The 144,179-nt window shown below is 35.5% G+C and overlaps 2 protein-coding genes across 4 annotated transcripts in view; both read right to left on the bottom strand.

The window, feature by feature from the left end:
* Positions 1-3,562: 3,562 nt before the first annotated feature.
* Positions 3,563-100,376, bottom strand: Sap30 (SIN3-associated polypeptide 30). Of its 2 annotated transcripts, none has more exons than XM_090407013.1 (5): positions 100,253-100,376; positions 98,142-98,363; positions 52,489-52,611; positions 14,907-15,005; positions 3,563-5,898 (listed from the first exon to the last, which is right to left on the bottom strand). In XM_090407013.1, the coding sequence occupies exons 2-5, from the start codon at positions 98,307-98,309 to the stop codon at positions 5,770-5,772; spliced, it is 519 nt and encodes a 172-aa protein (XP_090263139.1). In that variant the 5' UTR covers positions 98,310-98,363; positions 100,253-100,376; the 3' UTR covers positions 3,563-5,769. The 2 variants fall into 2 exon arrangements, with proteins under 2 accessions (XP_090263139.1, XP_090263148.1); XM_090407022.1 differs by lacking the exon at positions 100,253-100,376 and adding an exon at positions 99,480-99,585.
* A 21,579-nt stretch (positions 100,377-121,955) lies between these two features.
* The window catches only part of LOC150109293 (serine/threonine-protein kinase SIK2-like), a 279,608-nt gene continuing 257,384 nt past the window's right edge, over positions 121,956-144,179 (bottom strand). For both annotated transcript variants that reach the window (XM_090407035.1, XM_090407043.1), the window contains one exon: positions 121,956-124,228. In XM_090407035.1, the coding sequence (XP_090263161.1) occupies positions 122,432-124,228 (1,797 nt within the window). In that variant the 3' untranslated portion in view covers positions 121,956-122,431. The remainder of the gene's footprint in view (positions 124,229-144,179) is intronic.

Genomic DNA, 144,179 nt, shown 5'->3' on the forward strand with positions numbered 1-144,179 from the left:
AGGAGAAATCATGCCAGAGATCTAAAAGAAGGATGACGAGGAGCCGATCTGTTAACCAGAGGGAAGAAATTGCTCCATTAGTCCAACACGCCTGCAAGCATTCCACAAGCCGATAATCTTTGTCCGAAGTGTGGCGAGTACAGCACCTCAGAAGCATCAAAAAAATATATTGCTGCCGTAAAGAGGGAAAGAAAAACCTGACATGGAAGTAAAGGGAACAGAAGTCCAATTCGAAGCCAAGTGCACAGTGGGTAGCAGCTATGTTGATCCGTTTGTTAAATTTTCTTGAGCTTTTAAGAGAACTTTTATTAGTGGACTGTAAAGCAGAGGCTGATCTAAGTAGGCATATTTAACAGTTGATTATAAGGTAATTAATGGTCAGGAATTTCTAGTTGAAATAAGTAATAGTGTAACTGTTTGCTGAATTGGTGAAACTTGCCTATAGAATATTTCCAGCATAGAAAGGAAGGAGCAATTGTGTGTAAAAGATATTGTTTATGTGTTCAATGAATAAGAGTTAGCAATTAAGTAATAAGTACCATTGCTCAATATAAATGATTTATGTTATATTAAGAAAATTAGTTAAATATGTGGTATGATTTGTGAGTAAAATGCAGGAACTTAACTAATTTATTTATGCAGATTTGAATTGAGATGTTTTTTTTCTATTATTGCAAATGCAGTGTAAATTTGTCTTATGTGAATTAAAAGTTTGTTGTTTAATATTAAATAAGTGTCGCCTGATTATTAATTATTTGATGCACTGTTCCGAAAAAATATTAGAACCTATTAGCAGGAACCCAGGAGAAAGAATAGATAATAGACCACGACTGCAGAGATATTAATTAATCAGGGGGTTGAGGGTAAATAGAAAACTACTGGACGCATGTTACAATTCTTGTTAATAGAAAACTAACATCAGTAGCGTAGCTTTTAAACAAATAAATTTTCTGGTGTTCGAAGAATAAGAAGGCAAGTGCAGAAGGCAGTTTAGCGTAAGGAGATATATACGAGATTTAAGAGTGATAAGAAAAGTGAATTAATGTATAAGAGAAAAGAGAGATATATAAAAGATAAAGTAAAATATAAAAAAGAGAGAATAATAAAGTAAAAATAAAAAAATAAATAGACCCCCGTTTAGAATGGCGCAGTTCCGACAGGATTAAAACCGCCATCATTTACAATACCCCAACAGTGATCAATGAGAAGACATTTCTGGATAGCAAAACAGGTTTGCAGAACTCAACAACTCTCCTTAATGATTTGGCTTTAGCATTTTTTTCTCTTTACCATGTTGAAATTGAATTGAAAGTATGGCAATTTGATAGTGTTTACAGATATTCAAAAGAATGTGAAAGTAGTACTAAATGCAGAAAACATATTTCCAAAGTCTTTCCAAAGCTTGTATGAATCATGAAACAAGCATATTTTGGCTTATTTGAATTCATTGTACTTTTTTCCTGCAATTAGTAAATACAGTAGAATAAAGAATTTCAAAAGCAAACTACACATATAATTAGCACTGTGATTAATCATACAGATAGTGAACAGTATTGCATTTATCAATAATTTAAGTAAGAGATGAGTCTTATTTTTGAGTATGATCATCAATTAAACTGATTCATCATCCATTATTTATTTATTTTTTTTTTTTTATTATTATGCACATTCTTAGCTCTTCCAAGAATGTCAAAATTATTTATACAGCAATAATTTTTAGGTTTTAGTTGCCCATTCTTCAAATTAGCCAAAAAATTATAGCTAAAATTTATGGTACAGTAGACTCTCACTAGAGCAAACTCATTTGGTATAAAAACTGCTTTAAAAGTCCCAAGTAAAGCCCCGACAGGTACAATGCTAGACTAAAAGAAATTCGCTATAGCAAATTATCCACTCCAGTTTGCTATCCATTCATGAATAAGAAACTATTCATGCAGTTCCTATGAGTCTGCTATAGTGAGTCACTGTAAATTATCAATATAATCTCATAATTAAACCCAGGGACATTTTCTGAAAATATATTTGTCCTGGAATTTTTCTCTATATTAAAAGAAAAAAAAAAAAACAGCAGCTAAACAAACAATGAAATGAAGGAGAAAATATACTGCTTAGAAAGAAAGACGATTCTATGTTAAATTATTATAAAATACCAAAATTATTCTGTGTCTACTCACTTTTGATAATGAACAAGACATATTTAAAAAAAAAAAAAATGCACGATTTCTTTTTGTACAACAATCCTTATTAAACAACCCTGAACATGTGAAAAAGAGAGAGGGGATACTCATTTTTAGCTTCTCAAAAAAGATGAAATATTTGTATTCATTTCTGCTATATACGATACTTTGAACTAACATAGTTATCTTTTTTTTTTATCCCGAATATTTTTGCCTTTGTTTCATACACTTTAATTCTTTAAATAAAGTACATGTAATTTTTTTTAAGATATCCAGTCCAGTTAATGCAATGATTGAGGCAATCTTCTAAAATCAAACTTTCATATATTTCCTCCTTGCTTAAATTTTAATCAAAACTTCTTCAAATCAAATGGTTATTTTTGCATTTTCCTCTGGTTATTCATTCTTTATGACAATAAAACATTCTTCCCTCTAAAATAATGTATTAGACATATTTTTGCAATGTTACTTACATTTACCTCACTTAATGAGAATAACAAACAAAGAATAAGGATTGCACCATTTTTCTTTTAATCGTTTATATACCACCACATTGCTTGAAATGAATTTTGTTATATGATACAATGATAATACAACACAGTTAAAGAGTTCATTGCTAACTTCCTGTTAGTAATATTAGGAGTAACTAAGTGCTCCAGCTGGATAACTAGAAAAGACTTCTATATAAGCTTTAAGGATTATGAAGATTATCCTGTTTAGTAGGTATCCCCTTGGAAATAACTCTATAAGACTCAAGCTGGTAATTTGGAATGGGTCTTAGCCAACCAAATTTATTTTGTTCGGGCTTCAACTAAAATATGAAATGTGACATGTAATGCACTATTATAGACACAGACAGTAAATGCAAAAACTGCTAACACTATAAATTATCTGTGTATAGTGCAATAATTTTCAATCTGATTAGGACAGAAGAATGAAATTATTTCTGCAAATCTATTCGTTATAAAGTAATATTACAACTGCGAAAACAATCATACAATCTAAACTCCCAGCCAATGTTGTGTACTACATAAGCATACTGTTAATCACTGGGCTGCACAGCAGGTAACTCTACAATGTCAACACTTCACAAACTGTCTGAAAGTGGCATGATATCTAGAGTTCTAATTAAAATCTAAGCTGATGTTTCTCCATACTGAAATCTCTTCATCTCAATTAAAAATAACAATTTCAAGTTTCTTCTGAATTAGAATTAAATGAATACAATTACCTATTAACACAGTAAGTTATTATAGCAAACAATGCATTATAGTGAGATCATTCACTATAACATATTAGCATCAATTTATGATGCTAGACGAAAATTAAAAAAAAAAAAAAAATACTGTTATCTAGCGAACATGAACATATTTGAATGCTTGAAGTCTGTCAGTAGGAAATTTATTTTCTTTGAATGTATTTTATTAATAAATGATATTTTGGCTCGTACACTAACATTCTCCTTGAATCAAAATGGAGACAACAAAGGTCACCTACAGGCAAACTGTCCTTCAAATAAAATTTATAAACATTCTCTTCTCAAATACTTTAAATACCATCCCAAGGTTTAAAAAACACACATTAAAATCTACCAGCCAGAATGATTAATAAAAAACAATTTGACCATAATATGGTTAGTGAGATTAAAAATCTACTTGCCACTACCCTACATTAACTCAACAGTTGCAATTGGGCAAGTGTTTCTCAAATCCTGATATCATCTCTGTACAAGGAAATTACTAATTTTCTTATTCTCAATAAATGCTTACTTAAAAGATGCAAGATGACAGATACTATACACAAATTCTCTCTCTCTCTCTCTCAATATTAAGAAATACACCTTTTGAAATGACATCTGGAATATCTAGGGATGATATTCTTTCAGAGAGATGCTACCAAACTAAAACTTTTAACTACGTTATTAGTAAGCACACACACAAGATAGAAATGATATTAGAAGAAGAAAGAAGTCTTCTTACTCATCCAAATATGATGAATTACAGAATTCAGAAACCAAAAAAAAGGTTATTCTTATTTCAAACATATATCACGAAAGCAGCATGCATCAATATAACCAATACCAGTGACATAAAGCTATACATATAAATTAGCAAAATTTAGAGTTATGGCTGCTATTTATTTAAATAAGAAAGTTCATTAAACAAAAATTAAAGCACTAAAATGAAGAAAGCATGTAGCAAATATAATGAAGGATTAGAAAAACGGTACACATGAATGGAACATCAGAGCAAAAGTTATTACTAGTAACCAAGTTTTATAAGAATTTGTCTATGCTATGCCACTGTTTTAAGCCTATACTCCAAGACGATGAATTGTTATATGTAGAACTTCTCCCCTCAAGAGTATTGTTAATGAGTTGGTGAACATTAAAAATGTAGTTACATCCCATTGCTGAATGTAAAAGATGGTGTGTTGAGAGTAAAATAAGGATGGATATAATTATCCAGAATATCCAACCTATTGCAATGGGATTACAAGTTTGTTTTCTAACAAAATAGTGTTAAGAAGGAAAAGCATTTCCAGTGTTCTCCTAATCCTTATAGTTATCAGAAGGTTAATCTGAGAGAGAAGAATATAAAAAAGTTAATAAGTACTGCATGTGTGTGTGTGTGTGTGTACACACACACACACACACACACACAAACTGTACTTATTAACAGAGGCAGTACAATAGAGTTCTCATGGAAATCACTGCAAGACAATGAACACACATTAATGTGCACAGGTAAACAACTAAGAATTTTCATGATTGACTTGGTAAGATCTTGTGAATATATTAATGACTCCTGCTCTAGAAAATCATTCCTTCCCACTTGTATATCATTATTCCTTACATCTAAAGTAGTAATTTAAGTAACTTGCTCTTTTAGGTTCAATTATTATCTAACATATTCTGAAGAAATTAAAGATTGCACACATTTAGAAAAAAAATCATTTAAGAGCATTTTTTTTAAACTAAAGATTTTACCCAATTACTAAACAGATAAATGCCAAAAGACGAATAGCAAAATTCTCATGTAGGTGCTAGATCATTTGAAAATACTCACCACAATCTGCATAACCTTAACTAGAAAAGAAGTAATGAAAGAAGAAGCTGAGAGCAACTGAAAGGAATTAGTAATTATAACACAATTTACGTATACCAGACATAAATATATTGCATTTTAAAGAAAATCAAAATTGTTAACCTTAGTCATTTTGTTATCAGGAAGTTCTTTTGTATGTTTACAAACAATCAGGAAAAATTCTACAGATAATCTTCAATATTTATATAAACAAAATATATGTATATTCCTGTACAAATCTGTAAGACAGTGTTATTAGTCATTATATTATGTAACTTATTTATTAAATCTTCCAAACAGTTTCTTAAAAGAATAGAATCTCCAGCCTTTACACATATTACACTTATTAAGCAGTTTACACTTTTAGTGATGAATGCTTACAAAAAAGATAGATTCTTAATAGCTGCTAAATCTTTATATATGAAGCACTGGTTTAATACTATAATGAAATGCTATGGCCTATACATGACTAAAATATGATATATGTATTCCCACATCAACAAAATTTAACTTCCTGGTGTGTCCACTCCAGCCTTCTGATCTAATTTACTTTTGTTGTTCTTCACCATGTAAATGAAGAATGTAATAGCTTCTTTTTCCATTACCGGAATAGTCTTAAAATGCCTTGATAAAGTCTGCAGTGAAAGAAAAGTATGATAGCTCAAAAATAAAACATTTGGTAAAAAATTAAATGAATATACAAAATAAATAGCTGTTACAAAAAATAAGGTAAAAGGACTTTTATATATTTTTTTTTTAAACATCAATCCCATCCATAAAAGGACATACATCCATGCCCATAGTGGGATTTGCATTACAGCCTGTTGGATACAGAGTAGGTATACCTATCCACTTAGCCAAACAGGCTGGCAAATGCATCTGTCATATACACAAGATGCATGCTTGCCATGAGTCAGCTTTTGTAACACATCACTTTTACAAAGTCATCATTTGTACTAATGTTGTGATACTAAAGGATTTATACCAGCATACAGAAATTCTCATAAGTGTATTTAACAAGGAAATCATAGTGAGTTGCATATCACTGCTGGTTATAAACAGCCTCCTTCAATGGCTGAAAATCAAAGATCTAGTTCAAACACCAGAACATCCCAGGTGTAGCTATAAATACTTGTGTCATTGGTAGTGCATAGAGGGTTATCATGCAGCATGACATTCTCATGCAGAAACTTATCCACCATATTATGATCTCACAATACTATTGCAATGATCTCAGTGGTGGCAATACAGTGAATTCTTTTGCATGAGAAGATAAACATGGTGATTTCATACACATTTTTTTCTCTTCAGTGTTCCCTATAGTCAAGTTGCTTGTGGGTGATGCTGTGCACACTATATGGAATGCTAATCTCTTGAGCAATAATATCACTGTTTAATGCATATGCATAAAAGACAATTATTTATAGTAGATGTACTTAGGAATCTAGTTTGCTACTTGCATTTGATACTACCTGCTGCAGTATTCAATGTAACGCCTTTTCTTAGCAGATGCTTACACCAAAATCCCTTATTCAGCACAAAATTTGCTCTAAATGCATCTACCAAACAGAAATAAATCTCTATACCCTGCTACACAACACTACATATAGCATTTCTCAGGTCTTGCCATCTTGGTATAATCATATGATACCCACACAAATATCATTTGTCTCGTGTCAGCTATTCAATCCCATGACAAATGTTTCTGTGTGACGTGCTGTTACTTTATTTTCTGAAACATCCTCGCAGAAGAGACAAACTATTCTGCATTTTCTCAATAATACACAACAGCTGACTCAAAATATATCTGTTATAATTCTGAGTGAGTTATTCTCATACTGCACTCAAAACTTACATTCTGTTTAAAATGAAACACACTGAAATACTTTAATATAATATGCATCTGAACACATTACTCTGAAAAACATAAATGCTAATAGAATACTGTGGATTAAATATTACAAAAAGAGTGATGACAAAATTCTGGAGCACTATAAACAGCAGGCTGAGAGAGAGAGAGATGGTTATCATGAGAGAGGCAACAGATTATGAAAAATTAGGTAGCTGAACAAACTAAAGAAAATCAGATAATTTTATTGCAATGCAGCAAGTAAAAGGAAGAATAACCTTAGTCACAAGAAACCAGTGAATTGTTAAGTGTTCATTTTAACTAGGCATATATTCTAGGCAGATCCATTAGTTCTGTGGATGTCAGGGAGAAACTAGACAAAAGAACAGAGAGAGAGAGAGAGAGAGAGATGAGCTAGAAGTATTAAAGCTGCTGCAAGAGCGACTCAAATGCAGCAGATGGACTGGATGAAACATCAGAACAGATGCCAAAGAAATGTGAAAAGAGTTAGCCATACACCTGATTAAGTTAATCAACTTAGTTTCAGCACATACAAGATTCCTAACAACAGAAAGGAGATCAAGAAAATTTCATTATACAAGAGTGGATATAGGATATTAATACAGATGTAGGATATCTGCTATTTAGCGAAATCAGATTATCTTACATTTAATTTTTAGCAATGGCTGATTTAGAAAACTATGAATTAATAAGGAAAGGAAAGGATAAGTTTTAGTTTTCTTATATATGAAAATATTCATATTTTCACTAAATGTATAATGATAATGCATTATTCCTTGTAATTAAAAATTTCTTGATCAGTTTTTTTCTAAAAGAAATTTGTGTATAGTTCACCTATCATAACTCATTTAACTGAGATAGTTATTGGTAAAAAGATCTCACGTCAAATTTAGATTTAATTATGCAACTTAAAAACTTTCAGAATAAAATATTGAACTTTCTGATGAGCACTTTTCATGCCAGTAAAGAGTGTAGTCTTGTTTTATACAAGTTTGATAATTTTGTTCTCATTTCACCACAAAATTACTTGCCATGCTAAGCAGTAGTGCACTTGCACAAAGTTTGCATTTATGAATAGAAAATTGATATAGTGAGAGAGAGAAAAAAGTAGTTGTTGATTAGAACAGAACAGGTTCTGAAAGTTGGAAGTTTAGGGAAGAAATAAAATTTAAAAGAAAGGACATTTCTGTAGTCAAAAAAGCTGGAAAAGATCATTATGAGGGAAACAAATCAAATTAATGGATGAAATTTCTTTCAAAGAAAGCTAAGTTGAAGTATAGATAAAATTACTAAGAAGAATTACATAGTCTTATAAGAAAGATTCCAGTAATTGGACCACATGTTTATTAAGATAAATAACAATAAAAAACAAACCCGACAAGTTTTGTAAGTCGTTTGACTTACATCTTCAGGGATTACCTTTAATCCCTGAAGTTTAAACATAAATAAAAGTTTAAACACAAGAAATGAGAAATTACTAGAAATAGTTCATTCTATGCAGTTGTAGCAGTTCATTAAATTAAATATCTGAATACAGATTCAGTGCAATGCTAAGTTTGAACAATGAATATGCTGTCACGTTCTATTGTTCACGTTCACATTGTCCGAGGTCTGACTTGGGTATATTTTTTTATCAATGCTGACCAAATTTGGTGTAGAATTAGGCCCTGGTTTTTGTTGCATTGCGTTGGAATTCTAAGCATGTTTGCAGCTTCTTTAAATTTCCTTATGTAAAAGTTTTTTTTCAATGTAAGACATGTTTGCTTTTTGCCAGAGTAGATTATGGCCAGTGGACGTTGTATGATATGCTAGGCCTGATTTGTGTTCTCTTCTTTTTTGCACGTCTTTTTGGTATTCGTTCATATGAATTTCCCCTGATCTTCCCGTCTGGCTTACGTAGGAGATGCCACAGGAACAATGAATTTTATAAACACCTGGTTTTTTTAAGGGATGATGTGGAGGTTTTTGGGAGATGTAGCAATCTTGAAATTTTTTCCAGTGGTAGAAAAGCAACTTTGATGTTATGTTTGTTTAGTAATTTGGCCATTTTGTCTGTAATATTCTTGATGTATAGAAGAAGCTTGATTGCATTCTTGAAATCTTGCTTTTGTGAGATGCTTGAAGGAGGTGTATTGAGGATTTTTTTGATTGTCTTAGATTCATAACCATTTTTTTTTTTTTTTTAAGGATCTGTGTTAAATATTATAATTCTTCATTTCTCTGTTTTTCTGTGCTGGAAATATAAGCTCTGTCCCTCAAGGTTTTTATTAAACCTATATTTTGCCTCATACCACCACCACCACCACCAGGAGTGGTAGTGGTGTGAGGCAAAATATAGGTTTAATAAAAACCTTGAGGGACAGAGAGGGGTGGTGGTGGTGGTGATGTGAGGCTGCATTAAGAAATCTTCCTGTGTTGGTGGGTTTTCTATAGATGGAGAAGGATAATTTATTATCTTTTTCATTGACTTCTATTAGGATATCAAGAAAGGGAAGTTTTTTGTGTTCTTCTTGTTTCAAAGTAAATTTTATGTTGTGTATATTATTCAGGTAATCTTTGAAAGCAACGAGTTCCTTTGTTGTTCCTGGCCATATGATGAAAATATCGTCTACATAGAGTAGCCAAATTTTCGATTTTTATGATAATTATTGAAAGCATTATTTTCAAAATTTTCCATTCCAATGCAACAAAAACCAAGGCCTAATTCTACACCAAGTTTGGTCAGCATTGATAAAAAATATATCAGACCTCGGACAATGTGAACGTGAACAACAGAACATGACAGCATCCAGCATTGTTCAAACTTAGCATTGCACTGAATCTGCGTTCGGATATTTAATTTAATGAACAGTTAGATGGCCAAAACTGCATAGAATGAACTATTTTGAGTAATTTCTCATTCCTTGTGTTTAAACTTTTAGTTAGCTTTAACCCCTGAAGATGTAAGTCAAATGACTTACGAAACTTGTCGGGTTTGTTTTTTATCGTTATTTATCTTAATAAACATGTGGTCCAATTACCGGAATCTTTCTTATGAACTGTTAAACCACAGAAACCTACGCCTACAATTACATAGTCTGTCCTGAAGTAACAATCAATTTCTTTTGATACACTAAGCAGCAACATACAAAAGAAACTGGTACAACATGGGTTGTTCTAATTAAACATTTTGAATAAAAAACAGATGAACTTTTTTTGTGTGTGTGCAAAGATAAGGAATGAAGTGCCATGGCTTAGTTGGTTAAAGCGCCTATCTAGCTGTCTTAGTTTGAATCCCACCAGTGACTGAAAAATACCTGAGGTGATTGCTATGCAATCACCTCAGGTATTTTGTTCAGGTACGATGTCATATTTTGTCAGGTATGATGTTCATAAATTGCAATACAGAAAATACTGTATTGCAATTTATGAACATCGTGTTCCCATAAGAGACGAATGGTAAAAATGTTTTATATTTATACCAATCTTTAGTTTCATATATTACAATTCATGATATCACCAGTAAACTTCATTAGAATTTAAATAAATAAAAAAAATATTTTTTTCCCCTATCAAACACATTTATTAAATACAAATATTTATATGCCAAGTATGTTAATATGCTAACATATTAATATGTTAAAATGCCAAAGCATATGAGAACACTACATGTATCTAATGTAATGTAACTGCAGGAGCTAGATGATCATTTGACGATGTTTTCAGTGCCAAATTCAAAGAGTCAAATTTTATACCCAGAATATAAAATGACCCCTGGTTTTAACAATTTTCTTCAAATATCTTAAATGCCAACATACAAAGTAATCCATAATGATGTCTCTAATTGGTAGGCAATTATGCTCTGGATTTTGGATTGGACAGTGTAAAAGACAGCCTGAATTAGACACTACAAATCTAGTTAAATATTAACTCATACCAATGTTCACCCACAAAAGTTATGGTTTTGTATAACTATTTTATTATACAGTTATGTTCACCATAGCAAAATTGGTGAGAACCAAAGAAACAGTTTGTTATAATAAATTTCCGTTTCAATAGTTGATGCCACTTGGTCATGATTTTTCAGTAGTAGTTTGTTAGTGAGTGAACTAGTTATATAGAGACCCAACTGTAGAAACTGAAAGTTTCGTAAGTTGACCATAGAGCTTGCAGGAATGCATTCCTCAGCATCCCTGAGTTGCCTTAGTGTGGACTACTTAAAAGATAAGGCACTGCCCAAGAATCTATGTATTCGTCTTTTATTAGTCCATTTTGATAAGGTTTCACTGGCCTGAAAGCTGTTTGGAACTGGTTCGTTCTCTTCAGAGACCAGGCAGAAACCTTAAGAGAGCAAAAACTCACATTCGGTACTAAGGAACTTGAAATGTCAGAGAAATAAGCGAACTTTTGTTGGCACATAAAAGTAATTACTAAAATAAAGAGCCAAAAGGCTTCAGATCGGTGATGCAAAATCCAAGTAAGTAGTCCACACCAAGGCAACTCAGGGATGTCAAGGAATGTATTCCCTCAAGCTCTCTGGTCAACTTATGAAACTTTCATAGTTTCTACATCCGGCTTTGAAATAATGCTGGATCTAATATCCACTTTGCTTATGCAATTGTGAAACATTGAACTGAAGAACTCTTTTGGCTCTTTATTTTAGCAATTAGTATTACACACCGACTGAGAGTTTGCTTACGAAAAATACATTTCTCTAACATTTCAAGTTCCTTAGTGCTGAATGAAAGTTTTTGCTCTCTCTTGGTTTCTGTCTGGTCTCTGAAAAGAACCAACCAGTTCGAAACAGCTGTCAGGCTAGTGAAACCTTATGAAAATGGACTAATTAAAGGCGAATGTAAAATGCTTAGGCAGCATCCATGTCTTTTAAGCAGTCCACACTAAGGCAACTCAGGGATGCCAAGGAATCTATTCCTGCAAGCTCTCTGGTCAACTTACAAAACTTTCATTAGTTTCTACTTTCGACTTTGAAATAATGCTGAATCTAATATCAACTTTGCTTCACTGAACTGAAGCCTTCTGGCTCTTTATTTTAGTAATTCATTATACTGAGATTTCCTGTGTAGCAAAAAAATATAGGAATTATACAGAAGAGCCTCGTAATCAAAAGAAATCAAATTCATGATATATATATCCTCATAGGAATATATATCAAGATATTATGATGGTACTACATAAAAAAGGTAGACCATTACTGACTTCTGATCAACAATTTTCTCCAAATTAATTTGTTATCTATCAAGACTCCAACATTATCATATCTTAAATTTCTGTCTTCTATGACACTTAGAAGACAGAAATATAAGCATCAATCAACCCACATCTTGGTCTTCCTGTGGGACTTGCTAATGCAGTCCCAAATGCTAACAATGACAAGTTCTTTCCTAATATCCTCATTTTTAATACAATATTGCCATTGATGCCATCTGTTCAACTAATCTATCTCAAAATGCTCATATCTATGGTCTCCAGTGTTTGATCAAGTGTTTTATTTCTAATCCAGCTCTCAGATTCATAAGTTAAAATTGGTTTGAACACTGTCTTGTATATAGCTAATTTAGTGTACTGAATTTCTTTCATATTCCATATAAATTTTTTCAACTGACTTTCTACCATACTAACTTTACTAATTCTGTTGTCTATTTCCATATTTAATTTGCCATCTTTACTAGAAATTGTGCTTAAATAGCTGAAATGTTTTACTTGTTCTATAGGTTCACACCATTCAGGATCCAGTTGATGTTTTCAATCTTTCTACCTATTTTCACTGTCTTTGTATTTTATTGCTGATTTTCATACCAAATGTATTACAACAGTTATTCAATTTAGTCAGGGAATCTTGTAGACTTGTACTGGATTTATTCAGAAGTAATACCATTTTCTTTCATAATGTGAGCCATACAGATAATGAATAACAGTGGAAATGTGTACCCATGTCGCACACCTGATTTAACACTGAACCATTTCCCCGTATCTCCTTCAATTCTAACTGCAGATTTACAACTCAAATAGACTATGTATTGCTTGATATAATCTCCCATTTACACCATATAACTGTATCATTTTCAAGAGCTTTCCTCTTGGCAACTTGTCATATTCCTTTTCCAGATCTATGAAATTTAAATACAAATGTTATAATTCCAAGATTTCTCAATTATTTGTCTTAAAATGAAAATCTGATTCTGACAACCTCTATTTGGCCTCAATCCAGCTTGTTCTTCACAAAGCTTCTCCTTCCATAATTTTTCTCATATATACTTGTACTAATATTACCAGAAACATTCAGTTTTATTTCTCTTTTTAGAGTGTTGGGTACTTCAATCATCCAGGATTTGATCCTCTCACCAGGCCTTTGTGAATTATGTAGTGCAACCACTGTAAAACTTTTATACCTCATATCTGAGCATTTCTGATTGAATTTCTTCTACTCCAGCTGCCTTTCCACATTTCTAGTTTTTGATGGCTTTTTTTTTATACCAAATGCTTTCAGTATTATAAAAATGCTTCAGTATTATAATCCAATTAATGCAGAGTTATAGCCCCTCACCAGTCATGTTCACTGGAAGTTTTTCTAGGAGACTGCTAAAAAGTTTTTTTTTTTCACCTCCATTCATGTACTGATATGTATTCCTGATTTACCAGACTTTCAAAATTATTATTGCAGACATCTAGAATATCTCCAATTTTCATGTCTTCTTTAATATATGGTAAATGCCTCTCTGGCTAACTCGATGTTTTCTTTAGGTTTTGCCACTGAATCTCCAAGGTTTGGTTGTTGTTTTCAAACTCTCATTTTTCTTAAGTGATGTTTGTGTATTTGAGTCTAGAGTTCATTTCTGAAAGTTGCTCAACTTTGATTCATTTTAAAACTTTCTTACACACTCATCTTTTCAATATGAAATTAAATTTTATCCTGTTCAAAACTAGATAGTGATCACTTCCTATTTCAAATCCTCTGTATACCTTGTATCCTGAACCAGTGGGAAAACATTGTTAACTATAACATAGTCAATGAGATGTTTCTTATTTCTTGCCTCTTCTCTCCATGTGAATTTGTACACATTTTATATTGGAACATGGTGTTAGTAATAACTAATCCATGTCTTGAACAGAAATCCAACAGGCATTTACCATTATTATTAGCTTTGCTTTTTTTTCCAAATTGTCCCAAAACATTTCTATATGTCTGGTAATCATTTCCTAAAAGAAAATGATTACCAGACATAAATTAATTACCAAATAGACATAAATAAATTACCAAAAAGGAAACGTTGATCCTTGTTGGAGATCTAAACAGAGGATCAACGTTTCCTTTTTGGTAGAACTGTCTGTAAGACCATAAGCACAAATAAGTCTCATCGTCCAACTCCATTCTGATATCTGTTCACATCACTCTACTTGATCATCACTATCTGTCCACACTATGCTACTCCATTTCCAAAAGAAATCAAATATTTCATCATACTGTCCCCAATTCTACCTAGAGACATAAGGTAACTTTGAATTCATGCATTAATAATATATTAACTGTATATGTACTCTTTTAGATGCAATTTTTATGCAAAGATTATATTTTTTATTTTATTTTGGCAATTTTTCTTTAAAAATGTATTGAAGCTAGTTTTATGTTTTCTTCAGAGGGATTCACAGGTATGTTTTTATTAAATGTGCCTAAAATAGTGTAAACAAAAATATTCATGAGTTTACAAAGTATTTTGATTCCTTTTCTGTTGTGAGAGAAGGAAGTTGGAAATGTTTATAAAAGCAAGTACTTACATCTGCAAGCTGTGCTTTATTCATACCAGGACGTGCTTGTATCTTATAATATCTTTTATATCGGCGAAGGGTGTTTACTTGTAACTGATATAAATCAACCTGAAAAAAAAAAAAAAAAAAAAAAAAAAAAAAAAACCATTAAGAACCATTTAATCAGTTTCACACTGAATTATGTAAATTTTCTTTATACCATAATAACCATTTACACAATGCTAAATCATTTTATTATTGAGCAAGAAATGAATATTGTATTTCTGAGAAAACAAAACAATTTTTGTAACATAATGAAGTTTAATTAATGATATAATTTCTGTTATGAAAACCATCTCATAACCACATTTTCAATTCCCTTTACACTCAGATAATATTAAGGCAAAGAAAACAGTTTGATAATCTACAAATACGTTTGGAAAGTATGACTAGAGCAGTGTGTGAGAGAGAGAGACTTCTAATTCTAATTTACACATTTTTTGTTGAGTCAAATGTACCACAGCAGGAAAAATCACTGCTGTGGAGAATACTTTCTCTAATGACTAGAAAGAAGACATTTCTGACAAAGATCCAGATGGTCACTCCTCCATAAAGCAATTTGTGACTGCGAGCGTGTATGTGCGCGCGCACATGCACACACTCAGGATAAATGTCTGACTGTGTGTTTATCAGCAATAATATTACTATTATTATTACCGGCAATTCCAAAGGGTCCTTAGACTCATCGAGGGGAGGCCCTAAACATGTCGAGAACTATTGAGCATTCGCACAGTATCTATCATACTTTGCTTTGAATTTATTCACAGTCATGGCACCCACAACAAACTCTGGCAGCGTATTCCACTCATTCACCACTCTCCAAGTAAAAAACCTAGTTCGAACAACTTTGCTAACTACACTCTTGTTCAGTTACCATGGATGGCCCCTTGTTTTCCCACCCCCACACCTATTCTGAAAAATTTCCTCTGAATTAATCTTGTAAAAACCCCTCAGTAATTTGAATGTCTCAATCATATCACTCCTTTTTCACATATCAACCAGTTTCTGCAACCCACAAATCTTCAACCTGTTCTCACAAGATTCATTCCATACACCAGCTATCATCTTGGTCACTCACCTGTAGATCCTATCTACCTCCTTCCCTTCACCAAGAAACACTGGTACCAAGATCTGTGCACAGCAGTCAAGATGGCATCTCATCAAGGCTCGATAAAGAGTAACAACAACCTGCTTGTCTCTGTTCATCAAAGTATTCTTCAGTAACCAAGTGATCTGATGAACTGCTTTAGCTACTTTTGCTATGTGCCCCTAAACTTTAGCTCCCTATCCACTAACACTCCCAAGTCTCTGGCTTCGTCAATTTCCAGGAGTATGGTTCCACCACTGTGATATACTGCTGATAATCTTTTCACCCCAAAACACATAACCTTACACTTTGCAACATTAAACTGACATCCATTCTCCTTAGCCTAGTCTGCCAATTATCTTGCAAAATTTTGACATCGTGTGTATTCACAATTTCTCTATCCAACTTTGCATCATCGGTAAATAACTGAAAAGTTCCTCTCAGATCCTTTCCTATATCATTAATGAACAAATTAAATAGCAGTGGTCCAAGAACAAGTGGTTGATGAAGAAATATCTCTGATCTCTTCATCAACCACTCTCCTATCCATCTCCATGTGCTGCAATTTACTGATAAGAATTCCATGTGCTGTCAAAGGCCTTAGCAAAGTCCAGCAGTATCACTGTAAACCCATTACCCTTATCCAATTCAGCCATCACTATATTATAAAACATGTGCAAGTTGCTGAAGCATGATCTACCCTTCACAAAACCATGCTGTTCCCCCATTCAGTTTCCCACTTCCATCTATCCATTAATGTATTTTGCTTTTGACCAACGTCTCTAATACTTTGACAATGACTCCTGATCGGTTGATAATTTTCAAGAGTAGTCTTGAAGCCTCCTTTATGCAATGGAACTATTTTCCCCTCTTTCCAACTCCTCGGGACTAACCCAGAGCTGAGACTTAGATTAAACAATATGGTCAAGCGCACTGACAATTCCTTTGCTGCCTCATGTAAGACTTGAGCTGGAATACCATCCAATCCCACAGATGTATTCACAGTAAGGTTCTGTAATATGCTATTCACCTCCATTTCATTCATTCACCTTAATTCCCCGTATAAGCCACTAGTTCTCTCATTCCTGCAAATATCACTGCCTGGATGATATACGCTTGCAAAGTGTTCATTTAGTAATTCTACTATTTCGATTGATTCAGTTACCTTCCTACCATCAGCATTCCTTAAAATCATTCTGCTGTATAAATTTTTTCTTTTACCTGCAACATATCGAAAGAACTGTTTGGGATTCTCTTTAGCCTGCAATGCTAACTTCCTTTCATAATCTGTTTTTGCTTTTCTTACCACACTAGTTGCCCTTCTGGATTGTGCCTCGTGCTGTTCATGTGCCTACAGGTAACCTTTCTCCTTAAATTTCCTCCAAAATTGTTCCTTTTTTTGCAGCTCCAGCTTAATGGCGTTATTCATCCATTTAACTCTCACTTGATTTACTCTCCTGACTCTAGATATGCAGTCAGGCATTACCTCCCTAAAACACTCCTTTACCACTTCCCATGCACTATCAACATCCAGTACTTGCAATTTTACATGCCATGGCTAATCCAAGCAATCTCCTAAGCCAGTCATACTTACCAGCCCAGTAATTCCACATATACATTGTCTTAACTGAAAATTTCACACATTTAGCCAACTCCCTGGCCAAGACCATATGATCACTCTCACCAATTATTGGCAACGTGGTCATATTCATTATAGACAAATTCTCAGATGTAATTAGTAGATCCAACACTCTTGAATCCATAGTATATTCCATTACATGCTGTCTCAGGTAATTATCCCTTAGTAACTGCATAAAATCCATTTTCTTCCTCCCACATATCCTCTCCTCTTTCCAATCTATGTTCCCATAGTTGAAATCCCCCATAATAATTACCTGTCCTCCACTCATTGAGTCTATTTGCAATGCATACTATCTTTATAATCTATTCCATCTCACACCAGATAGTCTCAAATGTGTTATTTTCACTGGCCTGCATTTGAACTTCTACTCTCTTTGGCTGCAGTTCATTGGCTATCATCAATAACACTTGTTCCCTTTTTCTCTCTATCCTTCCTGAACACCTATACCCTTCACATTCTATCCCACTGACTATATCATCTTCTGTTAGCCATTTCTCACTAATGCCAATAACCTTTGGCCAGGATGAGCCAACCAAGGCCAAAATTTCCTCCTGCTTGTTCCTAATGCTCCTGGCATTAATGTACATAAAGTGCAAAAGCCCCCAAGTCCCACCCCAATCTTGATGTCTTATACTAACTATCCCATTCTGACTTGTTGCTATTGGTACTAACTCAGGCATATTATACACATTCTTACACCCAACTGCCTCACTGATGTCTATATATCCATTTAGTGGATATGTGGACATCAGTGAGCTCTCCCCTTCCCAAAGCTCTAGTTTTCCTGATTCTGCACATCCACTTTCACTTCATTCAACAATTTTTCCAGTCTCTGAATACCAAATCCATTCAGATGCAAACCATCCTTCTTGTATAAGTCCTTTCACCCATCAAACTCACTCCACACCACTCCGCCTGCATAACCTATGCATAGAGTCATTCGCTATCATGGCCTTCCTTCTCAACTCTACTCTGTCATACCACATCAACAGATTCACTATCTTAACTCTCTCACTCTTTTCTTTTGCTACTTCCAGTAATTCTTTCAAGTCCTCTCTAATGCCATACTTTTCTCCTTTTAAATCATTCGTTCTGACCACTACAATCATTTCTTTAAGCCTATGCTTTTGTGCTCAAATAGCCTCACTTACACCATTAATTTTTGCACCAGGAAAGTACAATTTTGTCAAACTCTCATTGATCACACCTTTTATGATTAAATCGCCATATAACACTCACTCCTTAATTTTTCTTTCACTCCCAATCATGCCTTCATTTTTCTTATATTGCACTTGCTTCTTTTTGTTATTAGCTGATCCACTCGGTAGACATTTTTGCAATCACTTCAGCTGCTGCTTCACCCTATGTATCACTGTGTGCAACTGTGCTATCTTCCTCTTTGCAGCTAACTCTCCATTTTTTATATCAGCCAAACTGTTCTCTCGTTCTACACTTTTACTCTCACTTTCAACCATGTCACACATTTAATCTCACTCTCAATGCTATCTGATGTTACATCACAATTTTCAATCGTATCTGACTTTCATCCACTACATCAATCTTGTGACCTAAGACACCTCGTTTTCATGACATTTTTGGCACACTTTCCCACCACTATTGCTCTCAGAAAAAAGCACATTTCCACAGACATTGAGATGGATGAACTCCCTTTGATTAAATTCTTTAAATAATGATGACAACTTGGATGCCATGTGCCATGCTAAGTATCTTATCAAAATACTAAATTAACACTATTTAAAACAAAATTTTTAAGCTAAACTAATTAATTCTGCAATACACTCTAATTCTAGCACAATTTTTTAACTGATAATGCTATTTTTTTAAAAACTAAATAACTTATCTTTCGGAGCTCTTCAAACTGTGTTTGAAGACTGAAATATTTAACTAAGAATATGAGGAAATACTTGGATAACAATAAACAAATATCCTATTTAGAAAAATGCATTAACAGGCTATTTAAAATAATTTGCAGAAAGTTATAAATGAATATGGAAATGATAATTTCAAAACAATCCAAGAAATCACTTTCATTTAATGCAGTCTGACTTCTCATTTTAATGTAAACATGAGAGCAGCTTTTTTATTATTATTATTATTATTCAATCTTATTAAACAATGTCTGTCTGTGGCCTATAAACATTTACTTCCACCAATGTTATGAACTCTAAACAAGAATCATTAATAATACTGTACTTATGCAGAAAAATTTGGTAATTTAAATAAAAATATTTTTGAAAATCACATTATGCACATTACTAGCTAATAAATATAGCAGCAGCATGTCAAGTTCTAGAAATTAGCTGCACTATTATTAGCAATAACATAGTTACTGTTCATACTCATGTTGATTTCTCTACTTCTTTTCATAATGAGAATACTGTTTTACATTTTCCAATACTTCCTTTGATCTCATTGCAATAATTTGCACAAGAATAACTTTTATTATTTATTATTCCCTTTTTGTGTTTTTCAACCCTTAGTTCTCCAAGAAACATGCCAGCTGATTATCAGTCTTTTAAAATAAGAATTGAACCTGTTTACATCAGCAGTGTTCATTCATGGTGACAGATATTCTGAAAATAACCACACGAAATTATCTGTGCAGCTTGATTTTTCACTGTTTATTTCTTGACCAATTTTGCATTGGCATACTTCTTCAGGATAATAAATAGTTATACCATCATGCAGCTGAGTTTTATATAATCCACTGCTAATATTCTACATTGTACATACTAGCCTGCCAATGAAGATGACCTATTACTCTCAGGTTGAGAACTAAACATGGTAAATCCTTGAAAATGCATCTTTGAATCTTCAGATGTAATAACTTTATGCCATTTCTGTTTGTTGCAAGTGTACTTAAAGATCACCTTCATTTATAATGTGGAAAGCAATGTCACATGTTTCTTTCATTCTAAACATATTAACATGTTCTGTCATACACATTTCACTAGACTGGCTTGTTTGTCCTATGTAGCAAATATCACATAACCAATAGTAGTTTGGTGGCTGTAAAAATGTGGATAAGACTGTGCTATCTTTATTTCATAATGCTTCAGTATTATAATCCAATTAATGCAGAGTTATAGCCCCTCACCAGTCATGTTCACTGGAAGTTTTTCTAGGAGACTGCTAAAAAGTTTTTTTTTTCACCTCCATCTCTCAGGTTCATATTCATTTGTGCTAGGATTACACTGGTTCATCACTAGAAATACTGTAAGTCCCATTATGTAAGATTTTAATAACTTATTTTTTGTAACAGTAGTGGAAAGAGGTAACATGTGGCCATTTTTTTTTAAAATTTATTTTATTATATATTTATATTCCTTAGCAATAATTTCAGTGGATATAAGAAAATTCTTTGATAAGAAAAGAACAGAAGATGAAATTTCAAGAACTGCAGCTAGCACAAATGCTGAAAGCAATGCAAGTATTTCAGAACCAGCATCAAAACGAAGCTGAAATTTTTTTGGGAAAAAAAAAAAAAAAAACTTTGTCAAGAGTGGGAAGAAATATATTTAATTATATTAAATGGAAATGAAAAATACAGGGTGTTTCAAAAAGAATGTCCCAATTTGAAAATTGTTTCAAATTTGAATAACTGTACCACATTTTCATTATTAAATATAATTATTTGAAATTATATTTGGGGTGCTTAAGGGTCAAAGCTGTATAACTGAGAGGAGACCTCCACATAGCCTTTAAAGGAATGCGGAGAACCGACCAGGGCTTCTGACCTAATGTCCAATCCTCACCTTCTCGTGGTGCACCCTGTTGGGTATCTACTTTGATACTGAACGAACGAGGATGGGCTGGCAATTTGGGATTTAGCCGACCAAATTGTATTCTTATTGGTTAAACCAAAATAAAAAATGATGGTACAACATGACAAAATTTCATGCCGGCTGGGGCGTCGCCCGGTTAAACAAGGCCCCCGTTGTTTTTGCCAGGGAACCAGGGCGAACAGCGAAAAGTCAGCTACTGGAACAAATCTGAAAACAAACCCCAACTCAACATCACCAGAGTTAAAGATCGGTACTATCAACGTAAGAAGCCTGAATGGCAAAGAAATGGAGCTAGCTGAGGAATTAGATAAGTACCAGATCGACATAATAGGGGTGACTGAAACAAAAAAGACCAAAACTGGTGAGATCTTTCTGAGCAATAAATACAAAATGTTATATTCAGGCAATAACAATCAAGGAAAAGAAGGAGTAGCCATAGTATTCAACACAAAATACGAGGCTAATCTTCTTGAATGGCAGTCAGTCTCAAGTAGAGTAATGTGGGCAAATATGAGAATGGGGAACTGGACAATGAGACTTATTTGTGCCTATGGTCCCACAGAAGGCTCTACTAAGGTAGAAGTGGAGGAATTTTTTGAGGCTTTAGAAAAAGCAACTGACACAATGAAAAAGGAAAAGTTGGTCCTTGTTGGGGATCTAAATAGTAGAGTAGGAAATGATTGTGAGACATACAAAAATATTTTGGGAAAATTTGGAGAAAAGAGCAAAGCTAATAATAATGGCAAATATCTGTTGGATTTCTGCTCAGGACATGGACTGGTTATTACTAACACCATGTTCCAACATAAAAATGTGCACAAATTCACATGGAGAGAAGAGGCTAGGAATAAGAAAAGTCTCATTGACTATGTTATTGTTGATAGTGATGTTTTCTCCCTGGTGCAGGACACCAGAGTGTACAGAGGATTTGAAATTGGAAGTGATCACTATTTAGTCTTGAGCAGGATAAAATTGAATTTCATATTGAAAAGAATAACATGTAAGAAAGTTTGAAAGCGAATAAAAGTTGAGCAGCTCTCAGATGTAAACTGTAGACTAAAATACAGAAATATTATTGAAAAGAAAATGAAAGAGTTTGAGAACAGGAATCAAACCTTGGAGATTCAGTGGCAAACTCTGAAGGAAACATTGATTGAGTCTGCCAGAGAGGCATGTGGTGAGGTTGTGTGCAAAGATAAAAAAATCAGAACTCCCTGGTGGACACAGGAAGTTAAAGAGGCAGTGAAGGAAAAGAAGAAAGCATATCAAAAGTTCCTGGCAAATAAGTCAGCTTTTACTCTTACAGAATACAGAGACAAATGTAAGAAAGCTAAACAGTGTGTAAAACTAGCTAAACAAAAGTCATGGGAGGACTTTGGCAAGAATATAGAAAATAAATATCAAGAAGGTGGCAAAATATTCTGGAGGTTGTTGAAGAAGCTTAGGAATGGAGGAAAGAGTGCTGTAAAAGGAATTAGAGATGATAAAGGTGAAATGAAAACAGGAGAAAAAGATATCCTTGAAGTATGGAGTAATTACTTTGAAAAACTGCTAAATGAAACAAGCAGTGATGACAGCACAGTGATAAAAAACACTGACCAGGCATGCAGTCAGGAATGCATATCCATACTTGAAGTAGAAAAAGCCATCAAAGGCTTGAAATGTGGAAAGGCAGCAGGAGTAGATGATATTCGACCAGAAATGCTGAAGTATGGTGGTATAAGAGTCTTACAGTGGCTGCACTGCATAGTTCAGAAAGCCTGGACAGAGGGACGAATTCCTGATGATTGGAGTAGAGCTCTCATAGTACCCATATATAAAAAGGGAAATAAAACTGAATGTGAGAATTACAGAGGTATTTCCCTACTGAGTGTTCCTGGCAAGATCTATGCAAGTATACTTGAGAAACGGTTGAGAAGAATTGTGGAAGAAAAGCTTGGTGAAGAACAAGCTGGATTCAGGCCAAATAGAGGCTGTCAGGATCAGATCTTCACTTTACGACAAATAGTCGAGAAAGCATGGGAATATAACAAAGATCTGTATTTAAGTTTTGTTGATTTGGAAAAGGCATATGACAAGGTGCCAAGAGAGAAGCTATTCAATACGCTGCAGTTATATGGTGTCAATGGGGCATTATATCAAGCAATACTTAGTCTGTATTTGAGTTGTGAGTCAGCAGTTAGAATTGAAGGAAGTACAGGAAGATGGTTTAATGTTAAATCTGGTGTCAGACAAGGATGTACATTATCCCCTCTGTTATTCATTATCTATATGGATCACATTATGAAGGAATGTGGTATTAAACCTGATATCAAAATTGGAGATGTTAATGTCAGCTCTTTGCTTTATGCGGATGATGTTATACTTCTAAATAAATCCGCTACAAGTCTGCAAGATTCTCTGACTAAATTGAATAGCTGTTGTAATAGATATGGTATGAAGGTCAGCAATAAAAAGACAAAGACAATGAAAATAGGCAGAATCATTGAAAATGTCAACTGTGTTGTGAATGGAGAACCTGTGGAACAAGTAAAATATTTTAGCTACTTAGGCACAATTTTTACTGAAGATGGTAAACTAAATATAGAAATAGACAACAGAATCAGCAAAGCTGGTATCGTGGGAAGTCAATTGAATAAATTCATATGGAATAAGAAAGAAATTAGTCGGAACACTAAATTAGCTGTATACAAAACTGTGTTCAAACCAATTTTAACTTATGGATCTGAGAGCTGGGTCAGAAGTAAAACACTTGACCAAAGACTAGAGACCGCAGATATGAGAGTCCTGAGAAAGATTAGAGGTGTGAACAGATGGCATCAATGGCAATATCATATTAAAAATGAGGATATTAGGAAAGAACTTGACATTGTCAGCATCCAGGAATGCGTTAGCAGAGCTAATCTCAGATGGTATGGTCACTTAAATAGAATGGGAGAGGAAAGATTAGCAAAACAAGTGTTCTCTGCCAGGTTGGCAGGAAAACGACCCAGAGGAAGACCAAGATATAGGTGGATTGATACGGTACAAAGTGCCTTAGATGATAGAAATATAAGATCTGATAATGTTGGAGTCTTGACAAGTAACAGACTGATTTGGAGGAAAATTGTAGATAGGAAGTTAGTAATGATGTAATTTTTTCATGTAGTACTGTCATATCCTGTACACCCCTTGAGGGTACATGGCAGGAATTTGATGATGATGATGATGATAATTATTTGAAATCAGAACATTCTTTTTTGAAACACCCTGTATTTTAACCAAGGGCACCCATACAGTTTGTAAAATGACTATTCATCATATTAAATCCTACACTAGTGTCATTACAACACCTATGAAGCAGAAGTTGAGAAAAATCAATTTCACTTTTATGCCAAAAACTTATAAAAAAAATTGAAAAGGATATATTTCTAAATAACTTAGGGAATTGAAACAACATAGATCCGAATATAAATTAAATTATACTTTAATAGATATTTCGGCAATGTCACATTGCTATTATCTAAAGGAACTTACAAAAAGGCAGGTGCACACAGGCAATAACAATATAGTAACTGAGAATGAAGATACGAAGCTATCGTTCTCCTAGAAGTCCTGATCGTGCCCTCTGGCGGGCTAAGTAGGCGTTCTTGGCCGTTGGGCTGAAGGTCTGCTGATGTATGCCTCCCAAATTTGGGGCAGTCGCATACAACCAAATTTGTTGAGGTTTGGAGAGTTTCTTAGGGCAGAGGCTGATTCCATAAATAATCTTTCGAATTTATATTTGCTCCGGTGTATTATTGTTGCTTTCTTCCACCATATTCTGTGGCGAGTATCCAGAGCATGGTCTGCAAGACCAGAATGGCTATACTTGTAAAACCGTATGTAGTCCTTGTGTTCAGAAATTCTGATATTCGCTGTCCTGCCTGTTTGGCCAAAGTACGACAGTTTACAACTGCAAGGGACCTGGTATACACCAGGTAGGTCTAGGGGAAGTGGTTGGTCTTTGGTAGAGCGGATAAGGGATGCCAATTTTCTGTAAGGCCTGTAACAGGAGGTGAGGTCATGTTTTTTTAGAATTTTGGTGATTTTTTCTGAGGTGCTTCGGATGTAGGGAATGGTGATGGATTTAGAGTAATCTTTTTTGTGGAGGGAGGGAGGAGGGGAGCTGTGGTTTGTAGGTTTTAATATTTTTTGGATTTTTTTTTTTTTTTGGGGGGGGGGGGGGGGGGTAGCCATTGGCTGAGAAAGTGTTGAAGATGTGATTTAGTTCAGTGTTAAGGACTATGTCGTTAGAACAGATTAGTTTAGCCCTGTTGTATAGTGTTTTTATCACTCCATATTGTTGTGAGGGGGGGGGGGGGGAATTGTTGGTGCATGTATCTGCCTGTATGGGTGGGTTTTCTGTAAACTGAGAAAACCAAAGTTCCATCAGGCTGGCGGGCGACTAGTGTGTCTAGGAAAGGGAGGCAGTTGTTTTCCTCTTTTTCCAGGGTGAACTTGATTCTGGCGTGTTGGTTGTTTAAGTGTGTAAGGAAGGAGAGGAGTGTTTCAGAGCCATGTGGCCAAATAGCGAACACATCATCAACGTAGCGAAGCCATATGGTTGGTTTTTGTGGGGCAGAGGCTAAGGCTTTTTCCTCAAAGGTCTCCATAAAGAAATTGGCCAAGGGTGGGGAGAGTGGTGAGCCCATGGCTGTCCCCTCTATTTGTTTAGAATTTTCCCTGCCAAACGAAATAGCCTGAGTTCATTGTGAACTGAAATAGGGCTGAGATATCGGGGGAAAATTTAGCTTGGATTAGTTTCCTTGAGTGGGACACTTGTGAATAAGGAGGAGACGTCGAAGCTGACCATTATGTCAGTATGTTGGAGTGTAAGGTTTTCTATGAAAAGGATATAGCTTCTCAAAGAAAACAAATGACCACTTTCCTCTCAAGAAATGATAAATTCTTTAGGATCTTTTCTTTTGAAAGTGAGTTTTTGGATAGGAAGATATCACAAAACTTTTACTCAAGGCAAATTTTTGAAATCAGTTATGGTCATAGAATCGGTAAACTAAATATTTCCAAATATAGCTCAGTAACAATGAAATTCAACAGTGAATTAAAGAATTAGGTGTGTTTATAGTTAAAGAAGTAAGCCAATTGATAAATAAGTTTCTTTTTGGACAAAAGTAACAATATAAAAAAAACCAATCAAATCCTAATACTACAAGATACTTTGACACCGATAAAATTAAATTTGTTGAAAGTAATTATGCCTCATTTTGCTAAAAGATCATTAAAAGACCATGTAAAATGCAGTTAAAGAAGATTTAAAAAAACTCACTATTTCCACAGTTAATTTATATGCTATAACCAGTGCAACAGTAGTGAAAAGTGAAAGAAACGGCATACTAAGTTGTATAATACAAATTGCCACAATGAAATGTTTTTGCTTGCATTATATTGTTTATCAAGAGGTGCTCATCAGCAAAACCAGATGCTGTGGAATTGAATTGTCAATTCCACAGCAAAAAAGTGCTGAGCATCTTCATGAACTGCGTGAAAATGTTTTAAGTGAACCGGAACCTAGTCATGAAGATTTAGCAGAAAAATTGCAAAACAATATTGTGTGTGGCTCAATATATATATATATATATTTTTTTTTTTGAAAGGCTTTTATCAAGGCTGAGTTCCATACCTTAACAATTATAGAACAAGGGAAATTGTATAAGGAGGGTATGAGCAGGGGCATAAGGAGTAGGTTTTTTTGCATAGAGTGGTTGATCAGTGGAATATTTTGTCTGACAATGTGGCGAATGCATATACATTGAATGAGTTTAAAGCATGGTTTAATGGGCTTTATGTGTAACATTGTTTGCCTCCCACAATGAGTTTTTAGACTCCATGGAGGTCTGGTGTTAATAATAAATAATAATTATTGATGCAATGCTTATAACTGATAAACTTAATAATTTATACATCAAGTTGAGAGTGACGATCTTTCAATTTTTTTTATTCTTTAAATAGTCTTATAAATATGATAACTAGCAGTAACTGGATAATGAGAGTTATTTGTGCTTATGGTCCCACACTAAGGAAGAATTGGAGGATTTTTCAAGGCATTAAGAGAAGGCAGCTGACACAATGAAAAAGGAAAAGTTAATCCTTGTTGGGATCTAAACAGCAGAGTAGGAAATGATTACTAGACATATAGAAAAGAATCGGTAAAATTTGGAGAAAAAAGCAAAGCTAATAATAATGGTAAGTGACTGCTGGATTTCTGTTCAGGACATGAACTAGTTATTACTAATACCATGTTCCAAAACAAAAATGTGTACAAATTCACATGGAGACAAGATGCAAGAAATAAAAGTTTCATTGACTATGTTATTGTTGACTGATGTTGATTCAGGACACAAGAGTATACAGAGGATTTGAAAAATAGGAAGTGATCACCATTTAGTGTTGAGAAGAATAAAACTGAACTTCTTGAAAAGGGTGTGTAAGAAGGTTTTGAAACAAATCAAAGTTGAACAGCTATCAGAGATGTGAACTGTAGGCTCAAATACACAAACATTATTAAGAAAAATTGAAAGAGTTTGAAACCAAGAACCAAACCTTGGAGATTCAGTGGCAAACCTAAAGAAAACTTTGATTCTGCCAGAGAGGCATATGGTGATGTAATCTGCAAAGAAAAAAAAAATCAGAACTCCATGGTGAACTCTGGAAGTTAAAGAGGCAATCAAGCAAAAGAAGAAAGCATATTGTAAGTTCTTGGCAAGTCATGTTGTGTTCTTAGGGAATACAGAGAAAAATGTATTCAAAAAAGTAAAAATTTTTCAGAAAGCAAAGCATTGCGAAAAATTAAGTAAACAAGTCATGGGAAGACTTTGGTAAGAACACAGAAAATAAATATCAGGAAGGTAGTAAAATATTCTATAAGATATTGAAAACCCTCAGAAAAGGAGGAAAGAGTACTGTAAAAGGAACTACAGGTGATAAAGGTGACAAGACAACTGAGGATAAAGATATCCTCGATGCGTGGAATAATTACTTTGCTGAAAGATTGCTAACTGAAACAAGCAGTGATAGCATGGTGTTAGAAAACACTCAGCAGGAATCACAACTGGAATGTATCACAAACCTGAAATGTGGAAAGGTAGCTAGAGTAGACTGATATTTGACCAAAAATGCTAAAATATGGATGTATGAAGTTTCACAGTGGCTATACTGCATAATTCAGTTCCCGGTCAGAGGATCCAGTTCGAGAGGATTGGAACAGAGCACTCATAGTACCCTTCTCTAAAAAAGGGAATAAAGCTGAATGTAAGAATTACAGAGGAATTTTCTGCTGAGTGTTCCTGGTAAGATTTATGCAAGTATTCTTGAAAAACAGCTAAAAAAAAATTGTAGAGGAGAAGAACAAGTTGGGTTCAGCAAAACAGAAGTTGTCAGGATCAGATTTTCATTGTAAGACAATCAAACCAAGAGGAAAGCTGTTCAAAATGCTCCAGTTATATGGTGTAAATGGGACATTACGAGGGTGGTCTGAAAAGTTCTCGACCTCAACCATAGATGGCAACTATGGTCGAGGCTTATTATTATTTTTTTTTTATAAGTTGGTACATCTGTCAAAAGCATCGGTGTGAAATCATTGCAGTCATTCTGTCAAGTAGTTTGTTTTATACAGCTGTCTGAAGCAAAAGTGTTGTCTGTATCCCTTGAAATGAATAAAATTGAGTATCATGCTTTTATAAAATTCTTTGTAAAAGAAGGTTTAACACCAAAAGAAATTCATTCGAAGTTCATAAAAGTTTATGGACACTGTTCTACTTCATTTCTGACAATTAAGAAATGGGCTGCCGAATTTAAACATGGCTGTATCAGCCTTGAAGATGATCCACGGGAAGGACTTTCAAAAAGTGTAACAACATCAGAAATCATTGATCAAGTGCACGATATGGTATTGGATGACCGGTGAGTCAAAGTACATGAAAATTGCTGAGACTATAGGCATTTCAAAAGAACATGTAAGATATATTTTGCATGAAGAACTGCAAATGAAAAAGCTTTACGCAAGATAGGTGCCGAGCAGCACCTATCTTGCATATTTTTGACTCACAGCAAATCAAAAATGCACTTGCATGAAAATCTCTGAACAGTGCTTGGAGCATTTTAAACAAGAATAAAACTGATTTTGTACAACAATTTATTACTATAGATGAGACTTGGATTCACCATTACCCAACAAAATTCAAACAGCAGTCAAAACAGTGGACAGAAGCCGGTTGTTCAGTGCCAAAGAAGAAGACAAAGTCGGTTTCATCAGCAGGAAAGGTCATGGCATTGGTGTTTTATTATGTGACACCTCGAGGGAGTCCAAAGACTCATCGAGGGAGAGTGTGCGCCAACAGCATCGAATGTTTGATCCCTTCCAACTACTAACCATGCTCAAACTTGTTTAGCTTTTTACGTGAGCCATTAGTACCAGAGGCTCTACCAATCGACCAACCTTTGCTGCCATGACCTTTCCGTCAGCAGGAGAGGTCATGGCATCGATGTTTTGTAATGCTCAAGACATCTTGTTTATTAATTATCTGGAAAAGGATAAAACGATAGCTGGGGAATATTATCCAATCTTTTAACCAGACTAGATGAAAAAATTTGTGAGAAAAGACCTGGTTCGAAGAAGGAAAAAAATCATCTTTCATCAGGACAATGTACCTGCCCATAAGAGTGTTTTGGCAATGGGAAAATTAAGGGATCGGCACTATGAATTGTTGGAACATCCACCTTATTCCCCACATTTGGCTCCCTCTCACTTCAATTTCTTCCTTGCTGGTCAGCGTTTTTCTTCGAATCAAGAGGTGATTACAGTATAGAGAAGTATTTTGCATATCTTACTGAGAAACACTACAGGGACAGGATAATAGCACTGGAGCATTGCTGGAAATGTATTAGTCTTAAAGAAGATTATATTGAAAAATAAAAATAATTTTGAAATTATAAATTTGTGTTTTCATTGTTAGGTTGAGAACTTTTCAGACCATCCTTGTATATCAAACAATACATACTTTCCATTTTAGTTGTAATTCAGCAGTTAGAAATGAAGGAAGTACAGGAAGGTGGTTTGATGTTAAGTCAGGCATTTGAGACGAGTGCACATTACTTCCAGAGTTATCCGTCATCTATATGGAGATCACATTATGAAGGAAAGTGGTATTAAACCTGATATCAAAACTGGAGATGTTAATCTCAGCTCTTTACTTTATGCAGATGATGTTATACTAATAAATAAATCCAGGAAAAGTCTGCAGGATTCCCTGACCAAACTGATATGAAAATCAGCATTAAAAAGACAAAGACAATGAAAATAGGCAGAATGGTAGGAAGTCAACTGAATAAATTTATATGGAATAAGAAAGATTAGTCAAAACATTAAACTAACTATATACAAGACAGTATTCAAACCAATCTTAACTTATAGATCTGAGTAATAAAAATCTTAGAAGATAGAAACATAAGATCTGGTAATATTGGAATGTTGACAGATAACAAGGTAATCTGGAGGAAAATTGTTGATAGGAACTTAGTAATGACATAACTTTTCATGTAGTACTACCATAAAATCCTGTATACCCTCTGAAGGTATACATCAGGAATTTGATAATGATAATGATTTCTGGATTTTTTAAGACCTCGGTGTAGCTTTTATTTCCCTATTCTTTTTTGGTGCTTAAGGGTCAAAGCTGTACAACTGAGAGGAGACCTCCACATCGCCTTTAAAAATTGAATTCCTACTGACTTAAACCAAAATACAAAATGATGGAACAACATGACAAAATTCCATGCCAGCTGGGGTTTACTGAGTTAAACAATGCCCCCCCCCCCCCCGTTGTTTTCAACAAGAAACCAGAGCTAACAGCGAAAAGTCAGCTACTGGAACAAGTCTGAAAACACACCCAAACTCAACATCAGCAGAGTTAAAGATCGGTACTAGCAACATAAGAAGACTGAACAGCAAAAAAATGGAGCTAGCTGATGAATTAGATAAGTAACAGATCGACATACTAGGGGTGACTGAAACAAAAAAAAAGACAAAAACTGGTGAGATCTTTCTGAACAATAAATACAAAATGTTATATTCAGACAATGAAAATAAAGGAAAAGATGGAGCAGCCGTAGTATTCCACACTAAATACGAGGCTAATCTTCTTGAATCGCAGGTAGTCTCAAGTAGAGTAATGTGGGCAAATATCAGAATGGGGAACTGGACAATGAGACTTATTTGTGCCTATGGTCCCACAGAAGGTTCTACTAAGGTAGAAGTGAAGGAATTTTTTGGGGCTTTAGAGAAAGCAACTGACACAATGAAAAAGGAAAAGTTGGTCCCTGTTGGGGATCTAAATAGCAGAGTAGGAAATGATTGTCAGACATACAAAAATATTTTGGGAAAATTTGGAGAAAAGAGCAAAGCTAATAATAATGGCAAATACCTGTTGGAATTTCTGCTCAGGACATGGACTGGTTATTACTAACACCATGTTCCAACATAAAAATGTGCACAAATTCACATGGAGAGAAGAGGCTAGGAATAAGAAAAGTCTCATTGACTATGTTATTGTTGATAGTGATGTTTTCTCCCTGGTGCAGGACACCAGCGTGTACAGAGGATTTGAAATTTGAAGTGATCACTATTTAGTCTTGAGCAGGATAAAATTGAATTTCATATTGAAAAGAATTACATGAAAGAAAGTTTTAAAGAGAATAAAAGTTGAACAGCTCTCAGATGTGACCTGTACACTAAAATACAAAAGATTATTGAAGAAAAAATGAAAGGGTTTGAGAACAGGAACCAAACCAGGGAGATTCAGTGACAAGAAAACCCTGATTGATTCAGCCAGAGAGAGACATGTGGTGAGATTGTCTGCAAGGATAAAAAAAATCAGAACTCCATGGTGGACACAGGAAGTTAAAGAGGCAGTGAAGGAAAAGAAGAAAGCATATCAAAAGTTACTGGCAAGTAAGTCAGCTTGCGTTCATAGAGAACATGTAAGAAAGTTAAACACTGTGTAAAACTTGCTAAACAAAAGTCATGGAAAAACTTCGGCAAGAAAATAGAAAATAAATATCAAAAAAGGTGACAAAATATTCTGGAGGTTGTAAGAAGCTTACAAATGGAGGAAAGAGTGCTGTAGGAGGAGTTAGAGATGATAAAGGTGATATGAAAAACGGGAGAAAAATATATCTTTGAAGTATGGGGTAATTACTTCGAAAAATTGCTAAATGAAACAAGCAGTGATATCACAGTGGTAAAAAATACTGAACAGGCATACAGTCAGGAATACATATCCATACTTGAAGTAGAAAAAGCCATCAAAGGCTTGAAATGTGAAAATGCAGCAGGAGTAGGTAATATTCGACCAGAAATGCTGAAGTATGGTGGTATAAAAGTCTTACAGTGGCTGCACTGCATATTTCAGAAAGCCTGGACAGAGGGACGAATTTCTGCCGATTGGAGTAGAGCTCTCATAATACACATATATAAAAAGGGAAATAAAACTGAATGTAAGAACTACAGAGGTATTTCCCTACTGAGTATTCGTGGTAAGATTTATGCAAGTATACTTGAGAAATGGTTGATAACAATTGTGGAAGAAAAGCTTGGTGAAGAACAAGCTGGATTCAGGCCAAATAGAGGCTGTTAGGATCAGATCTTCACTTTACGACAAATAGTCCAGAAATCATGAGAATATAATAAAGATCAGTATTTAAGTTTTGTTGATCTGGAAAATGCATATGACAAGATGCCAAGAGAGAAGCTATTCAATACGCTACAGTTATATGGTGTCGATGGGGCATTATATCAAGCAATACTCAGTCTTTATTTGAGTTGTAAGTCAGCAGTTAGAATTGAAGGAAGTGCAGGAGGGTGGTTTAATGTTAAATCTGGTGTCAAACAAAGATGTACATTATCCCCTCTATTATTCATTATCTATATGGATCACATTATGAAGGAAAGTGGTATTAAACATGATATCAAAATTGGAGATGTTAACGTCAGGTCTTTGCTTTATGCAGAAGATGTTACACTGGTAAATAAATCTGCTACAAGTCTGCAAGATTCCCTGACTAAACTGAATAACTGTTGTAATAGATATGGCATGAAGGTCAGCAATAAAAAGACAAAGACAATGAAAATAGGTAGAATCATTGAAAATGTCAATTGTGTTTTGAATGGGGAACCTGTGGAACAAGTAAAACATTTCAGCTACTTAGGCAAGATTTTTACTGAGGATGGTAAATTAAATATAGAAATAGACAACAGAATCAGCAAAGCTGGTATGGTGGGAAGTCAATTGAATAAATTCATATGGAATAAGAGAGAAATTAGTCAGAACACTAAATTAGCTGTATACAAGACAGTGTTCAAACCAGTTTTAACTTATAAATCTGAGAGCTGGGTCAGAAGTAAAACACTTGACCAAAGACTAGAGACCACAGATATGAGAGTCCTGAGATGCATTAGAGGCATGAACAGATGGCATCAATGGCAATATCATATTAAAAACGAGGATATTAGGAAAGAACCTGACATTGTCAGCATCCAGGAATGCATTAGCAGAGCTAATCTCAGGTGGTATGGTCACTTAAAACAAAATCGGTGAGGAAAGATTAGCAAAACAAGTGTTCTCTGCCAAGTTAGCAAGAAAACGACCCAGAGGAAGACCAAGATATAGGTGGACTGATACGGTACAAAGTGCCTTAGACGATAGAAATATAAGATCTGGTAATGTTGGAGTCTAGACAAGTAACAGACTGATTTGGAGGAAAATTGTAGATTAGGAAGTTAGTAATGATGTAAATTTTTCATGTAGTGCTATGATATCCTGTACAACCCCTTGAGGGTACATGGCAGGAATTTGATAATGATTGTTCTTTTTTGTTTACTATGTTTTTTTTTTTTTTTTTTTTTTAAATGTCTTGTTTATTAAACTGAGTTTCAAATTAAAACTGTGTGTTTTTTCATTCCTGTAAAAAGAAATGAATAACAGATACGGATCTATTACTCATTTCTTGTTTTCTGTTTTCGTTCAATGTTTCATAAATGAAAATACTACTGGAACATTATTCCAACAAAACTTTTCATCTACTACCTAATCGTGAAAATCCTGAATATGATCCCTGCTTAAACAGTTCAAAACTAAATTATGATTTTGATAAATTAAAGGATAGCCACAAAATTTTCTTCTGGATCCACAGCCCTGCTTATATTACTGCTAACTAATAGATCTTTTAATTACTTTTGATGTACTTTTACAAACACTGTTCTTACAAATACATCAGTTATACCACACCTTCCCTCCAGATGTACAATTATTTATTTTGATATAAATGTAGGACACTTTTCTACCAAAATAAATTTTCCAAACAGATTGAAGGCACTTCCACCTTAATCAACTACTGCATGGAACATTTAGAACACCCTATGTACTTACCACTTGAATCCCCCTTCTATATGGCTTTGATATGCCAACGGCATTTTCGTGGTCTTTAACTCTTTCTCTATCTGACCTCCACACACACACACTTTCCTTCAGAAAATTAAGTCAGTCTATTTGAGGATTAAATTTACTTTTGAATTGGAAGACAGCATTTCTGGACATTTTCTTCCAAAGATAACTAAATGGTAGTCTTCAGGTTTCAAAAATATACGAAGACAATAAATACAAGAAGACACTGATGCTGTTTCTCATCATCATTCATCTAAAAAGTCGATCTTCATCACACCTTAGTGCATCATGCACACTCCTTATGCTCCACTGTCTTTTCTGAAAGTGGAACTGTATTTCATTAGAGCCATTTCCATCTTCAATGCTACAACCCAATATTATAACCAAACTAACATAATTTTAGCCATCATCCTTCTTCAGAGAAAATATACCTTGTATTCCTGTTCTCTGATTTGCTTGTTTCTACAGACTGATGATGTACTGTTATTTTCAGGATGAAATATCTGGTACTTTCAATCAAGTTAATTACTAATTAGAAGAAACACATGTATAAACCACAGTGAAAATTATTTAATTGTAAATATTTCATCCTAAGTATCTTAGGACATCATCAGTACAGTATTTAAACAAAATTAGGAATAACATATAGTTAGGGTGCATGATTACAATAGAATCTCATGAAAACGTGCTAAAGTAGTACAAAAAAAAAAAAAGTTAGTTATTTAACACAATTTTGTATGATAATTTCCCATACTTTAGGAATAGTAAGAGCGTCGTTGCGGTTTAGGTTTGGTCTGTGTAGTAGGGCTTCAGAACTTTCTTTGTATAAACGTTCACGTTTAAATAAAGATCTATGTAAAAGTTTAGCCTTTTCCCAATGGATCCTATGGTTTGGATTTTCAATTCCGTGTTGAGAGAGGCCAGATTTCTGCAGTTTAAGAAGACGAATGTGGTCTTGATGTTCCGAGATGTGTTTCTGAACAGACCTACCTGTCTGTCCAAAGTAAGATAATGTGCATGAGCACAGAATCTCATAAACACCAGGTAACATCAAGGGTGAGAATTTGTCCTTAGGAGAAGGTAATAAGTTGTAAATTTGGTTGATAGGTTTGTAAGTAGTGGCAAAATTGTATTTCTTCATAATTTTAGAAAGACGTTCTGAGATGCCTTTAACGTAAGGTATGGGAATCCTATGCACTTCTTCCTGTCTGGTTTGATGTATGCAGAAGTGACTGATGATTTTTTGAGTTGTTTTGGGATTATATCCATTTAGGATGGCTGTATTTTTAATAACTTCTAATTCCTGGTTTAAAGATTCTTCAGAGGAGCAGAATTTGTGTGCTCTGGAAACTAGTGATTTAATAATGCCAGATTTCTGAGATGGATGATGAGCAGAAGAAATGTGAATGTAGCGACCTGAGAATGTAGGCTTGCGAAAGATGGACATGGCGATGGAACCGTCTTCTTTTCTTTTGATGTGTAAATCCAAAAAAGAGATACCCTGTGGAGATTCTTTTTCTAACGTAAAGTTGATGCGATGATGAAGAAGGTTAATTTTATCTAGAAACAGTTGTAATTCAGGTTCGGGATGATTCCAGACTGCAAATACGTCATCGACATATCTTAGCCAAATTTTTGGTTTGGGTTCAAAAGTGAATATTTTTTTCTCAAGGTGTTCTAGAAACAAATTTGCTAGGTTTGGTGATAAAGGAGATCCCACTGCTGTTCCTTCCTCTTGCTTGTACATTTGACCTTTCCAGGTGAAGCAACCTGATGCGATAACAAACTTGAACAATTCAACTATATCAGACGGAAATTTTTGAGTTAGTAATTCTATTGTTTCTTTATGGGGAATGTTTGTGAAGAGGGAGACAATGTCGAAGCTGATTAACAAGTCAGTTTTTGATAGTTGAATATCTTTAATTTTTGTGTGAAACTCAGTAGAATTTTTGATTGAAGAGACTGAGTGGCCTATGTGAGGGTGGAGAAGGTTAGATAAGAATCTTGATAACTTATACGTTGGACAGCCGATACAGTCTACGACGGGTCTAAGTGGAACATTAGTTTTGTGTAGCTTAGGTAAGCCATAAATTCTAGGAGGTCTTGCATGGTATGTCTTAAGTTTTTTGATTGTTTCTTCATCTAAGGAGGAAGTTTCATTAAGTAGCTTATTTAATTTTCTGAGTTGACGATACGTAGGATCAAAATCCAATTTGGAGTAAGTATTATGATCTCGAAGAAGTAAATTCATTTTTCGGTCATATGAATTGGTATCAAGAACCACAGTGGTATTTCCTTTATCAGCTCTAGTAATGATTAAATTTTTGTTACGTTTTAAGGAAATAATAGCTTTCAATTCCGATGGTGGGATATTTAATTCTGAAGGTTTGGCATTGTAGATCACTTTAGCTACTTCGAAACGAAGTTTGTTGGCTTCAATACTGGAGAGATGCTTGATGTTTCTTTCTATATTATGTATAAAGTCTAAATATGGGAAACACTTTGGTGAAATCACAAATTTATGGCCTCTTGCTAGAACATTTAATTCATCTTTTGTTAGTTGAGGGTTAGATAAATTGACTACCCATTTTTCCGTTGGTAATTTGTTAGTTATCTTTTTTGATCGATTTAATAGATTAAGGTATTTAATATGTAGAGTACTATTGCTTTTATCAAAAGCTTTTTTTCCCGAATTCTTTGAGACAGTTATAATTAATTGTAGCAATTCTTGATTTAATGTATTTGACAAATCTGTTTCTAGTTCTTTAATATTTAAATTGTTTTTGTTGCTAGTTCATGCTTAGACAACTCGTAACTGATTGAGTAGTAAGGAATGACTTGCTTTTTGATAGATTTTATGGGCACCTGGAGATTTGATGGTTTCTTTCAGTTTTGCAAAGGTTAGAATAAGATTATCACGTCTGCACTTTTTTAAAAAAGATATTCTAGCTCGTAGCTTACCCTGTTTTAATTGTAGTTTTCCTAGTAAGTTTGTCTTCTGCACTGTCATTTCCCCGTGAAAGAACAAAACTTTTTTAAATAACGAAACCTGTGGTGCGTTCATAATTAGAAGAAACACACGTATAAACCACAGTGAAAATTATTTAATTGTAAATATTATTATTATTTTTTTTTTTTTGTACTACTTTAGCACGTTATGCACGTTTTCATGAGATTCTATTGTAATCATGCACCCTAACTGTATGTTATTCCTAATTTTGTTTAAATACTGTACTGATGATGTCCTAAGATACGTAGGATGAAATATTTACAATTAAATAATTTTCACTGTGGTTTATACGTGTGTTTCTTCTAATTATGAATGCACCACAGGTTTCGTTATTTAAAAAAGTTAATTACTGTTGTTATCGTGTAATTTGTTGTATATTCTATTGTATTGTCTCTAAAGCTCAGCAATCGTCTATACAAGATTAACCCATAAGCCACCTTCCATTCAAATTTATTAAATTTATTATTGCATTCTTCAAATGATAAATTCCCTCCTTTCTCCTATCCAGGAGTTTACAAAATTCCTTGCTCATGCATCCTCTCTTCTGACATGCATACAGGTCAGTCTGTTCAAATATTATTATTATTATTGTTCCGGGAAACTCCAAGGAGTCGACAGACTCATCGAGGGAGGCCCTAACATCATGTCTGGAACAACTATTCGACATTCACACAGTATCTATCATATCTTGCCTTGACCTCATTCACGGTCGTAGCACCTACAACAGACTCTGGAAGCTTATTCCACTCATTCACCACTCTCCAAGTAAAAAACCTAGCTCTAACACCCTTGTCAACCACGCTCTTGCCCAGTTTCCATGCATGGCCCCTAGTCCTCCCACCACCAGGCATATTTTCAAAAATATCTTCTGGATCAATCTTATAAAAACCCTTCAGTAATTTGAATGTCTCAATCATATCACCCCTCCTTCGCCTATCGTCCAATTTCTGCAACTCATAAATCCTCAACCTATTCTCATAAGGTTCATTCCACAGACCTGCTATCATCTTGGTCACTCGTCTCTGGACCCTCTCCACTTCCTCCCCATCACGAAGAAACCCTGGTGCCCATAACTGGGCACAGAAGTCCAGATGGGGTCTTATCAAGGCTCGATACAGAGGAACAACAACTTGTTTCTCTCTGTATGTTAAAGTATTTTTCATAAGCCAAGTGATTTGGTGAGCTGTTTTAGTTACTTTTGCAATGTGCCCCCTAAACTTCAACTCCCTATCCACCAGCACTCCCAAATCCCTGGCCTCATCAATCTCCTGGAGTATGGTTCCACCAATGCGATATACTGCTGCTATTCTTTTCACCCCAAAGTGCATAACCTTACACTTTGCCACATTAAACTGAATCATTTTTCCTAGCCCAGTCCTCCAAACAATCCAAATCATCCTGTAAAATTTTGACATCCTGTGCACTCACAATTGCTCTACCCAACTTTGCATCATCAGCAAACAAGTGAACACTTCCTCTCAAATCCTTTCCAATATCATTGATGAACAAATTGAAAAGCAGTGGTCCAAGAACAGAGCCCTGCGGCACTCCACTAGTCACAAGCTGTCTTTTTGACTGCACTCCTGAATAAACCACTCTCCGGTATCTCTCCTTCAACCACCCTCCTATCCATCTTACCAACCCTATATCTATCCCCATCTGCTCCAGTTTACTGATTAGGGTTCCATGTGGTATCCTGTCAAAGGCCTTGGCAAGGTCCAGTAGTATCACTGTAAGCCCATTACCCCTATCCAGTTCAGCAGTCACTGTGTTATAAAATGTGAGCAAGTTACTGAGGCATGAGCTACCCTTCACAAAACCATGTTGTCCCCCATACAATATCCCATTTTCATCTATCCAATCCTATATTCTTTTCTTGACTAATTTCTCTAAGACCTTGACAATGATTCCTGATATGCTAATCGGTCGGTAATTTACAACAGCAGTCTTGGAACCACCTTTATGCAGTGGAACTATTTTCCCTTCCTTCCACCCGCTCGGGACTAACCCAGACCTGAGACTCAAATTAAACAAAATGGTCAAGGGTACTGACAATTCTTTAGCTGCTTCTCGTACTACACGAGCTGGTATACCATCCAATCCCACGGATGTATTGACATTGAGGTTATGCAATAGACTACTCACCTCCACTTCATTAACCACAATTCCCGTATAATCTACTGGTTTATTCGTTTCTGCAATGTCACCACCTGGATGATATACTCTTGCAAAGTGCTCGCTCAGAACTCAACTATCTCAACTGATTCAGTTACCTCCCTACCATCGGCATTCTTTAAAATCAATCTGCCATGTACATTTTTCCTTTTACTTGCTACATATCTAAAAAACTGTTTAGGATTCTCTTTAGCCTGCATGGCCAATGTTCTTTCGTAATCCTTTTTTGCTTTTCTTACCACACTCGTCACCCTTCTGGCCTGCGCTTTATACCGTTCATGTGCCTGCCAGTCACCTTTCTCCTTAAATTCCCTCCATAGTTGTTTCTTTTTTTTGCAGCTCAAGCTTAATGGTGTTATTCATCCATTTAACCCCTACTTGATTTATTATTCGGACTCTAGGTATACAGTCAGCCATTGCTTCATGCAAGCACTTCTTAACTACCTCCCATGCACTATCAACTTCTAGTCCTTGCAGTTGTACGTGCCATGGCACTGAGCCAATCAAACTCCTAAGCTTGTCATACTTTCCAGCCAGATAATTCCACATGTACCCTGTCTTAATTGAAAATTCTACACCTTTAGCCACCTCCCAAGTCAAGACCCTATGATCACTCTCACCGATTGGTGGCAATGTGGTCATATTTTTAAAGCCAAATCCTCAGATGTAATTACTAGGTCAAGCACTCTCTGACCCCTAGTATTTTCCATTACATGCTGTCGCAGATAGTTATCCCTTAATAACCGCATAAAATCCAATTCCTTCCTCCCGTGTGTCCTCTCCTCACTCCAATCAATGCGACCATAGTTGAAATCTCCCATAATAATCACCCTCCTTCCACTCATTTCTTCTATTTGCTTGTGCATATTGTCACCACCATCTTTTCCATCACCTGGTCTATAGCAGCACCCAATTGTATATTTAGTTCTGCTAGCCACAATCTCACACCAAATGGCCTCAAATGTGCTCTTTTCTCTATCCTGCAATTCAACTTCTATTCTCCTTGGCTGTACCTAATCAGCTATCATCAACAATACTCCTCCCCCATTTTATTCTCTCTGTCATTCCTGAACACACTATACCCATCACATTCAATTCCACTAGCTATATCATCTACAGTCAGCCGTGATTCACTAATACCAATAACCTGTGGTCTGGAAGTGCCAACCATGGCCAAAAACTCTTCCTTCTTGTTCCTAATACTCCTAGTATTAGTGTACATGAATTTAAGACCCCCATTAGCCCCAACCCTACCTTGATGCCTTATATTATCTATCCCACTCTGGTTTGTTGTCCTTATTTGCTCTAGCATATTATATTCATTCTTACATTCAACTGCCTCCCTAAGGACTGTATATCTACTTCTCCCCCTTAACAAATCTAGAATCCCTTAATTTGCACATCCATTACATTCAGCAACACTTTCTGAAGTCTTCTTACACCATAACCATTCAAATGCAAGCCATCCATCTTATATAGATCCTTTTGCCCATCAAACTCACTCCACACATCCACAAATTCCACACTACTCGTCACACATAACTCACGCATAAAGTCATTCGCAATTATGGCCCTCCTTTTAAACATTTCACTGTCATACCGTGGCAAAAGACTAATCATTCTAACTCTCTCACTCTTTTCTTTTGCTACCTCAAACAATTCATTCAGGTCTTCTATCATTTCCATTTTATCTCCTTTCAAATCATTCGTACCTGCTACAACAATCATTTCTTTCACCCTTTCCTTTTGCTCTCTAATAGACTCAGTGACATCCTTTATGGTCGCACCAGGTTGGTATGATTTTGTCAAATCCTCTACTAATACACCTCGTACGAACGAGTCTCCATACAGCACTCTATCCTTCATTTTGTTCATGTTCACATTCATACGCCTATTTTTCCTGTCATACCTTTTATTATTGGTTGGTTCATTCAGTCGACTTTTGTTCATGCACTCTAGCTGCTGTTTTGCCCTTTCTATCGCACCATTCAACAACGCGATCTCACTCAATGCATCTATCTCATCTTTTTTATTCTCTGAGAAACCATTAATACTATCATTCACACTTTCTACATTCACACTCTCATAATTCTCATGTACAACCTTGCCGTTTCTTGTCATATCGCTATTTTCTTCATTCTGAAGTTTCACAAAAATATCACACTCACGATCCGAAATACACTTCAATTCCTCATTCTCCCTACATTTTCTACACACATTCAATCCTTTATTATCATCTATCCACACTCTGACCGCACTCCGCAAAGCGTACATTTCACAGCTAGTACACTGACTCATTTCTTTTATACTACTGTTCTTTGATAACGATGGCGAACCATCATTACTGGCCGCCATTTTCCTTCGTACAGGTGCCATAATTATTGCAACGTGTTTTATCAAATAATAAGTTATACACACCAAAAACACACAAACAGACGCACTAAAATACGCAAGGCAAACAAAACTACGCAATATTAACTAATTTTATCAACGATAACTGAAAATAATACTTATCTTATCAGGAGCTTGCACGAACACTACACACTACGATATAACCTCCAAATATGTATGAAAGAACTTCAGAATTCCATGCAACTCCATAATTCTAATAAGTGAGGTCTTGTCAGTCATGCCATATCTACTTAACACAGGATTTATTCACAAAAGACTAAAGTTTTACAGAGGAAACAATTTTTTAATTTAAATAATTTCTGTGTCATTTTCCTTGAATTGTATTAGTCAACAACAAGCTCTTCTCTTGCAACAAGTATCATATTATGAGCTATAATTTTCAAATCTTATTCTACTGTATAATCTTTAAAAAGGTACCTATGGTATAACTATAAACAACAAATTACACAATAACCACAGTAATTAACTTTAATGAAAGTAGATATTTTGTACTGAAAATAATAGTACATCATCAGTGTGTAGAAACAAGCAGATCAAAGAACAGGAATACAAGATACATACAACATTGGTTTGCCAATTAAAAACTGTTGCTGTAAGCTAAATATGAATATATTAATAAAGAATATTAAAACTATTCTTGATGTTTACATAAAATGAGAATCTCTCAAACTTTTGGGAGATAGAGAGAACTATTTCGATTCAGGTTAGGCCAATTTAAAAGGATTTCAAAAACTTTCTTTGAAAAGGTGTTCGTATTTAAAACTGCTTCTATAGAGAAGACTGCTTTATCCCATTGGAAACTGCATTTGGTGTCAATACTATGCTGTGCCAGACCAGACTTCTGAGGCTTCACATATTCAATGTAATACTGAAACATCAATATTACATCAAATAACCAATAATGAGTAACTAATTCAATACTGCACTGAATATGAGAAAAATGAAAAGTCTGGTCTGGCACTGCACAGCAGAGTATTCACACTAAACACAGTATCTGGTGGGATGCTCATCTTCTCCATATTACATTGGCCTAACCTGAAATCGAAACAACTGTCTCTCTCTCCCCCCCCAAAAAAAAATTTTGGGAGATTCTCATTTTATGTAAAAATCAAAAATAGTTTTAATATTATTTATTAACATATTAATATCTAGCTCACAGCAACCATTTTTAATTGGCAAACCAATTGTTGTATGTACATTGTATCCCAGTTCTTTTGATTTGCTTGTTTCTACACACTGATGATGTACTGTTATTTTCAGTATGAGATATCTGTACTTTCATTGCTGTTGTAATTGGATAATTTGTTGCTTATTCTGTCTCTCTGTAACTGTCTCTCTCTCTCCCCCCAAAAATTTTGGGAGATTCTCATTTTATGTAAAAATCAAAAATAGTTTTATTTATTAACATATTAATATCTAGCTCACAGCAACCATTTTTAATTGGCAAACCAATTGTTGTATGTACATTGTATCCCAGTTCTTTTGATTTGCTTGTTTCTACACACTGATGATGTACTGTTATTTTCAGTATGAGATATCTGTACTTTCATTGCTGTTGTAATTGGATAATTTGTTGTTTATTCTATTGTATTATGTCTTATTGTTCACATTGAGAATGGTTTTGAGACTAGATTAAAAATTCCGCTTTTAGTAAATATATTCTAATACGAGGGACATCCAGAAAGTAAGTTCTGTTTTTAAATATTTTCACTGCAGCGCTACGATTGCAATGGTGCACATGCGTGCTGAGTTTGTCGATTCCTTAGCAAGGCATTGGTGCCATTTTTGGACATTCTCGCAGTGCGTATGCTTCTTGGTGATGTTTATAATGTCTAAAAAAATCGAATCGCCCACTGCATGTGAAATTAGGTCAGTTATCCATTTCTTGAATGCAAGGAACGTTAAAGCAGCTGAAATTTATCAGCAAATTATTGAGGTTTATAGAGAACATGCAATGAGTGATTCAATGGTACAAAAATGGGTAAGACTTTTTAATGAAGGAAGGACAGGTCTGCACAATGATGACCAAAGCAAGCGACCATCTTTAGTGACGATTTGGTGCGTTCAGTTGAAGAGACGATTCAACAGAATAGGGGATTCACTATAACATCACTCTAACTGCAATATCCAGAAGTTTCACGTTCATGTCTTCGAGGAATTTTGCTGGTAAACTTCTTGAGTCAAGGCTCCACAATCAATGCATGTACTGAAAAATCCTTAAGAAACTGAATGCTGCGATCCAGAATAAATGACGTGGCATGCTTACCAGGGAGCATTGTTTTGATTCATGATAATGCCCACCCACACACACACAGCCAGCATAACACTAATTCTCGCCACCTTCAGCTGGGCACTATTCCAACATCCCCCATGTAGTCCTGACCTCGCACCAAGCGACTTGGTGGCATTGGTTTCAAGATGACGACAAAGTCAAAGAAGCAGTGAATAAGTGGTTTGCATCACTTGCGGCAACCTTCTACGACGAAGGTATACAACTCTTGGTGCCCAGTTATGATAAGTACCCGAACAATGGCGGAAATTATGTAGAAAAGTAACAAAATATCATCATCAAATTCCTGACATGTACCCTCAAGGGACCAGAGCAGGCGACAGGATATGATGTGTACAGGATATGATAGTACTTCATGAAAAATTTACCTCATTACTAACTTCCTATCTACAATTTTACTCCAAGTCAGTGTGTTACTTGTGAAGACTCCAACATTATCAGATCTTATATTTCTATCGTCTAAGGCACTTTGTACCGTATCAACCCACCTATATCTTGGTCTTCCTCTGGGTCATTTTGCTGCCAACCTGACAGAGAACACTTGTTTTTGCTAATCTTAACTCGCCCGTTCTGCTCAAGTGACCATACCACCTGAGATTAGCTCTGCTAACGCATTCCTGGATGCTGACAACATCAAGTTCTTTCCTAATATCCTCGTTTTTAATATGATATTGCCATTGATGCCATCTGTTCATGCCTCTAATCTTCCTCAGGACTCATATCTGTGGTCTCTAGTCTTTGGTCAAGTGTTTTACTTCTGACCCAGCTCTCAGATCCATAAGTTAAAACTGGTTTGAACACTGTCTTGTATACAGCTAATTTAGTGTTCTGACTAATTTCTCTCTTATTCCATATGAATTTATTCAATTGACTTCCCACCATACCAGCTTTGCTGATTCTGTTGTCTATTTCTATATTTAATTTACCATCCTCAGTAAAAATCTTGCCTAAGTAGCTGAAATGTTTTACTTGTTCCACAGGTTCCCCCATTCAAAACACAGTTGACATTTTCAATGATTCTACCTATTTTCACTGTCTTTGTCTTTTTATTGCTAACCTTCTTACCATATCTATTACAACAGTTATTCAATTTAGTCAGGGAATCTTGCAAACTTGTAGCGGATTTATTTAGAAGTATAACATTGTTCGCATAAAGCAAAGAGCTGATATTAACATCTCCAATTCTGATATCATGTTTAATACCACTTTCCTTCATAATGTGATCCATATAGATAATGAATAATAGAGAGGATAATGTACATCTTTGTTTGACACCAGATTTAACATTAAACCATCTTCCTGTACTTCCTTCAATTCTAACTGCTGACTTGCAACTCAAATAAAAACGAAGTATTGCTTGATATAATGCCCCATTGACACCATATAACTGTAGTGTATTGAATAGCTTCTCTCTTGGCACCTTGTTATATGCCTTTTCCAAATCAACAAAACTTAAATACAGATCTTTGTTATATTCCCATGCTTTCTCAACTAATTGTGGCAAACTGAAGATCTGATCTTGTAAGCCTCTATTTGGCCTGAATCCAGCTTGTTCTTCACCAAGTTTTTCTTCTACAATTCTTCTCAACCGTTTCTCAAGTATACTGGTATAAATCTTGCCCAGAACGCTCAGTAGTGAAATACCTCTGTAATTCTCACGTTGTTTTATTTCCCTTTTTATAAATGGGTATTAGAGCTCTACTCCTATCATCAGGAATTCATCCCTCTGTCCAGGCCTTCTGAACTATGCAGGACAGCGACTGTAAGACTTTTATACCACCATACTTCAGCATTTCTGGTCGAATATTACCTACTCCTACTGCCTTTCCACATTTCAAGCCTTTGATGGCGTTTTCTACTTCAAGTATGGATATGTATTCCTTACTGTATGCCTGTTGAATGTTTTTTACCACTGTGCTGTCACTGCTTGTTTCATTTAGTAATTTTTTGAAGTAATTACTCTATACTTCAAGGATAACTTTTTCTCCTATTTTCATGTCACCTTTATCATCTCTAACTCCTTTTACAGCACTCTTTCCTCCATTTCTAAGCTTCTTCAACAACCTCCAGAATATCTTATCACCTTCTTGATATTTATTTTCTATGTTCTTGCCAATGTCTTCCCATGACTTTTGTTTAGCAAGTTTTACACAGAGTTTAGTTTTCTTACATTTGTCTCTGTATTCTCGAAGAGCACAAGCTGACTTGTTTGCCAGGAACTTTTGATATGCTTTCTTCTTTTCCTTCACTGCCTCTTTAACTTCCTGTGTCCACCATGGAGTTCTGATTTTTCTATCCTTACAGACAACCTCACCACATGCCGCTTTGGCTGAATCAATAAGGGTTTTCTTCAAGGTTTGCCACTGAATCTCCAAGGTTTGGTTCCTGTTCTCAAACTTTTTCATTTTTTCTTCAATAAGCTTTGTGTATTTCAGTCTACAGTTCACATCTGAGAGCTGCTCAACTTTTATTCTCTTTAAAACTTTCTTTCATGTCATTCTTTTCAATATGAAATTCAATTTTATCCTGCTCAAGACTAAATAGTAATCGCTTCCGATTTCAAATTCACTGTACACTCTGGTGTCCTGCAACAGGGAGAAAACTTCACTATCAACAATAACATAGTCAATGAGACTTTTCTTATTCCTTGCCTCTTCTCTCCATGTGAATTTATGCACATTTTTATGTTGGAACATGGTGTTAGTAATAACCAGTCCATGTCCTGAGCAGAAATCCAACAGGTATTTGCCATTATTATTAGTTTTTCTCTTTTCTTCAAATTTTCCCAAAACATTTTTGTATGTCTGACAATCACTTCCTACTCTGCTATTTAGATCCCCAACAAGGACCAACTTTTTCTTTTTCATTGTGTCAGTAGCTTTCTCTAGAGCCTCAAAAAAATTCCTCCACTTCTACCTTTAGTAGAGCCTTCTGTGGGATCATAGGCACAAATAAGTCTCATTGTCCAGTTCTCCATTCTGATATTTGCCCACATCACTCTACTTGACATTGCCTGTCATTCAAGAAGATGAGCCTCGTATTTTGTGTTGAATACTATGGCTACTACCTTCTTTTCCTTGATTGTCATTGCCTGAATATAACATTTTGTATTTATTGCTCAGAAAGATCTCACCAGTTTTTGTCTTTTTTGTTTCAGTCACCCCTATTATGTTGATCTGGTACTTATCCAATTCGTCAGCTAGCTCCATTTCTTTGCCATTCAGGCTTCTTATGTTAATAGTACGGATCTTTAACTCTGGTGATGTTAACTTGGGGTGTGCTTTCAGATTTGTTCCAGTAGCTGACTTTTCGCTGCTCGCTCTGGTTCCCTGGCGAAAAGAATGGGGGACTTGTTTAACTGGGCGACGCCCCAGCCAGCATGAAATTTTGTCATGTTGTACCATCTCTACTTTAATTTCCAATAAAGTTTTTTGTAAGCATATTTTTGTGTCTGTGACAGCCTATTGGAACTTACTTTCTGGACATCTCTCATATAAGTGGTTTCCATATTTGCTCAGAATGTGCCATCCACTTATTTTTCTATATTTTGTAATATTCACAGTACTAATGCACAATAACTCGACAAGCTGTTATGGGTAGGGAAAAAAATAAGCATGTCTTTACAGTAGCATTCCCTACCCATATTTTATTTTTGTTACTATTTTTTTAATGAATTTACATGCTTATTTGAACACTAAGCAATTTGCTTCAAGCTCATATGCTAAAAATGCTACATATAACAACTTCTACATTTTGTGGCACAGCAAAAGATGGATGGAAGGGGAAAGTTTTACCTTCCATTCTCTCTTTTGTTATATGAAACTATTGGAGGATGCTGTTAGAGATACAAATGTCATGTTAACTTCTTTGATGATTATTTAATGTTTTATATCAATTCCAACAGCTGGAGAGGACTCATAAATTACTGTATGACCTGGAGGTAAAAAAAGCAACTTGCAACAACTTTCATGGTATACTGAGGTGAGGGTGGGGGGAGAGGAGCAAAAGAACAACCTCACATATACATGTTGGTTATCAAAAATGACAGTAGTTAGCAGAAAGCTCCTTATGACCCATTTACCTAATTCAAATTAATCTTAATTGAAATTAGGATTGTATTGACCATCAATATTTTTAATGTGAGGAAAATGGCAAGAGTTGTATTTATTACAGGTGACAGTTATATTTTAATGCTGTACTTACCAGACTTCCATTCGATTGCCTGTTTATGGCATGCAGCACATCAGAAATCTTCCAATGAGGTATGTTTAATATACTTACTATTAAAATGAACCTCAGGTTTCATTATTTAAAAACCTAAAACCAAACACTTTTGAATTTTTATCAAAATACTATGACCACCCAATCCAACATACAACTTCCCCTTAAAGTGTTTAGTTAGCTGCTCTTGCAAAGCCAGGAATCTTATCTAAATGCCAAAAGCTACAACTACCCAATCTGCCATACATCTTATTATTATTATATATGAAAGTGATGTAAACTACTAAACTTCTTTGGCAGCTTGCAGTCTGATGATGTCTGTGGTCAATGCTTACTAAACACAGTAGCATTTTCAGCTTGCAAGTGCAAACAATGGAAAGTTCAAAAATTCACAATGGTAAAGGGTATTTATTATATACAGTCATACCCCGACTTACGCGAATCCGGAGTTAAACGGTTTCTTATATGTACGTATTCCCGTCCCGCTTCACCACTAGTCGTATCTTTCAGGTGCCGGCCGCATTCGCCAGTGTCGCACATGCTGTGAATAAGCACTGACTTGTTTCACGCGGTCTCCATTCATACACGATTTTTATAGTCTACAAACCTTGCGATTGTTTAATGTTATGTTCTTGATAAAAATTTTATCACATAAAAAATAATAATGTCATCCAAAAGAAGCAAGTCCGATTCTTCTACTGCTAGCAAGAAAAGAAAAACATTGACTTTGGAAACAAAACTCAACATTATTAAGGATTTTGAAGGCAGAATGAAAATTTGTGAGCTAGCAAAAAAGTTCGATCTACAGGAATCCACAGTAAGAACAATCATAAAAGAAAGGTTTACAGATTTTGGAGGACATAGATTCTAACAAGGAATGAATTGTAGCCACAAGGCAAGGAATAAAAAAATCATTGGCTTGCTATGAAGAAATTTTGCGTGACAAGAAAAAGACATGCTGTCAGACGACTCTATTAGATTTTATGAAACCATCGACATTGAAATAACTTTCTTTTTTTTTATGTACAAAAAACTACAATTATGATTATATTTCTTAAAAAATATAGGTGTTTTTATAAATTTTTGGTCCCAATTGTATGTTTGTATATATATAAATTACATGCAAAATTATACCCCGAGTTACGCGAATTCGACTTACGTGCTTTTTGTTGGTCCCACCTACCGCGTAACTTCGGGGTTTTACTGTGCATCAAATTCCATGTCACAAAAAGAAAATTTTAATAACTATGTTACTTTCAGTTATAATAAGAGGAAGCCATTATGCTGAATTAGGTAGTTGCAACTGTTATAAGCTTCTGTTAGGACCATCTGGTACTTGTTTATTCTAATACAGCACTTTATCATAAAGCTATTTATTATAGTGAGAATCTACTGAATATGTAATATGCTTTAAACTGCCTTTAATTTAAAAATATAATAATTTTACTTATTTAGACTAATATACAATAAAATTTATTTTTTAATACTAATTCCACTTACAAAACGTTAGCTATGCAAATGATCTACCACCTTTCTTTAGCATATATGTCAGTGGTTCAAAACCCACATCCTGCTGGTTACAAAGTGGAGATGCATCCATTTGGCCATCCAGGCAGCAATAAATGCTATACATTTTTAAATAAATTATTTTAATCATCTTGCTTTTTTTTTTTTATTATTGTATTTTCTTTCCATCTGTAAGAATTTTCCTGGTGCCATTAATTTTATTTAAAAACTTTAGATATATAAGTGCAGGTAAAAACAATATTAACAATTTATAAATTACTACACGAACTTAGAGAACCTAAATATAATAGACTGCAGGTGCAGTATGTGTGAAAAGCTGATACACTTAAACCTTTTTGTTGTTGTTGCATGTTATATTTAAAAAGTAGGGACTTCCAGGTGCCAAAATATCAAATGTTAAGGCAGGGGTTCCCAACCTCCTTGTTTCCTAGAGCATATTCTAAAATAACGGTAGGGCAATGGGTACCATTTAGTTTTTCAAGCAAATTTTTTGAATTCGTTTGTTAAATGAATACATACAAAGTTTACATTATAATCAAATGTTTTATTACTTAAAATTTTCCATTATATAAAAATTTAAATATATATATATGTAAGTTAGTATGATCTTTGGCATTGCATTTCATTGGCCAGTGCTTCATAATTAGGAGAATATGATGATATTCCAGTTCTTAAACTGGAATGAACAACTTCGAATGCACATCTACTTTACATTGTATGCGTTTAATACTCGTCATGTGTCATTAACGCATGCATCATATAGCATGCTATGAATTGTTGCGTGATTATTTCAAACTATATGGCACATGGTTGAACAGCGGCGGGCACACACAAATTGGTCGACGGGCACCATGGTGCCCGCGGGCATAGGGTTGGGAACCCCTGTGTTAAGGTAATAACTGATAAGCCAAGTACCGTAGACAGTCTGACTAAATCTTATTACAAGAATCAAGAATTAAAATAATGAGTAAGAGAGAAGTGGTCTTTGTTAGAGATTGAGTAGCAAGGTATGAAGGAAATTTTTTCATGCAAATCTTTTTTAGAAATGGAGAATTCTTATGGGACAATCTGAAGAATAAGTTTGAGCTAATAATAATAAAGACATTCTGAATTATATCTCTAATATGGACTTATCATTAATAACATGGTCTCTAACATTTGCAAATAATCTAAATCTCCCACAGTCATTTATAATAGTCAACTAATTTCAAACTATGGTTAATTTCAATTTCATTAAAATGGGCTCAGTCTCTCTCTCTCTTTACCCCCCCCCCACACGTGATGTATAATACATGTACACATAATGTTAACTCAATTTCATCTCACTTCAGCCATAAATTTAACTTGATAATAGAACTTATTATATGACACCTCCAAGTAATCCAATCCACTCCAAAGAATCCACCATTTTCACTACACTTGAATTCTATACCTATACATAGCAGCACTAACCACTATCTTAGTCCCACCAGTAGTATTTTTTGTCTATAAACTGTGAGAATTCTCATCATCATCATCATCAAATTCCTGCCATGTACCCTCAAGGGGTGTACAGGTTGGTCAGAGAATTCTCTGACCAACTATTTATATATGGGATGAACAACCTGAATTTTGAGGAGGAAAACACCCTGCTACTTCAGTATGAGGTCAGCCAACTCATTCAATCGACAAATCTAGGAAGATTCCTCTCACCAAAACAAGAATCAAACTCAGGTCTTTTCCAATTAAATAGCATGTCCGGTTGATTGTTCTTCCAATTGTGCTACAGAGGTGCTTATGTTATAAATGACAGAAGCAATCATTATTAAAACACAATGTAAAATTATCTTTCCTTTATAATGAATAAACAAGAAAATTAGATAAAAATAAATACAAACAACAAAATGACAAATTGTAATAATTACCTCAGGCAGGTCAATATCTTGATCATTGGACCCATTATCATCATCACTGTCTTTTCTTTTTCGTTTTGCACGTATACTTTGGATTACACTTTTATGATAATCACATATGTAAATATGGCGTGCCTAAAATAAAGTAATTAAATATGACCAATGGATCATAAGAATGTATGCATAATTCATTTAAGTATGCATATGGTATGTCCATATGACCAACACATTCCAGCTATTTATTAATCATGCACATAGTAACCTTAAAAACAGTTGTTTTATTTTAAAAGAACTCCCACAATTCTGATGAACTGACTATTAAATTGGGTGAAAGAGTTTCTAGAAATAAAGTTAAAATAATAATAATAAGCATGCAATAATTTGCTCAAATGATATTTATGTCATAAATATATATGACAAAGAAAAAATAATCTAAAGCATACTGCAGAAAATATGAAACTATTGAAAGTATGCAACACTGTAGGAAAACCCAAAATATTTTACTGTGCCAACAGAAATAAGTTACCCGACAATCAATGCTTTCAAGCCAGAGGCAGATATAAAGCAGTCACAGTTGTTGAGTCAAAGGTAGTTTTAAAATATCCTTTCCAGACACAGTTATGTATTTGTGTGTGTGTCAGTTTAGAGAAAATCCACACACACACACATGAAGATACATTAACAGTCACAGCATCCCTCCAGTCCAATGGATACCATATTGCTGGGTCAAGGAGGCCAGTACTTTTTTTTGTTTGTTTTTGTAAGATCCATACATGAAAGATTGGTTGGTCAAGCTATGGTACATTAGTACTGCATATTGGAAGAGATCTGAGGAAGAAGGTACTTGTTCACAGTCCTGTGCATTGTATTCCTCGGGAAACAGACATAAGAGAGGTTCTTTCAGAGTGTCGAAAGAGGAGAAACATGGTCAAGGGAGTTGGACTGCGAAGGGATGCTAGGTGGCAACTGACACCTTTCTATGAATTTGTTAGTGAGATGGGAAATTACTGATGCTAGTTCAGATGAACATTTGCCACAGAAATATTTATAAAAGATTCATTCAACCAATACTAAACGCCTGTGCAAAAGTGGTTGAAGTTAGTCTTCTCTATTGCACCGAGTATTTTTAGGGAACTCTTGGTGACAGCGAGCAAAAGAGGAATCCTATTTGTCCAATGGCATAGCTCATTCCACAAAATTCAGTTATCTAGACAACATATTTATTAATTACTGGCTACAGCCTGTAAACAGTAAAACTGTTTCCCCATTCAATATGAAAAGTTTTACTGTAATCTTATATGTCAAGACAGACAAGGATAGGGGAGGGGCAGTACTTTATGTATTTATAGGGATTGTAGTTATCAGTAAAGTGTGTGACCTAGATAAAGGTCTGCAGCAAGAGAGTTGTGGCATAGGATGAAGCACATCAAGAGCATATTAACCAGTGCCTGCAAATGAGCCTACCATAAAGAAAGAAAGAACTATTAACAACTACCTTGAGAAATACAGGAACAATTTGTGATAATTAGTCATAATTAAGCCATCACAATATTTAACCATTCTGTTTTGGTGACAAGTAGTTTTTGTGCTCTACAGCTCGTTTTTTTTCTTTTCCCCCTTTTTGGCTCATAAATCACTATTGTGCCAACAATAGATTTATGAGCAGCTTAAACTTTCATATTAATATATTTTTGTTCATATGGCTGCATGAGAATCGCAAACTCTTTTTAATCCGTTACATTGTTTTGTTTATCTGCATAACACTTATTTACATATAATGCTTTTTTAGCATGTTACGTTTTCTTTTTCCATTTTTTAATGTATCGTAATTAATTAGTTATTTTTCTAAAAATATATTCTTCTGTGTTTATTAGCAGTTGAGACTGAAACATACAACTACAACAAAAAAAAAATTTGCCTGTTAGCTAGAGTGGCATCTTCAGGGCTGTAAATGAAACAAAGATAATACCAAAATTTAAAAAACTCAGATAAACCATTCAAGTATTAACAATAAAAAAAAAAACAAGGGAGACTAGTAATATGTGGCATAGATCAACAGTCCTCTAGGATTGTTTAGAGGTAAAAGCTGCTCACTGTTGAAAGATCCAATCATTGATTTTTTGAAATCACTTAGTCCCTAATTTTAGTTGAGGGAGCCAATGTCAATGAATGATGGTGGTAGATGATGTGAAAGGAACTTTACTTCCAGATAAGGCATGGTAGCTTTATCCCAATCAATGACATGATCACAAGAAAGAAAAATTCTGCTATTGTTATTATCATTAATAATAAACACATAGATGTTTAGGAAAAAGAAGAGGAAGAAAAGAACAGATTGGATAGGAAATATAAGGACTGGACCTTTTTGTCTTATTAAGAATGTAAGAGAGAAGCACAAAACTGTACATGGTGGAAGCTCATGGTAGCCAACCTCCTGGAAAGAGATGACACCTGACAAGACAAGAGAGGCTTAGGAAAGGGGAGATTGTTTTTTTGGAGATCAAAGAAGGCTGCACGTGGTTAGAATGGACTTATAGGCAATCTGACATTTTCACTTTAGTAGAATAGTGATTTTATCAACTATAAATAATCAAGCACGTTAAACTGAATGTCATTTCTATATATTTTGCTGTCTTTTTCTTTTTAGCTGACAGCATTTTCAGGAATCATACTGGTAAAAATTAAAAGAAAAAGAAGCTTCTATTGTAAGAGGAATGGAAGTTATAATATTTCAGTGAAATCTCTCATGATATGTAACCATGTAAGTTATCATGTTTGCTCTTACATGTTTTATAAGGAGATTGCACTTAAAAAAAGGTCAAATTTGGTCTGTAATAATTTTATATTTGCAATAACTTAACCATGAGCCTTTGTTAAAATAACACAGCACATGGCATCATTATGTAAAGCTATTAACCTATATCCATTTCAAAAGACATACGAAGTATTATGTCATCATGGTCAAATGTCAATATATGACTATATATGGAAGTTTTGTGAGACATGCACATTAGTACAACGGAAGTCCGGGCCTTTATAAGGCGAAACGACAAGAAGGAATTTTGTTTAGGGTTTTTCACCTTCTCTTACCTGGGTATGCTGCCATGTGAGGTCCATTGTAGATGTAATTAAAAGAGAAGCATCGTCAGTCTTGGATTTCGGAATCTTCTACCTGGGTCCACCAGCATGTGAGGTCTGTTTCGGTAATAAAAAGAGGAGAATCGCAAGTCACAAGGGTCCAAAAAGGTATAGAATAATCAACGACTCAGACAAAGAAGAAATTTGGCAGGAAATCAAGAATGAGTCAGCAGAAGGAAGGAAAGACAAAAAGGAGCACTTTCGTGTGAAAAGAATCATGTAAAAGGCAGTGCTGAACGAGAATTTTAAGTATTTATGTATGTGATAATTCCAAACAAGAATACATCAAGTGTGTCTGTTTATGAGTACAATAACATAATGTAAATTGATATAGAATTAAATTTACTCAATGTATGTTTTATTGTCAGTTTGTGTGTGTGTGTATATATATATATATATATATATATATGACTAGCAGGATATTATAGATTGTGATTTAGCTTTAAAGGAAGAAAATTAGAACTAAGTTTGAATTATGAAGAATTGAAAATAACAAAGAATTGTAATTCAATTGTATATATATGTTAAGGTGAATCAAACTGTGTAGATAATGCCTTGTGATTTAATTAAATGGTTTGTGAGCAACACATTGGACTGAGTCTGTCAATGCACTATCATGGAAAATTTTGAACCTGAATAAAGTTTAGGGGATCAATATTGAAGCCACGAATAATTAAAGATAAAGATTAATACAAGTGGGAAATGCTAACAATATCTGCTTTGTCTTTAGTTTAAAATCTTATAATCTCGCACTCAATACATAGTTTACTGGCGAAGTAGTAAAACAAATAAATTTGTTAGACTATAGAGCATGAGAACATAAGATCTAGTAGAAATAAATAAATGGAGGCAATCGACCATTCATGACATCTCACAAAGTATTAAGTAAAGAAAAACATAGGCAAAGCAGAGTTGCAAAATAACAGAAATTATAACACTCCTTATCACAAATGTCCAGTGAAGTTTATATTGGATGATGGTTAAACTACATGCACAATTCTTTTAAGGGATAACAAAAGAAGAGAGGTATGTAGAAAAGATTCATTAAACATTTCATGAGGTGTGATCTGCTGAAGTTTACATAAGTTTAAGAAATATATAGAAGTAGGAGGATAGTTCATACTAAAATTTAATGGAATGAATACAGCATAACAAGAAATAATTAAATAGCAGTCTAATCACTGGGAAGTTTATCGCAGACACATTTATTAAGATTAGGCTAGTTTTATTTTTCTTTTAATTTGCTGCTGATTCTAAGTCATTCAGGTTTGTATTTGCTGTTTTGAAGTATAATAATTGTTGCACAGGATCAGATGGAATAAAACTTATGCAAACTAAAAACTCTTAAGAATCAGCAGAAAATTTAAAAAACCACCCTAACCTTAATAAATATGGTTGTGTTACACTTTACAAGATTTGAGAAACTAATTCTTAGGCCTTCCATCGAATAGCTAAGGCTAGTCAACAGTGCTAATAGAGGGTGCCCCCTCATAGAAATTAGAAAGCATTATAAAAATTATGGAAACAACTACCATGTTAGAGAAAAACTTCAGTTTAATATAAACCAAAATAATCACTTGACGTTTCGGCCTTCAAAATAAAGTCATCATCTGGAGTATACATATATATGTATATATACACACAACAAAAAAAAAAAAACAAGCTGCACTACAATCCACATGGTATGCTAAAGTTATTACACTGATTTGGTCAACCATTAAAACTACTGACCTTGCCTCTTGTGAAAAAAAACAACAACCTAACTACATCAACGCTAGAGTCCTGTTGTTATTATTATTATCTATTGGGATACAAAAATAAATTAAACTAGAGAACAACATGTTCACACAAAGCTACTCATATAAGTATACATATAAATTAAAACAAAATAGTATGGATGGTAGCCAATAAGCAATTATTTCTGATGAATGAATTCTGATCACAGTGTAACCATGAAGGAAAAGAAATTAGAGCTATTTAAAGACTGAAGTCCTTCAACTTATTTTGTATTTTTGTGTGTTATTACAATTTTAATATAGTATTCCTGAAGATGTCTCTGTGATAGATGAAATATCAGAACAATTAAACCAAAATTTCTCTTGGTGCTGTTTTCATTCCATTATTGAGTTTCAGTGAAATCAGCCACATTCAGAAGGATATTTGATCCAAAAGTCACGCACATCAAAGCTGAAGCTCAGCTGCATCAGTGTTTCAATTCTAATTATTCATTTCATCTATAGATGGTACCTAGAACTATTGGCCCCTATCATGTAATCTAACTGCCACATGTCAGGTATTGGGCATCCATTGCATAGTTTTGTTTATGAGGAAAGCAAAATGGCACTTTTCCCAGGAGCAATTAATTGTTATTGGAATACTATTTTGATTGTCATTCTTGTGCAAATGTTGCGGAGGAATCTTGTCAGAAGTATCTGGACTCTGTTGGTCCTCAAAAATCAACAATTACTAGATTAATCAAGTGCTTTCAGGGAAACTGGATCAGTTGCAAGCAAACAGCAGCATGGAGGTCCTTCCATTTTGACTGAGGCTCAAGTGACTGCGATACATGATATGTTGCAATGTTCACCTTCAAAGAGTCTTAGAAAACTACTGATCTAGATGATCTATTCATCCATATCTGTGTTCACTACATTCAGGAATTGAAGACACTGGATAAGGAAAAATGTGTGCTGTAAGCAGTTTCGATCATTTGTGAAGAAAATGAAGTTCATGAGCTAGACAACATTTTATTTAATGAGCATGGTTCCACCTAAGTGAAACCACATCAATAGCCAAAGTAACAAAGTTAGGTCATTGGAAAATTCTCATGTTTTCCATGAAATATCCTTGCATTCTCTGAAAATTAGATGTGGTGTGCAGTATTACACCGTCACATTCTCACACCCATTTTCTTTAGGATGACATTGAACAGTGCACTATACCAAGAAGTCATCATCACCACCCAGTTCATGGCTCTCCTTGAGATTGAAAAACATGATTGCTGTTTTCAGCAGGATAGTGCCACTTGTCATACATCAAATGAAACAGTGCAATTTTTACAAGTTTTTTGGTGACACTGATTTCTAAAGGACTTTGGCCCCCAAGGTCACTAGATTTGCCAAATCCAAATTTCTTCTTATGGGGTTTACCTGAAAGGCAAGGTGTATAAAAATAATCCTCAGATAACTAATGAAATGAAGATGAACATCACTGAAGCAATCAGAGCAGTCGATAATCCTATACTTCAAAGAATTGCCTCCAATTTGGTAAAAAGATCACGTGCCTGTGTTCAAGAATGAGGCAGCCATTTTGAAGATTTGCTTTAGTAATATTATTTATTTTTGCCTTTGTCAAGATAAGCTTCTGAACTATGTTTGTAGCAATTTAGTTCTATAAAGTTTATCTCTAATAGTGAAAAATTCAAGTTTATTTTATGATGTGCATGACTTTTGGATCACCCTATACAAGTAAGAACTTATGGAAGAAATGTTTTTGAATAAATATAAGAAGTTAATATACGTGGATGGGGGGAGAAATACCAAATATTTATGTAGTTGATGACTTTCCTTAATCAATAAAAGCCATCAACCACCTAAATATTTTAACTGTAAATGTTGAAAATATGAAATAGCCTTCAGATATGTTATAGAAACAGTGAATTAAAGTTATGGTTGAATTACAGGTTAATTAAAAAGTGATGTGTAATAATGACTCAACTATAGTATATATATAGTATATTACGGGGAGTGCTTAAGGGTCAAAGCTGTATAACTGAGAGGAGACCTCCACATAGCCTTTAAAGGAATGCGGAGAACCTACCAGGGCTTCTGACCTAATGTCCAATCCTCACCTTCTCGTGGTGCACCCTGTTGGGTATCTACTTTGATACTGAACGAAAGAGGATGGGCTGGCAATTTGGGATTTAGCCAACCAAATTGTACTCTTATTGGTTAAACCAAAATAAAAAATGATGGTACAACATGACAAAATTTCATGCCGGCTGGGGCGTCGCCCGGTTAAACAAGGCCCCCCGTTGTTTTCGCCAGGGAACCAGGGCGAACACCGAAAAGTCAGCTACTGGAACAAATCTGAAAACAAACCCCAACTCAACATCACCAGAGTAAAAGATCGGTACTATAAACGTAAGAAGCCTGAATGGCAAAGAAATGGAGCTAGCTGAGGAATTAGATAAGTACCAGATCGACATAATAGGGGTGACTGAAACAAAAAAGACCAAAACTGGCGAGATCTTTCTGAGCAATAAAGACAAAATGTTATATTCAGGCAATGACAATCAAGGAAAAGAAGGAGTAGCCATAGTATTCAACACAAAATACGAGGCTAATCTTCTTGAATGGCAGTCAGTCTCAAGTAGAGTAATGTGGGCAAATATGAGAATGGGGAACTGGACAATGAGACTTATTTGTGCCTATGGTCCCACAGAAGGTTCTACTAAGGTAGAAGTGGAGGAATTTTTTGAGGCTTTAGAAAAAGCAACTGACACAATGAAAAAGGAAAAGTTGGTCCTTTTTGGGGATCTAAATAGTAGAGTAGGAAATGATTGTGAGACATACAAAAATATTTTGGGAAAATTTGGAGAAAAGAGCAAAGCTAATAATAATGGCATATATCTGTTGGATTTCTGCTCAGGACATGGACTGGTTATTACTAACACCATGTTCCAACATAAAAATGTGCACAAATTCACATGGAGAGAAGAGGCTAGGAATAAGAAAAGTCTCATTGACTATGTTATTGTTGATAGTGATGTTTTCTCCCTGGTGCAGGACACCAGAGTGTACAGAGGATTTGAAATTGGAAGTGATCACTATTTAGTCTTGAGCAGGATAAAATTGAATTTCATATTGAAAAGAATAACATGTAAGAAAGTTTTAAAGCGAATAAAAGTTGAGCAGCTCTCAGATGTGAACTGTAGACTAAAATACAGAAATATTATTGAAAAGAAAATGAAAGAGTTTGAGAACAGGAATCAAACCTTGGAGATTCAGTGGCAAACTCTGAAGAAAACATTGATTGATTCTGCCAGAGAGGCATGTGGTGAGGTTGTGTGCAAGGATAAAAAAATCAGAACTCCCTGGTGGACACAGGAAGTTAAAGAGGCAGTGAAGGAAAAGAAGAAAGTATATCAAAAGTTCCTGGCAAATAAGTCAGCTTTTACTCTTACAGAATACAGAGACAAATGTAAGAAAGCTAAACAGTGTGTAAAACTAGCTAAACAAAAGTCATGGGAAGACTTTGGCAAGAATATAGAAAATAAATATCAAGAAGGTGGCAAAATATTCTGGAGGTTGTTGAAGAAGCTTAGGAATGGAGGAAAGAGTGCTGTAAAAGGAATTAGAGATGATAAAGGTGAAATGAAAACAGGAGAAAAAGATATCCTTGAAGTATGGAGTAATTACTTTGAAAAACTGCTAAATGAAACAAGCAGTGATGACAGCACAGTGATAAAAAACACTGACCAGGCATGCAGTCAGGAATACATATCCATACTTGAAGTAGAAAAAGCCATCAAAGGCTTGAAATGTGGAAAGGCAGCAGGAGTAGATGATATTCGACCAGAAATGCTGAAGTATGGTGGTATAAGAGTCTTATAGTGGCTGCACTGCATAGTTCAGAAAGCCTGGACAGAGGGACAAATTCCCGATGATTGGAGTAGAGCTCTCATAGTACCCATATATAAAAAGGGAAATAAAACTGAATGTGAGAATTACAGAGGTATTTCCATACTGAGTGTTCCTGGCAAGATCTATGCAAGTAAACTTGAGAAACGGTTGAGAAGAATTGTGGAAGAAAAGCTTGGTGAAGAACAAGCTGGATTCAGGCCAAATAGAGGCTGTCAGGATCAGATCTTCACTTTACGACAAATAGTCGAGAGAGCATGGGAATATAACAAAGATCTGTATTTAAGTTTTGTCGATTTGGAAAAGGCATATGACAAGGTGCCAAGAGAGAAGCTATTCAATACGCTGCAGTTATATGGTGTCGATGGGGCATTATATCAAGCAATACTTAGTCTTTATTTGAGTTGTGAGTCAGCAGTTAGAATTGAAGGAAGTACAGGAAGATGGTTTAATGTTAAATCTGGTGTGAGACAAGGATGTACATTATCCCCTCTGTTATTCATTATCTATATGGATCACATTATGAAGGAATGTGGTATTAAACCTGATATCAAAATTGGAGATGTTAATGTCAGCTCTTTGCTTTATGCGGATGATGTTATACTTCTAAATAAATCCGCTACAAGTCTGCAAGATTCTCTGACTAAATTGAATAGCTGTTGTAATAGATATGGTATGAAGGTCAGCAATAAAAAGACAAAGACAATGAAAATAGGCAGAATCATTGAAAATGTCAACTGTGTTGTGAATGGAGGACCTGTGGAACAAGTAAAACATTTCAGCCACTTAGGCACAATTTTTACTGAAGATGGTAGACTAAATATAGAAATAGACAACAGAATCAGCAAAGCTGGTATCGTGGGAAGTCAATTGAATAAATTCATATGGAATAAGAAAGAAATTAGTCGGAACACTAAATTAGCTGTATACAAGACTGTGTTCAAACCAATTTTAACTTATGGATCTGAGAGCTGGGTCAGAAGTAAAACACTTGACCAAAGACTAGAGACCGCAGATATGAGAGTCCTGAGAAAGATTAGAGGCGTGAACAGATGGCATCAATGGCAATATCATATTAAAAATGAGGATATTAGGAAAGAACTTGACATTGTCAGCATCCAGGAATGCATTAGCAGAGCTAATCTCAGATGGTATGGTCACTTAAATAGAATGGGAGAGGAAAGATTAGCAAAACAAATGTTCTCTGCCAGGTTGGCAGGAAAACGACCCAGAGGAAGACCAAGATATAGGTGGATTGATACGGTACAAAGTGCCTTAGACGATAGAAATATAAGATCTGATGATGTTGGAGTCTTGACCAGTAACAGACTGATTTGGAGGAAAATTGTAGATAGGAAGTTAGTAATGATGTAATTTTTTCATGTAGTACTGTCATATCCTGTACACCCCTTGAGGGTACATGGCAGGAATTTGATGATGATGATGAGTATATTACGGAGAAGATAGTATATCTTCTCCATTTTCACACATTTGCTTTCAGTGCTATATATTTCTATGTAAAAATAATCAAAACTGAAAGCAAATTGTGAAAATAGAAAAGATATAATATGGACATGAATATAGACAATTCATTCTATACAAGAGATGTAATTTCATGTCACTCACACACACACACACACACACACACACACACACACACACACACACACACACACACACACACACACACACACACACACTGGTGTGGTCATAGTGGTTATTCTTTCCCCCACCCCAGAAATGAGTTGGTTGACTCAAGGTTGTGTTGGATTTTCTCCAAAGACCCAGTTTTTCCTCTCACAAACATAAAACCAACTTGATAATTGTATTGCATATACTATATATCACGTATAAAGTAGAAATCTGAATAATTTGTACTGTTACCACCCTACTTGCACCAATGGCTAGACTATATTGAATAATGAGTCTTGTTCAATCCAAGTTAAGCAGTGTTGAGCTCCACAACACTTGGGAGGGTGATGACATAGGAACATCAGGTGGTGTTGGATAAACTTTCTGGTGGTAGATGAATTGCATCACCCAGTGACTATCCCAATATTTAATGGAGATCTGAAATGCTTTGAAATAATTCCATGTTTTTGTTCTAGGAAATGGTTTAAGAATTACCTAACCCTTACTCCATTCAAGGTACTACAGGTTTATAACTTTGTGGGTGGAATTCACGTTTTTATTAATAAAAAATATAGAAAATGTGAAATCTCTTAAAGCTTACTGATAATTAAGCAAAAAAATAATTTCGTATCCTTTTGTAACATACTCTGATGCAATAAACTTACAACATTATGGATAATAACAAACTCATAATGTTATGTTAATATAAATTTCTACTTTAAGGTACTGCTCAAAAAAAAAAATTAAAAAAATTTTTAAAAAAATCTTCCTAATTTTCTTTTCATTCTATACATGAAATCGTCTGTTAATATAAATTTCTACTTTAAGGTACTGCTCAAAAAAAAAAAAAAAAAATTAAAAAAAAATTTTTTTTTTTAAATCTTCCTAGTTTTCTTTTCATTCTATACATGAAAATATACAAGTAATTGTCCCTTTAATGAAAGTTTCTATTTCACTCAAAATAATGTGAAGCTAATGAATCTACAATACTCGCTAATTATGCTATGATGGCTATCATCAAAAAACCTACAAAATGTTTTCGATCTAAACAACTACAGTTATATACAAGAACTGTCCATATTTGCTAATTAAGTATTATAGCAGATCTATAATGTAACTAATAAATTACTAGTAGTGAACCAATACAGGTAATAGTTGAATGCCTATAACCCTCAAAGAGGAGAAGCTAAGTATCTAGTATATCAGCTAGGTATTAATTATATCCCTAGATGGTATACATGTTTTGTCACATGATCTTACATCACTGCTTAATGTGATGTTACATCATGGCTAGAAGTAATAATATCACATTAAGGCTTGAAGCAGTCCCAATTTACTCCTTCATTTCTTCCAATATGCAGTATGAATAATGTTTTCAGTCCTATCACATCATACCAAGTGAGAAAAAAGTGCTTCCAAACTCACATGTTGAGGAGATGAATGAAATTTTCTGTGCACCTGGCTTAGCAAAGAATCTATTAACACATTCTATGTCTCTCCAAATTTAAGCTTATCTTAACCATCAACCAGCATAAGTCAAGCAAAGAGAAATATATTATGCAGAAAATGTACACCTCCAAAAAGCTGGGAGATCCACTTCACAATTATACTTAGCCTTAATTCCAAACTGGATTTCTCTCCAATCTCTCCACACACACAAAAAAAAATATATATAAATCCAACAAGTGAGCATGAAGTATCTCATTGGTCAGGTGAATCGTACTCATTTGGTACCTACTTCATACATACTTTTCATAAGAGAAACTCAATTTTTTGCTTCCACAATCACTTCGACTATTTTCATCTCAAAGGGGACACGTGCACAAATGATTTGCTCTAGTATTCCATATTAGAAATTATCCAACTTAGCAGAATCTCCTTTTTCATCTTGTTTGGCTAAATCTGTCATTCTATCAAATTTATTTGTTACTTCTCTTCTATGTTACAAACTTATTCTGAATTAATGTTCATGTGTAGACGCTTAAGTGCTGTGAGGCCATCATGTTGGAGGCTTAATGGATTTTTTACAACACTCAAAAAGGATTAAAATAGCATTTAATACCTCCTATATTTCGTCCTAGTCACTAGGACATCTATGGGGATTACAAAAACAACTAATGTAACATGCACACAAATATCTTACAATACTAAGCCCAACCACGTGGGTGACACTAAAGTCCTATCTAGGTGGAGCGCCCTCTAAGGGCGGTAGGTGACCTGGAATGTAAGGTGGGACCTCTGGTGATGAGTGTTTCCCAAATCTTCGGAAACTTAATGCAACCGTATTTATTAAGATTTGGTTGGTTTCTGAAAGCTGCTGCTGCTTCTAAGAAAAGTCTCTCTTTCTTGAATTTGCTGTGGTGGAGCATGGTGGTTTTTTTCCATGATACCCTGTGGGTGGTGTCCAAAACATGGTCAGCCAAGCCTGAATGACCATAGTTGTGTTTACAGATGTAAGACTTGTGTTCCTCCAGGTGGAACTTTGTTTCCCAAATCTTCGGAAGCTTAATGCAACCGTATTTATTAAGATGCATGGTGGATATTATTATTATTATCGTAATAGATACAAATATTATCCTCTGCAATTGCATTACCTACATCCCGCTAGTATCTTCCTGGCCACCTGACATCACGAAAAAACTTAAACCTTTCCGCTCCCCCCCCCTCCCCCTCCCCCCGAATATACGGTTTACCAAAAATCCACAAACCCAATTCCCCACTCAGGCCTATAGTAGATGCCACCAATGCACCTTGCTACAGACTGACTAAACAGCTGGCCAACTCTCTGACCCCCCCCCCCTCACCGGAAGGTCCACTTCCTATATAAAAAACTTGACCCACTTTAAGGCCCTGACAGAAAATTTAACTTTGAATAATGCAGACATATTGGTAAGCTTTGATATCTCCTCTTTGTTTACCAATATTCCCTTAACTGATACCTTATCTCTCTTAGAAAAAGTTTTTCCTTCTGACATCTTAGATCTCTTTTCCTTTGCCATTAACTCTGGGTATTTCTCTTGGAAGAACAAAATCTACAAGCAGATAGAGGGAACCACCATGGGTTCCCCCCTCTCAACCCCCCTTGAAATTTATATATGGAAGATTTCGAAAAACGAGCCATAGACTCAGCCCCACTCAAACCTTCAATCTGGCTAAGATATGTAGATGATGGATGTTCTCTATTTGGCCTCATGGCCCAGACACATTAGACTCCTTCCTCAGTCATCTCAATAGCCTACATCAAGAATCCAGTTTACTATGGAAAAGGAAAAGAACAATTGTTTACCCTTCCTAGACACCTTAGTCACACGCCTGCCTAATGATACAATTGCCTTCACTGTATACAGAAAACCCACACACACACACACACAGGCAGATACATTCACAAACTCTCCCACCACCACCCCTCTCAACAATATGGCATTATTAAAACTCTTACCAAAAGAGCCCACAATCTTTGTTCCAGTGGAACCGCCCTCACTACTGAGCTTAACCACATACACAGCACTTTCCTCTCCAATGGCTACAGCAAACACAGTATCAAAAAAATAACCAGTTCCTCCCCCATTCCCCGTCCTTCTCGTCAACAAGAATTTAAAAATGCCATCACCATACCCTACATCTGTGGCACATCCGAAAAAATAGCCAAGATTCTAAAAAAGTACAACCTGCACACAGCATATAAGCCCCACCGCAAACTTGCTACCCTTATCCGTTCAACGAAAGATCAGCTCCTTCCTCTCTCTCTGCCTGGAGTTTACAAAGTACCCTGTTCCTGTAAGCTGGCGTACTTTGGACAGACAGGCAGATCAGCATTCATCCGCCTGGAGGAACACGTCTTACATCTGTAAACACAACTATGGTCATCCAGGCTTGGCTGATCATGTTTTGGACACCACCCACAGAGTATCATGGAAGAAAACCACCATGCTCCACCACAGCAAATTCAAGAAAGAGAGACTTTTCTTAGAAGCAGCAGCTCTCAGAAACCAACCAAATCTTAATAAATACGGTTGCATTAAGCTTCCGAAGATTTGGGAAACACTCATCACCAGAGAGAAGGACGGGGAATGGGGGAGGAACTGATTATTTTTTTGATACTGTGTTTGCTGTAGCCATTGGAGAGGAAAGTGCTGTGTATGTGGTTAAGCTCAGTAGTGAGGGCGGTTCCACTGGAACAAAGATTGTGGGCTCTTTTGGTAAGAGTTTTAATAATGCCATATTGTTGAGAGGGGTGGTGGTGGTGGGAGAGTTTGTGAATGTATCTGCCTGTGTGTGTGTGTGTGGGTTTTCTGTATACAGTGAAGGCAATTGTATCATTAGGCAGGCGTGTGACTAAGGTGTCTAGGAAGGGTAAACAATTGTTCTTTTCCTTTTCCATAGTAAACTGGATTCTTGATGTAGGCTATTGAGATGACTGAGGAAGGAGTCTAATGGTCTGGAATGTAAGGTGGGACCACCTACTACCACCCTTAGAGGGCGCTCCACCTAGATAGGACTTTAGTGTCACCCACGTGGTTGGGCTTAGTATTGTAAGATATTTGTGTGCATGTTACATTAGTTTTTGTAATCCCCGTAGATGTCCTAGTGATTAGGACGAAATATAGGAAGTATTCAATTCTATTTTAATCTTTTTTGAGTTGTAAAAAATCCATTAAGCCTCCAAAATGTTATTCTGAATTAGCTTGCTGAAAAAAATATTAAACAGGAATGAGGAAATCACTATATTAAAGGATTGGGCAAAACCAGAGCTTTTCTCAATCCTACTGGATGACATATGAAACATGGTGATAAAGAAGCAGTACATCTTTAAGCAATGAATATACTGTCTCTAAAAAAGGCATTTATTATTTATTCACTATTTTAAAAATGAAGTGTATATTTCCTCATTGTTATATATGTCCATTATCTTTCATATGGCAGTATTTACATTGATGGTTGGAATGATTCTTAATATTTTTCACACCAAAAATTAATTATTCCCCCCCCCCCCAATGCCATCTGGGTAGCAATATCACTCCCGTTAACACAGTGCTAGAGGAAACTGATTAGGCTAGGGATCTTGGAGTTTCAGTAGACAGGAAGTTGAAAAGGGCCAAATACCAAATATTGCTAATATGACTCAGAGGATAATTGTAATGCTGAAATGAACCTTGAGGAGAGAATGCAAAGGAGAGTGAAGCATTCAAGATTTGTGTTGAAAGATTCTCAGTGCTAGCATTCTCCAATCATCTCTATTAAGTCATTCTTCCATCTTCTCTCTGGTCATTCAAGCATTCATCTTCCTTCATATGGATGCCACTGGGGTGATTGTCTTTGTCCATCTATCACTTTTCATCTGTGCAATATGTACTGTCCATCTCCATTTTAATTTTAAAACCTCTTCCCTTAAATCCAACACTTTTGTTTCTTTTCTTATATTTTCATACCTTATTTTGTTGTGCAGTCCGATGTACAACATGGTTCTCTCCATTCTGTCCAATATTTGTTTGGTTATTGGCCATATCTCTGATCCATATTTCATAAACAGGATGATGTAATGTTTGAAAAGTTTGGTTCTATTTTACTTGCAACTTTTCCAGTGGGCAAAAAGTCATCCAGCCTAGCTGAATTCTTTTTTTTTATTTTTTCATAAATGCTTATTCTTCCAAGGGATAGATATTCTTGTACCTGCTCTGTTTTATTATTATCTATTATTATTTGTTCTCCTGTTATCTGGTTTCATTCGATATTTGTCATTATTTGAGTTTTTCCATCGCTTATACATACATATATATATATATATATATATATATATATATATATATATATATATATATATATATATATAAAATCCTACTTTACTTGATACTGTATTTAATTCATCATTTCTTCTAGTTCCCTCCTGTCGTTTGCTATTGCTATAATATCAGTGTATTGTAAATTATTTAGGTTTTACCATTGATATTAATTCCTTTGTCACTCCAATCTAGTTCACTCAGGACATTCTAATACTACATTGAATAATTTGGATGAAGTAGTATCACCCTGGGATACTACTTTAGATATTTCAAATGGAGTCTGCGTTCATATATAAGGATACTAGCAGCTGCTTTTTTATATATTTTTGTTTATTAGCTGCATATTTTAGCATTTTAGTTTACTCCGTGTTTCTTCATTCAGCTGAAAAATAAGCATGCTATTGGGCATGCTTGTTTTTCAGCTGAATTAAAAGGCTTCTTTGTAATCTATAAAACCTAAGTGCAATAGTAAGGTGTATTCTCTGTATGTTTCTCTTAGTTAATTCAATGTGAGCAGATGGTTGATTGTGCTAAACTTCTTCCTGAATCTAGCTTGTTTATTAGGCCAAGCTTCATCCAATAATCTCATGATTCTATTTGTTATCATTTTTATAAGCAGTTTATATACTTGTGGCCGCAAGCTTATAGGCCATAATTTCTATCTTTTTCTTTTTATCCTTTTTGAATAAGAGTATCACAATAGCATTGTCCAGATGTTTGGCATATCTTTCTCTTTCAGGCATTTATTAAACAGATTTTTAAAACTTTTCTGTTAATATTTCTCCTACTGCTCTCATCATTTCTATTGTACTTAAATCTTCTTCTGGCATTTTATTACTTTTCATATCTTTCATTGCTTGTTCTATTTCGCATTTCTGAGAAAACTTTCTTCTTCCTCCTGTTCTTCTGGCTTCCATGTAAAAATGCTTTCAACAGTGTTTGTGGCATTATACAATTCTGAGACCTACATTCTGAAAGGACCATAATCGATAGTAATAGATGAAATTAATTTTATGTAAGATGGGGAGAGGACAAGAAAGCATTCATGGAAATTGAAAATGAATGCAGTCAAGTGGGGGATAAGAGCGAGATTTTTTCCTCTCATATAGTGTACGATGGGAATGGATTGCTTTTGGAGGTTGTGTGTGCGCGCGCGCGCACGTGCGAGCACGTGCAGGTAGTATAAATGATTTCAAGAAATTTAGATGTCTCTTCTGATCTGTGTTACTTTATATGAACTTTATATATTAATAATTATACTATATGAACATCAAACCTCCATGAAGTCAAAAGACTCATTGTAGGAAGTATACAATATAGTCATAAAACTTAATCACCTGCTCCTCAATCCTATCCTCCTTATACTGTAGCAAAGATGACCTTTTGTTCTATCCATTTCTTCCATCATATAAAACATTTCTTCTGTATTAACCTAGTAACAACTCCATATCAACTTATGTCTCAATCATATCCCTCTCCTCTTCAAAGCTTTGCAAACTGCAATCTCCTAATCTGTCATCATACCCAGATTCCAAAGACTAGATATCACCTTGGTCAATCTTCTGAGGACAATTTCTAATATGTTTTCATCCACCCAATGAAAACTACATAATATAATCTGTGCACAATAATCCACGAGGCCTGATCAAGGCCTTATATAATCGAACCATAACCTCTTTATTTCTGCATATCAGGGTCCTCTGTATCATTGCCATCTAATGACTTCATAACTTGTATAATGTGATTCCTAAATCTCAGATCAACTACTCTCAGTTCTCTACCTCCTTCAAAATTTCTCCATTATGTATATACTCTGCATCCAATTACCTGCCTACCAAATTTCAGAGCCTTACACTATGCAACAATAACCTCACAGTTCCACTCAACTGCGAGGTTATTGTTATTTTTAGCTGAGCAGGCAGAAGTTCCACTTCTGCCTACTCAACATAATTCTATTCAAGTCCTCCTGTAAGGCCAATCTGCTTGACCCTTCACTGTTCTTCCTAATTTTGCATCATTTGCAACCAGCTGCATATCTCCAGTTAAATCTGTTCCAATATCAATTAATATTTAGTTTAATCCTTTATCCAAGTGTAAAAAGTTTGCGCCCGCCTGAAGTATCTTCAGGACAGGGGAAACTCGTGAAAAGGTGGACTGATTTCACATCACTTGCCTTAGTATCCCATAATGCAAAGCACATCTCCTTGCGGACATGTATAATGCTATGCATTATGGGAAGGGTCACTACCCAGATCAGTTTCGACCTTTATTGAGGTCTCTTCAGTGGGAGCCAGACCTAGCGGTAATATCAAGGCTGAAGCAATGCAAAAGTCATATTTCCACCTTAAAGGATTAGAGAAAGATGTTGGAAGTTTTTTCACTTGGTTAGACTATAAATTATATATTTAGTTTAATCCTTTATCCAAGTGTAAGCAAACAAAGTTTGCGCCTGAAATATCTTCAGGACTGGGACAACTTGTGGCAAAGGTGGACTGACTTCACATCACTTGCCTTAGTATCCCATAATGCAAAGCACTAAGGCAAGTGATGTGAAGTCAGTCCACCCTTTGGCATGAGTTGCCCCAGTCCTGAAGATATTTTAGGTGCAAACTTTGTTTGCTTACACTTGGATAAAGGATTAAACTAAATATATAATTTATAGTCTAACCAAGCGAAAAAACTTCCAACATCTTTCTCTAATCCCGAGTAATTTAATAATAAGGTGTGACACCTTTCCTTTTGGCAAATGGTATATAGAAATATGACTTCTGCATTGCTTCAACCTTGGTATCACCACTGGAGGCTGGCTCCCACTGAAGAGATCTCAATAAAAGTTTAAACCGGTCTGGGTAGTGACCTTCGCATAATGCATAGGATTATACATGTCTGCAAAGGAGATATGCTTTGCATTATGGGAAACTAAGGCAAGTGATGTGAAGTCAGTCCGCCTTTGCCACAAGTTGCCCCAGTCCTGAAGTTACTTCAGATGCAAACTTTGTTTGCTTTCACTTGAATAAAGGATTAAACTAAATATATAATTTATAGTCTAACCAAGTGAAAAAACTTCAAACTTCTTGTTCCAATATCATTAATATATACAAGTCAAACAACAATGACCCCAAAACAGACTGCTAGTAACTTGTCTCTTTTGAGATGCCATACCTCACACACACACACACACACACACACACACACACACACACACACACACACACACACACACACACACACACACACACACAAACTTAAACTTATATGAAAGCTAATCATGTATTCAAGTCACTAATCTGATATCTAATCCCATCCATTCCAATTTAGTTACAAACTTGTAGTATAGCAATATGTCAAAGCTTCTGCATACTCTTTGCATCCAAATTACCTCATCCAGTGAATCTGTTAACTTGTTGCAGCATATCATAAGCAGAAGGCTAAAACATGAATTCCCTTTAACAAACCTATGCTGATCCATGACAAAGATAACACCATTATCAATTCACTTCTGTATCCTTTCATCACCCTCTGAAACACCTTAAGCACAACTCCAGATACACAGGCTGGCCTTTAATTTGTAGCCATCTTTGTGAAGTGGAACAATTTTACTGTCTTTCTGCGCCTTTGGGACTTGTGCTGTTGCAATACTAAATATTATTTAATACTAAACAATATTAAACAGGTACACCAAGACTGTCATTAACTTCAAACGCACACACACACACACAGTTATTACAGAAAAGAGCAATGACACTAACTAATGACCCATTTCTCATCAATTCACTTTTTTCACAAGTGCATTTTCTACAGATATTTCCACAGCAGTCACTAATTAAAACTGGCCATGGTAGTTCATCATTCTATTCCATATCGAATTAAGATACAAGGACTTTATACATACAAGAACTACTCAACTCCACTTTAAAGTTTAACAAGTCCAAAACTCACAATTTTTTTTCTTTTTTGTTTTTTATTTTCTTTACTGCTATCTAGGAATAATGTTCATTCTCATAACGTAGTCACCCCTTATCTGCAGGTTCACTATCCACGGTCAACCCTGGTCCAAACATATTAAATGAAAAATTCCAGAAATAAACAATTTATTAATTACATCAGCAAAGTTGATATTAGATCCAACATTATTTCAAAGCCGAATTTTGTAGAAACTATAAAAGTTTCGTAAGTTGACCTGAGCGCTTACGAGAATACAATCATCGGTATCTCCGAGTTACACTACATATAGGAAAACCTCGCTTAACACAATTAATGCACACTAAACAAAATGGTATTAAGTGAATACAATAAACAATAAGAATAATTATAATTCATCTATCAGTTAGCGTAAATTTGGAAAAAAATTACAGTATAAGCTATATTAGAGAATAAAATCATCAAAGTTAATAAAAATAAATTGCTTAAATTTTTATTTAATGTCTAAACATTTGATTGAGCTACTTTCTTTTACAAAAAATTAAGTAAAGATGTTTGAATCATGCTCGATTATTTCATCTTGTCATGCAATTTGTGATAGCTGGCGATTGCTTTATCAAGATTCTGGTGGACTTCGAAGCTTCATTCCATATCAGGATCAGCGTCAAACAAAATTTCCTTAACATACCAATGTGATTGAAAACTAGCTCTAGTTCTTTTGCAGTTAGCTTCTTAGTCGCACTGTTCTCTCTTCTTGTTCGCACTCCTTATCTTCTTCTTCTTCATATGCATGCTATTCTTCCATTTAAAGGAGATCATTCTCGCTTAACTGTTCTGAATGGAAATCGAGCAAGCTTCTCACATCTTCGTTATCGAGTTCATTAAATCCAAGTTGTTCTTTTCTAATTATGCTGATTTCTTCAATAATGTTAGATATTGGATTTTGCGCACAATAAACCAACATAGGCTTGAGTTTAAAGTCGCCTTCTGCACTGCCTCCTAATAAAAGTGTAAGACGATCTTTAGATACTTTGTATCCTGGTTGAGATGCTTTAGCATTAGCTAGGAAAGTTTTTGTTGCCATATTCCTCCAAAAGAGACTAGTTTTACTGATGTTGAATATTTGCCGATCATCATAATCATCCTCCTGAATTATCCTTTGCAATTCTTCAGGAAACTTGACCGTAGAATCTTCATCAGCACTAGCAGATTCCGCAGTTATTCTTATGTTATGCAGTCCAGCTAGATTTTTAAAACGGTCAAACCATCCTAAACTCGCAGTAAAGCTTTCACATTCTCCTTGAAATTTGGTCTCTTTCAATGAGGTAAAAATATTGAGAGCTTTTGCCTGAATATTCCCTGTACTTCTTGGGTGTTATTTTTTGGTTATAATCTTCAATCCAGAGCTCCATCTCGATCATTAAACAGCTTCTGTTTCGGGTGATCTGCATGCTTAAAGAAGCAGTAGCAACTTTTTTGTTCTTTGTATTCTTTACTTTTATTTAATATAGTCCAAAATACAGCGAGTCTACAGTTTGGACTATATTAAATAAGAGCAAAGAATACTCGAGTATTCTCTGCTCTTATTTAATATTCTTTGAGAATACAGCGAGTCTACCTCTTTATCAGAGGTAGACTCGCTGTATCCCAGGTCTCGCACAATCATTGTATTACTAGTGCCACTTTCACATCTCGTAATGACTTCCAGCTTTTCCTCTCGCTGCAGATTGGTGGCAAAAAATGCGCTTAACGTAAAAAAAAATCACGTTAACTGATTAATCACTCGCTTAAAGCAGGAAATAGTATCATTTCACTCAAATGCATTAAATGATTATCGTGCATATCAAATTTGCTTTAAGTGAGGTTTTCCTGCACTTGACTAAAGCAACTAAGGTAACTCAGGGATGCCAAGGATTGTATTCTTGTAAGCTCCCTGGTCAACTTACGAAACTTTCATAGTTTCTACAAACATTCAGCTTTGAAATAATGTTGGGTTGAATATTCACTTTGCCCATGTAGTTTTACATCGCTGAAATGAAGCTGTATGACTTTTTCTTTTAATAATAGACAATTTGGCTGGCTGATCCCAGAAGTAGTCCAATACCAGGGCAACTCATTGCAAAGGTAGAGAAAGCTACACACACTGCAGCCTTTTGGAAATCAGGAAATGTGTGCCGTTCTGAGTATTTCTTGGTTATCAGATAATCTGGCACAGTATCACAATGCTTGTGTTCAAGTAACCCTTATTTTACTTAATAATGGGCCCAAAAGTGCAAGAGCAGTGATGTTGGCAATTTGGATATGACAGAAGCCATAAAGTGCTTCCTTTTAAGTGAAAAAGGTGGAAGTTATCAACTTTATAAAATAATAAAAAAATCATAAAAAAAGGACATGTGCTGAGGTTGCTAAGATTCCATTCACATTCAGATAACTTTATTACAGTATGTTGTTATAACTGTTCTATTTTATTATCACTTATTGTTGTTAATCTCTTACTGTACTAATTTATAAATTAAACTTTATCATAGGTGTGTATGTACAGGAAAAAAACAGTGCATGTACCGAACTATGTATATATATATATAGGGTTCTGTACTATCCGTAGTTTCAGGTATCTGCAGGGTGTCTTGGAACGTATTCCCCTGCAGATAAGAGGGGACTACTGTATATTTCTTGGAGAACAATCTGCAGGAGTTTTGAATTTTAATAGTTACTTCTCAATTCTGCTCATCCACAGTAGCAGCAGAAGGCAATATCATAAAACTAAAATATTACATAAAAGTTAACAACTGGACTAATATATATATATATATATATATATATATAGGGAGTCTGGCATAAATGTAGTCTACTCTAGTCTTTCCATATACTTTCATCTTCATACCCAACTGTGTTATGCTACTAGAGAGGTCAAATTCTGTATTAATCAAATGCTAATCCACTAAACTTTTACCACCAAAAGCCTTTACCTCTTTTGTGTGCAGGAAATATTATCATCATGAAACTCCTTTTATGTATCCTCAAGGGATGTACAGGATACTAATAATAGTAATGTACATTTTCATGTTGAGCTAAATTTCTACCAACGATTTTCCTCCAAATAAGTCCTATCTGTCAGAACTACAATGCTGTCAGATTATATATCAGTCTTGTCAGGCACTTTAACTGCATCAACACATTTAGTTCTTGATCTTCATCTGGGTTTTGTTCCTGACATATTAGAATCAAACACCTGTTACAATCTGCTTAACTGACCATACCATTCTGCTAAAGTGAACATGACTCTGCTCAAACTTCCTGGAATGCTAACAATATCAAGTTCCTTCCTAATACAGTAATCTACCATTAATCCGACCTTCAAAACAATGACCCTTCTATTAACTGACCTTGCATCTCACCTGACTTTTGATACAGTAGTATGCAATTGTACTTCAATTATTACAAAGCAAACTGCTTTCCCAATGTGGCCACATAAAAAGTAGATGACTTATCTTCAATTTTCAATATGATTCTGAAATTAATGCCATCTGTTCCCTAATTTTTTCTCAGGACTATTTGCAGTTATCAGTCTTTGGTCAACTTTTATTTCTAACCCAGGTCTCAGATCTAATGTTAAAATTAATTTAACTATCTTGTATGCAGCTACTTGATGTTTTGACTAATTTCTCTCTTCTTGATACAAATTTATTCAGTTCACTCCTACCTTACAGCTTTGCTTATTCTGATGCATTTTCCATATTTAATTTATCACTTTAACTCAAAATTGTGCCTAAAAAGCTGAAATGTTTTATTTGTTCTATAGGTTCTCCATTCAAGATGAACTGATTCCAATGCCCCTGCCTATTTTTCATAGTCATTGCCTTTGATTGCTGATTTTCATACCAAATTTATTACAGCAGTTAGTTGTTAGGGAATCCTGCAGACTTAATGGGATTTATTTAGGAGTATAACAACATCAACATGAAGTAGAGCTGGAATTAGCATCTCCAATTTTGATTTAATGCCACTTTCCTTCATAATGTGACTCATATTGATGAATAATAGCAGGGATAGTGTGTACCTTTGTTTCGCACCTAATTTTATGTCAAACCATCTTTCCATACTCCCTTCAATTCTAACTGCTGATTTAGAATTCAGATACAGACTATGTATTTGTGAAGCATTTAAGTCTGGCACAAATTTCGCATAAAGAGTTCGATGACCAATTACTTTACTCAGCTTAAACCTCTACTAGTTTTGAATAACTTATAGTATATTGAAAGATTATTTTTCACTTGGTTAGACTATAATAAATCTAGTTTAATCCTTTATCCAGGTGTGAACAAACAAAGCTTGTGCCTGAAAATATCTTCAGGACTGGGGTAAGGTAGTAAAAGAATTAAACTAAATTTATTATAACTTATAGTATACTTCAATCAAGCATAAGAATAATAAAAAAAAAAAAATAGCTCAGTTAAACAATATGTAAATTAATGGAAACAGTAACACAGAATATTTGAAAGAAGGCTAACTAACAGCAATGTGCACATATGTAACTCATGTTGTATTATGATGGCTAGCAAATTATTAACACAGACTTCCATGGAGTCAGAGACTCATGGAGGAAAGCCACATACTACACACACACCAACTCATAATTATTCTTGAATTCATTTCCACTGCTTGCACTCACAACATCCAATGGCAATCCATTCCAATCACGCACCATCCCCCTCTGAGAGAAAAATCTAGCCCTCACCCCCCTTCTTAGCAGCCTTCATTCTCAGCTTCCAAGGATGCCCTCGTGTCCTTTCCCCACCCTCCATAAATTGAAATCCTGTATGACCCTTTCAGAAGTCTGCACGTCTCAATCATATCACCCTCCCCTCTTTCTCCTAGTGTCTGCAGTCTACAAATTCTCAATCTATCTTCATAATCAGTATTCCACAATCCAGATATCATTTTGTACTCTCTCCAATATATCAGAATCACAACGGAAACCAGGAGACCAGACCTGTGCACAACAGTCTAAGTGAGGCCTTGTAAAGAGACAAAATAACATCCTTATCTTTACATGTGAACGTTTGTTTCAGCATTTCAATAATCTTTTGAGTTGTATTTGCAACCTATGCAACATAACCCCTGAACTCCAACTTCCTATCTATTAACACTCCAAGATCCCTAGCCTCATTAGTTTCTTCTAACCTAATCCCACCAATATAATACAACATTGAATATCTAATCACGCCGAAGTGAATGACTTTACATTTACTGACACCCATTTTCCCATGCCCATAATTCCAGCCTATTCAAATCATTCTGGAAGTACTGCATATCAGCAGCATTCCTGATTACCCTACCTATCTTTGCATCAACAGCAAACAGCTACATATCAATTGTCAAAATCATCAAATTCTTCTGATAACATTAATGTACAAATTGAAAAACAGCTGTAATAAATTTGGTATAAAAATCACTGAAAATATCAACTTCATCCTGAATGGAGAACCTATAGAACATTGAGCCTATTTAGGCACAGTTTTTAGTGAAGATGACAAATTAAATAAGGAAACAGGCAATAGAATTACCAAAGCTGGTATAGTAGGTAGTCAAAAACTGGTGAGATCTTTCTGAGCAATAAATACAAAATGATATATTCAGGTAATGACAATCAAGGAAAAGAAGAGGGTAGCCATAGTATTCAACACTAAATACAAGGCTAATCTTGAATGGCAGGCAGTCTCAAGTAGAGTGATGTGGACAAATATCAGAATGGGGAGCTGGACAATGAGACTTATTTGTGCCTTTGGTGCCACAGAAGGCTCTACTAAAGTAGAAGCGGAGGAATTTTTTTGAGGCTCTAGAGAAAGCTACTGACACAATGAAAAAGGAAAAGTTGGTCGTTGTTGGGGATCTAAATCTAGTCTTTCCTACTCTTTAAATCTAAATCTAAAGAGTAGGAAAGTCACATAGAAAGTGTCTGTGTGATTTTGGTGTGAATCCTATTTTATTTAATTTAGTATTTTAACGATACATTTCATAGAATAGCACATAGCACCAATGCGACTAAAGATAATGGCATCCAAAAATACGCCTTTGTTCAAAAACTGTAACGTGAGGGAGTTCGTCCAATGTGATGTGTGTGGGATGTATGCATTCCCGAATGAGGCTGGAGTTTGGATGGAAAGTGATAGTCGTGGGAGAATGTGCAGAAAGTGTAAGCAAAGTGAGGAACTGAAGTACGTGTCAGGTCGTGAGATAGTTATGGTTGAAGAAAGCCAGAATGTGAGTGAAAATAGTGGCTTCATAGGGAATTGCGATGTTGTACAAGATGGCAATGAGAGTGGTGATCAATGAAAATGGTTTAAATGATGAAAAAAATGAGGAATTATTTGTAGGGAGTGAGATCGCTAGGTTGCGTGCAGTGATACAAAACGTGCAGCGGCAATTAGAGCACCTGCAAAACTCTTTCCAGAGTGCCTCAGCTAACAGAAATAAACAAATGTTTGAAAGGAAAAATAAGCGTAAGAGTGAGAGCGTTTCTGAAATGAAGGAAAGAGTGTTGTATGGTGACTCGTTATTAAGAGGAGTGATAGATGGGAGTTTAACTAAATCATACTTACCAGGTGCGAAGTTTAAGGATGTAAGCAAGAGTATTAGAGCGCAAAAATAGAGGGTGAAAGAAGTGATAGTTGTGGTGGGCACGAATGAATTGAAAGGAGATAAATTTTTTATGAGAGAGGACTTGAAAGTATTGCTAAAAGTAGTGAAAGAAAAGAGTGACAGTTAGGATGGTGAGTCTGTTGCTGCGGCATGACAGAGAGGAGTTTAGGAGGAGGGCCAAAATCGCAAATGACTTTATGCACAGGTTATGCAGACAGTGTGGTATTCGTGGATGTGTGGAATGAGTTTGATGGGCGAAAGGATTTATACAAGATGGATGGCCTGCATTTGAATGGATTTGGTGTACGAAGACTGGAAAAAGTGTTGCTGAATGAAGTGAAAATCGATGTGCAGAACCAGGGAAACTAGAACTACCAAGGAGGGGGGGGGGGAGTGGATATGCAGACATCAGTGAGATAGTTGAGTGTAAGAATGTATATAATGTACCCGAGCCAGTACTAAGGACAAGAAATTGGAATGGGAGAGTTAGAATAGTGCATCAAGATAGGGGGTGGGACAAAGGGACCACTGCATTTCTTGTATACTAATGCCAGGAGTATTAGGAACAAGAAGGAAAAATTTTTGGCCTTGATTGGCTCTTCCTGGCCACAGGTTATTGGCATTAGTGAAACATGGCTGACAAAAGATGATATAGTTAGTGGGATAGAATGTGTAGGTTATAGTGTGCTTAGGAGGGATAGAGAGAATAAAATGGGAGGGGAGGAGTGTTATTGACGATAGCCGATGAACTGCAGCCAAGGAGAATTGAAATTGAATTGCAGGATAGTGAAAAGAGCTCATTTGAAGGTATTTAGTGGGAGATTGAGACTGGCAGAACAAAATATACAGTTGCTATAGACCAGGTGATGGAATAGATGGTGGGATAGTATACATAAACAAATTGATGAAATGAGTGGAAGGAGGGTAATTATAATGGGGGTTTTCAACTATGGTAACATTGATTGGAAGGAGGAGAGGACACATGTGAGGAAGGAAATGGATTTTATTCAATTATTAAGGGATAACTATCTGAGACAGCATGTAATTGAAAATACTAGGGGGTGTGAGAGTACTTGACCTGGTAATAGCATCTGAGAATTTGACTGTAATGAATATGACCATGTTGCCACCTATTGGTGAGAGTGATCATAAGGTCTTGATTTGGGAGGTGGATAAAGGTGTGGAATTTTCGATTAAGATAGGGTATATGTGGAATTACCGTGCTGGCAAGTATGACAAGCTTAGGAGATTGCTTGGATCAGTGCCATGGCATGTACAACTGCAAGGGCTGGATGTCGATAGAACATGGGAAGTGGTCAAGGAGCATTTACAGTAGGGTCCGAATAGTAAAACAAGTATGGGTTAAATGGATGAATAACACCATTAAGCTTGAGCTGCAAAAAAAGAAACAACAGTGGAGGGAATATAAAGAAAGAGGTGACCTGCAGGCACACGAAAGGTCTAAAGTGCAAGGCAGAAGGGTAACGAGTGTGGTAAAAAAGGCAAAAGAGGATTATGAAAGGAAACTAGCTATGCAAGCTAAAGAGAATCCCAAACAGTTCTTTCAATATGCTGCAAGCAAAAAAAAAAAAAAAAACTGTACATGGCAAAATGATTTTAAGGAATGATGATGGTAAGGAGGTCACTGAATCAGTCAATATAGTGGAATTACTGAGCGAGCACTTTGCAAGAGTATATCATCCAGGTGGAGATATTGAAAAAATGAAAGAACCATTAGTTTATACAGGAATTGTGATGAATGAAGTGGAGGTGAATAGTCTATTACAGAACCTTAATGTGAATAGATCTGTGGGATTGGATGGTATACCGGCACGGGTCTTACGTGAAGCGGCTAAAGAATTATCAGTGCCCTTGACCATGTTGTTTAATCTGAGTCTCAAGTCTGGTTTAGTCCCGAAGGTATTGAAAGAGGGGAAAATAGTTCCACTGCATAAAGGAGGATCCAGGACTACTGTTGCAAATTACCGACCGATTAGCATATCAGGAGTCGTTGTCAAGGTCTTGGAGAAAGTAATCAAGGGAATAATACAGGAATGGATTGATGAAAATTAGATACTGTATGGGGACGGCATGGCTTTGTGAAGGGTAGATCATGCCTCAGTAACTTGCTCAAGTTTTATAACACAGTGACGGCTGAACTGGATAATGGTAATGGGTTTACAGTGATACTGATAAGGACATGATGACTGCTGGACCTGGCTAAGACATTTGGCAAGATACCACATGGAATTCTAATATGTAAACTTAAATATATAGGAATGGATATAGGGTTGGTGAGATGGATAGGTGGGTGGTTGATGAAGAGATATCAGAGAGTAGTTTATTCAGGAGTAGATTCCAAAAGACGGCCTGTGACTAGTGGTGTGCTGCAGGGTTCTGTTCTTGGACCACTGTTGTTTAATTTGTTCATCAACGATATAGGGAAGGATCTAAGAGGAACAGTTCATTTGTTCGCTGATGATGCAAAGTTGGGTAGGGCAATAGTGAATGCAGAAGATGTCAAAATCTTGCAGGACAACTTGGATAGATTGGAGTTCTAGGCTAAGGAGAATGGATGTCAATTTAATGTGACAAAATGTAAGGTTATGCATTTTGGGGGTGAAAAGATTAGCAGCAGTATACCACATTGGTGGAACTGTACTCCAGGGACTTGGGAGTGTTGGTGGACAGGATGTGAAGTTTAGGGGGCACATTGCAAAAGTGGCTAAATCAGATTATCGACTAACTTGGCCGTTGAAAAAATACTTTGACAAGCAGAGACAAGCAAGTTATTGTACCTCTGTACTGAGCCTTGATAAGACCTCATCTCGACTACTGTGCCCAGATTTGGTCACCTAGGTTTCTTCTTGATGGGGAGGAGGTGGAGAGGATCCAGAGGCGAGTGACCAAGATGATAGCAGGTCTACGGAATGAACCTTATGAGAGCAGGTTGAAGATTTGTGGGTTGCAGAAATTAGTTGATAGGCAGAAAAGGGGAGATATGATTGAGACATACAAATTGCTTAAGGGTTTCTATAGGATTAATTCAGAGGATATTTTTGAGATCAGGACTGGTGGTGGCGAAGTAGGGGACACCTATGGAAGCTGGGCAAGAGTGTGGTTAGCAGGGGTGTTAGAGCTGGGTTCTTTACTTTTAGAGTGGTAAATGAGTGGAATAAGCTGCCAGAGTCTGTTGTGGGTGCTATGATGGTGAGTGTGTTCAAGGCAAGGTAGATACTGTGAGAATGTCGTATAGTTGTGTGGACATGATGTTTAGGGCCTCCCTCAATGAGTTCAAGGACTCCCTGGAGTCGCACGTAATAATAATGATGATAATAATAATAAAGAGTAGGAAATGATTGTCAGACATACAAAAATATTTGGGGGAAATCAGGAGAAAAGAGAAAAGCTAATAATAATAGCAAATACCTGTTGGATTTCTGCTCAGGACATGGACTGGTTATTACTAACACCATGTTCCAACATAAAAATGTGCACAAATTCACATGGAGAGAAGAGGCAAGGAATAAGAAAATTCTCATTGACTATGTTATTGTTGATAGTGAAGTTTCTTCCCTGGTGCAGGATACCAGTGTGTACAGAGGATTTGAAATTGGAAGTGATCCCTATTTAGTCTTGAGCAGGATAAAATTGAATTTCATATTGAAAAGAATAACATGTAAGAAAGTTTTAAAGTGAATAAAAGTTGAGCAGCTCTCAGATGTGACTCTGCAGACTAAAATACACAAACATGAATGAAAAAAAAATGAAACAGTTTGAGAACAGGAACCAAACCTTGGAGATTCAGTGGCAAGCCTTGAAGAAAGATTCAGCTAGAGAGGCATGTGGTGAAGTTGTCTGCAAGGATAGAAAAATTAGAACTCCATGGTGGATACAGGAAGTTGAAGAGGCAGTGAAGGAAAAGAAGAAAGGTTTGGTTCCTGTTCTCATGCTCTTTCATTTTATTTTACACAAGCTAAACACTGTGTAAAACTAGCTAAACAAAAGTCATTGGAAGACTTTGGCAGGAACATACAAAATAAATATCAAGATGGTAGCAAAATATTCTGGAGGTTGAAGAAGGTTAGGAATGGAGGAAAGAGTGCTGTAAAAGGAGTTAGATATGATAAAGGTGACATGAAAATGGGAGAAAAAGATATCCTTGAAGTATGGAGTAATTACTTTGAAAAACTGCTAAATGAAACAAGCAGTGATCACAGCACAGTGATAAAAAACACTGGCCAGGCATGCAGTCACGAATACATATCCATACTTGAAGTAAAAAAAAGCCTTTCCACATTTCAAGCCATCAAAGGCTTGAAATGTGGAAAGGCAGCAGGAGTAGATGATATTCGACAAGAAATGCTGAAGTATGGTGGTATAAAAGTCTTACAGTGGCTGCACTGCATAGTTCAGAATGCCTGGACAGAGGGACGAATTCCCGATGATTGCAGCAATGCTCTCATAGTACCCATATATAAAAAGGGAAATAAAACTGAATGTGAGAATTACAGAGGTATTTCCCTACTGAGTGTTACTGGTAAGATATATGCAAGTATACTTGAGAAACGGTTGATAACAATTGTGGAAGAAAAGCTTGGAAGAACAAGCTGGATTCAGGCCAAATAGAAGCTGTCAGGATCAGATCTTCACTTTACGACAAATAGTTGAGAAAGCATGGGAATATATCAAATATCTGTATTTAAGTTTTGTCGATCTGGAAAAGGCATATGACAAGGTGCCAAGAGAGAAGCTAATCAATACGCTACAGTTATATGGTGTCAATGGGGCATCATATCAAGCAATACTTAGTTTTTATTTGAGTTGTAAATCAGCAGTTAGAATTGAAGGAAGTACAGGAAGATGGGTTAATGTTAAATCTGGTGTGAGACAAGGATGTACATTATCCCCTCTGTTATTCATTATCTATATAAATCACATTATGAAGGAAAGTTAGTATTAAACATGATATCAAAATTGGAGATGTTAATGTCAGCTCTTTGCTTTATGCAGACGATGTTATACTTCTAAATAAATCCGCTACAAGTCTGCAAGATTCACTGACTAAATTAAATAACTGTTGTAATAGATATGGTATGAAGGTCGGCAATAAAGAAACAAAGATAATGAAAATATGCAGAATCACTGAAAATGTCAACTGTGTTGTGAATGGAGAACCTGTGGAACAAGTAAAACATTTCAGCTACTTAGGCACGATTTTTAATGAAGATGGTAAATTAAATATAGAAATAGACAACAGAATCAATAAAGCTGGTATAGTAAGAAGTCAACTGAATAAATTTATATGGAATAAGAGAGAAATTAGTCAGAATACTAAATAAGCTATACAAGACAGTGTTCAAACCAGTTTTATCTTATGGATCTGAGAGCTGGGTCAGAAGTAAAACACTTGATCAAAGACTAGAGACCGCAGATATGAGAGTCCTGAGAAAGATTAGAGGCGTGAACAGATGGCATCAATGGCAATATCATATTAAAAATGATTATATTAGGAAAGAACATGACATTGTCAGCATCCAGGAATGCGTTAGCAGAGCTAATCTTAGGTGGTATGGTCACTTAAAACAGAATGGGTGAGGAAAGATTAGCAAAACAAGTGTTCTCTGCCAAGTTAGCAAGAAAACGACCCAGAGGAAGACCAAGATATAGGTGGACTGATACGGTACAAAGTGCCTTAGACGATAGAAATATAAGATCTGGTAATGTTGGAGTCTTGACAAGTAACACACTGATTTGGAGGAAAATTGTAGATAGGAAGTTAGTAATGAGGTAAATTTTTCATGTAGTACTGTCATATCCTATACACTCCCTTGAGGATACATGTAAGAAATTTGATGATGATTCTTTACATATTTCTCATATCTAGTTCTCCTTTACTTTTTTTTTTGCAATCTTTCTTAACTTGTTCCTTAGACTTGAATACTGTTCTCTGCTTTATTTTGTTCCTCTCTTAACTTCTTCCAATCATGTATTTAGGCAAAGTGGTTTTGCCTAATTTTGCCTAAGGCAAAGATGCCAGTGCTTTCTTGGTCTTCCAATTTTTCTTTTTCCATTTATTTTATGTCTGTATATTTCTGCCAGTCTGCTATTGTCCATTCGATTTAGATATTCTAACCATTTTTGTTTTTATTTACTTATATAGTAATTAAATGGTTTAATATTCAGGGTCCCACTTAGTATATCCAATTGTATTTCTAGGAAATTTCATTTCTATTGTTTGAATCAGATTTTCATTCTTTATGGCACATGTTTCACTTCCATGTAATAAAATTGGTTTAGCAAAACGTATATATATAGTCTGATTCTGTGTTTTTGTACCAGGATGGCTTAAATATATCATGCTGCTTACTTCAACAAATTTGATATTTTAATGTCTATATCTCCATATGATAAGTTGCAACCCAGGAATAAAATTATTTACTTGTTCTAATATTTTATTATCTATAATGAAACAGTGTAGAGTCAGGGAAACTAGATCATCAAGTGAAGAATGAGAAAAATGTGTATGAAAGTTAAGTTACGGAATGCAAACATGATAAAGATATGAATGGCTTCAAACATGGTTATGCATCTGGCAAAGGGGTGGAAATATATGCTTTGGGTTCGAACTATTGGGATATGTCTGGGAAGGGAAAAGAAAAAGTTCTACAACAAAGCCAAATGGATTGCATGGTTAATTATAAGAATAGGCTAGGTGGTAATTTGTTATGTCTATATGCAAATGCCAGGAGTATCAGAAACAAAGGGGTTGAGTTCGTTGCTTTACTGAATATGATGTGGCCTAAAATTGTTGGCATTAGTGATCATTATCAGATTTTGGCATTAGCTATCAGAATCAGATATGGTAACTGGGATCGAGTGTAACAGGTATACTATTTTTAGGAAAGACAAAAGAGATAGGCGAGAAGGGGGAATACTACTAATGATATCAGACGACTTAAATCCAGTTAGGGTAGAAATGCAAGAAAGCAATGATGGTAACAATCTCCCATGCAGCAGTGAGTTTGAGGCTATGGTGGGATGAAGAACTTAGCAACTCAGTTGCAGGGACGAAGAAATGTGTTAAACGAGTGATCATTATGGGTGACTTTAATTATACAAACATTGAAGAAAACAAGGTAGAAGAAAAAAAATCTCATAAGAATGAAAAGGAAATTTATTGAATTGTTGCAAGACGACTTTCTCAAGCAACATGTGGAAGAAGGAACTCAAGGTCAAAGAGTGTTAAATTTATTCATAGCGCCAGAAAGGGTCTGTGTTAAGAATATGACTATTTTACTGCCCAGTTGGTGACAATCATGCTGTGCTTTTTTGGGAAGTATCTAATTTTATGGATGTTCCCATTAGAACAGATAACATGCTGAACTACAAAGCTGAACGTTATGATAAACTCAGAATTCTATCTTTGGTTGCATGGCATCAGTTAGTGAATGGGAAAAATGTCAGCAAAGCATGGGAATCTTTGAAAAAAGTACTTAAATGAGGCAGTATCCCCAGTACTCAAAGAATAAATAAGTTGAGAGTGAAATGGATGTGCAACCTTATTAAGCAAGTGATCCACAAGAAGAAAAAATGACGTGGAAAGAATATTGTAAGAATAAGAGTTAGAGGAATTATGAAATATATAAAGTGCAAACTAAAAAAAAGGAACAAGTATGGTACAGAAAGCTAAATCAGATTATGAAATGAAACTGGCTATGCAGGCCAAAGGCAATCCAAAAGTATTTTATTATTATTCTGCAAGCAAAAGAATGAATGAATGTAGAAGAATAACTTTACTTAATGCAGATAGTAATCTAGTATTGGAGCTAATGAGATTGTTGAATTAATGAATGCTCAATTTGCTAAGATATATCAACCAGGTGTATGTAACATGGTGCACAATGTTCTGCTACATTGAATGAAGACTTAGAGGTGCAGAAAAATGAGGTTGAAGAGCTGTTTAATAACCTAGATAAGAATTTGTCAATAGGGACAGATGAAATATCAGCACGTTTTCTAAAGGAAATGTTCAACCGAATTGGCAAGGGCTTTCACATGGCTGTATAACTTGAATCTCAGCTCAGGAATGGAAGGAATGTATGAATGTTCCATTGTATAAGGGTGGTGCAAAAACTGATGTGGTAATGAAGATTTTAGAGAAGCTGGTAAGAACTCACATACAGAAATGGGTAGACAAAGCTATACTCTACAAGGAGCAGCATGGGTTTACTAAAGGAAGATCATGTCTTAGCAATTTGCTCATATTTTATAACAATGTTATGGCTGAGTTGGAAAAAGGGAATGGATACACTATGATAATGTTGGATTTTGCTAAGGGATTTAATAGGATACCACACAAAAGGCTGTCGCATAAGACTGCCTTTTGTGTGGTAGTCGCTGGAGAATATGGGATTGGAATATAAACTCTTGACTTGGATCAGTGGACAGTTGATAGATACAAAAAAGTGGTATAATGGTGGGTGTGAATCTGCCAGATTTAAGGTGACTAATGGTGTACCTCAGGATTCAGTCATTGGGCTACTGTTGTTCAATCTATATATTGACATTTGGAAAGGTCTAACAGGAGATGTGCAAATGTTTGCCGATGATGCAAAGAGAGGCAGGGCAATCAGGGATGCTACTGATATCAAACACAAAATAATTTGAACAGACCGGAAATTTGTGCAAACAAAAATGGCTATCAGTTTAATGTTAATAAGTAAAGTCGTTCACTTTCTCATGATGAAATTTCCAGCACCAGTTCATATTAGTGGGTTATGCTACAAGAAACTAATGAGGCTGCAATCTTTGCATAATGGTGGATGTGAGGATAATTGCAATACTGAAGTGAACTTTGACATCTAAGGATAAAGAAGTCATTTTGCTTCTTCATAAGGGCTTAATAAGACAACACTTGGATTATTGTGTGCAGATTTGGTCTCCAAGGTTCCAAGGGGATAAAGAAGAGATAAATATTATATCCGGATTATGGGATTTAGATAATGAGGATAGATTGCAAGTATGTGAATTATAGACTCTAGTCAACAGGAGAAAGAGGGGGTGATATGATAGAGGTGTATAAACTTCTGAATCAACATTATAGGATATTGTCTGATGAAATTTTTTGTTAAATGGAAGGTGGAGAGAAAAAACAGGGGCATCCATTGTTTACCAACAAGAAAGGAGTGAGAGCTAGGTTTTCCCCTTATAAGCACAGGGAGTGAGTGGAATAGTTTGCCTTTAGGAGCAGTGAGGCACATAGTGTGAATGAATTTAAGGGAAAGATGGTTTGGGTAATGTATAGAGACTTCCAGAGAGTCCAACTCCCTGGAAGTCTCAGGTAATAATAATAAATTATTATTTTAACTTCTTACTAGGTTTTCTCCTTTGAAAGCCAATATTTTGACCTTTATTTTTGATATTCTCATATTAAAACTGTTTTGAAATTTCATTTAATGATTTTACTGATCTCTGTAGATCAGCTGATGTAGCTAATACAACTGATCATCTGCAAATATTTCTTGAATAGACTATAAGAGCTGATTTGATATATTTAGATAACTTAATATTTTAAATAACTTTTGTCTATGTATTTTATCAAAGGCTTTTTCATAATCAATTAAGGTCACGTGCATTTCTTTTTGAAATTCTCTTGTTTTTCAATTAATATATCATCATCATCAAATTACTGATATATATACCCTGAAGGGGGTGTACAGGATATGATAGTACTAAATGAAAAAATACATCATTACTAACTTCCTATCTACAATTTTCCTCCAAATCAGTCTGTTATGTGTTAAGCCTCCACCTATCTTCTAAGGCACTTTTTACTGTATCAATCCACCTATATCTTGGTCTTCCTCTGGGGTCTCTTTCCTGCCAACCTGGCAGAGAAAACTGTTTTGCCAATCTTTCCTCTTCTATTCTGTTTAAGGGACCATACCACCTGAGATTAGCTCTGCTAATGCATTCCTGGATGCTGAATGTCAAGTTCTTTCCTAATATCCTCGTTTTTAATATGATATTGCCACTGATGCCATCTGTTCATGCCCCTAAGCTTTCTCAGGACTCTAATATCTGTTTTACTACAAGTGTTTTACTACTAACCCAGCTCTCAGAACCATAAGTTAAAATTGGCTTGAATACTGTCTTGTATACAGCCATATAAATTTACTCAGTTGACTTCCTACCATACCAGCTTTGTTGATTCTGTTGTCTGATTAATATTTTTGAAGTGGAAATTGAGTCTATTCAAGATTGGACTTTTCAGAATCCATTCAGTTCTTCTAAATGTTGGTCCTCTCCTCCACTATACTGCTTACTTTCTCTTTTAATTTTCCTGCATATATTTTGTACCCTGCATTCAGCAGACTAATTCTCCTACAGTTATTGAAGTCATATTGATTTCTTTTTTTATATATATACATTACAATAACCAGTGCTTTTTCCCCCAAGAGTTTGGAGTTTTCCAGAAATCTAGACAAAGAATTTTAGAAGTCTTATTAAATTTTTCATTTGCATTTTTCTATTAGATCATTCCTTGTTTTATAAAATTTTACTTCATCATCAGCAGTTCAGAGATTTTGAAAATAATTTACCCATTTTTTGAAATTTATTACTTGTATGTTTACCTTTTATTTTATTTCTTTGTTCGTGTATTTTATTATTTTATAGGTTTTTGGTTGTGACTTAGATATATCATTTTCTGGTTCTATTACAACTGTTCCATCCATCCTTCTCTCTCTGTTTTTTCCTTACTTCTCATTTTGCAATTACTGTTTCTTTTGTACTCTATTTCTGCTTTTACTGTTTAATCTTTATTCCTAAAGCTTTCTGTTGCTGTTTTTGTCAGGTTTTTTCTTTCAGATTTTTCTCATTCCTCTTTTATGTTGTTTGATTCATGCATGGTTTCTGTTTTTAAATCAGTGCATTTCTGATATTGTTGCCTAGTAGAGGGATCTTGTAATGAAGAAATTTTATAATTCGGTTGATAGTTATTTCCATTTTCTTTATTTTTAGCCATTTTGGTGTAAACTGAATTTTTGCCAAGACCATATAATGATTAGAGTTTAATTTAAAGTCTCAATATATTCCTACATCTAGGATTAATTCAGCTAACTTAAAATTTGTGATAATGTAGTCAATAACTAACTTGCATCCTCTGGCTGACATTGTATATTTATGTATTTCTTTCTGTTCAAATACCAAGTTCGTTATTCTCATTTATTATAAATAACAATGTTATTTATAATAAATCTTACAGTCTGTGTTCATTTTGATTACATATATCTTCACCAAATCTCTCTAAATTTATTTTGTATTTCTTGTTTCCTATTCTGGCATTTAAATCCCCTGCTAGCAGTAAAGTCTGTTTTATCTATCACTTTCTGCAGCTCTAAATTTTACTGTTTTCTTCTTCTTTTCCCCTCTTCTGGTGTACATACTCCAATTATTATGTGGCCTTAGTGTTTCAAGTCTCATTTCTTTCAGTCCAGTAGTTATAATATACAATATTGTTCTCATAGAGTTGTGCATCATTATACATGCTTTTGCTCTTTCTTCCTTTTTTTATTCTGCCACAGATCTGTATATAGTTATTTATGATAAGAGGTATACTTAATGAGAAAGTGATAAAAGCATGTTTTCCAGGTGTGAAGATAAAGGATGTCAGTGAAATTGAAAGTCTGCAGAAGAAAGAAGCAAACAGGTTAATTGTTTTGGAAGGCACAAATGATTTGAAAGGTGAGAAATATGCAATGAGAAAATATATGAAAGAGGAGTATGTATAGGAGGAATGGCATACAGTTTATAGATGTGCACAGTGAATTTGATGGACGAAAGGACCAATACATGCTAATGGACTGCACTTGAATTATTTTGAAGTTAGATGACTGGTGAAAGTGTTCAGTGAGAGTTTGGAAGTGCAAAACCAGGAAAACTAGGAGGAAGTAATCGAGCATGTGTATAGCCACCCTTGGGTCAGATGAGTGTGAGTGCAGGGAATGACTGAAGAACTGGGTAGTTTCCCAGGTTTCGAATCTGAATGGGTAGGATATGATATTATGTAAGGGTAACTATTACTAGTTGTTTAATAGAGACATTCACATTACACATACTATCTTTTTTGAATAACAGCTTCACACATGTAAGAGAAAATTAAACATAATTTAATATTCCTATATAATTTGTTCAATATATCATGACCTTCTATCATCACAGCTGTCCAGTAGGAGAAAAGACTATTAGAGTTTGGAGACATTGGAATAGATATATAATTAATTTAAAATAATAAATAAAAATTATAAACAACAGCAATCACTTCCCAAAAATTAGAAATAGGCATACAGCCTGTCCAATTAAGATTAGGATGGTGGCGTATGGCTTCACATGATTTAAAAAACAGACTATCAAATTTCAACCTAGTGTGGTGTCATGTCGAATGCATGAGAAGCAAGACCTGAACCTCCAGAGAATCCAAAAATCTTATATAATCTTCATGCTCTTCATTTCTAATAATAGCAAAACAGCCAGTCAGTCCAAAGCAAAGATGAGAAGAACAGAGTATTTATAAACACCAAGCAAGGATAAAGGTAATAGTGTATCTTTGATAGGTGGTAAGAAAGATTGCAACTTCTCGGCTGGTTTGAAGGTGATATACAAATTATATCTGCGAAGGGTCCTTGCTATTTGTTCAGATGTTCCTTTAAGGTATTGTATGCTGACCCTTATAGCATAAGATTGCAATCTGAAAGAGAGATGATAATTATCAAATCTTTTCTGTATCAAGGTCTCATTGTATTTATTAAGTAATAGAGAAAGTTTGCAAAGATGTCATCCACAAAACATAACCAAATGTTCTATAAATGTTCCTCTAAATGTTTCATAAAATAATCAACCAAAGCAAGTGATACAGGACTACACATAGCTTGATCTACTGAAATAATTTATTATGTGAAGTAAAATAACCAGCATTGATAATAAACTTCAATAATTTGACGTCAGCAGCAAAATCTACTTGTAAAAACTTAGAGTTTCTTGGAATAGTACTTTTGTAAACAATGGAACTACATCATATGAAACCATCATTTCAGACTTGAAGATGAAGATCTTTAATTTTTTTCTTTTAAGTGAAAACTATTTTTTTATATAAGGGGTGAATTTCCGAGTAAAATTTTGTAGAAGTCTTGAAAGATATTTTTCCAAATAATAAGTAGGAGATCCCATGCAATCAATTATTGGAGATAATGGATAACCAGCTTTGTGTACCTTAGGAAGGCTATCAACATGTGAGAGATGAGCATGATTAATCTGCAACTAGATCTGTCAATTAGTGGATCGATTACACAGTAAAACATTAAGTTTTACTGTGTGATCTTTTAAGCGATTGTAGTCAGTAGTATCCATGAATACAGCTGCATTTCTTTTGTCAGATTTGGTTATTACAATGTTATTATTTTAGCATAAAGAATGGAGAGCTTGTATTCAGGTAAGGAAATATTCAGAGGAGGAGGTGGTTTAGCTTTATATAAAATCTGTGCAATCTCAAACCTTAGCTTGTTAGTCAGCTGTATATAATTCCCTAATACCTTTTTCTACACTATCATAAAAACTAAATGAGGCATATAATGAGGTGTTACAGCAAAAAATCTTGACTGTTTGACAATACACTTAATTCATCATTTGTAAAAGAACTGTTAGTTATATTTATGATGCATTTTTCATGGGCAGAGCTGGATGGTTGCTGAATGAACCAACAACTTCTTTGTACTAACAATTCAGACTTAAACATCAACTTATGTTTATAGCTTAAGCGAACACATCTGGCTGAAGAAAGAGAAATTCTACTGATTAAGTCAAAATGTTCAGGACTAAGATTATTCTTTAGTATAGTTTGAAGTTCAGAAATTTTATTGTTATCAGAATAGAAGAGCATCTCAACATAACGTATACTTTCAGACAATAGTACCCTGCTAGCTTTTTGGTAAATATTATATCAATTATATTATTTCGTAAATTATTTCAGCAGATTGAAGGTACTGCAATGGGTAGTCCTATATCACCTGCTTTGGTTGATTCTTTTATGGAGTATAATTTAGAGGATCGGAATTTTAACACCATTTCTCCTTGAACTCACACTTGGTTACGTTTTAGGGATGATATCTTTGCAATTTGGTCTTACTCTAAAACAGAACTACTTCAGTTTTGGGATGAAATTAACTCCTCATATGCTCACATTAACTTCACTACTGAATGTGAATCTAACAATCCTCTCTTTTTGGATACTTTAATACATCATAACTCTGCAGGTAATACTGAATTTTCCGTTTACAGGAAGCTTTTATAGACAGATATATCCATGCATCTTCATATCATCATCATCCTTCAAAAAAAAATAGGTATTATCAAAAGACTTGAGTATGCACAATTTGTTCTTCTGAGTCTCTTCTAATAGAGGAATTAAGTAAAATAAAACTTACTCTACATGGATACAGCAAGACCTTGATACAGAAAGGATTTGATAATTATCATACTTCTTCCTACCAACTCCTTGAGTGTTGATGCTAATTTCTTGGCTAGATAATTTTGGCTGTCTATACCTTCAACTGTCAGATGAAGCAGTGGCATGGATGAGGTGACTAATAGACATCAGAGAGTGGTGCAAGGTGGAGTGGAATCAAGACAAACGAGTATGATCAGTGGAGTGCTCCAGGGCTCCGTGTACTAAGACTACTACTCTTTAATTTGTACATTAATGATATGGCAGAAGACTGGGGAGGGGGAATATTCAGTTGTTTTTTGATGATGCAAAACTGGAGAGGGCAACAGTTGATAAAGGTGATATAGATATCTTGCAGGATCACTTAAATAAACTGGCAATGTGGGTAAAGGATAATGGTTGTCAATTTAATGCTGTAAAATGTAAGGTAATGCACTTCAGGATGAAAGGGTATAGTACATATTTTGTATTACATTGATGGTACTGGATTAAAGATTACAGAAAAGATGAGGCTAGGGATCTGGGGGTGATGATGGATACAGATTTAAAATTCAGAGGACATATTGCAAGAGTTAGCAAAATAGCTCAGAGGATTGGCTGAATGTTGAAGAACACACACACACACACACACACACACACACACACACACACACACACACACACACACACACACACACACACACACACACACTAACAAGTAAAGACAGAGAGGTTATTATTTCTCTTTATAAGGCTATGATTTGACCACATGCATTTCTAAGTGACCAAGAGGTGATGGACAGGATTAAGAGATGAGTGGCCAAGCTTGTAACAGATCTGTGGAATGCTCTAATGAGGATAGACTGAAAGTGTGTGGGTTCCAAAGTTTGGCTGACAGGCAGAGGAGAGGGGATATGATAGAAAGTTATAAGTTACTGAAGGGATTCTTATAAGATTGACATAAAAGAAATTTTCAATACATGGGGAGTAGGGGAAAACAAGGGGTCACACTTAGAAGTTATCTAAGAGTGTACTTACACTTGGATAAAGGATTAAACTAAATATATAATTTATTGATGGATAGTAGTTTTTGTCTTTGTTTTTGTTAGTATACACACCTTCATATTAGCTTGGTTTAGCTGTTCATCAAGTTCCTCTTCTTTGCATGTGATGCTCCTTCAATTTGATTTTCATGACACCTCCAAGGAGTCCAAAGACTCGTCAAGGGAGGGCTACTCTACAACTCTCTGTCTCCACCACTTCCATCTGTCACCATCTATATCAACACAATCTACTGCCCACCACTAGTATTTTTTGTCTGTAAATTGAGTGTCCTGAAGGCCGATTTGTTTTTTTTATAGGTTCCTTCTTCCATTCTATTAACTTTAAGTATATCGTTTGTAACAGTGCTTCTATGGTTGTAATTCTGTAAATCCCAACACTTTGTCTGCTGATCTTTTAGTTATTTCCTTGATGACCATCCAATCTTTCTCTGTTCATCTCAAGCATGCACTCTCTTTCATTTGTAAATTCATTATATCTGATATCTTTAGTAGCTCAATATTCTACTTTCTCCTTATTCTATGTATCTTTAAAATCTCTAATAAATTAACTGGTAGCCAACAATAATCAAATAACTTGAGAGAGAATGAAATGATGCGTTAAAATGACATCATTTCATTTTAAGGAGTGCAAATTATGCAAAGAAAAATAACAATTTTTGAAAGTATTTAGCACAAAGTCTGAAATTCACTCATTACTTGTTTCTGATAAACTGCCTGTGGTGAGTACACACATATCTCCAGATAAAGAAATCAACCCATTTTATGCAACACAAAATATTTTGAGACGTGAATAAGTTTTGATGACTTGAAATAAAATAACATTGCCTTTTGAGATTTTCTATACCATTAAGACAGTTCAAAAATACTAGTTTCACATGAAAATTCCACTGAAAAAAATTGAAACCAGAATGGTTCATATAAATAAATAAATATATATATATATATATATATTCATACACACACCCTCTGTCCATAAAGAAACCAAACTTTTCAAAAATAGAAGAAACTAGTGGCGCCACCTGTTGTATCTTTTTGTTCTCGAAAGCGGCAACCTTCTTTAGTGTGGTGTCAACTGTTTATGACATTTGTTTCATTAGAAGCCAAGTTATAGTGACAAGAGCGAGTGTGTTTTGATGAACGGTCGGAAAATGAGTTTCAAAGAGAGAACTGCGATTGACTTTTGTGTTAAACTTGGTAAAAGTTTTACCGAAACGCATCAAATGCTTCAAAAAAGCATACGGTAATGAATGCTTATCCTATACTCAAGTTTATGAGTGGTTTAGGCAATTTCAAAGTGGTCGCGAGACGCTTGAGGATGACAAAAAAGCCGGGCTGTCCAAAAACTGGACTGAGTGAAGTTAACATCCAAAATGTGCGTGATTTCATCAAAGAAAACCCGAAATTGTCCATGAGATTGATTGAAGATGAATTGGGGATTCCAAAATCAACTGTGCACAACATTTTTACCTAGAGTTTGGGCCTTCGTAAATTGAATTTGCGAGTTGTTCCCCATAAGTTGACTGACGACCAAAAAACGTATTGAATTGAACACTGCAAGGACCTCGTTAAAACCACTCATAAGGACTCAAACTTCCTTGAAACGATCATCATTGGTGACAAAACATGGTGTTTTGAGTATGAGCTCTAAACAAAATGCCAGAGTGCAGAGTAAAGACCACCAGAAGTGAGGCATCTGAAAAAAAAGTAGCTTGGAGAAGTCAAAAGTAAAGACAATGCTGCTTTGTTTCTACGATTCCAAGGGCATTATCCACAAAGAATTCGTTCTGCCTGGCCAAACGGCCAATTGTTTTATATCAAGTTTTGAAGTGATTGATAGCGAGAATTTGTCACATATGGCATGAATATCGTGATGCAAGCAGCCAGTCATCATTCGAACACTGTGAGACAGTTTTTGAGCAAAAACCAAGTTTGTGTGTTGGATCATTCGCCTTATTCACCTGATTTAGCACCCTGTAACTTCTTTCTCTTCCCCCAACTTCATTTGCCCATGAAAGGAAAGCGATATCTCCGTAGCACAATTGGAAGAATGACGGTACACTGTGCCCTTCGATTGGAATAGGCCTAACTTTGTTTCTCGTCGTAACAGGAGGGAATCTTTATGTGGACTTTTTCAATCGAAGGTGAGTTAGCCGATCTCATACGGAGGTAGCAGGGTTTTTTCCTCCCGGAAACTAGGGTTTTTCATCCCGTATACAAACAAATCGGCCCTTCAGAACACACGCAATTTACAGACAAAAAATACTACTTGTGGTGGGCAGTAGATGGCATTAATGGAGATGACTGGTAGTAGAGATTGGTGTAGTGGTGGGGACAGTTGTATAGTAGGTGCCCTCCCACAATGCATCTTTGGACTCCTTGGAGGTGTCACGAATAATAATAATAATACAACACCATTGAAAACGTTCAAGCGGTAGTAACCATGATCCTCAACAGTATCCCAAAAACCAATGTAAAAACTCATTTAACGAATTAATTGACTGTGCCAAACACTGTATCGAAGCTGAGGGAGAGTATATTGATTGAAATAATTATAATTGGCTGTGTTTTATTTTCTACCAAAAGTTCAGTTTCTTTTTGGACAGAGGGTGTGTGTGTGTGTGTGTGTGTGTAGGCTAATCTGTAAAAATTGCATATGCTCAATACATTAGGGTCACAATATATGGTTGGTATGCATAAAACAGCCGTGTGAATATATTAATTAGTCTCAGCTCTGGCTGGGTCATAAGGGAGTGGAAAGAGAATAAAATACTTCCATTATATAAAGAATTGCTTTAAGGCAAAGACAGCAAAACGACACACTAATTAGTATCTCACGAGTGGTGGCTAAGGTATTTGAAAAGTTGCTTAAGGGCTAAATTCATGAATGAGGTAATTAGAATATGATACAGTATGGGGCAACAGTGCAGCTTAGTGAAGTAGGTCTTGTCTTAATTTCAAGCCGCTTGAGGTCTCTAATAAGCAGGATGGTGGTCTTGAACTGGACTAAATCTTCTACCACCTAAAGACTACATAAGCATTCATGACACAGCGAGATTTAAGCTACCAGCATGTTGGTTGAAGAGCAGAGACTATCCACTCAGCAAACCAAGCCATATGGTATGCCATTTCCATTATTAATCTTCATAAAGTAAAATAGTAGAAAACAGCTATAAGGAAAAACAGGGCTGCTCCTTCATATAATAGACTTTGCCATCACAAAGAGATATTAGGAATGAGCAACATGAATCATAAAGATACAAAATTCAATACTTAAACCTCTTTATACAATAAAAGAATGCATTAACCAGCAATGGAACAATTATTTGGAATATTTACAGAAAAACACAGAAAACCAGGAACTCACATTCGGGTCAATGTTCAATTTGAGCTTACGCTGTGCTACAGTCTTCTGAATACGTTTGCTGTAACTAGCATTTCCAGCTGGTCGAGCACAACGCTCTCTATCATCTAAGAGGCAACAAATTTGATTATGACTGCTCTGACTTTCTTCTTCTGTACTAAATCCATTCATAGTAAGTGTGTGGTTACTTCTGTTCAATAGTTATGTCCTCATTCACTCTCTTTTCTGAAAACCAAACATTTATCTGTTTGTAAATTATTTTAATCAACATAAAATGTTGCATGTACCAGCTTTATTCATTTTAAGTTTTTCTGAAGACAATATAAAAACAATTATAAAGATGCACTAAATTAATTTTAAGATCTGAATTTTTTTTTAACAAAAATTAATCTTCACACTTAATAAAGCAAACATAATTCAGATGATAAAAACTGAAAACCAGAAAAAATGTTAGTCTGTGTGTGGTACCCATTACATGTTATTATATATGTAAAAATTAGATCAAAGACATTTTTACACTTGTAAACAATTTTATAGTAATTTATGAGATTTTAATTTTAAATTAATTTCAAAATTACATTTTAAAACTAAAACTTTAAGTTAAAAATATAAAAACACACTATTATTATACAAAATATATTAACATACAAAACATTATTATTACTGCACATTCAACTTATGTAAATAAAATATATGGCTTCAGCCCTTTCATGCTTATACATCTCATGTGCATCTAGATAGGCCATTCCAATTTATCAAAGCAAATTGACTTCACTCTTCTTCTCCAGTCCTGCATTTTGCTTTTTAGGTGTTAATATGAGTGTGTGTGTGTGTGCGCGCACACACACACACAAATACAAATACTATTAATGTTATTAATGCAACAAGACATATATAACAAGTAATTTTAAGTTACTGTGAGAAAAAAAAAAGTAGCAAAATTATAGGTGCAGTACAGTATTATTAAGATTCTATAATGTGCATCTATCAAAAGTTGAGGTTTGCTATATGCACTTATGATTTGATTGTGCTGAGCTCGTCACATTAATTATCACTAATATATATGAAGATGTACTACTGATAAGGATTTGATGAAGTATGGATGACCATCCTTATTATTTGAAGTTAAATAACTCAATGTTGCAGAATGTATAGGTGTGCTCCACTTTCCTAGCCATTTCTACAAATTTTATGCATCATTAGCATCAACCAGACTATTTAAAACCATCTATCTCAATTAGCCACTGGTACAGGTGATTAAGAATAACAAGATTTGGAACATTTTATTATTCTAATGATAATGAAATGTCCCAAACGTAACTCACCTTAAGGTAATATTACCTGAAGATTTTTTTTTTTTAAGGTCATACCAAACCAGCGATGAAATGGAAGTTAATACATTTTACTTGAATTCTTCCACTGTATCCCATAAGGGTAGATGCATAATGTCTGTAGATTTGTGTTCACCGTGTTAAGTTTGCTTTAATTTGCTAAGGAAAAATCTCTATCTCAGTATTGACTATTGAGAATCACCTTCAGCTGAAAAAAAAAAAACTATTAAATTTCCTTGTATTACTGACATAATTCGAATCCAGGTCTTTTAACAGAGAAATGTCGATACACTTGCCAATGAGGCTGATATGTTAACTGCTAACACCAAAATTAAGATCCAGAGAAGGCAGGGGATACCATTTTATGACAACTAGTTCTAGTGTGACTTTCTTAAACAGCATATAAACACAAAACAGCACACGTTAACAGACTGATAATTTCGTGTTAAAAAAATAATTACAAATTGTTTTGTCAACAATGAAATTATTAATGCATTTTCAAATATAAATATAAAAAGTAGCATGAATTAATGATGAACGTTATAAACACAAATGTGTACTCGTACGAGTGCGAACTAAATGGACTCCTTGGAGGTGGCACGTAATAATAATAAATATAATACACAATTTTTATTCAATATCAAATCCCAACTATAACCAAATTAAAACGCTTTAACATTTAGCAAATAACGCAAGTTGGAAAAGAAAGGCCTTAAAAAATAAATATTTTTAACTGGAAATATAGAAAAACTGTATTTTTACATTTCACTTGTGCTTACTTACCAAAATACCATCAAGAAATATAAACAAAAGTACGCTGAAGGGTGAAAAAAACAACAATTTTCTCAAGCCATTCACAATTGCAAACTTCTATAGTAGCAGCGGAAAAACCGAACGCTGCTTTGCACGGTGGATCTCCAACCGATAGAATTACTCTCTTAGTGCCAGCTATTTCCCTAAACGCCACATATTTCCCTACACATATTTCATATGTGTGTGTTTAATTGTTACAACTGATTTTCAGTACTGTTTAAAATTATATATATATAAAAGCCATCTACCATCTTCGTTAACATTTTTAAAAGAAAAAAAATCAAAAATAAATTGCAAAAAAATATTGAAAACAACTGCTGTATACTAATACTGCCAGGTTATCGATTTTTCCTGCCTTCGTCGCCTCATAACTTACTGATATGCACCTTTAAAAAGTGAACTGAATACTATTGTAGCACAACAACATTAAGCTTCCTATGAACAAATTTCTTCCAAATCAACCTCCTGTTTGTTAAGAACTGAGTATTATAAGATCTTAAATTTGGATCTAACAAAGCACTGAATGAATGGCATCACAGAAATCTGCCAATAATGTCATTTTATTGCACAAATTAATTTGCCGTCAGTAGGATTTCTGAGACTCAGAGATTCACCTGTTCTTGAGACCCGAACATTTTTCTTTTACAAGAATTCCCGAGACTATATACACTGGTTGCAAAAAGTAAATGTACGCCATGATGTGAGGAACAAAGAGCCATGGTGCCCACCTTAACAAGACAGGACATGCTTTCGATCCGATGACTGCAGTAATCCTATGGGGGCATACGTTCCACAAACGTACAATAGTCATAATTGGGAATTTTGGACTATTCTTCCAATAGGCATGCAATGAGGTCCAGGGATGTTGTGGGCATACGTCCCTTGACTTCAATGGACATTGCAGTTCACGCCACAGATGTTGAATAGGGTAGAGATCAGGGCTCTTTGTAGGCCAGTCAAGTGTGGATTCAGCAAGACAATGCATTGTCTTGCTGAAAGAGGAATGCTCAGTTTCGTAGAAACGCCACAAACTGGGAAGCATTGTATTGTCCAGAAAGTTCAGATACCTCTCGATGTTCAATGTTCGTGGAACCACAAACACAGGTTCGAGGCCAAACCAGGAGAAATAGGCTAAAAATGTTCCGGACATCGACCACATTCACACCTACATCCATCCATCTGCTTAGTAAGGGGTGTGGCATGATCCATCTCTCCATAACACAGATTTTTAAAATTCCACATTCCAGTGTACATGTCCTTTGCACTACAAAGAAGAGTTGGTTCGGGTAATGTGGGACTTGTTCCACATACTACAGTCCAACCATGGAAACCCATGTCGTGACCCTCGATTCTGAATGTTATTGTGCAGATTCGTGTTCCAGTAGATGCCTGGAACTCCGCATTCACTGTGTCAGCTGAAGATGGCAGTTTTTATACATTATCTTTCATAACATCCTACAGTCACATTCGTTCAGTGTGGTGGGGCATTCGCTGTGGGTAGCACTGCAGTTGACTCCCTGCTCTTCCATCTCAGTACGGTATCATTGATTGTTGACCTGTGATGGGCCAAATTGCCGAACACCTCATGGTCGTGTGCAACATGGCATCCTATCACACGTCTCTTTCAAACTCTGTTAATTCTCATCTCGCAACTATTTCACCCAGATGCAGTTGCACTACCTTGGGATCATCATATTCCTCCAATTTATATCTCCAAAAACACATAACTCATTACATGGCACGATCCAGCTTGTCCATTGACTTCTTTCCAAGCAGTGTAATTTTGCTCATAATTAAAAATATATATATTTGTATTGTTTTTATTAGTTATTGTAGTTTCATAAAATTTTTCAACGACTGCTAAAAGCAAGACATGGTTAAAGCAGAGAAGATTTTGCCTTAACCACGTCTTCCCTTTAGCAATCGTTTGAGAGCATTTTATGGGAGTACGAAATAATCCTAAAATAAAAATATTTGCGTCATCGGAACGAACAACAATACTGAAATAATTTTTATTTGAACTCCATGGCGCTTGACCGAGCAAAGGAAGACTTAGGTTCAAATCTAGTCGACGACTAGAGGAACATTTTTAAGCTTTTCTTCGACCGGTTCCCGAGTTAGTCGATCTATGGCACGGACAAGGTGGTTTTCTCCCCCAGAAACTCGGGTATTTTGTTCCGTAAACTCAAGAAAATCGACAGTAGATAGACAATACAATCTCAGACAATAAATATAGAATGTTAGGATTAGGGACCGCGAGATTGCGGCATTTGTCAGTCTTCTCTCTTCAACACAAGTTGGATACTGTTAGTGATTATTTTGGTCCAGCTATCTCTAATTGGCCTACCATGGAGATTGAACTGCCCCTCTGTCTTAGTTAGATAGGGCTAAAACTAGGCTGATTATATTTCTTTGAGACAAAAACCAGACATTGGGATGGCAAAAACGGGACGGGGGTTATGTAATATTCTGTATTCATGAAAAAGTAAGACGATAAAAAAAAAGTTTTATTGCATAAACACATTATTTTCGCCAAGTTTTTTGCAACCGTCAAAATTGGTGTTCGTGTTATCTGCACCCAAAGCAATAATTGTTTTGTAAGGAAAATTTGTCACTAACTTCTTTTGTCACATAACACTGTATGTCAGATGTTTAACCAAGTGAGGAAATAAAGTCTATACTTTTGTCTTGAACTTTACAATTTGGCAAAAAGTAATCCACAATGATTGGAAAAAGTTTCGTGTCTTTTTTTTTGTTTTGTTTGTTTGTTTGATGTATCTAAACTGAATGCTTTTTGTTTTATTCAAATCCTCTATTACTTCGCCAGATATGTATGGTAAAACGTCGGCAATCGTTGTTTCTGATTTGGTACGTGCTGAAGAAAATTTTGGTTCATAAATTTTATTTATCAGTGTCGACAGGCAAGGAGCCTTTGTGGCTCAGTAGAAGTGGCGGTGGCGTTTGCACTCTATGTCGCTTCACCGCACGAAGAAAGACTTATAAGTTCGAGTCTGGTTGCCGATTGGAGGAACACTTTCTAAGCTTTTTTTTTTTTGACCGGTTCCTGAATTAGTCGATGTCTGGCACGGGCAAACGGGTATTTTTCTCCCGAAACTCGGGATTTTCGTCCCGTAAACTCAAGAAAATCGGCCATCGAACCCACGCTATTTACAGACATTAAAACTATTGTATTAGGGTTAGGAACCATGGGATGGAGGAACTTACTAGCCGTCTTCTTCACTGTGTGCCGATTAATTAGTGATAGCCTTGGACCAGCTATCTGTGATTGGCACCAGTAAAGATTAAACTGCCCACTTAGTCTCCAAAAGTTAGATAAGGCTTAAACGGCCTCGCCTGGGAACAAAATGCATTAGGTGATTTTTTTTTTATGTCAACAAGCATTTTAAACGGCCTCGCCTGCTCCCTATATGGGAACAAAATGCATTAGGTGATTTTTTTTTTATGTCAACAAGCATTTTAAACGGCCTCGCCTGCTCCCTATATGGGAACAAAATGCATTAGGTGATTTTTTTTATGTCGACAAGCAGTCATAAAGAGCGAATACTTTGTTCGTGGCGCACAAGAACAGTACGATAAGCAACAAGGGCTGCACTTGCTGCAATTTTATCCCTTTCACTATCACCACGCTTCGCCATAAACGAGCTGATCTTTTTAACTGAAGCCAGAGTCTCTTCAGCATACTTATGTTTCTGGCTGCACATTACAATGTTGGCATACCACTTTTGTTCCATCACTACACAGTCTGTCCGTTTTAATAAATTTGAATTCTTTCTGGATATCATCATTAAACTGCAGTTTCGCTTCTTTGACATTGCAAGGATAGACTTACAGCTTTAAAAAATAAGACTTAATAAAAAGGCCTCGCCTACTCCCGTATACGGGAATATGAAAGGCGTTAGCTGATTTTTTTTTTTTTTTTTTTGCTGATCTGAAAAAAAAAAAAAAAATGAAATTTAAACCGCCGGCATTGAATAACAAAGCCCTCCCAGTTAGTATACAAGCAAAACAAAAACTAACGCTACAGCAGAACATACGCAGTGTGTCTGAGACGCGCAAGTGTTACCGACATTTATTTTTTATTTTCTCTGAGTAAATCACTGCAGATATTGATATTTAGTATCGAACAATGCGACTCTACGGTTATACAAATTACTGGTATCCATGATATTGATATACCATTATAGGTTATGAATAATAATTTATGATTGACCAATATTAAAGTATATTTATAGTTTTTATTAAGACGGGACAAAACTGGCATTTTTATTAAAACGACGGGACGGCTGGGAAATAAAAAAAAAAAAAAAACGGTACGTATGGTCAGCCCACCTTAGACTCATCGAGGGAGGCCCTAATCATCATAACAACACTATCCAATATTTGCACAGTATCTATTATACTTTGCTTTGAACTCATTGACAGTCACGGCACCCACAAAACACTCTGGCAATCTATTGCACTCATTCACCATTTTCCAAGCAAAAAATCTGATTTTAACACCCTTGCTAACTACCCTTTTGCTCACTATCCAAGGATGGAACCTAGTTCTCTCACCACCATACCCGTTCTGAAATATTTACTCTATATTAATCTCATAAAACCCTTCAGTAATTTGTATGTCTCAATCATATTACCCGTTTTCTGCCTGTCAACCAATTTGTATAACCCACAAATCTTCTACACTTTTCCTTAAGGTTGATTCTATAGACCTGCTACCATATTGGTCACACTTCTCTGGATCCTCCTCTGCCCCCCCCCCTCTCTTCCTCTTCGCTAAGAAACCCAGGTGACCATATCTGCACACAGTATACAAAATGGGATATTATTAAGGCTTGAAAAAGAGGAGTGATAATCTGCTCGTCTCTGCTCATCAAAGTATTCTTCAGTAACCAAGAAATCTGATGAGTTGATTTAGCAACTTTTGCTATGTGCCCTCTAAACTTTGACTTCCTATCCACTAATATTCCCAAATCTCTAGCTTCGTTAATTTCCTGGAGTACAGTTCCATCAATGCGGTATACACCTGGTAATCTTTTCACCCCAAAATACATAACTTTACACTTTGCCACAGTAAACTGATATCCATTCTCTTTTGCCCAGACTGCAGTCCATCCAAATCATCATGCAAAATATTAACATCATCTATATTAACTATTGCTCTATCCAATTTTACATTTTACATGATGTTAATATTTTGCATGATGATTTCGATGGACTGCAGTCTGGGCAAAAGAGAATGGATATCAGTTTACTGTGGCAAAGTGTAAGGTTATGTATTCTGGGGTGAAAAGATTACCAGCTATATACCGCATTAATGGAACTGTACTCCAGGCAAACAACTGAACAGTTCCTCACAGATCCTTTCCTATCTCATTAATTATTATTATTATTATTATTATTACGTGACACCTCCAGGGAGTCCAAAAACTCATTGAGGGAGGGCACCTACCCTACAACTCTCTGTCTCCACCACTCAATCCACCAACTGCAATGAACCGTAACTACCATCATCATCTACACCAACACCATCTACTGCTCATCACCATTATCATATTTTCATCATATTTTCACAGATAATCCATGCCCACGGTCGTATTCGAACCCTCAGCCTTTTGGCTGGAGAGCGGATACGCTAACCACTCGGCCAACCAGGGCAACACAAATTAATGTAGAAATTAAATAGTAGCAGCTGAAACCAGAGCCCTGTGGCACGCCACTAGAGATAGGCCTTCTTCTGGACTCTGCTCCTGAATATACTACGCTGGGATATCTCTATCACCCGCTGTTATCCACTTAACCAACTTATATCCATTCCCCATGTGCTGCAGTTTACTGATTAGTATTGGTTTGTTACTAATGGTACCAATTTAGGCATTTTAGAGCCTCCTTTATGGTATCCTGTCAAAGGGTTTTACAAAGCCCAGCATTATCACTGTAAACCCATTCCCTTTGTCCAACTCAGCTGCCTGTATTACAAAATGTGAGCAAGTTACTGAGGTATGACCTTACCCTTCACAAAACCATGCTTCTCCTCCCCCCCATACAGTATCCCATATCGATTGCTGTACTTTGCTCCTGACCAACTTCTCCAGTACATACGCGTTTCCTGGGTGCAAAAATTAATAATGTTAGTGAGGCTATAATAAGAGCGCAAAAGAGTAAAGTGAAAGAGTTGATACATTCCTGTATTTTGCTCTTGACAACAACTCCAGATATGCCGATCGGTTAGTAATTTGCTACATCAGTTTTGGAGATGCAATAACATTTGGCCATGATGAACTATCTAATGACAAAAATCCCCACCCCCTTGTTCTGAATGCCTTTGACATTAGTGTACATAAAGTGCAGAAGTCCCTTAAACCCATCGCTATCCTGACGCTCTATATTAACTCTGGTTTATTACTAGTGGTACTAACTTAGGCATTTTATGCATATTCTTACGCTCACTAGCTTGTCTTACTGATATCGGTCTGCATACCCACTCAACAGATTCCCTCCTAAAAGTTCTAGTTTACCTGATTCTGCACATCCACTTTCACTTCATTCAACAACATTTTCTTCAGATTCTGAATACCAAATTCAATGAGATGTAAGCTATTCTTAGTGTATTTCCTTTTGCCCGTCAAACTCTCTCCACAGATCCACAAACTCAACATTGTTCATCCTGCATAACCTACTCATCGAGTCATTCGCTAGTATGGCCCTTCTTCTCAGCTCTTACCCCCATCATACCGCGGCAACAGGCTCACTATCTCAACTTTCTCACTCTTTTCTTTTGCTACTTTCAGTAATTCTTTCATATCCTCCCTTGTGTCATACTTCTCTTCTTTTCAAATCATTCGTTCCTGCCAAAACGATCAACTCTTTTGTGCTCTAATAGCCTCACTAACATCATTGATTCTATCATGCCTCTTATTATAGAATCGCTCCTTGATTCTTTTCCTTCGTCTTCAGTCAAGAATTTATTTGTCTTTTCTCGCACTTGTTTCCTTCTCTCTGATCTGATATCAGCTGACCCACTCGCCAAACGTTTCTACATTCGTCACATTCTTGCTTCGTTCTGTGTAGCACTTCGAGTAACTGAGCTATCTCCCTCTCACTGCCAATTCTTCGTTCTTTACATCCGTCATACTACTATTCTTTCGAACAACACTTGCTCTCTCTCTCTCTTTCTCTCTTTTTCTCACTCAATCGTGTGACTTTTAACTCCTGCTCAATCCTGTCTGCTGCTATCTGAAATAATGTGAGTTCTATGGCAAATTTTCAAGAGCTAAAGGTTTAAAAACGCGAGTTTCCATACTTGTCGGAGTAGAGTCGCAAACTCGAGAAATGGTAGAAAAATATGCTCAGAAAAAAAGTTCGTGAAACGAACTTACGATGGTTTTTCATCAGGTGGCTTCTCGGTATAAACGGAAATGCCATTTCTACAGACAGTAATTTTCAACGAATAAAAGATTTTTCAGAAAAATCAGCCGTCCCCCCCCCACAAAAATTATAATCAACCAGTCTTTTTACCAAAGATAGGATTTTGAGCATTTGTTACATCTCTTATTTCATATAAGAAGCTTCCAATAATCGAATTTTCGTCTTGACTAACTCTGTATGTTTTTAATGATTTATACTTAAAACTAGATTTCGTCTGTTGATTTAAACAATGGGCTTCATCTTTTTTGAGGACTTCAGCATTCACAATTTAAACTACTCCTCCCTTCTCTAATTCTAGTGATCAATCTCAAAAAGAAGTTGAGGTATATGACATTATGACTAATGCTCTTACATAAATTGTTCCCTTACCAGTCAGAATAATAAGTAATTCTCTCAACCTCCCCTGAAGTCTCAGTCTCTTTACGATTTCTCTTTCCAACTATAGATTGTGGAATCAGCTCTCCTTTTGTTATATCAGACCACATAATCTTAAAGTATCATTTTCTACTTTTTTTATTTATTTCATTTTTTTTTTCAAAAATAGTCTTAAAATTGATTAACGAAGATTTTGCACTATTTTTCCTTCGGTTGATTACTATATTCTATTATCTCCTGATCCAAATAAATGATCAGATCACAAACAGAGGACATCAGAAAGTCTGGACATCACAATCTTCTGGTACTCATGATATTTCTTGTATTCAGACCTTGTGCTTAACTTTGGATATTGGAATGAAGCCCCCCCCCCCCTGCCATCACTCTAAACCCAGACTGCTGACCAAACCTTGGATTTTCAATGTTTACGAAAGCAGCTGAAGAAAAACAATTAGCATATTTCTAGTGGCTCTACAACAAAACTCCAGTGTCATGCTCAGTTTTCACAGCAGCGCACTACAGCTTCAAAATGACTTAACAAATTCAAAAACGAAATTTTGAAATGACCAAATGCAAAAAAAAAAAAAAAATCATCCTGCCGAAATTCCATCGGATCTTTAGGTCCCTTGTTAAGACAACTGGGCACAACTTTTTCCCTTCTATGTTTACACATCTCCAAATAGTACTGTTGTAACCAACCAAAACAAGGCTGACATATTGTCATGATTTTCTTCCTTCAACTCCTGCACAGATGACCACGGTAAAGTCAATACCGTCGACAAGGTGTAGCATAGAGGCAGCCTGCCTCACAGGTGGCTTAATTAGGGTGCTCATCCAGCCATATTGTGGTAGGCGCTGTCGCCACTTCCGCACTTGCTATGCTAACAAGAATTGTTAGCGTAGCAAGTGCAGAAAGAAGTTTTTCCCAGCTTAAACAGATTAAAAATTATTTGCAAATAGCAATGACCCAAGAAAGATTGATTGGTCTAGTAGCTATATCGCTAGAGGCAGACATAGCTTATAATTTCAATTTAGAAGAGCTTATAAACAGTTTTATTGTGCGCTATCCCCGTAGAGCAAACATTTAATTAATATTATTATGTCATCGTTTTGCATTAATGTTTCTCTTGTAATAAAAACAAATTAGCAAGTGGAGATTTTATTATATTTTTGTCTTATAATCCATCAGGGACGATATTTAATTGTTTGCCTCAGGGGGCGATTTAATCTGGCGATGGCCCTGGGTAAAATTCTAATGACTTTAAAAAGAAAAACATCAGAAGGATTCTGAACAACTTCATTACTAATAGTCTTCTGGCACTGATAATTTTAATATTCGGCAATGAGATCTTCACTATATCTAAATTTGGCTAATTTTTACATGGATCGTTTCGAAAACAAAGCAATTAGCATAGCTACTCTCAAACATTTATTCGAGACTATCTGTGCTCTGTTGATGATGTGATTGCCATTTTCCCTCATGGACAAGATACTTTAGATTATTTTGTAATTCATATGAACAGCCATCACCCAGAAATATACTTTACATTAGAAAAACAATCAGCTGATCAGCTGTCTTAAACACTAGTCACACATCTTTCAGATGGTTCACTATCTTTTTCTATTTATAGAAAGTCAATATACGTTGGAAGATACATCCATAAACAATTATGAATAATCTAGCTCAACAGTATGGATTCCTCAAAGTGCTAGCCCAAAGAGCCAAGGCTATTTTTTTAGTAATGTAATTTTTTCTACAAAACTTAACTACTTTCACTACAATATTTTGGTTAATGGCTGCATCATCTACAAAATCTCTATTCCTGTTCTATATGGCCAAGATACAAAGCACACATATATATATATAAATCCACAATTCCCATTTATTCCTATAGGAAATAGGCAAGGCCATTTGGCCCTATCTAACTTTTGAAACCCAATAGGCAGTCAAACTCCACTGTTAAACAATTGGAGATAGCTGGCCCAAGAGTGTCATGAATGTTAAATGGTATTCAGTGAGAGAGTATGGCAGTGCCTCCATTTCATCTCCCTTTTCACTAACAGTATATTATTATCTGAAACTCTGAGTAGATTTTCTTGGGTTTATGGGATCAAAAACTTCAGTTTCCAGGGAAAAAAAATCCTGCTTGCCAGTGTCAAATATCAATTAACTAAGGAACAGGTATATATGTACAGTATATATGACTGAATTATGAAAAAAAAAAAAAAAAAACTTTTACAAAACATTCAAACCACATTTCAAACTGATTTGCTCTTCCTCAAACTCCATCTTCTTTTACATCCTGAAGTGTATAAAATGTCCTGTGACTGTAACATGGAATAGACATGAAGATCTGTTAACATTCACTTTGGAACATATAGAGAATAAATACATTAGCCAATATTGGTATGGCAAGTCAGAACTGATAGCCACTGCTATGGACTATCCTTCACACTGCATCAGATGGAAGCATATCTGTGTGCTATATGCAGTTGTAACGAGCTGGGGATGCTATTTAATATTATTGTTATCCTAAGACCCCCATGGAGTTAAAAAGACCCATTGTGGGAGGTTCCATTGTCTCACACACACACACACACACACACACACACACACACACACACACACACACACACACACACACACACACACACACACACACACCATTCATCATACCATGCCTTAAGTACATTCAAATTCTCTGCAGACACCACACTCTCAGACAATGCATTTCAATCATTCACTACTCTCAATGCAAACAACTGGCTTCCAATTCCCTCTTTATACAGCTTCCATGGATGACCTTTTGTTCCCCCTCCCTCACCTCCCACCATGTTATGAAAAACGTCTTAAACGTTAATCCTATAACAATCCCTTACCAACTTATACATCTCAATCATATCACCCAACTTCCTCCTATTCACCAGAATCTGTAAATTGCATCTTCAAAACCTTTCTTCATGCTCAACATTCCAGACACCAGAAACCACCTTTGTCGATCGCCTCTGGACCCTTTTTAATAATTCTTCATCCTTTTGAAAAACAGGTGACCAAATCTGCACAGTAGTCTATATGTGTGGCCTAATCAAGGCCTTTATATAATGGAACCACTTCTACAGGTCAGGTCCTCCACATCATTGCTAGAACTCAATGTGTTGTCTTCACAATTTTGGCAATGTGTCCTCTAAATTTTAGATCGCTATCCACCATCACCCCAAGATTTCTTATTTCCTCAACCTCCAACAAAATATATCCTCACCAAGCAAAAATTCTTCATCCTATCTGTGTTTTCCAAATTTTAAAACCTTCCATTTTGCAAAATTGAACTAGTATTCACACTCCTGTGCCTATTCATTCAGTCTATGCAAGTCTTCTTGTAAGGCCACAACATCTGCTCTACTCCTTATTTTCTTCCCAACTTTGCATCATCTACCAACAACTGAATATTCCCATTCAAATCTTCCTCAATATCACTAGTATAGAGGTTAAAAAGCAATGGTCCTAAAACAGATCCCACAGGTATGCCACTAGTGACTTTGCTCTTCTGGGATATTGTTTCCCCATACACAACTAATGGTTAGTCCCATACTTACTGTTATCATACAATACATATCATATGTCTCCTTTAAGTGCAATATATCCTTTGCTGTTCATGCTCCAATATTTATATACATAAGACTACAACATATTTTAGCATTAGCAGGTATGTTAATTATTAACATATCCATATGGTTTACATAGCAATTTCCAACTTATGATCTTGTCACCTTATGACAGGTTCATCATAATGGAACCATGTCATAAGTCTAAGGCTGACTGACTGTATACTGTTTGACTTGCAGTGCTGCTAATATCACAGTTACCCAAAATAAAGGAAAACAAATAAGTTTGAAACAGTGCTATTTGGTGGTGGACTCCTGAAAACGTAACAATAAAAGGTAAATACATAGTCATTCATGTTCTTTTAGGTAGTACAATCAGGGCCAGCACTACCATTTAGGCAAACTAGGCAACCACCTAGGGCGCAAGCCATGAAGGGGGCACAAAACTTCAAGCTATGCTTTATTCATACTTTACTAAAATATCAAAATTAAATAGTGGTATATGATTTAGGTATCAATTCTTTTTCCTTATCCCTCACACATCACACTATTTTACTACTTAACTCCTTGGTTCTTTTTTGTTCCTTACCTTGAACTTACCACTATTTAATATTCAGTTAAGATAAATATTTTAAAACGTTAACATTTTAAAATATTAAATTTCGGTATTTTATATCTTTTTTTTTTTTTTTTTTTGTAATGAATTATAACAGAGAATTTTCAAATTAATTAAAAAAGAAAATAAAAAAAAGCCCTATTAATTTAACCTGAAAGACAATTTTATTTTGTTTAATGTCAATTAGAAACATTTTAGTTTATGAAATAAGGGGTGCACTTGTAAACTTTGCCTAGGACACAAAATAACCTGGCACTGACAGTGAGTACAATATTGTGATTGTGAACATCAAATCTACAGCATGAAGAAAAGTCAACTGTGAAGTTACAGAACTACCACTATTATTTACACAAACCTTGTGTTTAAACTAAAAAGTCGAATATACTAATAGAAGTTCTTTGGATCTCAAATTAAGTACGTTATATTGAAATAATGATTGGACCAGCACCGTGTGTTTCAAAACAACAGAAACTGCACATATCTGAATAATGTATGGATTCTTTTTTGGCTCTAATCACTTTTAACCAGTTTGTGAAAGTATTATTCTTATTATTGCATTGGAACCATAAAGTCCTAAGACTTATTGTGGAAGACCAAAACCATCAACACAATATCTATCGTACCTTTCCTTGAAACCATTATTTTCCTTGAAACAGACAAAGCACTAACAACTGACTCCATTCATTCATCACTCTCTAAGCAACAAATCTGGTCCTCACATCCTTGCTAATGACACTCTTACTCCTAACGTCTAGGGATAATCTTTCCCTCCACTCTCTAGCCAAGTGCTCAAACATTTCCCCTGAATCAATCCTATAAAACCTTTTCAGCAATTTAAATGTTTCTATCACATCTCCCCTTTTTTTTCACCTATCAACCAACTTTTGTGATCCACAAACCCTCCATCTGCTCTCATAGGAAGCATTCCACAGACCACTCAATCTCTTGGTGACTCACCTCTAGATCCTTTCAACCACTTCCTCATCCCCCAAAACCCAGGTGAACAGACCTGAGCACAGTAATCCAGATGTGGTCATATCAAGGCTTAATAAAGAGGAATGATAACTCCCATTATCTCTGCTTGTTAGTGTGCTCTTCAATAACCTAGCAATCCTGTGAGCTATCCTGGCTACTTTAGCAATATGACCCCTAAACTTCGACTCTCTATCTACTACTATTCCCAGATCCCTGGCTCCATCAACTTTGTGGAGTACAGTTCTCTCAATGTGGTATGCTGCTTGTAATCATCTTTGTGTCCCAAAATACATAACTTTACACTTTTCCACATTAAACTGGCATCCATTATGTTTTGCCCATACTGTTAGCCTATTTAAATCATCCTACAAGATCTCTACATCACCTTGATTAACTATTACCTTAATCGACTTTGCATCATTATTTCCTATATCATTTATGTACAAAATAAACAGCAGTGGTCCAAGCACAGAGTTCTGGCACACCATTAGTCATCTGCCTTCTCCTGGATTCTGCTTCTACATATGCTACTTTTTGACATCTGTCCATCAGCTATCCTTTTATCCATATCATCAGTTTCATATCCATGCCCATTTGTTGCAGTTTGCATAACAGAGTTCCATGTGATATCCTATCAAATGCCATGGGCAACATGGGCTTCACAAAGCCATGTTGCCCATGGCTTTGTGAAGGGTCGGTGGCTTTGACATAGAGTATCATATTCTTATCTACCCATTCCTGAATTCTATTTTTGACCATCTTTTCAAGTACTTTTACCACCACTCTTCATACTGATTGGTCTATAATTTGCTATCACAGCCTTAGATTATATCGAAAGGAATTATATCGCATAAAGCAATATAATTCCTTTATGTAAAGGAATTATATTGCTTTCCTTCCATTTGCCATGAGAATTTGCCAGAGCTGAGACTTAAATTAAACAGCTGTATTTGCATTCAGATTCTGCAATATCCTAAGTACTTCCAATTCATCAAATCTGTTTTTACATCAATCAATATTACCTCTGCCATAACAATATCTTCACTTAGATGATATATACTTGCAAAGTGGTCATTTAGTAGAAACAATTTTATCTGCCTTTGTCACCTCTTTACCATCTGCACTCATTAAAGTTATCCTTCCACAGTCATTCTTCCTCCTACTTTCCACATAAAAAAAAAAAATTCTTTGGGATTTCCTTTCATCTCCTCAGATAATTTCTTCACATAATCTGATTTTGCCTTCTTATATATAAGAGCCTTATATATATAAGGCTCTTCTCTTATATATATATATATAAGGATCGACTCTTCCAAAAATAAGATCAAGTTTCAACAACTATAAACAATCTCACAACCTTCTACAATTTCCAGGTGTATACAAAGTCACATGTGAGTGTGGAAAACCTTACTATGGCCAAACGGAGAAATCTATTCTCCTACAACTCGAGGAGCACCAGAGAGACATTGCTTATAAGAGAACCAGAGCAACTGCCCTGTCAGGCCATGTCCTGTTTTCAATAAACACGAACAACGAAAGCCGCCAACATGAAGTAAACTGGACAACAACTTCAAACCTACACATTTGCTATGATCAGCTGTGTGATAGTGATGGAAGAACAAGAGGTCATCTCTGGAAATTAAAGAAGAGTGTGGTTAACAAAGGTGTCAGAACAAGGTTTTTTGCCTGGAGGGTGGTGAATGAGTGGAATTCATTGCCTGACTTTGTTGTGAGCTCTTCATCTGTAAATGAATTCAAGAAGAGATATGACAGATATTGTTTTGCTAGTTTGGGTCTCCCGCGATGAGTCTACTGACTCCATGGAGATACCCGTAATAATAATAAAATAATAATAATAATAATAATAATAATGAGGTAGAACGCTGCATTGTAGAGTCAAAAGAAATCACCTTGGACCCTCTTCATATGAACAATAATCTCAGCTATAATTTGCCTGACTCCTTCAGCTCTACTATCAGATACTGGAGATCGCATGGTTCCACACATGCACAAGTGTACAACAATAGAATTTTAACACGGACTATAGCTCAAGTTCATAATAACTGTAATTTACAGTCGAATATCATAACTTTATAATTGTATAGCTTTAGAGTGTCTCAATGTTTATTTCAGTGTCTTTTAATATCTTTCTATGTTCTTAACACCTGATGAAGTCAATCTCGACGAAACATGTTGCGTTTTCAAATAAATCTCAATTTGTTATAATTCTCGGGTTTTTAGTCAGCATATATATATACTCTCCACATCATTTTCTTCTTTGGCAGCTCATATTGCTCCTACTCATCCATTTAATTCCTACCTGATTTATCTTCCTGACCTTGGATATACAGTGTGATATTGCTTCCTTCAGCCCTTGACTATCCCCATTGTTCTGTGAATATCCTTCCCTTGCAGATCTTTATGCCATGATACTACTTCAAACTGCCTCCTAAGTGTATCATAATCATCTGCCCTTGTAGTTCCACAAAAACCCTTCCTTTTTAATTTTAATTTCCACAGGTTTTGCTGCCTCCCAAGTCAAGACCGACAGATCACTTTCCATAACTGGAGGTAATGTAGCCACCTTATTTATGGAAAGGTCTTCTGATCCTATAACAAGATCAAACACTCTCATACTCTAAGTCCTCTCTGTCACATTCTGCTTCAACTTGACTTGCACTTAATGTACCAATCTGCTAATACATATCTTCTAAATCATCCCCTGGTCTACAGTAGCAACCAATTTTATATTTTGTCCTATTGGCCTCTCACACCAGATGAATCAAAAGAACTGCAATCTGTCTGACTGAATTCTACTCTTGTTGGCTGCAATTCATTTGCTATCATCAGCAGTATTTCATCCCCTGTCCCATCTACTCTATAGTCATCAGCAACAGTGGTGCACCCAGATGGGGGTGCCAAAGGATCCTTCCCCCCCCCCCAAAAAAAAAGAAAATGAAAAAAAAAAAAACACCAGAAATTTTTCCAAAAATCTTTTCCTAATTAAAATTCATTTTTTTATTTATGTTGTGTCGTGTCTTCTATTTCTATACTACTTATGAATTAGCAATCGTTGCAAATGCTCAGTCATAGGTCGTATGCGATGTGATGCGTAGTGTGTATTCTCAAATCGTCTACTTAACTCCCCCCCCCCCAAAGATTAAATCCTGAGTGCACTACTGTCTCCAAAATACTAAGTCCATCACATCCATTACTGTAACCTGCAAAAGCTAAGTTTTATCTGGCAGAACCATCGCTGAGATTGATAGAGTGTAGTTATAAGATCCTTCAGGTTATTCATTGAGGCTAGAGTGATCTGAAGGATTGCCTAATTTTTGGAGAAGACCCCTTTACTTATACAAAGGGCTGTTGGAATGGTCTCGATCAATGGTAGAGCTTCTACTGATGTAACCTTTATCAGGGCTCTTAGGCTGCTGCTTCAGTGATAGGATTTGCCTGTCACAGAGTGGAACTATTGATGAGTATCTTTGAGTGATCAAGATTTAATGAGTTAAAATGTCCGCATGGTTAGCCTAGTGGCTTTGCGCTTTGCAACCATATGCCTGGGGAAGGAGTGTCCTGGGTTCAATTCCCATCGCCGACGTGAGGAGCTTAAGGATCTTCCTCAGCCATAGCCAAGTTAGCCGGTCTTGGGCATGGACAGCAGGGTTTTTTCCCCAGTTTATCTGGGATTTTTCATCCTGCAAGCAGGCAAACCGGCGCCGTGAACACACATGGATCTACAGCCATAAATACTTAACCCCCCATGAGGGGACTGAACCTCGCCCCAATAGAGACGGGGGAGAAAAGGGAGGAAACTCCATATGAATAAATAAATAAAATAAATGAGTTAAAATGATCCTTTGGGTCACTCATTCAGATTAGAGTGATCTAAGGAATCATATAGTTTTTGGAGAAGACCTTTTACTTATACAAAGGTCTCAATTACTGTATTCCATTAGACACTTGCCTATGGTATAGCTTCTACTGACGTGGTCTTTATGTCAGATGTGGTCATATCAAGGCTTAATAAAGAGGAATGATAACTCCCTTATCTCTGCTTGTTAGTGTGCTCTTCAATAACCTAGCAATCCTGTGAGCTATCCTGGCTACTTTAGCAATATGACCCCTAAACTTGGAACACTTTGGTGGATGTCTTTCCCTGAGAGATGAGCAGTTCTTGCTGGCAGCTTGTGGAGATTAATGCTTGGCTTGGTGGTGGGATTTTGCCTAGCAGTGGGTGGAGCTGAGGCTTCTGCAGGTTTTGTCTGGTGGAACCACTGCTGAGTTTAACATAGTTAAACTCAGCATGAGTGAGTTATAGTGAGAAAGATTCTTTCCGGTTACTCATCGAGGCCAGAGTGATCTGAACGATCACCTAGTTTTTGGAGATGCTTCGTTCACTTAAACAGGGCTTGCTTCCTAGGGAGTAGAGCGATTTTTCTCAGTATCAGGTTTTTTGCCCATCACTGTGCAGGACCACCAATGAAAATTTGATGAGTTTAGTAGTGATCGTTTTGGATCACTCAGTGAAATTTAGATTGATCCTGAAGATTACTCAGAGCTTTTGGAGAGGTAACCCCCTGTATTTTACCTGAATTTTAATAATGTTAATCTTTGATCTTGATTTCCAGGGAGTAGAGCAGTTCTGCTTGGTGGCAGGTTTTTGCTTGTCAATGAGTAGAGTCACTAACGATAGTTTCATGAGTTTAGGAATGATCCTCTTGGGTCACTCAGAGAGATCTGGAGTGATCTTGTAAATCATTTGGGATAATGGCCTTTCCCATAATGCACAGCATTATACACACCTGAAAGGATGTGTGCTTTGCATTATGGGATACTAAGGCAATTAATGTGAGGTCACTGGCCTCTATATAAAAGTCACTTAATTGTGAGAAACTTCACATACAAACTTGGTTTCCTTACACTTGGATAATAATTTAAATAGGAATATAATTTCTTGGAACTTTTAATTTAACATATCATGTTTATAGTGCTGTGCTGAAAGGAAGCAAGACATAAGTGTGTTGCAGTGATATGGACAATGACAAGTAGAGACAAGGATTGGCTTGCTACTCACAAATTTGACCACAAGGTATTCGGTAGAATAAGGAAGATAGAAACATTTCAGAGATAAGTATCAATGTCAGTGTAAGGCAGTGGAATGTTAGGAGAATAGATTAAGGGAAGGTAATCTGCATAACTTAATGGATAGGGGGATGGAATGGTTGGTTGATTTATGGTTTACTGGCACAAGGACAGCAAAGATCACACTGTGCCATAGCAAAGGTTACAGCAATACTCAAGGTATTAATAGTCAGAAAGAGATAAATAGTAAATAATATATATATACAAAAATTAAGTTAAGCAGTGCAGTATCTACATATAAACAAAATTACAGTCAAATGTGTTTGCACAAATTAATTCTTTGTAGAGGATTAAAAACATCACATGATCTTACAGCGTCTGATTACATCTGCCTGAGTATATATGGCTCAGCTAAATAGGTAAAAATCTCATTCTTCTCTCGTGTGAAGTGCTGGCACTCCACCAAAACACGATAAATGGTAAGATGCATGTTGCCTTTTTCACATGAAGGTGGGTCATCAGTCCTCAGTAAATAAGAATGTGTAAGATGACTGTGACCTATGCAGAGCCTATCAAGCAACTTCCTCTCTTCTGTTTTTATGTTGACAAGATGGCAATGCTTAATTTCTGGCTTAATATCATGCAATTTTTTTTGTCAGTGCTTCCTACCATGATGACTGCCATTGGGCAATTAGTTTTGATCTTATAAACTGTCAGTGGTCTGTATATGGTATAGTCAAACAGTAAATCAAAAAAGTATGAGCTGATTGACAGCTGCATCTGCAATCTCATACTCACATAGCACTGGATGTGGATTATATGCAGGAGAGGAGATAATCTGTAAAGAACTCAATGAATCTATATAAATCACTCACTTTTGGTAGCAGTTTTCTTTTATATGCACAAGTGCATGCAGAAGATTTGGTTGAAGATAGTATTGTCAAGAAACACAGCAGCAGCACAGCCAACAGAGATCTCTCCTGAACCACTAGTATAGATGGGCAAGAAACTAGAGTGGGCTTCTCTGTGTGCATTTAACAATTGCAAGTAGACAAAGATGGAGAATGAGTCTTCTGTAGTTGATAAAATGAGTGGTTGCAGGATGGAATGCAAACATGCCATGGAGGAATGCTTGGTGCAGGTAATGTTGTCAACATTCATGCCAATACCTTGCATAATTTCTTTAACATGCATACCAAAAGATATGTGACAGTTCGCCATGTGTGATATTGAGCTTCCCAAAGCAGAGGAGAGAGACTAGTTTATGCAGGATGCTCTGGAAGCAACTTTATTTTTAGGATATAATTAAGAAAAGACTGTTTCCATCTAAGCAACAGAGCCTGAGTGAAGATTGATCTGTACACTATCTACAACAGGTGCTTATGTTCTTGTTTAATTTCATTTAGGCCAAGTTTGGGCATGCGCATATTTCTGACATTTAAAGAATCTTAGTAGATTAAGGATGTTCAGTCTAACAGGGCAGTTGAGATAACCTGCTTTTATAGATATTGGAGGCTTAGGTGCAGCGGCGCACCTGGGGGTGGGATGCCCCCCCCAAAAAAAAGAAAAAGGAAAGAAACACTAGAAAATTTTCCAAAAATCTTTTCCTAATTAAAATAAATTTTTTTTTTTATGTTGTGTCGTGTCTTCTCTTTCTATACTACTTATGAATTAGCAGTCACATACAGTGGGAATACCTTATAGCGCTCGGAAATCATGGCCATTGTGAATGCAAGGCGAACGAGGTAGTGCTCAGGCAGACAGAGGACTACTTCGTTTGCCCGAGCCGGGCCAGAGATCACGGGGTTTCATGTATTGGCGATCACTGCAGATGCTCAGTCAAAGGTCGTATGCAATGCATAGTGTCTATTCTCAAATTGTCTACTCAACTTGGTTTCCCCCCCCAAGATTAAATGCACAAATTAATTCTTTGTAGAGGATTAAAAACATCACACAATCTTTCTTAGTCTGATAACATCTGCCCTGAGTATATATGGCTCAGCTAGATAGGTAAAAATTTCATTCTTCTTTCATGTGAAGTGCTGGCACTCCACCAAAATATGACAAATGAGTTCCCCCCCCCACAACATTAAATCCTGAGTGCGCCACTGCTTAGGTATATCAAAGGGATGATATTCAACAGGAACCAGGTGACCATCCCTACATATTAGGATATGCCTCACACCTGTCACTCTCTGATCTTTAAGCTGTGAACATATCTCCTCATCAGGAACATCAAGGAGATTCCATCCTGATATCACTTCTCTACAGGAATTCAGGTTTTATGAGGTATTACGGAGGTAGCAGGGTTTTTCTCCCGTAAACACGGGTTTTTCATCCCGCATACAGACAAATCGGCCCTTCAGAACACACGCAATTTACAGACAAAAAAATACTAGTTGTGGTAGTGGTGGAGGCGGGCGGTAGATGGCGTTAATGGAGATGATTCGTAGTAGAGGTTCGGTGTAGTAGTTGAGACAGTTGTAGGTGTCCTCCCGCGATGAGTCTTTGGACTCCTTGGAGGTGTCACGAATAATAATAATAATAATTACTGTGAATGGTATTCCACCCACTGATGTTGCTCTCAGCAGTTTCTCAGAATGTTGCTACATTCTGGTGATATCCACAAGGATATCACCAGAACATAGTTTAACAGTTTTGAAAGATCCTGCCAGTCCTTCTAAACCCCTTTGAATAAAGAAAAGTGACATTTTCCCTATAGACTTTTCACTTGTTGCGTGGATGATCAGAAACACTGGCACATTTCTACTGGTATCATATATCTTTTGTTTTTTACTTCTGTTATCAAATGATGTATCTACAGTGTCAGTACTTGATTGGGACCTTGTTAAAGTCCATGAAACATTTGAGGATGAAGAATTTATTCATGCTCGAGGATTTTATTTTGTTCAGTGGCAGAGCTCCCTACCCACCATGGAGCCACACATGGAAGCCCACTGACTGCACTCAGGAGTAAAATGCCAGTGCTACTCCAGTTGCTATACCAGAGCCATAGCAAGTCTTAGGTCCTGACTCCACACCATGGAGTGAGAGACTTACTGCAACACCGTATCCACCTCCTGTACATACTCTTAACACATCTCATCCAACAAATATTCTAACTACACAATTTCCCATGCATTACAATGTGGATCATTCATTGGGAATAATTTTCTTGAAGTATTTCTTCAGCTATTTCCTGAAACCTTGGTATTTAGTCCCACTTCTTAAAAAAATTGACTGTAGAACTCACACTATTACAGACAATAATATGAGTGTTAGGATTCAGAGCAACAAGATGCTGGCAGTATGCTGTACTTTCTCTCTCTCTCTCTCTCGAAAAGCCTTGATTCAGTGATAACATGGGCTCAGTATTAGTGAAGGCTAGAAGGATGAAGATTGGCTGGCTGCCTGTCTTCAAACAGTTAGTTAGGATTAGAGAAGTTCTGCCTATTCCCTTTGAAGAATAAAAGATATTACAGGTTTTATTTATTTTAATACATTCTTCAAGATGAATAACACTTATACTTTCACAAATAGTATCACAACAAGACACAGGCAATATTTTCTATATCTCTGATTTATTTTCAACAACTACAATATACACAGTGGTGAATAACTTAAATTTTTTTTTGCACTTCGAGTCACAGTAGCATGTGGACTATCTTCCATGAGAAATGACTAGGAAATTTCTTTGAAAGAAAAATACCATTTTTTGATTTTTTTCTTTTTCTTTTTTTTTTTTTTTTGGCTTTTTTTTTACAAATTTAAAAACACAGATCTATACCTGTGGTAGTCTATGGAAACGTGTTTCATATTCTATCATAAAATTACTTTATGTAATATTAAATATTCAATTTAAATAAAATCTCTGTGTATTAATCACATGTAAATAACATCTACCATAGAAGTAAGAAAACATATATGGCATTTTTCAAAATTCTACAGGTGAAGTTGAATTCCATACTTTTTTCTGGTACTGGTGGAGGAAGACAATGCATACTGCTGGAATGTACTGTGGACAACAGTAGGTGCAAGCGATAACATTATATGTCATCCACGTGATCTACTGCTTCTGGTGAAGTCTCACTGAGTGGTTCCATGGGAACGGTATTGGTTACTCCTTGCCAGAGTGAAGGAGACAATCGTTTCATGTTCGAACTGCATGTTTGAGATGGTGACCATGAGGAAGTGCATTGTAAAAGTTCATCAGCTGGTGGATGCTGCCTACATGTTGGCTGACCAGGCTGTACAAATAAAGCCATGTTTGCTAACATCTCAGCTGTATGTGTGCATTCAGTTTCATTAAATAATGAAATGCCAGGTTGTTCAACTGTAGAGGATATGCCATGTACATGGACAGACTCAGGAGAAAGAAATGTCTCTGGTGTCATAGTAAGATCCTGTATAGTGTAATCTAAATGTTGTTCTTGATGGCATTCTTTCCATATTAATGGTGCACATGGTTCTATACTGTTCTGTTTATTATCTTTAATTTCTGTTTCCTCATCATCATTTGGTGGGGAAATATCTTCTGTGATAGGTTGAAAAGTGAGAGGTTCCATATTTGTGTGAGCTTGCTGAGGTAGAATCATGACATCGCCAGAAATAGAAGGTAATAACTGGCTTCCAGAATGCTGCTTAACCATATGTATTTTGAAACTTTGTCTTTTTTGTTGGAGTCTCTGATGAAGTAGCTGATGTTGTAGAGATTTGCTTTGACTAAGGAGCATGCCATCAAATTCACAAGGAGGTTTTGCAAGTGTAACAGTTTGGCAAGTGGATGGTGTTAGTCCACAGTTAGCGGTATCACTTAGTTTTTCATCAAAAGTCACTTGCCTCCTAATTTCTTTTAGTTTCACTAAAGTTCTGGGGCCAGTTGAGAAAAGTGTATCATGACAAAGCTCTAAAGACTCTGTTCTTACAGGTAATTGGCCAAATTCAGTAATAGCACCTGAACAATACTGAGAATGCTGTAACTGTTGTTGAGCCTGTTCTTCTTTTGAAACTTGGCATCTGTACACTGTCTGCAACAGGTGCTTGTGTTCTTGTTTAATTTCATTTAGTCCAAGTATACCTTTCATTTTATCTGATTCACTAAGTTTCTGACAAAATGCTGTGGCTCTTCCCTGGGCAACTAGTCCATCTGAAGCTCTTCGGCCTTCCCTGAAGCTACTAGGAGTGGTAAGATGCCGATCACTCTCTAAGGGATTATGTCTATGGCAAGTGCGAATCACTGTGTTAGTGCGAATAGGATGAAACATTAATGCTGATGGATCCGAAGGACTAGGTGTTAATAGGTTCACATTATCATGGAAACTTGTACTAGTGTTCTCTTCAGAACATGATGGTAGACTGGAAGCAATATCATTTTCACTCTGAGAATCAAAGCTTTCAAAAGTAAAGCTTTGGGAAGTTGTACTCCCTAATGGTGAGTCAGATAAACTGAGCAGTTGTGTTAAATCACATAAAGGATAAGTTCCTTGTCCTTCATGTCTACTTAGAGAACTGTGATCAGGATAAACTATACTGCTCTCTGTGTATATACAGGATGGTTTATGTGAAGTGTGAAATGAAATCTGGGAATCCAAAGAATCTTCTGATATGTCTGCTTCAACTCCCTCATCTACTGAAGTAGTAGCCACACTAGAAATAGGATGCCCTATAGGATAATGATGTTCTGTTCCAGTGATAGGCAGAAAGGTTCCCTGTATGTGTGGGATTCCAGATTCTCCTTCTATAGTATCCTTCCAGTCTGAAAGATGAACCCCAGATGAAACTGTAGTATCAGCCATTTGATTGAAAAAGTAATGATGATGCAGAGAACTCATGAACAGTTTATTCTGCAATAAAATAAAAGGCAACATATAATTTAATAATACAATAATTAAAAAATAAATACTTACAGAAAAATTAATTTACTTAAGAAAAAAAGAAAAACAATCTTAAAAGCTACAGAAAAAACAAAATTGTCATTAAATAGAATGCAATCATTTTGAGACAATCATCATATATGCTCTGTTATGCTTATAGGAATAGAATTTTAAGGAAATGTATAAATTCTGAACTTATACTTTATATTAAATCTCATGCTTCACTGAAACAACAACCACAATACAAGAATTTTAACTTTTAACAATCTATTTTTAACAGTTACCATATCAGATTGGTTTTGTTGTCTCTTCCCAGCTTTGCTGTTCAGCAAGTATGATGTTATCACATGCATGAGGCCATGAAAATTAGGATTATTTAAATTGAATGCATTAACAGAAAAAAAAAGAGATTAATGGGCCATCAGAATGCCAAGTATTGAGGAAAACAGGAATAAAATAAGATGTCCAGGAGAGAATAAGATAGAAACTATATGAGCGGCAACTTGGAATGTAAGAACAATGTTGAGAGCTGGTAAATTAGAGAACTTGAAGAAAGAAATGGAGAGGAATAAACTGGATGTGTTGGTCTAAGTGAAGTTAGATGGGAAGATATAGGAGATTTTGAAAGTGATGGTTGTAGAATTATATATGCCTGTAGAACACAAGGAAAAAATGGAGTAGCATTTGTGTTGGATGAAAAGTTGACCTCAATAAAGGTCGAAACCGGTCTGGGTAGTGGCCCTTCCCTTAATGCATAACAATAGACATATCCGCAAGGAGATGTGTTTTGCATTATAGGAGATACTAGGATAGGAGTGTTGGTAGCTTGCTCCACCTTTGCAACGAGTTGCCCTGGTGTGTACCACCTTAACCCAGTCCTGAAGATACTTTCAGGCGCAAACTTTGTTTGCTCACACTTGGATAAAGGATTAAACTAAATTTATTATACTCTAACCAAGTGGAAAATAAACTTTCAACATCTTTCTCTAAATCCAGAGTAATTTATTAAAAAAGGGTGGCACACCAATTGGCAATTCCTATAGGTGGAGATGACCTGCAAATGCTTCTGCCTGATATCTCGACTTGGGCCTGGCTCCCACTGAAGAGACCTCAATAAAGGTCGAAACCGGTCTGGGTAGTGGCCCTTCCCTTAATGCATAACAATAGACATATCCGCAAGGAGATGTGTTTTGCATTATAGGAGATACTAGGATAGGAGTGTTGGTAGCTTGCTCCACCTTTGCAACGAGTTGCCCTGGTGTGTACCACCTTAACCCAGTCCTGAAGATACTTTCAGGCGCAAACTTTGTTTGCTCACACTTGGATAAAGGATTAAACTAAATTTATTATAGGTTAAAAATTCAGTAGAAAAAACAATATATAAAATTGACAGGGAGATTATGATTAAACTGAAAGTGAAGCCCGTGGACATATAATGATTATACAGATATATATGCCCATAAATGACGATGATGAAAATGAAGTAGAAGAGATATATGAACTAAAAAAAAAATATACCATCTGGTGTACCATCTGGATGGGAGAATGGAATGCAGTAATAGGTGAAAAGGTAGAGAAGGGAATAACAGGAAGATATGGCATCAGAAAAAGGAATGGGAGAGATGAAAGACTTATAGAGTTTTGTAAAAGACACAAACTAATTATTGGTAATATTTGGTTCAAACTTCCAAAGAGAAGAATATATACGTGGCAAATGCCAGGAGATATCGCATGATACCAGATTGATTATATGTTAATACAAAACAGGTATAGAAACAGTGTAAAAAGGATATCGACATATCCAGGAACTGATATTGACTCAGACCATAATTTACTTGTTATGGAATTAAGAAAATAAACAAAGGTAAAAGCAAGAAAAGATGGAACCTAGAAAAACTCAAAGGAGATGTGGGTAAGAAATTCAGAGAAGAACTGGAGAATAAAATAAGAAACAAAGAAGATATACCTGAAGATGTTTATGTGCTTATATTATTCAAGAAACAAAGAAGATATACCTGAAGAGACTATCGATGTTAATGCAAAATGGAATGAACTAAAAAACTTGATATATGAAACAGCCGCTGAAGAGATAGGTTTTGTGGAAGGGAAGAGAATTAAGAAGCCATGTATTACAAATGAAATGATAAGAAAAATGGAGGAAAGAAGATGGAAAAATGTAAACACTGAAGAGGGGAAGAGGAAAACACAAAGTATTAAATAATGAACTGAGAAGAGAAACTGATAAAGCAAGAGAGAAATGGTTAAAAGAAGAATGTAAAGTAATTGAAGAAATGGATAAAAGGGGACGATACGATAAGATGTTTGAAAAAGCAAAAGAACTTACAAATATTAAAAAAAGCATAAGAAATCTGCTATTAGAAGATAAGCAAGGAAAATTAATTTATGATATTGAAATACAAGGTGAAAGATGGAAGGAATACATCAAAGAACTTTATGCGAAAAATGAAAGACCAACAAAAATTGAATTAGAAGAACAAAATAAAATCTCAACAGAAGAAAGAGGTCCTGAAATACTAAAGAGAGAAGTAGAAACAGCAATTAAGGAATAAAAAGTGGAAAGATGGAATACCTAGTGAAACCTAAAACGACTGGAGGACAAACGTATAACAGAAACATGGAAACTATGCAAACTCATTTACAAAACAGGAGAATGGTCTAAAGATTTCACAGAGAGTATTCTTATACCAACTGAAAAGAAAAGCAATCCTACTAAGTGCAGTGACTACAGAACTATAAGCATACTCTTGCATGCCTCTCAAGTACTGCTAAAAATATTAAATCGACGATTGGATAATAGAGTGGAGTATTTTCTGGAGGATGATCAGTCTGGATTTAGAAAAGACAGAGGAATGAGATGCAATTGGAGTAATGAGGACCATATGTGAAAGGAATATAGAAGTAAATAAAGAAGTTTATATATGTTTTGTCGACCTTGAAAAAGTGTTTGACATGGTGAAATGAGAAAAGCTGATGGATATGCAAAATAGGGTTTAGATTGGAAGACCGAAGGTTTAACAGCTGATTTATATATGAACAAGACTGCCATAATAAAGACAAAAGTAGGAAAAACTAAAAGATGTGTGATTGGCAGAGGTGTAAAACAGGGATGCTGCCAGTCACCAATGCTCTTCAATATATTTGCAGAAGCATTTGATGAACAGAAGAAAGGAATCACAACTGGAGGAAGAACAGTACAAAATATTAGATTAGCAGATGATCAAGCAACATTAGCTAATACTGAAGATGAACTGCAGCACCTAATGCAAAAATTTGAAAGTATATGCAAGAAAAATGGTATGAAAATTAACACAAAGAAAACAAAGTGATGAGAGTCTCCAGGAAACCAGGAAGTGTCAAGGTGATGATGCATGGAGAAAAATGTGACAAATGGGTCAAAAAAATGGGTCGGAAAGATGGACAATTGGGAAGAAAGAAACTAAAATGTTCGAGGCATTTGAAATGTGATCATGTAGAAGAATGGAGAAAATAAAGTGGAAAGTTGAAGAAAAGCAACCAAGAGGAAGGAGACAACTAATGATGCTTGATTATATAATGGGCACAAGAAGATATCAAGATTAAGGAGTAAGCAAGAGACAGAGGAAATTGGATGAAGAGAATTTGCTGAGATATACTTTTGGACTTGTCAAGAGACAGAACACTAATGATGATGATTATCAGAATGCTGCAGTGGTTTGCAAAACAAAGCAACCAAACAAAAAATAGTTTGTTTGTTTTTTTTTTTTCTTGGAAAAAAAAAAGAAGTCAAGAATCCATAATTGAATTTTGAACCTCATGGGATGGTGTTAAAAATACAACTTCATACAGTTAGGAAAGCTCCACCTTCCCATCATTTTTGGCCTGTTTCTACAAATGAAACTGAAAATCCTGATAAGCAGTTCCACACATAAAAATTTTACCATCTCTATACTCTTTTCCACTTTAAAATTGCAGGAAATCACTTTCTCACAGGAAACAGCTGCCAATTCCACCAACAGAAAATAGTCCCTTCTTAGGATGCAATTAAAATATTGTTTGGACATAAAATTATGAGCATGTTTAGTGTTTTTTAAACTAAACAGAATGTTCAAAAAATTAGTACTATTTAAAAAACCACAAAAATAAATAACTAAATAAACTAGCTGATTGTTTAGACCAGTTATATCATTCTGATTCTGTGGTCACAGCATGATTTCAAAATCAGAACAAACAATATATCAGATGAGACAGGCGTTTTTCGACTGTGACTTCAGATTTTCTTTTATTCTAAATTCATAAGGGGAAAACATTGACGAGTCAGTCAAAGCAAAATTGAATGAACGTTTATGTGACACTGTGAGCTTTGCACTCTGGCAAGACCAAGGAAGAGAGTGTAGCAATGGTGAGCAAGCTGATCGGTGTTTTGGAGTGAACCAACTTCAGTGAAAACTGATAAAAAGAGGTCACATGTGCTGAAGACAACACCCAAACAGTAGGCATGACAGGGACTTGACTAATCCGGTGCAAAATACTTGACGACAAGTTTGATGACTTCATTCAGTATGCCATTTGCCGAAATGGCATGTATTTTTCTTCAGGAAAAAGCAGCCACACTAAACAAGCTGATTGTTGAAATCAATAGTGGCCGCAATCTGCCACAAATATCAAGAATGATGCTTTATTGGATGATGGAGGATCCAGCTTCAGGTTATATAAAACAACAATGTGCGTCAGTCTTTATAGAATGAGAGGATGTAATTGCTTAGTGACATTGATACCTTTGAGCATGGAGTGCAGAGGAACACTTGACGTTATTTTATAATCACGTCAAGTGTTCAGAGCCCTCTAGCGAGTAATGTATTGGACGAACACCAATATTCGGTAGATGTACACAGTGGAACATGGGGATTTGATTTAACGAAAAAAAAATAGTACCAAAAGTGACCAACAGGGGAAATTTTGGCACTGCCAAATTAATTTTAGTAGGTGTGACTAATGAATGACTAAATGGCAAATGAGAGACAGCACATATCAATTTCATGACATTTATTGTTAATTACAAATGAGGTTCAATATGACCACCGTTCTGATGTTCCAGGAACTGCATACGGTGCACGACATTTTCCACAGTGGCTTGCAACATATCGGAATTAATTTGTCTCACGTGTAATGTTATTCGATCTTTCAAAGTTGGAATATCGGGCACATGTCCTTGATACACAATGCTTTTAAGAAATCCCCACAGCTAAAAGTCACAAGGATTGAGATCAGGCGATCTCGGTGGCCATAGCGTGGGAAATGCATGACTAATGATTCTTCTGTCAGAAAAATGTTTGTTGCAAAACGCGCTGTACCTGAAGTCCGATGTGGGGTGATGCACCATCCTGCATGAAGATGGTCGAATCGAGACATCCTCTTTGCTGCAGTTGTGGAATCACAAACTTCTGTAGCATATTGGCATTATTGGTAATTTTTCTCGTAAAAGTATGGACCAATGATAAAAGTTGCCATAAATCCGCACCACACTGTGACTTTGGGTGAGTGGATAGGCATCTGCAGACACACGTGCAGATTAGTTGTAGCCCAAATGCGACAGTTGCATGTGTTAATATCGCCGTTCAAATAAAAGTTTGTTCTTCACTCCATAAAATCTGCCACAGCCATGCATCATCCACTTCCATGTGCGCTAAGAATCTCAAAGATAAGTCGATGCGTATGGTCACATCACCAGGGCGCAATTCTTGAACATGACTGATTTTATAGGGATAAAACTTCAACATCTGATGTAGGATTTTCCACACCGTTGTGTATGCGATATCCATTTGCCAGAATATTGCTCGTGCACTGCTGGTACCCTGCACATTCATCATCTCCTGTTCCACAATAACAGTTACAACTTGTTCAACTTGTTGGTGATTGATTGGTTTGCATCCCTTGCCTACCCACACTGCTAGAGTTCCAGTAGTTTCAAATCGCCGAATCAGTTTTCTTAAGTTTGTTATGCTAATCGGTCCTTTTCGTAAATTTTTCATGCGCCGAAAATCACGAAGACAAGCACTGGCATTATTGTTCCGCTGATCATAGAGTTTGACTAACAAAGCACGCTCACGTAAGGTAAGAGGCATCGAAAAGCAGTTCGTCTACAAATGATAAGAAATCTCACAGGCTTTCCTTTTATTGCATGATTGCTCACAAGAAACGTGATAATGCAAATTAATTCATTTTACTTGGTAAACAGTGCCAAATTTCCCCTGTTGGCAACTTTTGGTACTTTTTTTTTTTTTTTCATTAAATGGAATCCCCATGTTCCACTGTGTATGTCTACTGAAGATTGGTGTGTTTTGTCCAATACATTACTCGCTAGAGGGCTCTGAACACTTGACGTTATTTTATAATCACCGGGTATATAGTAGATATAACACTCTTCAAGTGTAGACATACACACTACAGAAAAATCATAAAACCTCTCTCAATAAAGCATTAATAGTTTGGTCTATGTATTGATGCATAAAACAAACTTGATAGTAACACATCAGGAAGCTTCCTAACCATCTGTCAATAATACGCCATTTCATTTGCCAAAGTGTGCCTAGAAGGAGTCCAAGTATAGCAGAATGTAAGGAGCAGATACTGATGCTGTGTATATGGGCAGAAAATGTAATGCCTGTGTGGTAGATGTCCATATCTTCCTTCCCAGTGCATGCCTCTGTTCTGTAATTTACTACTTTATAACAACAACCATGGACAATGTGATAACTACGAAGGGAGTGCTGGAAAGTTCTGATACACACCTAGAACAAAAATTTTATCAAAACAACTGATATAATCACAAGAAAGAACCATCATCATCATCATCATCAAATTCCTGCCATGTACCCTCAAGGGGTGTACAGGACATGACAGCACTACATGAAAAAATTACATCATTACTAACTTCCTATCTACAATTTTCCTCCAAATCAGTCTGTTACTTGTCAAGACTCCAACATTATCAGATCTTATATTTCTATCATCTAAGGCACTTTGTACCTTATCAATCCACCTATATCTTGGTCTTCCTCTGGGTTGTTTTCCTGCCAACCTGGCAGAGAACACTTGTTTTGCTAATCTTTCCTCTCCCATTCTATTTAAGTGACCATACCACCTGAGATTAGCTCTGCTAACGCATTCCTGGATGCTGACAATGTCAAGTTCTTTCCTAATATCCTCATTTTTAATATGATATTGCCATTGATGCCATCTGTTCACACCTCTAATCTTTCTCAGGACTCTCATATCTGCGGTCTCTAGTCTTTGGTCAAGTGTTTTACTTCTGACCCAGTACTCTCAGATCCATAAGTTAAAACTGGTTTGAACACTGTCTTGTATACAGCTAATTTAGTGTTCCGACTAATTTTTTTCTTATTCCATATGAATTTATTCAATTGACTTCCCACCATACCAGCTTTGCTGATTCTGTTGTCTATTTCTATATTTAATTTACCATCTTCAGTAAAAATCGTGCCTAAGTAGCTGAAATGTTTTACTTGTTCCAAAGGTTTTCCATTCACAACACAGTTGACATTTTCAATGATTCTGCCTATTTTCATTGTCTTTGTCTTTTTATTGCTGACCTTCATACCATATCTATTACAACAGCTATTCAATTTAGTCAGAGAATCTTGCAGACTTGTAGCGGATTTATTTAGAAGTATAACATCATCCGCATAAAGCAAAGAGCTGACATTAACATCTCCAATTTTGATATCAGGTTTAATACCACATTCCTTCATAATGTGATCCATATAGATAATGAATAACAGAGGGGATAATGTACATCCTTGTCTCACACCAGATTTAACATTAAACCACCCTCCTGCACTTCCTTCAATTCTAACTGCTGACTTACAACTCAAATAAAGACTGAGTATTGCTTGATATAATGCCCCATTGACACCATATAACTGCAGCGTATTGAATAGCTTCTCTCTTGGCACTTTGTCATATGCCTTTTCCAAATCGACAAAACTTAAATACAGATCTTTGATATATTCCCATGTGAAGATCTGATCCTGACAGCCTCTATTTGGCCTGATTCCAGCTTGTTCTTCACCAAGCTTTTCTTCCACAATTCTTCTCAACCGTTTCTCAAGTATACTTGCATAGATCTTGCCAGGAACACTCAGTATGGAAATACCTCTGTAATTCTCACATTCAGTTTTATTTCCCTTTTTATATATGGGTACTATGAGAGCTCTACTCCAATCATCGGGAATTCGTCCCTCTGTCCAGGCTTTCTGAACTATGCAGTGCAGCCACTGTAAGACTTTTATGCCACCATACTTCAGCATTTCTGGTCGAATATCATCTACTCCTGCTGCCTTTCCACATTTCAAGCCTTTGATGGCTTTTTCTACTTCAAGTATGGATATGTATTCCTGACTGCATACCTGGTCAGTGTTTTTTACCACTGTGCTGTCATCACTGCTTGTTTCATGTAGCAGTTTTTCAAAGTAATTACTCCATACTTCAAGGATATCTTTTTCTCCTGTTTTCATGTCACCTTTATCATCTCTAACTCCTTTTACAGCACTCTTTCCTCCATTCCTAAGCTTCTTCAACAACCTCCAGAATATTTTGCCACCTTCTTGATATTTATTTTCTATATTCTTGCCAAAGTCCTCCCGTGACTTTTGTTTAGCTAGTTTTTCACACTGTTTAGCTTTCTTACATTTGTCTCTGTATTCTGTAAGAGTAAAAGCTGACTTATTTGCCAGGAACTGTTGATATGCTTTCTTCTTTTCCTTCACTGCCTCTTTAACTTCCTGTGTCCACCAGGGAGTTCTGATTTTTTTATCCTTGCACACAACCTCACCACATGCCTCTCTGGCAGAATCAATCAATGTTTTCTTCAGAGTTTGCCACTGAATCTCCAAGGTTTGATTCCTGTTCTCAAACTCTTTCATTTTCTTTTCAATAATCTTTCTGTATTTTAGTCTACAGTTCACATCTGAGAGCTGCTCAACTTTTATTCGCTTTAAAACTTTCTTACATGTTATTCTTTTCAATATGAAATTCAATTTTATCCTGCTCAAGACTAAATAGTGATCACTTCCAATTTCAAATCCTCTGTACACTCTGGTGTCCTGCACCAGGGAGAAAACATCACTATCAACAATAACATAGTCAATGAGACTTTTCTTATTCCTAGCCTCTTCTCTCCATGTGAATTTGTGCACATTTTTATGTTGGAACATGGTGTTAGTAATAACCAGTCCGTGTCCTGAGCAGAAATCAAACAGATATTTGCCATTATTATTAGCTTTGCTCTTTTCTCCAAATTTTCCCAAAATATTTTTGTATGTCTCACAATCATTTCCTACTCTACTATTTAGATCCCCAACAAGGACCAAATTTTCCTTTTTCATTGTGTCAGTTGCTTTTTCTAAAGCCTCAAAAAATTCCTCCACTTCTACCTTAGTAGAACCTCCTGTGGGACCATAGGCACAAATAAGTCTCATTGTCCAGTTCCCCATTCTCATATTTGCCCACATTACTCTACTTGAGACTGACTGCCATTCAAGAAGATTAGCCTCGTATTTTGTGTTGAATACTATGGCTACTCCTTCTTTTCCTTGATTGTCATTGCCTGAATATAACATTTTGTCTTTATTGCTCAGAAAGATCTCACCAGTTTTGGTCTTTTTTGTTTCAGAAAGAACATATCTTAAAAACCCTTTAACGGACTTTTCAGCTCCCCCCATAAGTATAGTAACACATCAGATCATAAAAAAAGCTCCCTCCCCACTTCTCAAAAAAAGCTAAATTATGAAAAACACTAAAAATCCATACAAAAAATATAAATAAAACACTCCAACATCTGCTTCACCAAAATTTGTGGCCTTAACACAAGCTTAAACAATGTGCCCTTCCACTTACAGGCATCCAGATCAGACCTTTTATTTCTAACAAAACTGCAACTATCAGTCTCAACAACACTGTTCTACCCAAACTATATTTTGCATGATGAATTCTGTCAATAAGGTTTTACTTCTGCATTTATCAGATCTGAAATCTCATGCAGAGAATTTCAAATCAATGTTGATTTGCTATTGCTCAAAATTTCCTTCTCACACTTGATTACATTCATTGGCTGCATTTATCACTATCCAAATGATAACAATCTCTGATAGGTTTTATACAAAAAATGACTTTTGAAAAAAAAACGGTTTTCAAATTCCAGTATTTCCAAAAAAAACCCCAGTTAAACAGGTCTTTGGATTTTTACAAAAAAAAAAAAAAATATATATATATATATATATATAATTAAAACAGTAAAAAAAATATTTATACTTATTTTAAAATTTTAAAATTTATTTAATATTTATGGAACTACAAAAATATAACAAAACAAAATAAAACAAAATAAAATACTCTATACATAACCAAATTAAAAATAAAATAAAATAACTAAAATCCATACAAAATATAAATTATAAATTTTTATTTCATTTAGTATTTTTCTTCTGGAAATATGATTTTCAAAAAACATAAAATATCCACTGAACAATTACTTAATTCTGTTCTTATTCTAGATACAAAATTGCCTGAAATGGAAAATACTCGCTCTCACTGGCTACTTAACTTGATTTTATTGATTTCAGGGCATCAAATAATAAATCTTTTAATAATAATTCTAATAATAATTCTTTGTTCTTTTATTGGTTGCCTCACATACTGAAAATTCGGTCTTCGGTGTCTTTGGATTTGATATTATTTCTTCAGGTTCCTCAAGATACCTATGAATTGATTTTTCCATGGCTTCTTTTAGAGCATTGTCCTCATTGATAGTTTTTCCATCTCAGATATATTCATCATCAGAATTTGTTTCCATACAAGAATTTAAATGTATTCTAGACAATATTTTTCCAGATAACTTACAATCAAGTTTTGAAGTTAGTGGAAATACACTAGATTTATTTGTTGAAATGTGTTGTGGATTTTGCAAATATAGCAAAAGGGGTTACCAATCCAACTTGTCTTCTTTCTTGAATTTGTACTTCTAAAACATTTAATAATTTGGAACTAATTTCAGTCTTTAAATTTTTTAGTTCATTTAACAGAAATTCAAATATGCCTTCACTTGTTAATAAATTAGTATCTCGCTGCCCTAAGGCCTCAGATGCTAGACGTACTGGTCCCAACACTTTAAGAAGCTCCATGATTTTAGGATATTGAGCTTCTTCCACATATGAGAAGCACCAATATCATTCAAAGGCTAAAACAACACATTCTTTTAATGTTATAATCTTTCAATCATTGCCTTTAAACTATTCTCGTTTAGGTCAAGAATCAGACTTAATTCCTTTCCTTTTTCTTGTTTTACATAATTCTGAAGGATAGAGTTACGGGAGATTTTCTAAAAAATTTGCAAATTGATTGTTTGTAATTGTCAACCAACATAGATATGGAATCCACAATCTTTATCTAGATCAAGAGAATTTAAAAAATCCTTATCATAGTCATCTTCTGTTACACCTGATATCTTGAGAATATAGAATTCTCAGCTATCATGGTGTAACATGAAGAATAAATAAAATAAATTAAAAACCCTGCATAAAAGATAATAGTTGAATTAATTAAAAGAAAATGAAAGATTCTTGCATCCAATAAAATATATATAAAAAAATAAGTTTTGTTAAACTAACTAACAAAAGAAAGAATATATTAATATTGTGAAATGATTTAAATGAGAAAAGTTAAATAAATAAGACAGAAAAGGATTAGTCACAAGAGATGGTATGTGAGAGGCTAGAGATTAAGTTATTAAGTAAGTTCATAGAAAAATTTTGGAAAGGGGATTAAATTAGAGGCTAGCAAAAGAAAAACAACAGACTATCACTCAGGGCCGATTCCCGGATTGAGACATCATTACGGGCTCACCAATCAAATGACATTTGGCAGAAAAACGCCACCCTAATTGGTCGGTGAAGTAAAAACAAGTAGGGGGCAGAGAAAAGAAGTTAGAAAAAGTGCCGTTAGGAGAACAGGTATAAAAGGGTTGGAACCCCCCCCCCACGAGGCTTTTCTTGGTTTTGATTCTGTTCCAGGAGAGTCCTTTGCGAGCTCTTTCGTAGGGATTTCACGGTGATTTCCTGAATGGCGAAATAGGGGTTATATCTCCGGCGTCACAACATGGAAACGAAAGTGAGTGGAATTTCGGTTCCGTATTTCCTGCATGAGAAGCGAAGAATGCCATATAGTCGAGGAAAAGAAAGCCTATTCTTTGTGTTCCAGCTTCAGTGACAACTACGAAAAACAGAGAGCTGTAAAGAAATAGATGTCCACGTGGCGAGTTGCACAGCCAATATATAGATGATTCAGAGTGTGTCTAGGCATAGTTCAACTCAAAGAGGAACGTAGGAGTAGCAGATTATTGGAGAAGTTACACCAAGCTAGTTCAATCAGAAGAAGGTAAAGGCCCATATGAAAAACCCAAGAAAGAAAGGTACTATAAAATATATCTAATGTTAACTAAAATTTGTCTGTGATAAGTATCATTATTCTAATACGGAACTGTTGAAGTGACCAAGGAAAATTTATACTAGGACTTTAGTATCTGACAGAATATATTAAAAGTAAGCTGGCTAGTGTTAATGTTATGTGAAAAATTAAGTGTTCTGAGAATTTTGCATGTCTATTGTAATGTATTGGAAAGTTAAAATGTCATAGTTGTGTGTTAGTGCAGAAAAGGGTTTAGTTAATCTACTTAAGTTTGAATAGTTAAATAGTGTGAATTAATCTTATTTGTCCATGTCAAATGAATTTACATGTTGAATGTGTTTGGCGGCATGATTGTAATACTAGATATGTGTTAGTGCGTAAATGGTTTAGTTTATCTACTTAAGTTGGAATAGTTAAATAGTGTGAATTAATCTTATTTGTCCATGTCAAGTGAATTTATGTGTTGAATTGTTATGGCGGCATGATCGTAATACTCATTATAGGATCATAGCCTAATTACTTGTAATAAGCTAATGTTAGTTTGTAAGTATTTAGTTTAGCATTAAATTGAGTAATCACAAAAATTGATTTGTACATGTTAAGGAATCTAATTAACCTTTGTTCAATGATAAAAGAGTTGTCTGAAATTGCTGTCCAATGCACCACTTGAAAAATTACGAACCTAATCACGCGGGAAATTAATGTTAAGAAACGAGATAAAGTGTCACAACTGCAACATAGTTACACTTTCAGACATATTTGAGTTCTTTCTCCTTGTTTGTGTATATAATATCTTGAACTAAATATCCCAAAAGGCGCAGTATAAATACAAATATTAGGGGTACTAAGGGGAGAAATAACTTAAGTGTTAGTAAAATTTTTGGTGATATCTCGTGCGTAGATAATAGAAGAGCATAGATAAGAGGAAATTGTTAGATAGAATAAAAATCGTAAATTGGGACACAACACTTCACACTCTACGTCATCTTCCGATTCCTCACCTGTAACATATGCATCGGTTTCAAGTCAAAATGTTAACATTTTTAATTAAATAATTTATTAATTTTTAAATTTTAATTCTAGTACCTAAAACCGGTTTTTAAATTTAAAAACCAGTTTTTGAATTTTACAAATTTATCCCAAAAAAACTGGCTTTTAAACCCAGTTTTTAAAAACCGACAAGCCCTAGTCTCTGATATCTTAATTATTTAACTCTAAAGCTTGATTTTCTGCAGTCATAATCTATCCAAATAGTGCGTCATCTTCTCTGGTGACTTCAATATTCATAACTCAGACAAGCATTCCTAAAGAAGTGATGTCAGTCTGAGTTATGAACATTTCACTGATCAAGCTGGGAAAAAAATAAAATGCTCAATTTGTTGCAGTTAGTTATGACAGAACATAATCTTCCATTCTCTTATATGCATACCAGAATACCAACCAGATAATCCACACCATCCTTTTACAACTCTTCTCACAAATATCATGTAGAATGTCAGCTCTTCCCTTGGTAACTCAGGCCATATCCTTGTCCATGTTTCCTTTTCTATTAAACATCTTTCACCCAGAAATTTCCAGTCTCGTATCCTTTTGCATTATTTGTTGCCAGAGAATGAAGCTGATCTTCTGGCATCATGCTTCTTTTCTAATTCTTGTATAGTTGCACACTTACACTAGTCTTTCACTAGAAAGTCATGTCATCAGAAGAATCTTTAATATTTTGGATAGATACTTCTGATGGTATATATCTCTCCCATTAGTTGTGCTCCAGCATTAAACCCACCCTAAAATTGTTTTTACAATCTTTAACAGTCATCTGGCATCTACTCTACAGCATGGAAACAACCTATTGTTCAGACAATCCCAAAAAAGGAGATAAAATCCAGTCATCGTACTATAATCTAACTATCCTTATCTCACTGCCCTCAACAACAATAATAGATAAAGTCATCATAGACCATTTCTTCGCCAATGAGGAGCTTAAAATTAGTGACCACTAATATATGGATTTTTCCATTCTACTCCATAGCAGATTGCCTAGCCAACTCATATACATAAATGACATCTCACTAATCTCAAATCCCATTCACAGTTTTGCTGATGGCCACACACTTCATTCCTCTCCTAAGCTTCAAGATCTTCCATGATCAATGCACAAAAACATTGACCTCTTTGCAATTCTCCAGATTAGTTGAGGATAACCTAGTGAACTTTAATGCTACCAAATCACAGTCCTGTCTTACTTCCCATAAGAAAAGTATCACTTCACTTCCTTTTACTTTAATAATGCTCAGATCTCCAGGCAAGAGTAGACTCGTGTTCTTTGGATGATGCACAAGTCTAACCATTCTTAGTATAAAATCACATCCATCTATAGATATATATCTGCCCAGCCTTAAAATATTGTTCTTACATTTGTACGCCAAAAAAATTCCCAAAATTCTTAACACCATCCAGAGGATATTCACTTAATAGATGACTCTATTAATATATATTCACTTATTGATTAGATTATATTTGGTCATTCAAACATATAATTAAAATGAAATACAGTCATACCCCGACTTATGCTACCCCAATCTACGTGATTCCGGAGTTACGCGGTTTCTTATATGTACGTATTCCTGTCCCACTTCATGCCTCACCACTAGTCATATCTTTCAGGTGTCGGCCACATTTGCCGGTGTCCCACATGCTATGAACAAGCACTGAAGTGTTTCGCGCGGTCTCCATTCATACACGATTTTTATAATCTACAAACCTTGCGATTGTTTAATGTTATGTTCTTGATAAAAATTTTATCACATAAAAAATAATAATGTCATCTAAAAGAAGCAAGTCCAATTCTTCTACAGCTAGCAAGAAAAGAAAAACATTGACTTTGGAAACAAAACTCAACATTATTAAGGATTTTGAAGGCGGAATGAAAATTTGTAAGCTAGCAAAGAAGTTCAATCTACAGGAATCCACAGTAAGAACAATCATAAAAGAAAGGTTTACAGATTTTGGAGGACATAGATTCTAACAAGGAACAAATTGTACCCAGAAGGCAAGGAATAAAAAAATATCATTAACTTACTATGAAGAAATTTTGTGTTACAAGAAAAAGAGATTATGCTGTCAGACGAATCTATTAGATTTTATGAAACCATAGACATCGAAAAACTACAATTATGATTATATTTCTTAAAAAATATAGGTGTTTTTGTAAACCTTTGGTCCGAATTGTATGTTTGTATATATAAATTAGATGCAAAATTATACCCCGAGTTACGTGAATTCGACTTATGTGCTTTTTGTTGGTCCCACCTACCACGTAACTTCAGGGTTTTACTGTATATGCTGATCGTTAACTGACCATGATTTATAAACATCTAATAGCAACAAGTTTTGCCAATGGGGCTGTCCAGCTTCTTCATGGTTTATAACGGTAAAAGAAAAAAAACTCAAAGTGGCTAGTACAGAGAAAATGGAGTAACACTATCGTATAAATTAAACATTAAAACAGAATGCATAACATTACACGCATGGAGCGTGTTGTGTTAGTCAATGTTATGAGAGCACATTCTGTAGTTTTGAGCGAAATTAAATTCTGGCAGACTGAGTGATCTTATTAAGGTTTTCCATATGTCGGCTATTATCATTCCCTGGTTTCTGTTAAGATTTTCTCCAGAACGGAGGACTACAATGACTTCCTTAAAATTTCTACAACGGAAATCTTCTAGGTAAGGCATGGAGCTGCTATCCCAATCATGGTTAGTAATCACGAAATGATGGGCTAGACCTCAGTTGTCTGTTCTGTTGTTCACGAAAAAAAGAACATCTCCTATATGTTCTTTTTTTTCGGATTTCGAGGCTTCTCGATATCTGTCCTATATAGTTTAGACCACAAGCACATGGGATGTTGTACACTCCAGGGTGTTTGAAAAAAAAAAAAAGCATTAATATCTTTTGGCAATCTTAAAACGTGATGGACAGTCTTGACCGGTTTGAACGCAACTCTGATTTTGAAAGGTTTAAAAAGTTTTGAGCTCTTTTCAGACACTGCACCTGCATAAAGAATAACTATGGATGAACTGTATTGAGTGATGTAGTTTGTTGTTGTTGTTGTGGGAGGTTTCTACGATGAAGAATCTTGTTGATTAAATTCCTTGGATAGCCATTTTTTATTAATGTCTGATATATGAGTAATTTCATCACAGAGTTCTTTTTCTTCTGAGATGATGTTCATGGCTCTATTTTTGAGCACATGTATTATGCTGAGCTTCTGGGAAATATAGTGAGTTGATTTGAAATGAAGGTAGCATCGAGTGTGTATGTTGGTTTGCAGTAGACTGTTAGTTTGATATGTCCATCTGCTAGTTTCTTGATTAGGGTATCGAAAAAGAGTAGTTGATTATCTTTTTCCAGTTCCAAAGTGAATTGTATTTTTTTGATGAAAAGAATTAATTTTGGTTAAAAAGTCCAAAAGAGCTGTTTTTTGCATCCCTCCAAATTATGAAGACATCGTCTACATACCTCCACCACACTAAAGGTTTTGGGTCTAATTTTGAGAGGATGTCTGTTTCTAGCTTTTCCATGAACAGATTTGCACAGGGGACTAAAGAGGACTGCCCATAGTTAAGCCATTAAGTTGCTCATATATCATTTCATTCCATTTAAAATAATTAGATTTAAGGAAATGACAAAAAAGGTGAGCCGTATCTTCAGGGAAGAGATTGTATAAGATACTGATAACTTCTTCTTCTACTGGGCTGTTGGTAAATAAAGATACCACGTTCAAGTTAGCGAGAATGTCTGTCTTTAAGATTGAGATGTTTTTCAATTTTTCAATAAAGTGCTTCGAATTCTTAATGTATGTGTCTGATTTTCTGATATGTCCTTTTAGGAGACCGGAGAGCTGTTTGGACAATAAATATGTGGGATTATTTCTTCCATCAATGATCGGTCATAGCGGAACTCCACTTTTGTGGACTTTGGGCTCCATATAATTGTGGCGTCAATGGGTGTAGCGACTTCAGATTTTGTTGCAAGTCTGTGGAACAACTAGTCATGTTCTGTAATAAGTTATTAGTGTGCTTGTGGTTTTTCCATGTTGGGTGCGACTCTAATATATATAATATATATATGTTGATGAATCTGATAGTAATTCTGGAATCTTGGCTATGTAGTCCATAGCATTTAAAGTGAATGTGTTGCATTACCTTTGTCTGCTTTTAAGATAGTTATTTGTTCATCATTTTAAACCAGTCATTTATCCTGTTAAACCGGTCAAGACTGTCTGTCACGTTTTAAGATCACCAAAAGACATTAATGCTTTTTTCAAATGCGCTGGAATGTGCAACATCCCATGTGCTTCTGGTCTAAACTATATAGGACAGACGTCGAAAAGCCTCGAAATCCAAATAAAGAACATATAGGAGATGTTAATAACAACAGAACAGACAACTCAGGTCTAGCCCATCATTTCGTGATTATTAACCAACCATTGATTGGGATAGCAGTTCCATGTCTTACCTAGAAGAAGATTTCCATTCTAGAAATTTCAAGGAAGCCATTGTAGTCCTCTGCTCTGGAGAAAATCTTAACAGAAACCAGGGAATGATAATAGCTGACATATGGAAAACCTTAATAAATCACTCAGTCTGCCAGAATTTAATTTCGCTCAAAACTAAACACGCTCTCATAACAGTGTCTAACACAACACGCTCCGTACGTGTAATGTTAAGCATTCTGTTTTAATGTTTCATTTATACGATAGTGTTACTCCATTTTCTCTGTACTAGCTACTTTGAGTTTTTTTCTCTTACTATTATAAGCCCTGAAGAAGGTGGAGCCCCGTCGGCAAAACTTGTTGGTATTAGATGTTTATAAATCATGGTCAATTAAAGATCAATATATATTTCATTATATTATCATTAATTAGATATTCACTTAATAGATGACTGTGAGCAAATGCTCTTCTATCAAACTGTCCACAATCCTTCCTCCCTTTGCCTCTAATTCTGTAAAATATATGAGTAGCTACTTGACAACATCCACATAACAGTTCAGTTTCAGCATCAAACTTTTTAAACCAACTCCTCATCTGTCCTCTTTCATTCCATCTATGTTCTTTGGAACACCTTCCTTGCACTTTTTTTCTCAAAAGACTGGAAAATCCTCAGCTCCTTAAGAAATTGTCACACTGTACCTTAAACTCCTTCATACTCTACACTTATAGTACCCACCCCCCTTTTCAATACTTTCCATTCACCCACTACTCATCATCATCAAATTCCTGCCATGTACTCTCAAGGGGTGTACAGGATATGATAGTACTACACTAAATAAAAAATGATGGTACAACATGACCCACTACTCTACTTATAAAAAACTATTCCTCACTTCCTTGCTTACCACATTCTTATAAAACATCTGCTCTACAAATCATCCCACATAATATTGTTCAAAGGCAATTAACAACATAGATAATATAACTAAATAATTTTAATTATTATTTCTAATATTCTGCAAAGTTAAATTGGCATCTTCAAGGGAATAATACACTTGCTTTAACACATGCATGCAGAAACTACTTCAGTAGCTGAAAAAGAACAGGAGAAATACAGGGAGGGTATAGTCCTAAAATCACACCACACCACCTTTAGTTGAGAGTTGAGAGTTTTTGAGCATTGGGCTGATTGTTTGCAGATGAGATTTTCCCATATGATAGGCAGTCTGATGCAATCATATTTGTTCAGGTTAGGATAATTCATGATGACCAAAGCAGATTCGAGGTTTAGCAGACAATGCCTTGAATACTCACCGGGCAGTGGATGCAGTCTTGGTGCTTTGACATCCTAATGCTGGCTGTCCTGCTTGTTTGGCCCTAGTAGGAAAGGTTGTAACTTCAGGATGTCTAATATATCCCAGGTAAATTAGGAGAGCAGATAAGAGATGCTAACTTTTTGTATGGTTTGTAAGTAGTCACAAGATTGTATTTTTTAGGATATTGGCACCTTTTCAGAGGTTCCCCAAATATATAGAATGGTGATGGATTTGTTATAATATATTTTTAGAAAGGGGAGTTTGGGTGTGGGGTGCTTTTTTATTTAGTATTCTTTTTATGTGATGAGTGATGTAGCCATTGGCTAAAAACATATTTTGTATGTGGTTGAATTCAGCAGTTAGTTCAGTGTTATCAGAGCAAACCAAAACCAAATAATCCTTTCACCAACTTTAACATCATCTCTATCACATTACATTCCTTTCTGCCTATCTGCCATGCTCTGTAATTTACACTCCTTCAACCATTCCTGGGGAATGTGCTGGCCACTCAATTCAATTAATATCCATGGTCTCCAGAAGTATCTCCACTGCTCACGTACAATGTGGTGTGGCATTGTCATCCAGAAAGATGAATTCTTTGCCTACAGCAGCAAGGAACAATTGAACATGA

This window comes from Typopeltis vanoorti, chromosome 2 (assembly GCF_054136105.1).
Source record: "Typopeltis vanoorti isolate ZY-2024b chromosome 2, IOZ_Tvanoo_1.0, whole genome shotgun sequence".
In the NCBI taxonomy this organism is placed as follows: Eukaryota; Metazoa; Arthropoda; class Arachnida; order Uropygi; family Thelyphonidae; genus Typopeltis; species Typopeltis vanoorti.

Bases quoted from the DNA above. Each gene is read 5' to 3' on its own strand.
- Sap30 (XM_090407013.1), bottom strand. From the start codon at position 98,309: ATGAATGGATTTAGTACAGAAGAAGAAAGTCAGAGCAGTCATAATCAA. The intron at 52,612-98,141 runs GTGAGTTCCTGG...ACTTTATTTTAG, and splicing joins AATTGAACATTGACCCGAAT to GCACGCCATATTTACATATG. The intron at 5,899-14,906 runs GTAAGTACTTGC...CTTTCACTGCAG, and splicing joins ATAAAGCACAGCTTGCAGAT to ACTTTATCAAGGCATTTTAA.